This window comes from Periophthalmus magnuspinnatus, chromosome 4 (genome assembly GCF_009829125.3).
Source record: "Periophthalmus magnuspinnatus isolate fPerMag1 chromosome 4, fPerMag1.2.pri, whole genome shotgun sequence".
NCBI lineage: Eukaryota > Metazoa > Chordata > Actinopteri > Gobiiformes > Gobiidae > Periophthalmus > Periophthalmus magnuspinnatus.
Window position 1 is genome coordinate 10,486,759 of NC_047129.1, and position 140,420 is coordinate 10,627,178.

Below are 140,420 nucleotides of genomic sequence, written 5' to 3' on the forward strand. Positions count from 1 at the left end.
CATTACTGCTTGATAAGAGCACTTTTTCCTTATGTGGCTCTGATTGGAGCTGCGCACGCTGCTCCCCTTGCAGGCCGTCCCAATGCAATCAGGCCGCTCTTTCACTCTGCTCTGCCATTTTCACTGCTGTGATTTCACCCACTCCCCCCACCCTCCCCCTCAACACCACCAGCACCCCACCTCCCCCTTCAGATTCAATAAGTGCCCATTTACAGCAAGGAGAAAAGGTCATGCCAAACTCGTTGTGTCAATTGTAAACCACCCCAATTTGGGCTGATTTCAATGAAATAAATGAGTAGTTCGAGACATGAAGAAGACAAAGGTCTATGGGGAAGTGTCAGATTAAGAGATTCTTCTCCTTGAGAACTCTACTTTGTTTGTGCCCTGGTTTGTGCTCCTTGTTCTTACTGCATTTTAGAAGTATGCACAAACTTTTCAACATACCACAGTACATAGCTGCACAAGTGGTATTTGAATTTTGGTGACCTCAATACTATGTGTGTTCATTGTTTGCAAAAATATAAATATAAATATAAATATAAATATAAATATAAATATAAATATAAATATAAATATAAATATAAATATAAATACACACAAATATTTTGCATATATTTTAAATACATCATAAATAAATACATCATATCCTTTCAAACCTCGTTTCCAATTATCCAAGCCTGGGACTGATACAAACTCAGCTCATGTTTTTTATCAGTGCGTTAAGTCATTTACACGACAAGTGGATCCCACACACAGCAGACGGGCTGACAGATTTAAAGCAGTGAAAAGCCGTATCAGATCAGACAGTGTTATGGTCTGGTCCACATCACAGCAAACATTTGAGAAGTCAACCATGTCAACAAAAAACATTTAAAACAGTTGCACTCAGATTGCGATCCCTCCTAACATCTGCTGGCTACTGATCACAGAGAGATACAATATTTCAGCAGTTATATGGGTTTCACAGATAACAGAGTCAGTGAGTTCTGCTCTAACTCCTGATGTTTGAGTTTCATAACAGTTCATCTATATACACTTTGTGCTTTTACATTTGACCTTCACACGTGACCTTTTTGTTGAGGTTAAACTAACTCAAAAAGTGTCCAGGGACTGGGAAACAGTTTTTGTTTTGGAGGATATGGGGGGCACTGGTCTTGTGCACAGACTGTGGTTGTACCTGATGTTTGTGATGTGTGGGCTGATAAGGCCCATTCATGTGGACCAGGTGGGACAGGATGCAGAGATGCAGGCACGCTACCTCCTCTGTGCCTCTGTGATAGGGCGATAGGCAGACACACTCATGCTGGTGCAAGTCTGTAATCCCACAGCAAAGGAACAGAGAGAAGTCCTTTCTTTACCTCAAGGGTGGATGAGCACTGAGCAGTAGAGTACCGGGTCTACTCGAGAGGGAGAGAGCTTTCCATTTCAACAATCACAAAGTTTAAAAAAAACATGTGTAATGTGCATCCCACTTTGTGGTCCTCTGTATAGTGTGTGCATGACTGATAAAAATATCAACTTCAAGTTGGCATAATGTGCATAAAACTTTTGTGTTGTTTCATGTATTATGTATAATACTAGGGCAGCTGTTGTTCCTTACATTTCTTTTTTTGTTTTACAATTTTTGGGTTTCAGGTGACATCCCAACATTTTTGATGTATTTATCATATATGTATTTAAAAGAAATGGGGCGTGGGTAATATAATTCATCTTAAAACTGAATTTTTTTTTTGTTGTAATATAAAGGAAGTTCATGGGCCCAGTCAATGAGGTAAATAATCGAGTTATGTTTTTGTGGACTTTGAATATATTTCATCCTTTCTCAAGTTCTTTCCATCAGGGAGTATACCATCATCACGTGCTATAATCTGAAGTATTTGTGATAAAAATATCTCATTTTTATATACGTTTTCTATTATTTTTCATTAAAATATCCACATGGCCTTTATATAGGAAAAGTGCATATTATTCATAACCCTGTGAACCAACTCCACTGAATAATACAGGTGATGGCATCGGACACCACGCGCACTACAAGTAATAGACAAGTGTATCTGCCTCAACTCCCAATTTTGTATTAGAAAGTACAAAAATAACTAATAAAAACTATTTGTGCATCAACATAACTTCAGTGTGTCATATTGAGGTGAAACGTTTTTCTTTATTGAGATGTATTTTTAACAAATGTAAAGATTATCACTCAGACACAAAACAAAGGGCATCTGTGCACTTTATGATGCAGACTGAAATTAAATATAAAATTCTATGAAATATAAAATTCTCTCCGTGCCATGGCTTTGATATTCTGTATTATAAGATTATTACACAGTGCTTTAACACAGCAGACTGTTTTAGACAAACTGCTGACAGCAACAGGTCTAATTGCAGTAATAGCTGTGGGGGTCATTATGGACCATTGTCCCATATAAACAGTTATTGTACAATGTGTGTGTCATTGATTGTGTGTCAGTGACAGACTGACAGCTGCCATTACACAGATCACACGTTCTGACCCATTATGAAGCGTCCTGCTGCCCTGCTTCATTGTGCACATCAGGGTGGACTGACCTGCCATGGGATTTACTCTGTTTAACGCCATGAAGAAACCACACATGCAGCTTTAGTCCCAGAGGAGGCGCGGCTAAAAAAGTCTGAAAAATGTGAATTTATGATCCACCCACTGGCACATCTTAAGTCACAGTCGCTGCCAAACAGAGCAGAGGAGTTCTAGAGAATCTGACTGTCCTTGAACGCAACTTTTGGGGAGCTTTTACGTAATCTGGAATATAGAAATGCGCTGGAAAAACGAAGTGAAAGTTGAATGTTGCACTGTTAGCCCGAATGAAAACGAGACTATTTTGTCCACCGAGGAGGTAAGACTTTCCTGTGAGCGCCAGTCAGGAGCTTATGTCTAGGCTGGATCTTTAATATAACCAAAGGGCAAATTGTCCTGCCAATAAAAATCAGAGTGGCAAGCTGACTTCTGGGTATTTTCACAATTTGAAGCAATGCACTCCCCCTTGGATTCTGCAATTAAAACTCAAGTAGTTAATAAGACCTCTTCACCTTTTGCTTTGCCCCGGGAAGACGTTTGTGGCGAACTTAGCCCTTTTAATTGGTGTTATTAAATAAATCAATGCCTTTTTTCCCAGAGACGTCGCGCTGTGTTTGATTGACAGGTGAAATTGGCGTGTTGCTGAATCACACAAGTCGAGGACATAATGCACATAGGATAAGTATGAGTTCAAGTGTTGTCTGTTTGTGTGCGTAATGACTACTTCTCTTTTAAATGTCATTTTGGTAATCGCCGGCGTTGTCATGGTGAAAAGTGAAAGGCATGATATTTATGGGACGGAGCAGGGGGCATTTAAGGCGGCTGCGACAGTCTGACCCACCGAGCGTCATGTGCGAGGACTGCAAAGGCGGAGAGGACCTGCTGGCCAAGTGCGCACAAGAGGGAGACATCATGGTACGCGCCAAAAACGGACTAAACTTTTATAACCTGACAAAAAAGTAACACGGAATTTGGCTTTTGGTGTTTAACTTTTTTTTTTCTCTTTTTTCTAATAATTGAGTGTAAAGGATGTCAATGGGACACGTTTTCTCCAAAGGCTGTTGTTTTGCCACAAACATCATCTCGGGCGTTGCATTTGTCATTTATTTTAGTGTACTTTTCAACCACTACAAGCGAGAGTTTATATTTTTCTGCAAATGATAGGTCTAGTCACTAAAATGTTTTGTTTGTTTTGCTTGTTCTGGCCACGTTGGTCAATTGAATGTCCATGTCATCTAATGGCCTAAGCGCGGGTGATCGTAACATTTAACCAACTTAGTTTCAAAACCATTAAATCGGGCCAACTGAATGAAATGAAAATTACTTCTTAATATCAAGATTTTAGAGTTTGGTGTCATGTTGGGTGCGTGGCTCTCACCAGAGCTCTCCTTCTCAGGGCGCTCCTCTGGAAGTTTTGGATGAAGACGCGTCATCCCTTCAGGCCATGACTTCTGCCCCTCTTTTGGGCAGGACCGTGTGCGCGAGCTGCAACGAAGAAATAGTGGATAAATATTTGCTTAAGGTAAATGTATTTAATTTCTTTCCTGTGATGATTTTTTTTATATAGACGATTTTAGTTTTTATAGTAAAGGCCCTCGGAGATGCCAGTTACTCACCTTCTTGTGGTTTCTTCTTCTTGGCTGTAGGTGAACGACTTGTGCTGGCACGTGCGCTGTCTCTCCTGCAGCGTGTGCCAAACTTCACTTGGCAGCCACAGCAGCTGCTACATCAAAGAGAAAGAGGTCTTCTGTAAACTGGATTACTTCAGGTACGCGCGGAACGATCATGGAACAAGACAATCAAGTTTATTATTATTATTATTATTATTATTATTATTATTATTATTATTATTATTATTATTATTATTATTATTATTATTATTATTATTATTATTATTATTATTATTATTATCTAATATAGCACCATTTATTCGACGCGTAATAATAGAATTATTTACGTAGTACATTCTTACTTAGTCTCTCACTCAATTTTATCGTAGAGAAGAGAGTGAGAGTGAGAAAAAAGAAAAAGAGCCTGAACAAAACTGAACTTTATTTTTTGCTGTTAATTGTAGAAGGTATGGCACGTGGTGTGCATGCTGCGGCCGGAACATCCACGCTACGGACTGGGTCCGCCGAGCCAAGGGCAACGTGTACCACCTGGCGTGTTTTGCGTGCTTCTCCTGCAAAAGACAACTGTCCACGGGAGAGGAGTTTGCGCTCGTGGAGGAAAAGGTGCTCTGTCGCGTGCACTATGACTGCATGTTGGACAACCTCAAGCGGGCCGTGGAGAAAGGTGAAACAACCGAGGGCCACTGAATGCACCTGCAATAAAACAAAAAACAAAACAAAAACAAAAACAAAAAAAAGCCAAAATATGTCGCTTAGTTGGAGGTGGAGATCACAATTTAAATCTGGAAACTGCACAGAAATATTCTGATTTTATGTTATCTTATAATAATATAATGGTAAGCCGCACTAGATTTTAGTTTGCAACAAAGTAGGGCCATAACAAAAAAGGCCAAGTCAGTGTTAAGAAGCCTTTAAATATTCCAACAAAACTGTCATAATTTGACGTTTTACCACTGAAGTGAGTTCCTACTTTTTGAATGTTGTTCACTGACAATGACAATAAAACCTGTTCTGATTCTAACAAAATATTGTTTTTACAGGAAGCAGTGTGAATATGGAGGGAGCAGTGCCGACTGAACAAGAGCTAAACCAACCCAAACCCTCAAAAAGGGCTCGCACAAGCTTCACTGCAGACCAGCTGCAGGTAAAACATGAGATTAATTAAATAACAGCAGTAAAATGCTGTCATTTATTATTGTTCTGGTGTATCTCATGAAAAATTAGATAATTAGGTGCGTTATCATTCTAAAGGTTATTAACTTCAGCAGACAAAAAAAAACCATATATATATATATATATATATATATATATATATATATATATATATATATATATATATATATATATATATATATAGAGTATACACATTTTATTTAGAGTAGACAGATCATTGCACTTCCCAGTGTATCTGATATTTGTATGTGTGTGTGCAGGTGATGCAGGCCCAGTTTGCTCAGGACAACAACCCAGATGCTCAGACGCTGCAGAAGCTCGCGGAGCAGACCGGCCTCAGCAGAAGAGTCATACAGGTCGGCACACACTTTCATTCATTATTTATCCAAGAATCTGTTTCAATTAAATAAAAAATGTAACATCAAATACTATTGGTGCAAAAGAGTTACATACTGATATATAGATATATATTAATATGCATGTACAGTATTTGACAATTTTATATTCATTTGAGAGAAAAAAAATTCAAATCAAACAAAGCTCCATATTTTAAAATGTGAGCAAAGCATAAAAGTGCCATAAAAGCAAGGTTTGGTTCATCATGTTCAAATTCAAATTTTTCAGTACATCTATTATAAACAAAAATGAAACATAAGCGATCCTTGCATTATGAATTGTTTGTGTGTGTTTGTTGTAAATTAATCTTATTTCTTTAGGTCTGGTTCCAGAATTGCAGAGCGCGCCACAAAAAGCATGTGAGCCCGAACCACTCGTCGAGCACCGCACTGACCTCACTGCCACCCAGCCGCCTGTCTCAGCCCACTCCCACCCCAGAGGAGCTGCAGTACACCACCTACGGTGGCCCGGAGGGGTCAATGATCTCAGCACTGCACTCCTTCATAGACAGTGAGCACTTTACCTTTTACCATTGTAGACTAGTGCCACACTGGGGCAAGTAAATTAATTGAGCCAGATTTGAGCATAAATGCAGGAGCGTGTGTTAGTGTAGTCTCTGTGAAAATTCAAAAGCAAGATTTGCTAAAGTGAATCCTTAATTAACATATACCTTATTCATTTGCATATATGTTTAATCCTGATAAGGATTACCAAATAATCATAAGGAAAATACACAAAACACACGCTGTCAGTGTACAACAATCATCAGTAAGATAAACGTAATATTTACAAAATATACAGTTGACATGTGACATTATGACCCTTTTTCCTACATGACATGAACTTTGAAATATAATTTATGTTAAATACATAGATGTTCCTACATGTGTAAATCAAAGATTTTACATTTGCATATTGTCAGATTATTATTAAGAAAATATTGCTGTAGAAAATCTCCTGCCCCATTTGTTCCATAATGTTTTACAATGCACCTTTACATACTTTATCTCTTTTCAGTTCACTCCCCTCCGTCTATGTTTCAACCTATGCTGCCGGCACACACTATGACCTCTCTGCCTGTGTCCCACGCCTGACCGCACAGTGATCACCGGCATCCACACAGGGTCCTCAGTCATACATGAGTATTGTCATTTCATCAGCCTTTTCTGTTTAGGCATAATAACGGCATTCTTCAGTCTTCATGTTATTTGTGAAAATTAAAGTTTTTGTGTACCTCTGTCAAAGAACATTACTAGGTATAGTTTCGTGCAATTGGTGACACTTTATGGACCGTGCTCTGTTGTGTGACAAACGCAAAATCAGTCCAAGATAATAAAAAATGTGTTAAATATTGCAATTTAATTTATTTATTGTATGTGAAGTCTGTTTAAAATAAATGTCTAATTTCTGAACCAGTCTATACAGTGCCTGCCTTTGTAAACAATATACATAAATGTTAAATTAGTTACATAAATGTACTTTGGCAAAACAAACACATTTTTGCAGCATCAAATAAGACCAAATAAATCACTTTAGCTCATCAATCTGTCTATTGGAATCGTCAGAGCGTGTCTTGAATGTTGTGGTGGCAGCCTGACGCACACAGTAACCAAAGAGTACTTTTACTTGTGTGTACTTGTTGGCTGTGGTTGACCAAAGGAATCTAACGGTAAAAACACAGGGGTACTGTTGTGACTTATCTCATCATCTTGTAAGAATCAAAACTTTACCTGGGAAAGTAGGTAAAGCATAAACAGTATAATGTTATATCAGACAGATAAGTACTGGCTTTTAATTATTTTGTTGCACATGTTTCGACCAGGTCAATCGAGCAGGGAACTGCCACTTTACAAATAACACAATGTAATGTACATTACTTAGATTAAAAGATGAGTTACATCTTTAAATCTTACATTCTATTAAAGAAGAATAGCTGCACTGTAAGGAATGTTAATAAATAACAAAATACAAGAATCTGTAATACATTACATGTAAAGAAACTGTGTAATAATAAATATTTGGTATAGAAACATTTGCAGAAGAATATATAAACTTTAAGATATTTTAAGATTTGATCCAACAGCACTACTAATACAAACTGTTATTTAAAAAAAAAGTTTTCATCTGAGTAACTTCAGAAACAAATAACGGCACATATTACACTATAATAAAAACACATCAAGTTCAGCACCTTGAAACCTCTTCAGAAAGTATTAAGGCCTGACCAGAGAGCTGCAATACAATTAAAGGCTGAGTGGTAACCTCAGAAATTAGGCACTTAAGTATAGAGCACTTGGTTCAGCTCTACTATTATGTCCTTACAACTTCAAAGTGAAAACACTGGTCAGTAAATGGAAAATATATATCTCAACGTGAGACAATTTAGCAATTAGTTAACTATAGCAAAACTGCTTCAAATCCACAAAGAATAAAAAGAACTTTAGATGATACCTGGCATCACCTTGTGGCAAAAACTGGCAACTACAAGAACTATTAAAAAAACAAAACCTCAACAATATAAGTTTCTATATAGGATGTTGGCTCATGTCGGAAATTTACAAACACGCAAAGAAACACAATCACTTACAGAAATACAATAAATACAATAAATGAAATCACAAAAGAAATCACTGAGACATTTTGAAATGAGGACAATGACGTCTTCATAGTGCAAAAGGCTTGTGTATGAATAAAAAGGCTGCTGAGTGAATTTTTTTTTTGGAAAAAAACTGCATCTCCCTCCACTGTCAGTCTTTCTTTCATCCTGACGTCTTTCTCGGTTTGAGATTCTTCTTGTTGAGATTCTTCTTGTTGAGGATGCGTCGCAGAGGGCTGTCCATGTAGTAGGGTCGTTCAGGCGTGCCATCGTTTGTCTCCAGATCGTACACTAGGGGGCAGCAGTAGCAAGTTAAAATCCATACTGTACATATTTCTAGATTGTGAAAAAAGACCAGAGTGTATTTAAACCGTTTATGTTTATTCAAAAAGGATTCACATTTTCATTGGATTTGTCAATAAAAAATCTTCTGTACAAAAGAAACATTGAAGAACTCCCAGACAGATGAGTGTATTATACTTAGTATTAAACAGCACTACATCTGACCCAGCCAATAAAAAAATTACCAAAAATGGCTTTGACATCCTTTTATAAACTGTATCACAAAAAAGTCTTGGTGTTAAATCTAAAACAAGAGAAAAGAGGATTTTCTTCCCATGACTAGGCACATAAACTAGTGGCTGCATTCAGACGCTTCCTGAATATTGTCAGGTTCTGTTTATGTTTTGAGGGAAAAAAAGTCTTAAAAGTCCTCCCACAGTCTCTGTCTGCATTACAGTACATATATGGGTAATATGTTAAAGAAAAAATTAGGATACATGGATTTGCTAAGTGCACACACTATTTTGGGTGTGATTGAGTTAGTATAAATACAGTGGATAAAAGCAACCGTTAAAACCTATGGTAAACATCAACAGCCAGCAAATATCATGCTCGACAAATTCACATGGTTCTTTTCCCATATGTCAAAGTGCATACAAAACTGGACTTTACAATAGAAGACCAAAGTGCCACAAGAGGTCGCTCCAACCAAGAACAGCTGTACATTTAAGGTCCTCTTACAATATCGGGGTAAAATGCCTTTGTAATTTTTGTACTAATCTGAGCTTGTGCATCCATCCAGTGAAATGATGTGTACCCTCTATATAAGGCAGAGGTCAGCAGAGAATACACACAAGAAAAGAAAGAAACATAAAGGTGGTAGAAAAGGCAAGAGTTTTGTCATCTTGAGAAAGGAAGTGAACAGATCTTTTAAAGTCTGTCTACAATGCCTTTTTGGTGTGGAACTGAACAAAAACTTGTCCGGCCATGTCCACACTATCCCAGTCCAGGGATGCATCCAGTTTGAGTTTAGCCCTACAATACTTGCTCCGATAGTCCGGACTCCATGCATATAGCATATATAGAATTTAGTCAACAGTTTTGTCCAGTGGCTACGTCACTCAGGATACATCGCATAGTTTGGCACCCTCCTCCCCTTTTCGCAGGATCTTGTGCAGATTTGGAGAGATGAAGTAGGGCCTGGAGGAAGACCCATCGTTCCGCTCGAGGTCTTCACCTGATACCAGTCCCGGGACAGGAAAGACAAGGCAGGGAGAAAGGCAACAGTAGAGACAGGTGAGAAAGGAAGTGGACAGTAAAGGCTTAGTATAGATATGCAATTAGTTCTGCAGGTACAAAGAGCTGAAAATATAGTAAAGTGTAAAAGCTAGAAGAAGAGTTAGAAAATGTGAGCTGTAGACCAACCCAACTATTTATATTTTAAGAATAAACCTAATCTATAGTTTTGGTCATTCAAATGCAAATCATGTGTCAGATGTAGCACTGTATTTACTTACAAAAGCAGAGGAACAATGTGTCCACACACATGGAATAAACATTGAAAAAGCCTTGTGCAACAATGAATGATCCAAGTATAATTGTCTGAGAAAAAAAGAAATGTTATTGTTAATCATTTTTTAATGATGGCAAAACAGTTTTTGATTTTACATGTTCTTACCACAACAGGTACCCAAATGTAGTTCAGCACTGGCAAATGCTGCTGAAGGTATGGTATTCTATGTGTGAAGACAAAAAATCCAAGAGCACCTAAAATGAAACACAAACACAATTAAACCTACCAATACAGTACTTACTAACTAAGTAGCAATATATATTTTAAATTACTGTTATTTTGTTTGAAATCAGAAACACAAAAAAACATCTAACTCACCAACCCCTCCTGAAATGAGCAGTTTGCCCAAGAAAAGCAAGAAGTCTGTGACTTTATCCAAGACTGCCACCCTGTGGACAGGAGGAGAACTTTAAAAAACATGAAACCAGCATGCATTGTTCTTCAGTAACTGGGAAGACATTTTAACTGTATAATTTTGAGTTGGTGAGTTTAAAATATTTGGTATTCCAAATTAGATTTTTTCCCCCAAATATATATTTAAGGTCATAATAAATCATACCTAAGAATATTCCTCATCAGGAGGAAGAACGCTTCCTTGGCTGACGTGCAAAAGTTTTTTCCATGTATTGCTATCTGTTGGTTTCAGTTAATAGTTATTATTAGGTATTAGAGACATGTAACTTGTGCAGTAGGGTTTCAGTACATACCATAATGTATGCATTTCGATTTAAAAACTTGATGAAATGTTCCAAGCACCAAAAACAGCATTTGAGACACTTAAGCAGGTACTTAGCAAATTTGTTCTGTGCACCTGGCAAAATACAGTATGATCAAAAATGTCAAATACAATGAGGCTTGAGTATCTTTAACCTGCACTTATACCTTTTAGCCTATGATCTAAATCCTCCAGAACAATTCGGATAAATTGCACTGTGGCAAGGATGAGGGAGCCAAAGGCAAGGGATCCTGTGTGAAAACTGAAGACACACAAAATTAATAACTGCTGATGACAGTAATCATTGTAGACAACCATCTCCACCATGCCTTTCACACACCGTATGGCCCTGCTGAATGACGACAACAGTGGGCATGGAGGGATGTCATCTGGCTTTTTCAGAGCCCAATAATATGATGCAAAGGCGCCTGCCAATGTGCACTGCCCCAGAGCGATGGTGAAGTTGACCATCCATAGAAAGGCAAACAGATTACAGAACTGAAAAACTAGGATGTTCTTATGGTACAAGCTCTCCCCTCCATAGAAGGCAAAGTTACACTGTGATCCTGGGCACGCTTTGGAGATGTTGCTCTGTGAAAAGTTCTGAAGAAAAATGAGACAACTTTCAGCAAATATTATATTGCTAACTGGTTCTTACATTTTTCTTCTATATGCAGTAAACTTACCGTTGGGTTACATGTGCTATTGTCATACATACATGTGCCATCTGGTGATGAGACCTTGTAGATGGCTTCACCTGAAGATGCTAAGAAGCTAATGACAAGCCAGTCAAGGAAATAAAAAAAATATGATGTACTTTGGTAAAGTAAACAATGTTAGTGTCTTTAGCTTTTATCAGATGATCTAAAATAGTTTCAGTTCACAATAAAGGGATACACTGCTGTGACAGCCCAGTAGGCGATGCAGATGGTCACAAGTAAAAAGGTGACGAGGGGGTAAAAGAGTGTGGACATGATGTTTCCAATGGCCCTGCAAATGAGGGTAAGAGTCATACTACTCCAGCCAAACTAAACCCATTTAACATTGGCAGCCATCTACTTACCTACTTGCCTCTTTTAGTAATGCTATGGCAATACATATCCTTTTCCTCAGAAATATCAACACAATCACAATGATCCCCTCGATTACAGCAAGCAAGCATACTATGGAAAGAGCATGAATATATTGATAATACACATAAACAAGCAAAATGACCATATTTCTTGGAGAGGGTTACAAGATTTGTAAGCATACAGAAAATAAGCCAAGTTTGACTGAGGTTAAGGTAAACTGAAAAGTCTTGTTGGAAGCCAATTTCAGAGATGGTCATATCAGAGCCTGGCGTCTTGCTCACGGTGCTATACTCCCAGTAACAATGCCAGATACCTAAACACAAAAGGCAAAGCAAATCAATTAGGTACAAAATCTTTGATGACTTTATATCAAGTTTAAGTATATTAAGTACATTGATTCCAAACCAAATCAAATAATCAAATTTAAAGATCATCCGTGGCAAAGCAAAAATTTGCATAAACTTGTGCAAGAGCAAATTGTCAATATATAGTAAGGAATTTTTAATGTATGCTGATCTTGTTGAAATTAATATACACTGTAACCTGCTCACCTGCAGAAGTCTGATCTAAATTAAATGTTGTTCTTTGTCGGGATTAATCAAATTGTAACCAAAATTGAGATCCAATTGTTTCCAAATGTGAATGACCATCTCTTTTCAATGGAGAGGTTAATAGCCAATTCCTATCAGTAAACATTCAACAAATAGCACACATTATGTTTATGAAATCAGGCCAAGATAGAAGATTATTTGTTTTTAATAACAAAAAATGTATTGAATGAATTGAAAATAGTTTCTTGCCCTATTCTGTAAGGTACTGTATATATGTGAACTTTTTGACACTTCACTACACATAATATTTAGACTTGCACTGCCAAATCAGGGGACCTTAGAGAAAATGTTTGGGAACCAATGATGAACAGTATTTCAGAGCAAGATGGAGCAGCCACTAGACTCTAGAGCAGGCTGTACTTACCATAACCAATGGCACCCACCACACCAAAGATAATAAGCCATAGGAGCACACCGGCAATGTAGCGCAGAAGCAAAATAAAGAGCAGACTGAGCACCATGGTGATCACCAGACCACTGCAACAACACCAACAGAAAACTGAACTCAAGTTGGGTTTTCCATTGAAGAGCACTTGCAAAAAGACAATCTGAAATATCAAATCATTCTTACATCAGAATCCAGTGCCATGTATTTGCATAATCTTCAATGATCCTGGTGAGAACTTGTTTGGCCTTCAGAAGATTGTTGATACCCCTGTAAGCAAATGTGATCAAATAAAATACAAGAAGAACATCTGCTTGACTTCTTGTTAATATTCTAATGTAATTTAAAAAAGCCAATAGTTTAATAGTATTATTTGTTAAAAGGTTTGTAGCATATGCCTTCTAAGCTGGTTAAAAAGAAAGGCTTAGATAGAGCATGTAGTTAGTAATGAAAAGTATATGTATTCATCTGAGCACGTAAAATTCATAATTTACCATTTATATCAAACAAAACGAATGCCCTCAGACTGCAGTGTCCCACAAACACCTGCCCTATGAGCTCTGCAGCACAGAGGACCTCTACAGAGGACAAAGTCACTTTTGGGCGAGACAAAAGCCTGTGAAAGCAGTGTAATGACGATTAAGAGGTTTAATTTAAGGCCAGAGAAGTCTTGTCTAAGAAATGGGTTTGGATCATGTCCAGTCCTCCTAGATGACCCATACTCAAATTTTCATTGAGAACTATTCTGCCCACCAGGGGGGCCCTATACTGAAAGTAATAACGATATGTATAATAATTATATACTAATAGTCTAGTCTTGGATGCATACACTTAAACAGAAGCCTTAAACAAGGTTAGACTAATCTATACAAAGCAAATGAAATAGCAAGCCAATCTGAAAAAGCTATAACAAAATATTCTATGAGACCTTTCCCCTCCTGGCTGGACTGTGGTGACTTTACTGCAAATAGAAAAGGATGAATGCATGTGTTATAATAAAGCAGTTCACTGTAGAACAAAAATCATGTATCTTTACCACATTTCTTCAAGAGAAATACATGATCTATTGGCTTCAGTCTAAATATGAGCTGATATTCATGCACGGTGTTAAGAATGTGAGCTTTCACATTCTTGGACATGACTAACACGCCCTTCTTCCATACCCTTGTACATGGGCCTTGTGTTCTCTGAGTGTTGAGCTGAGAGGCCTATTGACACCAACACATTTACAGACTGCAGTATGTTCAAAAGAAACCACCAGCACTACTATTGTATGAAGAGGTTAAATGGGAGTTCTGCTTCATGTCAATACTTACACTGCAGCATCTTGGAGGTCACTGATATTTCTCAGAATGTTGAGCCCATCCCTGAAGACGGTCTGATTGGCTACGGTCACAATTCCATTTCTGGTGTTGAAGTCTGGGAAGCACCGCTGAAGAACTATAACACACATTATTTCACTATTAACACAAACACAGTTTTACTTATTAAGCTTAATGTGTTTAGGAAATGAATATTGACTTACAAGGTTTGCTTGGCACAATCATGGATGGACAGTCCTCATCTCGTAATACTTCTGAATTTGGCTAAAACCCAAAGAGAAAAACAGTGTAGTTCAGTGGTGTGAAGTGTCAGAGGGGAGCCACAGGGTTGTATCCTCTGTGATGTAACCATAGTCTGTATATAGATATAACACTGTCAAACTTGAAATTATGTGGGATGTAAATCAATGATTCAGTTCAAACTGTGGCTGTGTATGACCCTCCCACACAACAGCTCCCTGTGACTCTCAAACAACGTCATCCTGACGTCAGCAGCGCTGCTACCACCTGCTGTCGGACCATCATGCACTGCACTGTCTGCTCAAGCGCCTTTTAACCAGCTGATATAAAATAAGGTGTGCTCCAATAAGTCTGTTCACAACTCAAATCCATTCTTACCTTACTGCCAAGGACAAAGTCTGGTTTGCAGAACTGCTTGTAATATTCCCAGTTTGCACCCGACTGCGAGTCCAGGAATCTGGCGAATCTGTCTGGGCACTTGGAGACACAGAGCTGGAGAACCAAACAAACTGTCAGCTCCTGATCTGTTTTAGGTTGTTTTCACATGTTGGTGCGGTCTATGGGCCGACCTCAGTATGGCAGCAGACAGAGTCCTACGAATATGTGCACATGTGTTCGCTTCCCCTATACGCAGTGGTCTTTTCTTTCACCTGAGGCTAAATACACTGTGATGACTGTATGCGCTGGTGGCGGAGGAGAAAGTGCTTTTGAAAAGAGAGGCAGACAGACCCGAGAGGAGACTGTTGCTGATATTAAACTGATTCAAAGAGCCTCATCAGACGAACATGTTAAACAGCCGCTCTGTAGCACCCATTCATACAAATATACTTGATCCAACAGTTTTTTTCTCCCAATTTGAAACATTTTTACTGTCACTGTGATCTGCACAGGTCGGCCCGAGGTTGTTCACACCTCACTCGCCTTGCTCCAGAGTGAGAGTGGAGCCGCTCCAAGGTGCCCTGTTTTAAGCGCTGTCGGGAGTGTGCTTTTAATGTGGTCCAGAATGTGACTGTTGTGTTCACACTGGCTCAAGCGCACTGCGAATGGTCTTTTACATCGACCTAACTAGTGGCAGTGTGAAAACAACCTTACTCAAAGCTGGACAAAAAGCTGCAAACAAAGAACTGCTTTGGCCGGGCTTGTACCTGAGTTGTAGGGCACTGGAGGTTAATTAGAACAGCAGGATTGGCACATTTCAAAATGTTGAAGTAGAATAATATTGTTTTGTTTCTGTGGAGACAAACGATGAAGAAGACAAAGAGCACAATCAGATTAGAGCGGATTACTCTGCACTGTTTTATCAGCAGACCTTCACATGCAAAGCTACAGCTTACTATAATTAATCATTTGCTATCTGAACGTAGCCAGTCTTTTGTGAAGTCATAACTACAGAAAGTTATGAAATTATCAAACATACTGTCATTATTCTGCTCCACAAAAATGTAACAAAAAACAAATGGCTTCCAACTCACGAATTGGGTATCCCCTTCTGTCCACAGAACTGGCCCCTGCTGTCTGTCGGATAAACCACCTTTCTGGGGTCACCAAAGCTCCAGGCTGAAAAACAGACCTTCTTATGAAATGATAGAGATATGGATATGTGTAAAAAATTTTCATACCTATAACTTTTCTGAATATTTATAAGGAGGACGTTTTACCATTGCACATGTACAGTACTTACAAAGAGTATCATGTCGACGTTATTAGACTGGTCCAGCTGAAAGTTTTTTTTAATTTGTTTTCTGTATTATCTCTCTAGATAGGAGTAGCCATAACCCCAAAATCCAATTTACTGGTTGCTTCTTGCGTTTCATTTATTTACTCAACCTGAACAACACTGTGTTAGAGCCCTTTAGCTTCCACTTAATAGGGGACGTGTGATAGAGAGGGCCAACAACAAAGACCATTCAAACAAAAGCAAGACCGGACACCTTGTAACAGAAATTGCATTTCAAAGTACATTTATATCAGAGTTGCAGAGGAGTAAGGCAACTTTCAAGAAAAAAATACTTTTGTACTCTAGCCAAAAATTCTCTGCTATAACTATATAAAGATCCAAAAGGGGACCCAGCAAGCACAGACAAATAGTCTCAGTCTCTGACGTACCCTAGTTATTTAGATTTTTTGTACATAATGTGCATTTGTTTCTATTGTAAGTAACCTTGTGAAATGTAATGCTTTTGTCTATAATTATGTGCTTTATATTATGGATGCACCGATATGGCTGAAAATTTTGATGTAGTAGATATCGGTCCCAAGATATTGGTTCAGTCGATATACTATTTTGGTCCATTTGGTGATGATTTACTGGCCAATGAACTGGTATGTTTTCAAAGCTGTTCTGAGGTTGCTTTAACTGATAAATAACAGTTACAAACCACATTTGAACAATCATACATGATTTGTGTTTAAAGGAAATAAATTATATTTTCAGTCTCTGCACTGGCATCAGTTGATATTGTGTTTCAGCAGATACTTAAAGCCAAAGTCTTGACATCGGTATTAGAACAGAAAATATGCGTCAGTTGTTATGAACAATAAATATCAGTTGACCAGTGTGTCAGACTCACCCACTGTCCCCAAAGCGATGTATCCAATAATGACAATGATGAATATGAAACAGCAGGCCACGTCCGTGCAGCTCCTGACAAAGGGAGGAGTGTTAGTGGCAGACATTTTGTTTTTTGTACAGGGCAGAAAGGGTGAGGAGGCCAAAACTTATTGGTCTATATTTTGTGGATAATCATGGCTCCACTGTGTTGCATTTGAATTTCAGATCCTGTCAGATCCCAGCACTGGCTGGGAGGCATGACAAGCTGTCATCTCCACTGTGAGGTTTCAGAGGAGTGGTGTAGAGCACTGCTGACTTTCTAATGAGGCTCTGGATCCCCCTGGAGTGGAGTGTCCCACGGGCGCACACAGACAGCATCAGTGAGGAGGCCTGTGCATGCTCAGCACAACCTCACTCTTGCCTCATGTCTCCAATAACAAGCTGCTTTTGCTTCACTTTTGCCCCAAGACAAGATGTACTCCGGCCCACTGAGGTCAACCTTTCTTTGGCCTATTCAGCTGGGCCCGCTAACACAAGGCTCACACAGATGCCCTCCTTTAACTTCACTCTGCAAATCAACGCAGACACTCCAGTTTTCTTTCAAGTCTTTCCGCTCTTTAGAAAGTGAATGTGAAACGGAGGCCCAGCTTTGGACGTGACTGCGGGTTGATTGGGTAGTGACTATAGTCCTTTCAATCAAAAACTGCACTATAAGGCAGAGATACACAACCTACAAATAAAATGGAAATAATAAGGAAATGCTAAACTTAAGCTCCAGTGGCAACTAATGAATTATATACAAACAAGTGTTTAAACTGTGCGTGCAGAATGGCCTAAATGAACAGCTGGGTGATTCACTTTTGAATCACAAATTAACAGAGATTGTTTGTAAGTGCAGGTCTAATTAGGAGGCAACAACATTAATAAATGCAGCTTGGTGCAATCTGTGCAGAGAGCCTGTTCTGGGGACTGAAGTTATGAATTGTATCTGTAATATAAATTATTCAAAGTATAAATTTGAAATGCCTTGACTAGGCTTTTGTTTTGCTGTAAATATTCACACCTCAGCCAAAATGGAGACATGAAAAGGAATATTCTGTGTTTATAAATGAAAGATAAAGGAGAGGCTTGTGGTACTTAATAAAATGTAGAAATCTAGTCTTAATCAAACAAATAACTTTAACAGTGGTTGTGTTTTAGTGACAGTGGATGTGCACTAAGCAGACGCTGCATATTATTAACAAAGACACATGGGAGTACCATTTCATTTCATTCAAATGAACAAAGGGAAGATCATCATTGTTGCCATGGCAATGGTTGCATTCCATGTCTATGCAGCCCTCAGTTAGTTTGTGGATAACTTAGCACTGGCACAGAGGTATGCAGCCGCAAGTTTTAGCCTAATGTGACTGTTGGAGGTTTCCACACTGCTTTAAATAGACCTGACTGTTATTAAGTCATTGTGCAAGCGCAGCAGCACTGTGCTAATACAAAGTCACCTTTGAAGTATCAGGTCTAACAGAGCTGACACAGTCAAGAAGGCTTTACTATCTCAGAGATATGGCTTGCACATGGTCACAAGGTGAGTAGTAGTCAAACATATATTATTTTGGCTCCTTAGAAATCTGTGAGCTCAGACACCACAGAACAGCTCTGCTCTGACAGGCAGAGCGTCCGAACTGAAGGCTCTGTCAGTTCAATGAGAAGCCTTTATCTCCTTGTCAGACTCAGGCTCTGAGACACAGGGCACATGTGCCACAGCTCCTCTGTGTACAGTGGCTCAGGTGGTAGAGCACAAGACACCATTATTTTCACTGTTATAAAAAGTTAGCTTGAGCAGCAAGATGAATTCTTGCAATATTTGTGAGTTCACAAACTTTTTTCAGATCAAAGTTTAGTTTGTTTTTAAGCCTAACAGTTTCACCGAAAATGTTGAACCTGTCAAACAAACCTCATTGGACTAATAAAAACAATATTCTAATGGTGTTTCAGTAATTCAGTCTGGAGCTGCTACATAGAGGTTTCATTTCATCGAGTGCCAGGGGAGAGGGGTTACAATGCGGCATATTCAGTGTATGAATTTCTTTTACAGAACATTAAATATGGGGACCACGCCAGAATGACTATTTTCCTTTCAACTGTTGTAGAAAGACAAAGTAACCAGCCTCTAGAAAAGATTTTCTCCTTTAAAAAGGAGAAAAGTTTTGGAAGTAATCAAGTAGCTGTCTTCACCTGTGAAGAAAATCAACAGGTAACACATCACATTCTTCTGATTGGTTATTACTGTTTCTTCTTAATCGCACCTTCAAATCACTTTTAGACAAAGCATTGGAATGAACACAGAAAGCTCTTTTGGCTGGCTACAAACCTTGTACCTAATTGAGCATGTGTGCAGGTTGATCACTACTACAGTTGGTTTACTGAGGTCACACTGCACAGTAACCACCACACACATTACAGTTATTTCACTGGAGCATCGTCACAGAGGCAGAGCTGGAACAAGACGAGCCGAGCGCCTGTCCTCTCCCCATCCTCATTAAGACAGAGCCTCAGAGCCTCAGAAACATCAAAGCTGCTCTGGTGCCTTCAGCTGCAGCAGTGAAATGGGCTCAATGAGCACCCAGCTTCCACGGCCAAACGCATATAAGAACATAAAAGAAATAGGACCCCATGTAACCTCAGACAGGGACTATATCAAAAGGGAAGGCATTTAATATTTTACTTTGAATTGTTATTTGCTATGGCAACAGTCCTAACTTTTCATCATTCTGAAACCCATGGATATCCCGCTCCATCAGTTGCCGTCCTACTGTGTGGCTGATTATGAAACAGAGGCCTCCTTCACTGTTACAGGTCCAGTGTGGGGAGAGTTTGTGTCTGGGTAATAATGTGTGTCATTGGGCTAACAGCAGCTCCAGTCTGACTTATGGACATTGATCTGTGTCTGAGCATAGAGAGCTGCCAGCACTGAGCCTTAGTCTTTATTAACACAGAATGTTAAGAATGACAAATGATCAGTCTGTCAGGACTGACTCTGTGCGCTGTGCATCGGGTCAAATTGTTATTTAGAAGAGTAAAGACAGTAAATCAGAGGAAAATTAACCAAATATCAACAATAACTGACTTCCCGCTAAATTGTATGTTATTTATTCTGTAAACTGTATACAATTTATAAGAAAGAAATATATTAAGTTATTCTGGGTTATTAATTAATGTATCACATTTTTTAAAACTTTTGACTAGCGCTTGTTGCTGAATTTCACATATTACATTTGTATTGGTTTGATGACTTCTTTATTTTTCAATTTTAAGCAAAGTCTCTGCATTGGTATAAATTGGCAGAGAGGATCTGAGGATATTCAATATTGGTGGACTGAAAAACCTGGATCACTATTTAGTCTTAATAGTTGCTGCTAATGTCCAAAATACTCTTATAAAGCAATAACTAACAATGTTACACAATACATGCATCTAATACCTGTTATGGATTGGCCCTCTGAAGTTAGGGTCATACTTGCGTGGTTCACCTGCAAGAAAAAAGTCCACAATTAGCAAACAGTTCAGAATAAAACATTAAACATAAAAACAAAACTGCTTAAGGTACACTTCATGTGTGAACACAATGACTCCATGTTTGAATCATTTACACTTCCTGCTCCAGTCCCGGTGTGGCGCACTTACCAGCTGTGACACTAGAGGGCAAGATGAGCTAAAATAGGCCAATTCACAGCACATGCTCTGCAGGATTAGGATAAAGACAAATGATCTCACCCAGGCATAAAAAGGTGTAAAAAATATAATAAATTATGTGAACAGGTCTTAAGATAACAGCTAATCAAACCCACTTTAAGGCTTTCTGATTGGTTGAATAATATTGAAGTATGACTGGACCCCCTCCATCTGGCTGTACTTGACGGGGGATGAGGAACATGAATTTGCATAAATCCTGGGCGGTCTCTTCTGTGTCCGAGTAGTCCCTGCCTAATTTGGATCTATGACGTGCTTGTACGTGGCCCTTTTAATCATCTCTGAGGGAAGAGATATCTAGACAGACTTTGGGACAGCGTGAGTAAGTCCATGTCCCATCTGCCCATTTCTAACCATACAGTCACCTTTGAAAACTGTGACTACACCATACTATTTGCATGCAAATCTGGAGGGCCAGTTCTACCACTCATTTAAAATTTGATGACCCCTAAATTTAACAGGCGATGAGTAATGTTTATTTTTATCAGCACAGTCATACAAAAGCTTTATAGGATGTTCTGTCTGAACCTGTTGAAGCAGCGCATGTTTGAAGGATGGTAAAGCCAAGGAGTGACAGAGCAGTTATCAGCAGTCCGTGAGGTGCATAAAGCTGCAGACTCAGGCAGACACACTGGACTGGAGCATACGGTGTCTACTTACATACTAGGAAATACATACAGTATCTACATCTATACAATAGCTCATATAGGATCAGTTTTTAGTCAGGGGTGTGAAGCACCTTGCTTCACACCCTGACATTGCTTCTGAGATCTTATGAGATCAGGCATTGACACCACATATGACCGCTAGGTTTGTTAAATTTTGGAAAACACAGTTCAAGATGAATGAAGCTTAATACGGTGCTCATCCGAGTTCAGGCTGATTATATCAGTGAGACCCATACTTCACTGGGGCCTGTCTAAAAACAAAGGTATGCTCCAGTGTCTGTGCTGGAGTCATTCACAACAAACAAAGAGCATAGTGCATAGCAATATATATATATATAGGAAGATGACTTACATTATTTACATGCAACTTATTGTTCAAAGCATAAGTGACAAAAACATGTTTGTGCATATGGCAGGTAAGAGCTGTGAAACTCCTGCTGAGATCAGGGAGGGCCAGTGAGGCGACAGCTTGCAGAGTGTCAGTGCTTTCTTACAAAGGACAATGTCTACTATCAATACTACTGCAGTATTTGAAGCTATGGTACAATAGCCAAAACAACAAATAAAACTATTTTTTCTGTCTATAAAATGTCTATTTTTCTAAATATTGAGGAGGTGATAGTCTGTTAAATGAATGTAGAAGAATAATGTACATCAGACAAGAGCTTAGCCTGCCTATCTGCCAGAACAGGAGACCAGGCTGTGAGCTGTGTGTGCTGTGGGCTTTGGTTAGCGTTAGCCTGGAGAATGGTGATTTGTTGTTAGCGTTAGCGCCTGGAAAATGGTGATTTGTTGACACATTTGGAAAAAGCCCGGAGGCAAGCTGTGCAGTGCTGTGGAGTACAGTTGGTATTGACTCTGTGTTAGATAATGCCAGTACGTCCTGTTGTGGTCATGACAATACACACTGTGGTTATCAGAGCATCTGAGGAATTACAGGAGGATAAAAGGCTCTAATGTGCGACAAGTCACAAACGTGGCAACAGCATGTATGGATCATTCACAGTGTTAAAGATCTAACATCACAGACTCTGACAAAGACAGAGACTTCAGTTATAAGTGAGGACAAGGAAGAATGAAACATTTGCTCTTACTCATGAAAAGAGTCTTAGAGAAAAATAACTGAATGTGAGGTGAAATACAGCAGTCCTCTAAGTAGTGTGAGCTAACGGTCTGTGGCTGACACATGGCTCACCTATATTCAGACTCACATTTTCCACACTCTGTGTACACAACGCACACACAGCACACTGGCTCCACTGTCCAGGGGCGCCTCTGCCCCACACTGGCCTCTTTATAGAGCCACAGTCTGCTGCACAGCTCCTGCACCTCAGGTACTCTGTGCTTTCTCTCAGCTTATTAATAGAACTGCGGCTATAGCAGTTTGTAAGATTATTGTCAGATCATCTGAAATTAAGTCATTTCCATGGTGACAAGAGAGGTGGACAGTTGTCAAAAACAGGGGCCATTTTAGAGGCAAAGGAGGTCACTGTCCTTGCCTCGTCATCTTTTCAGACAATCACAGGTTTTTTTGAGTTGCACTGAAGAAGGCGCACAACCCAGGATCTGCTCCTTTGTGCAAAGAGTCTACAGGTTGAGTAGCTCCCGCTGGAGTGTGTCTGATGAAACAGTCAAAATCAGACTTCATCAAGGTGACCTGAGGACCCCATGTCCTCTCAGGCCCTGCGCTTACTGTCCGGCTTTACATTTGCCACAGAAACAGCAGAATAGACAGCTCCTTCACTGAGACCTGTGTTTGTAACAGATGGGAGCAGGTTGATATGTGATGTGTGAGGGTCTGGAGAGGCCTGGAGAATATGCAGCTGCCTATTGAGCATCATTATCTGGTGAGATCTGAAGTGTTCCTTTAATCTTTTTGAATGGTTTAATATATTAATCAGAGTCAATTTGATTATTACCACAGGCCATGGTGTCTCTTTGATCTCAGTCTTTATTTCCCTGTCAGATATGTGGTATTGTCATCGAAACATCTTAGCTGCCTTGCACAAGTTTTGGCTCTGGGAAATGGTACCACGCTTAAAACGCTGGTCTTCAGTGCAAGACTTGAGTTCTGTGGGATTTCTGGATGTATTAACACATGTCTGTCTCACTTGGTGCTCTCTGAAAAGAAATGACTTGTTTTTGAAGAGAAGAGTAAAGAGTGCTCTCTTGTCTCAGTCGGTGGAGTGAGAGGCGGGTTGGGAGTTGCAGTTGACGGGAGAGGGAGCTATGACAGACCCCTGCTGCTCAGGGCCCTCAGAGCAGTTTTGTGCCAGGGCTTTGTGACCTTGGTTACTTGTGTGGCTGCCTGAAGGAAAGTCTGACATCGGCTACACTCCTGAGAAAAACTAGAGAAGACAATACATCTGACAAGAGGGCTGGCCGATGTAACAATAAAAATCTAATCGCGATCCCGTCAATGTCACGCTATTTTAATGACGTTGATATCTATTTTCCCCACCCACTCATTGACCTATTGGTCAACAATCTTTTGTGAATGGCAGGTGGGATTAACCAATCAAAGTGAAGAATGAAGTGTCATAACAACGTGACTTATTTACCTTAAAGGCACTTAAATTCATAAAGGTTCTGACAGGTATATGCATTTCAGAATGTTCAGAATGTTTGTAAAGGCCTACAGGGTTAGCTATTAATCAGATAATAAATCATTGCAGTCTTTGCAATTTTCCAATTGTGACCATTGAAATTGTGATTTCATTTCCATTGTGATTAATCTTGCAGTCCTAATGAAGATACTAAGTCTACATGAATCATGACATCATTGTAATTATGTTCTGGCTCAATTTTTGTTTTTTTTTTTTGCTTATTGCACATTCCTACAAACCTCAAATACAGAATTATCTGATACTACACACTGATACTGAGATGAGAAGAAACTACTGTAAATCTCTACAGCTACGAGGAGAGTTACAAAAGGTCTCCATGCTGTGTCTGTCCAACTTGTATAACTAAGAATAGCAAAATATTCACTCCCCATCTCAAGGACTAAAACAAGACATCACTAATCAGTAGTAAATGAGGACCAACATCATCAATAAATATCTCTAAACACCATGATGAACAGGCCAACTAAACAAGTAGACCTAGTTGCAAAGAATATGAATATTAAGGAACCTCATGGTAAATCAACAGAAGGACACTTGGATGGTGCCACCATTGGTATTGCCCCAATACTTAACATGTGGGCCTTGTTGTAGACAAAAGCTTGATATCCTTGTTTGAAAATATAGGTTATCGGCCACAACAGCAAGACAAATGCCAATATTGATACTTTTATTCTGGGGATCAAACTGAGCCATAACCTCCACTGGCTGCACTTTCACATGTCTTTGCATTGGCTAAAGTATAAAAAATGCTGCGTTTTTCAAAGCTGCCCAAGCGAGAAATTTGTTAATTAACAGTGTACGACTCAACACTTTGAGCTGAATGGAAGTCATATCTAAATTGTTAGTTACAAACCTGCAATAGAATGATTTCCACTTTTTTCTTTTCCAATGAACTTCGGAAGCAGTATATAGTTCCACTGAAAACTGGATAGGTAAAGAGTTACATAATCAGCTGAGCTAAAAGATGGAATCTGAATGTAGGCCAAGTCTGGCACTGATGGATGACTAAGTGCAAATTAGAGCAGCACAATATGACTTTTTTAATAAGATGTGCATTACCTTATCTCACCCTTTTTGCTAGTTTCAAATTAGCTTTCCAAATGGCCTTTACTGCCGTATAATTTTGACCATTCACCAAAGCTGCTACTAACCTAAGCTTTGGCCCTCTGTAAAGACACAACCCAAGTTTCAGAACTGTAGGAAATTCTGTTTCCTATTTACACTGAAACAAATTACTAACCTCAACTTCCTTTTGGCGTCATTACCTTTTTGGCCAATCAAGTATTTCCAAGCTTACTGTGCTCTAGATGCTATTGCTACTTCCCTTATATAATATTATACCTATGATATAATGTATAGTAAAAGAGTATATATTTCAGACTCAAGCATGTTTCACCATCGGCCCCTCCAACCATTACTCAAACACCACATAGATAAGGTGTCTTGCCCAGGGACACAACAACATTTATGCACTGGTTGGAGCTGGGAGCCCACATTGCCTCTGCCCCCTCATCATTGCTTCCTTTGGTCACTTCCTGGCTGTGATGCTAAGGGGTTTTTAATAAGCACATTTGACCACATTACTGTGCTTGTGCTGAAGTAAGTATTTGTCTCCTTCTTGTTCAGCGGTGTGGGCTAAACACCAAATTAGTCTTGTGCAAAGCTAGCTGCCAGAGCTAAAGCACCAGGGGCCGACTCACGTATAGTAGCTGACCTAAACACCGGGAGGCCCAATATATTCATCCCATGCTCCAGTGGAGAATGCATAGAAAAATAAGTTTTTAATTAAACTATCTCATTATGTAACTCTGGGTAGTGTTGATGCAACAGAGCATTTTAGCCGTAAGATCTTTTCAATGCTGTCTCACGCTGCTTAATATGCACGTTTGTAATGTACTCTGTGCAAGCTTCAATAGCTAATTATTTATTGGATAATAACACTTTTAATTCATGGTAAAAGCCACTCCACCAACCAAAGTATTTTCAATCACAATTTGCTATCAATGCAAAATTATGACAGTGTATGATGAACTATATTATGATGATATAATTTAGTTGAGTACATTTCATCAGGAATTGTTAGAAAAACATCTGCTGCCACCAAAAACATCTAATTATCAGATCACCAATAATGTTGGTCTCAGGTCTAAAGTTCCAGATTGTACATTTAACAAGCTTTGGGATGTGTCTCTGAAGGCCTTGGTGAGGGGTTTTCTCCAGCTGACAGGAGGCACTGGTGATTGGCAGTGCACTGGAGTCATGAGGTCTCAAGTACGCAAGGATCAGCAACATGAAAAACATTCAAGATAGTGAAACAGAATGAGAGGACCGCTCACCAAATAGACACATGATAATGATCTGATTAAATTAAAAGAAAATACACTGTCCATTCACATTTGAAATACGCAAAGCAGAACTGAAATATTTATTAGTACAGTTTATGATATTTCTGATGGATTGTATAAATACCATTGTCAGTATCTCCCACATTTTATCAACAGAACCAACATCAACTGCACGGTTCTCTCACTCCCTAACATTGCCAATTGCATGTTGTTTTCAATGCATTTCTTTCCATTTAGTTTACATAATGTCTTAGTGAAGGAATGCTCCATCAAACAGGCCACAGACAGGGCTTGAATTGAGTCTGCTGTTTTCGGTGGCTTCTGCAGCAGATAAAGGATTATATTGTCTGGATAAACAACAAAATAACTAAAGCAAGCTAATGGACAGAAAGTGCCCACAAATGAAAAACAAGAAACAAAATGACTAGGGTTGAGCTATAGCCACTCAGAGACAACAAAGACTTTGCAATTAAAGATTGGAGGACAGTGATTTAACCTGTACGAACCTACAGCCATCCACTTCGTTGTAAGCAAAAGTGGAGGGGTAAGTGTCAGAATGATAGGCCTACTGTAGGACAAAGACATAATCAGACATAGAAACAGAAGCATATTGCCACTGCACAACAAATTTCAATGTCTACAAGCAATAATAGGTTTGTACTGATTGATTGAAACTCAAAGCAAAGGCTGATTTCTAGTATAGCCTGTTAAACTCACATAAAACACATTTACCCTTAAAACGAATTAATATGAGAAAATAAACTATTCTGATCCGGGCCACTTGAACAGCTGTCTTATTGTCTTCGGAGTGGCTAAACAAAACATAGGGAATATAGCACGATTTTACAGCACCAATCATGATTAGTTGTTAAATTGTATATACAGTATTGACTATTGTAAGAAATAAACAGAATATAGCTACATTTTGAAGATGGTTAGTGTTTTTTGTTTTTTTTTTTTGGTACCAGTGTAATTCACCATTTATAACCGTTACTCACGACCGTTAGCTGCTGACAATGTAACACTAGCTTAAAATGTGCATAAAGCTACGATTAACATTCACGCTCATCCCGGGAATTAATGGAAATAAACATTTTTGGTTCATAGCATCGTTGTGTCCTGTTGTCATCCCGTTATCTCGGCACAGGGGGGAAAATATCCTGACGTTTTTTAACAAAGACGATGGCACACACTCACCATAATCGGACGCGGGGGTGTCCGTCTTTCTAGCCATGGCACGTAAAGAGAGAAACGCAGCTCCGTCGTCTACGTTTTTGGGACAGCATATGCGAGGAAAATACTGAAATAAACAGGGAAAATGAAAGGATTCGCTGTTTGCTCTGTTTCTGAGGATGCTTTGGCCACCACGCAGCCGAGCGTCAGTCGTGTTTACAGCGCGACGTCATTAATTATTCAGAAAGGGTCTTAAAGGCGCCCCGACCACCACGCGACCATCTCTGCCCGGGCATAGTCCTTTGTTTGGGCTCGATAAGGCAGATCCAAAACGGTTATTAGTCAGTATTTGCGAGGTGTCATGTAAATTATTCTACTGAGTACTGCGTGGTGTCAGGTGAGCTGTGCCACAAAGCCGTTTTTGTCGCGATAAATCGTTGCAAAGTTGCTATTTTTGATAAATCTAACAATAGCCCAAACCCGTCTCTCTCGATACTTGCGAAACACTGACCCCGTGTGGCGGTATTGTGGTCTTGCATCTTCTGGTATTTTTGTGTGTATTTTGTTGTTACTGTAGGCCTATACAACGTTTATCCGCAGAATAGACTAAAATAAATGCATGTTTTTTTTTAATTTTTTTAAATTCTGTTTTATTTTTATTTTGTTTTGTTTTTTCATTTAGTAATGCAGTTAATTTAATGCAGTAAAACATTGAAAAACAACACAAACTTGGCTTGGTGGGGGCCTCAAACAAGCAGGAGGAGGCCCTTTTTCCATGTTGTTGTGTTTTTAATGATTTTTTGTACTATGGCATAAATCATATCTATCTCCAGGGAGTTTCAAATTATGCCCATGGAACATGCAGATGAGTGCCACCCCCTGAAAGTTACATTCTGTAGCCTTAAATTGTGCATCATTAATGTTCATGGATATATTGGAAATGCAGATTTTGTTACAGGCCTCCTATGTAGTCTAAATATTACATGAAAATGACAAAACTATTAAGCGGACGTTGATTCCTTCTAAGGTGCAAGTTACATCAACAGATAATGGCAACAAAAGTCAAAATTAACAAATAAATATCATGATGAGGTATTTTCAACCAAATCTTACTATTTTGTAAAGAAGTGAAGTCACCATTTACACTTCTAGGCAACAGCAGAATAATAAGTAAAGAAATTTTTCTGCAGGATGCAAGACAATTATTTATATTGCACATTTGCTTGGTTGCTTACTTCAGACCACAGCAGATGATATGGATAAGAAAAGGATGATAAATATCCCAAAATAAATGGAAAAGTCAAGATTGCAGCAAAATAAAATGCTATTAAGTAAGAACTTTGTTATGTATTTGATAGCCTATGTGATTGACAAAGCTCAGAGTTACTAACTCTTGAATCAGGGGACAAATATAATGAGTAAAACAAACAGCCCGCTCCGGGCGCTGCAAACAGGTGCAAGCAAAATGATAATTTCACACTGGCAGCATTTGGCTGTGCATCAGCAGGCAACCGGCTGGCGCTTCATTGAAAAACAGGTTCAAGTTAATTAACAAAGGTTTTGTTCCACAGACAGGGGCCATGCATGTGTGTGCTCTTCCTGAGCTGTATTTTCAGACCCAGGGGTCATCTCTATTTAAATGCACATACTTCCATTTGACTAATCCACTGAATAGGCCTACATGACAACAAGATGCATCATTATGAACCATTTTCTAGGCTACAACACACAACAATGTGGAAAGCAAATCTTGGCAAAGTGATGTTTGTACGGGCTTGCTTATGAATTTACATTCACATTTTATGGTTTGATTATTTCATCATTTCAGATGGAGGGCAGCTCTATGAAAGATTAATTGTTTTTAAAACTGAAAATCCTCAAATATTGAACAAAATTATTATTTGTTAGAGATTACTTAACATTAACCAGGACAAAACATGTGCATTTTGGCAATTAAAAGGCTAATTCTACCATGGATTTTTTAAAAATCAGTGAAACAATTGAATCCGACCTATGAACAATCAATTTTATACCTGGTATTCTGTTCTGTTTTTCTACAGCCTGTGTGCCACCCAGCTTACCTCTGTGCCTTGGTCCTGCCGGCACCTGCCGCTCCAGTTACTCACCTCTGTTTCTCGGTCAGACTCGCTCCAGCAAAATTGTTAAACTTTAATCTGCCTCAGTCTGCTTTTGGGTTCAACTCAGCACTGATGTCATCCCTTCCAGAAATTCTGCATCCCCTGGGAATTGTTAGCTGCTCAAGTTGCAATAACAAATTATTAAATAAATGTTTCTTGCTATTAAAGGAGAAATATGTATGTTAAGTGTTTTTTTGATGGAGGGTCCAAACCTTCTGTTCTCCATGGAAATGTATTAATTTGTTTGTCTTTATCTATATAGGGAGACCCAATGAACGCACTTAGACTCTCTCTTTCATGGATGTCCTGTTCAAATACAGAAAAAAATACTAACAAAACAAATAAGTAAATAGTAAATAAATAATAAACAAATAAGTACATAAGTCCATTTAAAACATTAAAAACAGGGGCAGGTGTGAGTATAAATATTTGCTTATGAAATTGCATTTGTAGCATCAAAGTATCCGATTTTGTTTGTCCTTGAAATGTATTCTATCTTTGTGAAGTCCTTTTTCATCTCAGCTCTGGTGCAGCCAGTCCTTAGACTTATACAATCATGTGATCTTGTCTTAAATGTCCCTTTATCAATGATTAACAAGCAAGTGAGATATTCCAGGAGTCGATGAAGTAGTCTCTTATAAATACATTTCATATAGTGTTGTTCTCTTCTAACCGATAGCAATGGCCAACCTACTTTTTCATAGAGAATACAGTGAAGGGCTTTTAATTTATCACCTGTAATGAAACGAAGGGTTGAGTGAAAGAATGTATCTTAAGGTTTCAAAGTAGAGGCTGAAGTCTGCATGTACAGTTTATTATGTCTCATAATACAGTACTTTTCTGTAATTGAATGGGATGCAATATTTGTTTCTGTAATAAATTTATCATTTTGATTTTAAACTCTTACATAGTTCTGAGATTATTTTTTTTAAGGATTTGTTTTGTCAAGCCAAAACCCAAGCTGTTTATAAGTGTTGGTTCTTTCAATCAGTGTGCCATTTAGTGTATATAAATTTCTAGCTTGCACATTTTTTAGAAAAAAAAAAAAAATCATATACTTAGTTTTGTTTGCATTCGATGGCAATTGAAGATTTATGAGGGTATTTTGTATTTCTTTAAAATCTTGCTGCAGTTTTAAAACCTCCTGATCAGCAGAGGGAGCACTTGCATACACAAAAGCATCATCTGCATATAAATGTATGCGGTTTTCTCTTAAATTGCAAACAATGCAGTTGGTAAATACAATGAAAAGTAGTTGGCCCAAAATTGAGCCTTGGGGCACTCCTACAGTTTAAAAAAAAAAATTTAAACCCTCTACCCACTACTGCCTGACCCTGAGTCCTGCTTGAAAGATAATTTTGGAGCCAATTATATGTAGCATTGTCAAATCCAATATAATTCACTTACTTCAGACTACAGCAGATGATATGGATATATCTCAGCCTTCCAACCCACATGACCTAATGTTTTTTGTTTTTTGTTTTTAAGGGTTGTGAAAATGTTATTTAAAACTTTAGTGGTTGCAGTGACAGTACTCTGCCCTTTTCTGAAACCTGATTGATAAGACTTAAAAATAAACTATTTATTTAAGTAAATTGTAACTTGATTTGCAACTTACTTTTCTAAAACTTTTGCAAGACAATGTAATTTATATATTGTGCAGTAATTATTCACATTATTCGTTGTCCCACATTTATGTGAAGGCAAAACCTGTGCCTTTTTTCATAAATCTGGTATAACTGCCATTTGATTGATTAAAAATATGTAATAGAGGTTGAATTAAATTTGGGGCAGCTAGTAACAGTGGTGATCAAGGTCATTAGCTCCTGTGGACTTCGTTGGGTCTAAGGAGCGGCCATGCCAAAAGACAGCCAAAGTCCACTGTTTCCTGGCCACTGTTTTCAACGGACCTTTACAAAAGTTGACATTGTTTTACACTTAAGAAAAGCCCAAACCCTTTTCTTAACCTGAATCTTTACAGACTTGTGCCTAATCTTAACCCGACACAGGGCCTATGCCACATATGCCTATTGTATTTGTATTCATATAATTGGAGGCTACATATTGACAATTAAATATGAATTGTGTTTGTGACAATATTTTAATCTTCTATTTTCCCTATGCAAGCAGAGTAGAGCCAAAACAACACAATGTTCATTTCAAATTGGGAAACAATTAGATATATTGGGAATGAAATGTGCACTCTTTGAAATACAGTACAAATAATTCAGAGCTTTATCACCTTTAATAACATTTAATAGCCAACTAAGCCAAGAACTTGCATACAGTGTAATTAAATTGCTTATAAAGAGTCAATTAATGAAGAGAGATGAGAGGCCTACACAATATAAGTAACACTATAAGTAATTTAGCACCCAAGAAGTGATCCATCTTGTTAAAATCCAATACAGTATGGAATATAGGGAATGTCTCTGTAATGTGATGGTTGCATATGCACGTGTCTAATCTCCCAGTGCTCTGAACCCTTGTTGAACCTCTGTGCTGTGTGTTGGGGTTGTTTAGGACCATGAGGAGCGTGCAGCGGCGTGAGGAGGACGTCCCTGTAGGAGCGGAGCATGTGTGAGAGCGATAGTAGAGCTGCGATCCGTCTGTGCAAAAAGATGCTCACCGCGCGCTCCTCGTCTCATCTCCTACCAATGATCCTCTGCAGACCAAAGTCCTAACCCGGTCAATCCCCCTAAGGCCCCTGTGTCATGAACTGTCCAGCAGGCGTATGAAAACGAAGAGGATCAACGATGCGGATAAAAGTGGTAATGCAGCCTAATTATGTCGATAGCCTGTTAATCAATCGTGGAGCCCATTGTTGGTTTATCTTTGGCTAATCCAGAGCATGCACCTTTGAATGGAATAGCGTTGACCAAATGCTATTTTTGCATTGTTGTTTTACATGAGTGGCACATCTGACATTTCCTATGCAGTCTGGCATAAGGGACCGCAGCTGTGAATATTTTTCTTTTTAAAAAACAATAATACAGCATCTCTTTCTCAGCCTTCCAACCCAAATGACCTAAATGCACATTGGTTGTATTACCGTAAATACATTTCGCTCATAATGTGTTTTATTCCTCTGCAGTGCCGGGGAGTGAGTGGCATCCTCGCCGTTACCATGGTGACTAGCTTGATGTTGGTGTATAAAGGTATTCACAGTGACACACCGCCCATGCCACCTTCGTCAGGGGCCACGTCTAACCACAGTTCACCCCGGACCCCTGGTGCGGCTGCAGAAAAGCCCCCAGTGGCAGTGCTTCAAGGATACACAGCGATCATGGACCGAAAGGTAAGTTTTAAGACCCTTGACAAATCTGGTTTTGTCATTTTTCTTTTTATATATATATGAAATTATACCAAACAACATGACAAGATTTTCCCCATCTCTTATCTTGGGTGGGTCTGGGGTGGGTCATATTGAGTGCATGATAAACACTGAACAGTTTACAAAAGAGTACATGCAAACTCTAGACAGTTAATGGCTACTTTACAGCTCCAGTTTCCCTTAGACTACAGGTTATTTTGTTTTCTAGATTTGCTCAAATAGCTCATAGGCAAGGCAAGTTTATCTGTATAGCACAATTCGTACACAAAGTAATTCAAAGTGCTTTACAGAACAAGAAGGACATTAAACTCACACAAATCAAAACATAAATAATCCTAATAATAACATAAATTTGAGCCTGGATTATAAATATATAGCAAATATGTATGTCCTCTTAAAGTCCTCTTCAACAGAAACAAAATCTTTGGGGAAAAGCTTTGCGGGACTGGTAGATTAGTTAGTTAGTGCAAATTTTACAAAATTCTTGCCACTGTGAGATTGCTAGTGTTTCGGTTTTGACCAGGCTCGGCTATAGTTCATTGGCCTACATGTCATTTTCTTTTCCAGATTTGTCCAAATAGCTGTAACACTCATAGCAAATTAGTGGTTAATATGGAAGTATATAGCAAAATGCAAAACAAAACACAAACTATTAGGAAACATATAACATGAAAAGAAAAAAATATGTATTCAATGTTATGTTTTGATGTTAGTTCATTTTAGCAGTGATTGTTTGGGTGAAATATTGGTTTGTTTTAAAAGGAGCAGTTTGAATTTGTGAGAAAGACTCTTGTTCTGGTATATAAGATTATCACACGCACATCAACTGCCACTACAACCCTGTAACACTGTATATCCTGTAATATCCACACTTTGTGATAAGATCATGACTAAAACATGAATATGTAAAACAAACCGTGCCTGTTTAATATTCTCTCTCCATAAATGTAAAGCAGAGAGGCGTGCACATTATCAGGCATGCTGGAAATGGGGGTTTGGAGCTGCAGGCATTGCCTCAGTAAATGAAAAACTAGTAAAAAATATTTTGTATGTCCGTTCGATTTGTGTACTAAATTTTGTTCTTGGCTGCTTTTAGGGCCAAGTCTGAGGCTCATAGAAATTTGCATATTACAGAATGGAAATGACTAGTGGTTTATTTGTCTCTATAAAAAGCATTGTCTGTTGGAGAAAGTGTCCTCTCTGGCTTCTCACTTCACTTTTCTCCATTTCCCAATTTATATTTAATGCTGAGCTTTGAAATATTTAGCCACAAATCACTTCAAATGAGATAAGTTTCTGCTAATGCCAAGGCCTGTACAAGTGTGGAAAGGTTTGAGGTAACTAAGTGCAAATGATAATTCTTTCTTTTTTGTACATTTCATTTCATTATGATTCAGTGTCTCAATTTATCGCACATTTGAATAATAGACAAATACAACAAACATAGATTAACAGTTAAGTAATCTGATTCAGGTATCACAGTGTTTATAGCCTTGACTAATTTGCAACACCAGTCCCCAGAAGGGCTGTTTTCACAAAAAAGCAGTAAGATTATTTGTAGAAAAAGCAGTAGATACAGTGAATTTGTCAAGAAAATCAAATATCAAAATATTACACACTTAGAAACTCATACACTCACATTTCACTTTTATAAAAAAAATAATAATAATACAATAGATAAAGCAGCATTTACTCCCTAAATAACTCAACCAGTCAGGACTATTATATACCACCAACCATTAGCTCTATGAGTATCTTTAGCTTCACTCATTTTTATGTGTTGGGCAATAATGTAAAAAATGTAAGGCTTATGTGTGTCCCGCAACAAATCAGTAAACTTAAGGTGGATGTCACATTTTTTGTCATAAGCTTGAAATAAATCAATCAATATGACAAAAAACCTCAAAACAAAACAAGAAGTTATGATTCTTCTTTTAATTGTCCTACTGAAAACTTAAAATAAAATGGCTGTCAATAATAATTTCGTGAACACAAACTATTTTAATCATTGCTATTTAACGCAAAAAATTATACATTTCTTCCTCCAATCTCTGAGCTCTAGACCACAACACTTTAAACATGAAAAATTAACTGTAGACCTCTTGATTAAAAAGACCCAAGTTGATAATTTACAGTTAGAAATTACTGAATCTAATTCTCTAAAATTTGAGTATCTGCAAGGGCCTATGTAGCCACTCTCATTTGGTTTGATAGATTGTTTAGACGACACAGTGTAGATATGCACTGAAACACAGCAGAGTGGAGAGGGTGATAGTTTATGTGTTGCTATGATGCTATTAGGAAAACCTGTTATAACTTTATCAAAACATGCCTCGTTTTGCTTGAAAAATAAAATATCATTTAGATCAATACAAAAATTGTATGGTTATCTATAGCCAGTACTGTTTTTGTGCTAGTCCCAAGCCTGGATGAATAAAGCTGGTTATCTAGTGTAAGATTTATGCAACATCAACCTTCAAATCTCTACAGACAGACTATATGCTGGAAAGGGAAAAACTGAAAGTGAAGAGCAGATGGCAGCTGTTATATCTGAGAGCTGCATTTGAGATTTTACTGTTTTATTATTCAGAGTTTCACTTGGATGTCTACCAAGTATCTAGTGTTGGTTGATGAATTCAGTGTGCAACAATTTCATGCAGTTTTATGTCTATTCCTTTGAACTGTCTCTGTGGCAATAATATGGAGTGAATAGCCTATAGCAGGAAACTTAAAACATGTTTCAAGTTCTGGCAAAAGCACAATATACACATTATTATTATTATTATTATTATTATTATTATTATTATTATTATTATTATTGTTGTTGTTATTATTATTATTATTATTATTATTATTATTATTATTATTATTATTATTATTATTATTATTATTATTATTATTATTATTTATGTATTTATTTATTTTTTGATATGTGCATCCTGGAGTATTGTCTCCTGTGGGGTCATATGAAGCCTGTTACACACCTGCACACTCACAACCTCCAGCATGATGCACTGAAGAAAATATGATGTCCTCTTCAAAAGAATCTGGGCAGCTGGGAAGTGTTTTTTGCCTGTATCTCTCTCTGTGGGGAATAGCTTTGGGGAGATGGTGGATTACACAGGCAGTGCAAATGTTGTGTCAGGACATATCATTTAAATACATCTTCAGGTTGTATATTTTTATTATATATAACTTATATTATGGATCTTATTTTGTAGTCCCAGAAAGAAAACTTCAGTCTCATTTTACTAGTCTTCTTTCCTTCATCCCCTCCTTGCCTTGAACTCTGTTTAACAATAAAAGCTTGTTGTTTTGATGTGTATATGCAAGATCAAAAGACGCTGCATTCAGTCCCCTGTAAATAATGGAGATCTGATATCAAACACCAGCTAATGTGCCTCCCAACCCTCTTCTTCCCTCACCAGATCTGTTAACCTAATTCACAGGAGAGTCAAACGTATACAGTTACCAATGTGTTTATTACTGCTGCTAAAAGTTGCACCACAGTGATTGTTTTAGTATAGTCCTGAAAAATGTCTGAAAATAGGTCTGTATTGAAAATGTGATATTAAAAGCACACTGTGTAACTTTAGGTGGAGAGTAAGCCATCTTTATGTCTCTATGGAGATGTTATTGCATTGCCTGGATTGTTCCACAGCATGACAATAAACTCTTCATGGAGACAAGCAGGCAACACCTTCAGACCAAGTTACAGGTCAGATCCAGGGACAACTGGGCCAAAAAATACACTGAAAAACAATACATTTTTGAGCAATAAAAGACCCATATTAGAATAAATTCAATTTATATACATTTCATTACAGGCAAAGTAATAACATCATGATGAAGGTGGCAGAGCTTCATGGTGGCAAACCCTCAACTCTCAAGAGGCCAACCTTAATAATAGTTAAAAAGTTTCTCACTACTTCCCTGTGACCTCAAAAAACCCTCTATATTTTTCCAAGTCCTTCAGTGTATCAATCTCACTGACAGAATGTATTGCAGGCTGGAGGATGTCTGGTGCAATACAGTCCTGAATGATGGGGTTGACTCTCGGACTAATTATAATCCGTCCTTTCCCTCGGGAGGTGTATAAACAGGATTGCGATGATGAGTATCAGCCTGTGGGTGGTAATCGACTGGGAACGCTGCTACTGAGAAAAGCTGCTAACTGTTATATCTGCTCATTTTAATGCACTTTGAAATCTAATGGCCATAAACATCTAAGTTCCCCAACTCTATTTAGTATTCGCACTTTCTGGCATAATAGTCTGAGAAAATGTTGGTTCAAAAGTCATGTATTATTGATCAAAGTTGAAACTGTATAAGAGATACACTCAGAGTAGAATTGTTCAGCTTATTAACTACAATTTTATTTAATGTACTCACAATAAAACTATGAATTACCCAGTTTCTAAGTGTGTAGGTGACACTGGCACTAAGCAAAGACCACATAATATGATGCAATACTAGAGTTTGAACCAATTATATGCTTGAGTCTTGAGTGGTCCACAGCCAATCCAGTAAAAATATCCAAATCTTGGCAGTTGCAGCCTCTTGCTGGAGTAAATGTTACTGCATTGCATATCTATGACTGCATCAAAACTAGTACAATACATTTCTCCCATTGCACAATCACATCCACACACCTCAAATGATGAGTGTAGACCTTTGATGTTGAGCTCTATTAAAGTTGGGGTGCCTGACAGTAAAAACAGTAAAAAGTAAAATGTATTTAATTTTTTTTCAGACAGAAAAGTGAAGCAGCTGGCCCACCCCTACTCATCCAGTCAGCTCTCATGCCAAAGTGTTACATAGTGACTCACAATTAGAGCATCTACCTATCGCGAATATCTGCTTTTATTTTTCTCTTTCTCACGGGTGAAACTGAATTTACTCATTTGCCGTCAAATGATCCAAACAGTATAGCTGCAAAACAGATTTGAAATTATGTTTATGCATGCTTCAGTCAGTAAGTTTTAGAGCGGTCCAATATTAGCGTCTCTGATTCAATAAACCCCAGATGTAAAACTGGTTAAAAGTAAAGGGCAAGACATCCCTTATAATGATGTTGCACTATTATTGAATGTGGGAAATTGCTTTTGTGATTAATATTTTTAATCAGCAAGTAAGGGCTTCTTGCAGTATTTACTTTTGTGTCTTCCTTTACTTTCTCAGCCCTTGGAGATGCATTGCAAAACATGCGCACTTGTAACCAGCTCCGGACAGCTAGTTGGCCGAAACATGGGTGAAGAAATAGACCAATCAGAATGTGTGATTCGCATGAACGATGCTCCCAGTCTTGGCCACCAAAGGGATGTTGGCCGGCGCACCAGTCTACGTGTAATAGCTCACTCCAGCCTCCAGAGAGTGCTAAGGAATAGGCAGCAGCTGTTCAACTCCAGTCAGAACACAGTCTTCATTTTCTGGGGTCCAAGTCACCTTATGAGAAGAGACGGCAAGGGTCATGTTTACAACCACCTGCGCCTGCTGAAACAAGTGATGCCCACACTCAAAATCTACATGATCTCTCGGATCCAGATGCTGAAGTTTGATGAGTTATTCAAGAAAGAGACTGGCATAGACAGGTAACTGAATTAGAGCAGAACATGATTAAGGCCATTCAACACCCTATACAAAATGGACAATGCCAACACTGTAAATAAGACTCCAGACACCTCAGTCTCATGTACAGAGTGTGAGTCTGTAAATGCCACTATTTTATCTCATGAATAAAGACAACTTGTCCCATTGAAAGATTAGGCCCATATGCTTTAGGCTCTTCATTTAGTCACGGTCCCTCACATTTACACAAATGTACAGTGTAAATATGAGTGTACAAATGTGATTCTATTAAAAAGGTATTCAAATTTGTGTAATGTCTTTTAGGAAGAAATCCAACTTATGGCTGAGCACTGGCTGGTTCACCATGGTTACAGCCCTGGAGCTGTGTGACAGGATCAGTGTGTTTGGCATGGTGCCGCCAGACTACTGCAAGTAAGTGATGCAGTAACTGCACCATACCATGTGACTGAATTGAATTTAATGCTGTATGAAATGGATTTGCATTTTTAATATAACACTTGGAATAATGCATCTGGTTCATCCAATGTAATTGGACAATCAAATAAAAAAATGCATTTAATAAATGGCGCTGTATGAAATGAAACCTCTTTAACCATAATTAGCCTGATGTTATGAGTACATGTTTATTATTTGCTCACTACTTATTACTTTTCCTAGAATCTCAGATTTTCTCTTTGTCACCTTGCATTTAGTGCAGAGGGCAAACAATTGCTACTGTCGCTCAAGTCTGAAGATAACAGACTTTAGAGAGTCTTTAGAGAGTGGCAACAGCACACTTGTGTTTCCACATAAAAGTCTTGTGCATATTTAATGATGCCTTCAGTGTGAGAAATAGTGCAGTCGTTTCATGCACAGTTACTTCAGCATGGTCGCTGTGGGGAAGTGAAATAGTAATAATAGTACATACTGACTACAAAAAAATAAGAAATACAGTTCAGTAATTTAATTGATGATGTCCTTAAAAATACATTGTCTTATTGTTCTGCTGGGTGAACTGGAGAGGCTCTTGTGTGCAGGCAGTGGGTTTAAGCCTGAATTTGTGAATAATAAACACAGAGCACTGAGTTCTTCTGATCTTTCTGTCTGTCTTTTATTCAGTCTCTGAGTGGTTCCTTTTGAGCCTGTTGTTTCTTTAGCCTCCACACCTCCTCTCCATTGCAATTGGCACAGTTTGTTTTATTCTGTCTGTCTCTCTCTATCCTCCACAGATCATCCTTGCGTCGCTCTGTGCCGTATCATTACTACGAGCCCTTAGGGCCAGAGGAGTGCTCCATGTATCTGTCTCATGAGAGGAGCAGGAGATGGAGTCATCACTTCATCACTGAGAAGAGGGTCTTTTCGAATTGGGCCCAAAATCTGAACATAGACTTCCACCAGCCGCAGTGGACACCCTCTGCTCGTAGGAACAGTTCGTCCACTGTCGTCTCCACTGCTGTTGCTGCTGGATCCTGAGGTTACTTTAGTGTGAGGATGGTGTGAAATATGAGGGTGGACACTTTGAGCACACACAGCCACAAATGAACAAGTGGTTGTTACAGGTGTTCGCCTTGTGCTTAGGCAGCCTGGGCGATATGCACAGAGTAATGACAGTGTCATACAAATTTAATGGGATGTTATGATATAAGAGTTACAAAGGCTTAACAGTATAAATTGCAGAGGAGAGGGAGAGTTTTGTTATCTGGGTTTCCTACTTTTGTGCTGGATTCCCTTCTGTATGAGACTCACTGCAATTGGGATATTTCTGTTTTACATATGCTACAGAAGTACATCTACCTACAGCTTCTTTGGTTGAACTATATGGGACGACTGTTGACTTAAACAACAACAACAGTTAAACCATTATTATCATAGTGGTGAACTGTGACCCTCAAAAAACTGGTTGATACTTAAACCATGCTTAATTTAGTAAATACTGGCAAATTTAGCAGAAACATTGCATCCATGTTGGAAAAGTTCACCCCAATAACAGATCCATTCTAATGCAGGATAGATACTGTAATGGACTAGACCACCATGAACAGATAGAAGGCAAAGATGTGTGTCCCCTCAATTGCAGCCAAAAAGAACTAATTGTCTGCTGTCCTTTTGTGTGTTCTTTTGTGATTTCAGCAGAAGCGCCTGTACTCAGGTGGAATCTTAATGTGATAACGCTCTCACGTGGAGCCGGGGTGTCATGCTAAGTGCACCGGCTGCTCCTGTGATCCATGGATGTGCACTCTGCAAACCAATTACCTCCTCTTCAGGTAGAAAGGTTGGGATGTAAAGGCTTCAAATGACAGACAGGGTAAAAAGAGCGTCACAGCTGTTATCTGTAACATGTTATTATTACCATCGATCTTGGAATACAAAGGCAGGGACAATCAAACATTTTATGAACTCATTTAGGATTAATGTATTAGCTCTAGCAAGCTGTATTATATTTCTTATGGTGAAACACAAAAACTAAATTGTGTGGTTCTTCTTATATAACATGTTGGTGAGCTTTAATTAATTAATTTTATTTATTTTTTTTATGCATCAGTGTTTAAATGCTTCTTAATAAAAAAAATATTTGCCAAAGAACATGCAATTAACATCTCTTGAGATGTTACTAGTCTGCTGAATTTAAATTGTTATTTATTATTTATATAGTTATTATTATTTTTTACTGAATAAAGGCTTTACCATTAAATCTCTCATTTGTTAATTGTTTATCTGTAGATGTTATGCGTTTGCTTATCCCAGAATCCTTTCTAGTGGGGAGAAAAGTCTCTTATGACAACCATTACCTGCTGATAAGGCCATGGTGGAGCATATAGGTGTAGTGAAAGCAATAATGAACAGGCCTATATTTACATAATAGTGCATATATAATTGGTTAACTGATGTTTGTCATGGATGTTATTCTGGAAGAAGGAAAATACATTAAATCAATAGTGAGTATTTGCTACCACCTACAGGACATGTGTATCATCTGGATTTTGAGTCACATTTTTGTCATGTAGTGCAGTGTTTTTACCCAGGGGTACAGGCACACTTGAGCACTTACCATAGAATTAAATTTGTTTAAAATTTTGGTGACATTGAATTTAAAAAATATTGTTTGTAGTAAATGTTACACCCTTAAACCTCTGTTTTTATTGGCCATGTTGAGGTCAGTCACATGAAATTTCCCAAAGTATCATGGATGGGGAAACATTTTTTAAATGCCTCCATGATTTTTGATATGTTCAGTTCAAAGGCCAGAACAAAAGGCTTGAGGGTTCACATAGATTCATATTTTTCCCTACTTCCAAAACTCTGATGTCTTCATCTTCTTCTGCACATGTGCAGACTTTATATATATATAATACATTTTTATTTTATTTTATTACATTATATGGCCATTCTGCCATAAAAGTGCAGTAATATGGATTTCAATAGAAATCAGAAAAACTGGACTGGTTGTTTTGGTCTGAAGGTAAAGATTGGCTTTGAGTCCAGCACAGACATTGTGTCCCTGAGACTGCCCCCCTGTGGCACCTGTGTGAACACAGAACTATCAGTGGTCAAAACAAGTGCATCTCATACAACAATATCTCCCCTCTGATTGGCCCACACAAAATTGGGTTGTATATGTTGTTTGTATTTTTAAAGTGTCAAAGTGTAAATAAAGACAAAGACTCTGTCCAGGTCATTTTCACAGTAGCCATTTTGGGTCAGAGGCTATAGTAAAGAGGAGGTTCTTGGGCTGTTATGCAGTTGATTGAAGAAGAGGATCTCAGCAGCCAAGATGATGAGGAGTTGAAGAGCTCAATTTATAGGGGAGATATTGTTGTTTGAGGGGCACTTGTTTTGGCAATTGTTCACACAGGAGCCACAGGGGAGTAGTCACACAGTCAAAGTGCCTGTGCTGGACTCTTAATCTTTACCTTCAGACCAAAACAACCAGATCAGCTTTGCCCTGATTTCAGGTGAAATGCATCTTATTATAATGTTTTATACACCGTGATGATGTTTTCCATTTCAATCTAGTACAGTCTACTCTAGCTATGCATCCATGTCTAAGCTAACGAGGACTGAGCTGGCAGTTAGTGCCCTAGGTACAACACAGGAATTTCTCTAGCAATCTGTGTGAGACAAAGCTAGGGGGGTGCTCAGGACACAAATGGTTGATATTTTGTATTAGCCCTATAAAACCACCAGAACAAAATGACAAAACGCTCACTGATTTCAAGCATATTCAGAGTATTACACTGGATTTAGTCATTAATTTTCTGTGATAAGTCACTTGTGTGTATCACAGCTGGGTCTCAGGCGCAGGTTTGTCACAGACATTCACACACGTTTCCCATTAGATATGCTGACTCATGCACAGTTTTAAAATTCAAAGTTGGAAAAGTGAATTTGAAAATGCCAACCTTGCATTGGCCTATATAGACCTGAAATCAAATTTTTATGTTGTTGAGCAATTTGTATTCATAAGGTCCTGCATTCATATTTGATTGTAATTTTTATTTACACATTTTTTGGTTATTGCTTCTGACATAACTTCCCTACAAAGGATATCTATAATTTATAACCTAGAATAACCTTGGCACAAAGGTTAAGGAGGAGAAAGCCCAGATAAACTGTTTTCCTTTTCATTGCAAACTTTTGACTGGCACCATTTGTCAAAGCACACTTTAAAATTTGTTTCCGAAAAGTCATTTAATGTATATTGTATGAAACTTTAAAGCATAAGAAACAATGCTTGGTTGGACTTCCAATAACTTAATTTTGTGACTTTCCACTGTAAGGTAAAAGTTCAGCTTCTGTGACAATTTCCTGAGAGCACCTTGGCCAGAGTCTCTTTGAGTAATGGAGAGAACAGAAGAGGCAGAAACTTATATGTGCAGCCCTGAGTCTTGGCCTAGTAGTGATTATAGATGGAGAAAATTTCAGCAAAAAGGCTCTTTATAGGTGATTTTCCCATCTTACTCAATCTACTGTTGGCTTCATGCTAGCCCATTTCGCAGTGGCTAACAAAAGAATGTGATTGTGCTCCATGTCTCAGCTCAGAGCCATTGTCTCTGCCATTACATGGGGCAGCTCTGACACCACACCTCCAGCTGTAATGTCACCTGCTTTTAGATTCCTAACAGAGAGCGTATATATAGAAATTAGTCACCATTAACCAACATATGAAGGTGTTAAGAAAGAATTACCAAGTACAATGAAAAATATGTGTGGCTTGTTTTGTTGTGCTGGCCACTGACCACACAACAGTTACCCCTTCGTGCCATGCGGTGCTAGATATAAAGAGTATTTTTTCTGTATGTACAGTATCTTTCTCTTCAATGCTGAGAGAAGTACAAATGTGAGATCCCCTTTTCTACAGGGATATAGGAATAAAAAATATTCCCTATTTTACAGAAAGTTATACTAATCACAGAACAACTGACTTAATAAACTTGCACTAGTGACTAATTACAGTAATATCAAGACTACGTAATGCAGTTTTGAATGGAGTGTGACTGTGTTAATAATGGACAGGGTGTGTTTGGTAATAAGTGTTCATAAGATAATTTGTTTTGTTCCTTCTGTGTTCTTTGGCACATGTGATACAAATAAAATGCAGATGTACTAATCCAGTGTGGGGTGTCACTGGTTTAATGAGTGCCTCTGACTGAGCTCCAGCTTGTTCTTGATGAAGTGGAACATACTGTTTTCATTGTGCCACACTGAACAGGAACAGTTGTGAAGCTATAGAACATTTGTGGGAAGAATTAAATACTTGTTACTCTTTGTTGCAGATTATATAGGCAAACAGTCCAGTCAATCTGAAACTGATAAACTCAACCAGTAACAGTGTTTTTAGTGTTAATTTCAATAATTCAGACCAAACATAAAGACAAACGTCCCTTCACTATTTAGTCCTGATATTTGTAAGAATTCACACAAGGGCATCCATGAAAGATCGTGTCATAGTTAGACTATTCATTGTCCAAACAATACTTCAAAATAGGGCCCCAGCCAAAGTCAAACCACTGGAACTTCTCATTCATTAAAGTTCACCACATGAGAACACACCCAACTGTCATGTATTAATTAAACTATGTAATATAACATAAACATAAAGAGGTAATTTTTGCAACTAACTGACAGCATAAAAGACACAAAATTATGAGGGCAACCATAATTAATTATTATAAAGTTTTTTATAGCTTGTTTAGGTTTGTTTGTTTTTTTGGTTTTTTTTCAAGTACAGTGTCAAATATCTGAATGCGTCTTTATCTGGTTTGATGCAAGTGGACAGCCACTGTGGTGGGCTGTGTTGTACTGATGCTGCAGCTCATACTCCTCTCACTCACAGTTGGCTCCAGTGTAGTGTGCACAGCAGAGGTGCCACATCGGGGCTTTCAAAGGAATATTATAGTTTTATTTGTGGACACTTGACTACTAAGAGGAAATGGATTTGGGAATGTGGTACAATGGGGATTTAAGGACTCACAAAAAGGTAAGGAAATCCATTGGAACTTTCTTTAGAAAACAGTCAATTATACTGCTCTATGCAGCCAATGTTGTTCTGAAGGGTATAAAATTGGGACCCTTTGTCATTTTGTGCAGATGTAATGAGCCTCTGTGTGTACTGCTTGTTTATGTGATTAGAGCATGGTGGTCAATGGGAGCACAGGGTCGAGCTGCAGGGCAGAGATGAGAGCTAACAGCACGTGCACCTCCCCGGAGCTGTCCATCACAACCTCAGTCATTTCTATGAGTGTGGGGATCATGTCCAACAGTCTGGCCCTCTTCATACTTCTCAAGTCCTACAGACGAGTTCACACTAAGACCAGGGCATCGTTCCTCCTGTTCGCCAGCAGCTTGGTCATCACTGATCTGCTGGGGCACCTCATTATTGGGGGCTTGGTGCTCTTTGTCTACAGCTCCCAGAAGATGTGGGATGTGTTTGACCCCCATCGCATCCTGTGCAGCGTGTTTGGAGCCTGCATGGTGTTTTTTGGCCTGAGCCCTCTGTTCCTGGGGAGCCTTATGGCTGTGGAGCGCTGCATTGGAGTGACCCGGCCACTGTTCCACTCCACAGCAATGGCAGCCCACCATATGAGGCGGCTGCTGGGGCTGAGCTGGCTGCTGCCCGCTCTGGTGGCTGTGATGCCAGTGCTGCTGAGGAGACCCTACAGTGTGCAAAGTTCCAGGAGCTGGTGCTTCTTTCACATGAAGCAGCCCCAGGACTGGCTAGACATCCTGCTGCCTCTGCTCTTCTCCAGTCTGGGCTTGTTAGCTCTGCTTCTTTCTATCGTGTGCAACACTTTCACCAGCGGTGCCCTGCTGCAGTCCCGACTGAGGCGCAGACATCTCTCTAGGAGCACGTCCTACCACCTGGAGATGATCTGCCAGCTGCTTGCCATCATGCTGGTGTCGTGTGTGTGCTGGGGCCCACTGCTGGTGAGCATTATATCATTGTGCTCTCTAATTAAACACTGGAGAAAAGCTTTGCTTGGTAATAGGCTACTGTCCCACGTGACAGTGAACTAAAGTAATATTATACATTCAATTTATTAAGACAGTTACAGAGCCTCTACTGGGCAACACGACTTTGTTAGCATATGGAATAATAATGTTTTCTATAATCTGTCTGTGTCAGCAGTTATGAATGGCTGGAATTAATTTATTATTTGGAAATGCAAAGCAGGCTAAGATTTCCTACTGCACTAGTTACTGTGATGTGAAAATAGTTTATCTATAGTAAATTTCACAAGTGTTTAGTATTACACTTATGTGTTATGCTGCATTACAAGAGACTCAAGGCAAAAAATGAAATGAAAACAACAAATATTCACAAATCATTAATCAAAGAAATTATTACAGCAAGTGTGTGAAGAAGTAATCACTGAAGTCACTGCATTAAAACAAATGCACAGTAATAAGCTGCTCTATTAAGACAATGTGGTTTGTCTGATTGTTCCACTGCTCTGTGATGTCCAGGTCTGTGTCATTGTGTTGAGTATCACAAGCAGACAGGAGCCAGAGACCCACAATCTGCTGATGGCTGTGCGGATGGCCACATGGAACCAGATCTTGGACCCCTGGGTGTACATCCTGCTGCGGAAGGCTGTCCTAAGGAAACTTTTTATGTTGGTGCACAGGGTGTGGACTGTGAGGTCTTCAGAGCTGCAGTTGTGGCAGAGCAGTGTGCAGCGCATCTCAGTGAATACTAGCCACTCAGGGCTCTGCCCCAGTGAGGGTCTGAGAAAGAAACATTTAAATGACACTATCATTAAATCTATTTCCTAAAACACTATTAGGAAACACTACTATTGACTATCCATGTGAATGTACTGTTCATTTATTTAAGTTTGTGTAGAAAGACAAACTATGTTTTTTTTTTAGTTCAATGTGAAATGACAAGTTGCGCTGTATAATGTGGTATTTCTCCATCTGTGCTTTTGAACAAATTGTTTTGTGTAAAAATACTGCAGTTGTTTAAGCTTTTGTGTATTTTTGCCTGTAAAAGGCCTAAAATAACAGCATAACCCAGTGTAATGCAGGCTTGTGGCATGATCTTTTCTGTTTCCTTCCCCAAAATAAATGAAAATGACTTTGGGGATGTGGTTTGATGTAGGGTATACTCTGTATTAAAACGTTCCGATTGAATTAAATACTATTCAGTTTATCAAGAACTATAATATTATATTATTAAATTAAACCTAATGTAACTGGATAAAATAATCCAAGCTAGTAAATAAAAATAGAGTATTGAAGCCCTCGTGTCCAATGGGCGGCAGCACTGTTCTGCACTGACGTCACTCAATGCGGAAGAGAAGCTCCATATGTGCGTGACGTAATCGGCTCTCAGACCTCCATCTTTCAGTGCCGCATGTCTCTGTGGACATTTGAGCAGGTTTGACAGCAAAGACACTCATTTGTGGGCCGTGTGGGATGGCTGGAGGCTTTAGGGTGGCCGGTGCGCGGAGGTGGTGAAGCTGTGTGGTGTTTTGTGGCTGTGACAGGCCGTGCGCGTCTTCTCCGGGCCTCAGTGTTTTCATCTGGACAGCTGCTAACCAAAAACACAGCCTCCGTCCAACTACACACTGCATTAGATTAGCGCGACCTACCATCATGTTTAGAAGCAGTCAAGTTTACTGATGCTAAGTGCGTGTGTGTTGGACACCTGTATTTGATCAAACATGTAGGAAGTAGTGTTTTGTTTTCCACACCTCCTGGTATATTTCACTTCAGGTATGTTTCACAATTCTTATTTGCAGGTTACAACATGAATCAAGAGAAACTGGCAAAGCTTCAAGCCCAGGTTCGGATAGGTGGGAAGGTAAGAGATCTAAGGTCATGTGCTAAATTCAGGAGGGATTGATTTCTCAAATGTCATTTACTTTTCACTTGTTTTGACTTAATAGGTAGAGATATTATAATTAATAATTTATCAAATTGTAATAGTAGTGTAATCAAATGTATTTTATGAAAATATATCAAGGTCAGCTTTGAATAATGCATAATTTGGCATGAACTATTATAACCAGTTTACACTTTGTGTAACATCCAAAAGCTTAACTAGTTTACTTCTTTTTCACAGGGGTCAGCACGTAGAAAGAAGAAGGTGGTGCACAGAACAGCAACAGCTGATGACAAAAAACTTCAGAGTTCACTGAAGAAGTTGGCTGTCAATAATATAGCGGGGATTGAGGAGGTAAATGGTATGGAAGGATTGAGTAAACTCAAGATACTCTATTTTTTACCTTTCTACTAGTAATTACAATATAGTCATATATACCGACCAATAAAAGTTGCCATGTTTAGAAGATCAAGTTTTTTTTAGTGGTCAATTATGTAGTATGTTTTTTATAGACAATACAAATGCACACAAAACATTGTCACCATTTTAATGGCTTGGACTGAGACATGTTGCCTAGCAGAACTCAAGGCACTTTTCTCTGAGCATTTATATTTTTAATACATCTTTCAGGTGAACATGATAAAGGATGATGGGACTGTTATTCACTTTAACAACCCCAAAGTGCAGGCGTCTCTGTCTGCAAACACGTTTGCCATCACAGGCCATGCTGAGACCAAGCAGCTGACTGAGATGCTGCCTGGGATCCTCAGCCAGCTTGGAGCAGACAGCCTCAGCAGCTTACGCAAGCTTGCCGAACAGTTCCCTCGCCAAGGTGCGTGAAACCATGTCCTGTACACTGTGAGGACTGACTTTTGAGTGAGGACTCAAAAAGAAACTTTTACTGAAAATAATCATTACAAATGTAATCATAGAACCATAATGATATATTAATAGAAACAACCTTACTTATGTGACCTGGAATCTGAATTATTTTTTAATAATGGCAAGTAAATACAGATCAGTAGGTGGAGACAGGGGGTGGTGAAATCAGGGATTTTCTGAGCACTCAAGCCTCGAATGCAGGACAATACAGAATTACTCAAACATGAATTAATACAAGTACAGTTTTGAGTAAACTAGAAATGCACTTATAACATGGCTACAAGCTCATAAAATATGTATACTTGAATGAAACAAACTGACTACTGTCTACTACCCCACCAATATAAACAGGAGTGGTGCGATGAGAAACAAACCCCACAAGAATGACAAGATTTTGGTCGAATGTATAATATATTAATCAATAAATATTTTGCTAAAATAGCGAGTGATGTAAAATGTGTCTTTTAGATGGAGGACAGTTTAGGTGACTGTCACAGAATTGATTTTGATCAACCAGAGGTGACCCTGTCAAGACTAGATTCAGTTAAGCTAAATGCTACAAGAAATGCAGTGCCACTGGAACAAATTGTTTTTCCTAAAATGTTTATCAATAAGCTGTCACCTCACTGCAAATCAGTAAATCAATAGTAATAATGCAGATCACAAACATATAATTGTCAGGAGAAAGCTGTCTCTATAAGCCAGGAGCAGTTATTTTTCTATATTCCATAAGCTTTGTTTTCTATTTGTTTCTGTCAGCAGCTCTCGACAGTAAGGCCCCAAAACCAGAAGACATAGAGGAGGAGGATGATGATGTTCCAGGTAAGTGTCTAGCAGCACAATTTGGAACTGATTCACACAAAAACCAAAGCAATGACTTGAAAGACCCTTTGTTTTGTATTTGCAGACCTGGTTGAGAACTTTGATGAAGCATCCAAGAACGAAGCCAACTGATACACACATGGGTTTGATTTGCTTTAAGGGACTGCAATGAAACAAGACTCATTCTCCTCTGAAAATGAACACATTTACAATTCCCTCTGGATGTTGGGCTGACAGTGTAAAACCAATTACTCTTCAAATATGTGGTCAACCCTACAACATGTACATCGTCAGCTGTGTCCAGGATTCCTATGATAATCAACGCTAGTCTTAATATGTTTTTGTTTTTTAAACCAATAAAGGTGATAAACATTTTAGATGGTGATGATGTGGTTCTTTGGTGTGGAAATTGTGCTGATCCGGTTCATTATAGGTTGCAACCCTAAAATAAGATGCATCGCCTATTAATATATACTAGTAGGTCTATGCATATCTGAAGTTGTCCTGCGGTGAATTGGGGAGCGTTTTTTCTGGCACCGCTGCTCTGTGGTCTTGGCTCACGCGGGGTCCTGCGGGCTGTAGAAAGCAAACTGGGGAGGGACATTAGTGCACACCTCTTGAGTTTCTTCAAAGAGCCGCAGAGAGAGGAGGAGATCAGAGAGGGGGGCAGAAAGGGGGGCAGAGAGGCAAATCATCCCGCGTTTCGACCGTGAGCAAAGCCCAGCGCTCTGACTCTCACGGAGCGAGGGAAAATGCTGAAGTTTTTCAGTCCGCGGGATGATGAGAACGAAAGTCTGCTGGGAGCCATAACAGAAGGTAAGACACGAGTAACGTTATCAGGGTGGAGATGCTTTACAACTCCCTCATTCACTGCATGCGTGTCGGGATGTTGTCACTGAAAACGCTGAAGCAGCAGTTGCGCGGCGCTTAGACCGCATCCTGTGTCAAGCCCTGTGTATAAGCCCGTGTGCGCGCGTGTGGATGTGCACAGGGCTGTACACGGTGTCCACTGGTCCGGTCTCATATGAAGCTCTGGTTTGGGTGATGTAAGGGTCCGACTGAGTGTCGCATTGCCACCGGCCGAGCTGGCCGTTAAACAAGTGCACGTGTGTTGACGACTGCGTCACTGTCCCGTGAAGCGAGCTTCAACTCGTGCAGAAATAATCCTTTTATTTCTGCCAATGTTCTTTGAACGCAGCAGAAATGCACCCGAGATACCTTTAGAAAATGTGTTTGAATTTCTAATGCGGATGGTAGAATGCACTTCAGCTGAAGCATCCGTCCGGAGATGGCGTGCACTCCTGAGTCATGGGTATTCATGAATCACTTGGATGTGCCGCTCAATGAAATGCCATGGGAAGGCTATTAGCTCCGTTTGCGTGGCGTCCCGCTAATTTACAGTAATGGTTATGTTACATGACCACCATTCGCAAGCAAAATCCCATGAAGGGTGTTGAAACAACAGTAATTGGATTTTAACAGAAGCTCAGAATAAGATTAATTTCATACAGCACTGTTTACAATGACATGCTGTAACAGTCAACACACAAAAAAGCATAGTACACATAGGCTATTTATTATAATAAAATAGACCTTAGCTGTAGGCCTATTACACCTTTATTAAGATAGTTAAAGACACCGTACGAGCCTAGTTAAACAGAAAGAAATAATCAACTCAGTCACAGCTCCCGGACAATATGTGGCACAATGAACACATAAATCACATTTTTGCACACAGCAGCTTTGGTTGTCCAGAGACCTTGTGTTAATCAGTTGTTTCTACAATTACCATTGACTATACATCTGCACATTGATAATAGCCTAGACCTTACTGTATATGAGATCAATTGCTTTCCACCTCTCAAGGACAATTGGCACTAATGAAACGCTGTCCATGGTCTTGATTGAAAGCTGTGAGGTGAAGTCATGGATCAGCATGTTTTTAAATGGCCTCTTAGAGTGTGTGAATACAGCCATCCCCCTAATGCACTGTTATTAATGTGTAAGTATGGCATGTGTGACTGTGCGTGTAATTATGATTTTTATGAAACAGATGAAGGAGACCATCCATCTCTTCAGGACACAAAGCAGCACTGGCTCAATAGACCTTGCCTGCTTGTGCTCAAAGAGGAAGATGTGCCTAAACCAGGAAGACCAGAGTCTCCGTCTAAAACCCCTTCTGAAGTACCAAGAGAGGACCCCCAGGAGCCAAAAACATCTGATCCCTCGACCAAAACACCTTCACCTTCTCCACTGCAGATCAAACCCCAGAAGGTGCTTAAACAGCTGGAGGAGGGCAACTGCACCATCACATCTATTTCCACTTGGTCTGAGGGACTTGGAGAGGGTGCTAGCCCCCTGGTGCTGAGTCCTGCTGAAGCAGCTTGGCCAGAGGAGGAAGAGGTGGAGAAGGAACCCCAGAAGGCGATTTCTAAAGAGGACTCTGTGGTTGAGGAGAAAGAGGTGGAGGAGAGCAGACTAGAGCAGTGTGATCCAAATGCTGAAGATGCTATAGGAAGCCAAGGGACATCATGTAGTGATCCAGAAGAGTGTGGGGAGGGGTCTGCTGCCGGGCACACGGCAGCCTCTCTGCAGGACCCTGATAATGATTCAAGGCAGCCCAGTCCTGTTGGCATTCTGTCCAGAGATCGCAGCTTGGTCCTGGGAGAGGTGGCCCCTGTGTGGGTCCCAGATGCTCAGGCCCAGGTGTGCATGAGGTGTGGGGTCCGCTTTACTTTTACCAAGAGGAGGCACCACTGCCGTGCCTGTGGGAAGGTGAAGAAACATGCTTCTTGACATTTAAGTGCACATAGACAGTGCACTGTTTCTGTTGGCCTTTATAAAGTCACATCTTTTATAAATAATGATGTTTGCATTCAGGTTTTCTGTGCATTGTGCTCCAATCTCAAGTTCAAGCTCACACACCTCGATGGAAAGGAGGGCCGTGTTTGTGTGGCATGCCACTCAACTCTGATTAACAGTAAGAAAATTCACTTTGCATTGGGGTTGTGTTATGGCTATTTTTGGATGATGTGGTATAGCAGTGTTATTACAACCACATGTCTTTGGCCAAAACATTTACTCACCCTATGTGGATGAGACATGTAATGTTGATTTATGGCATAAATAGTTTTCATGATACCTGACACATTGGGATAACTTCTCCCAACAATATTTCCTCCTCATGGCAAATTTATGTTCCATGCAGTGCCAAAAAAGTGCTTTTATAGCAGTTTAATATTAGTACTGTATTTCTGTTAGGGACACCTCCAAAAGGAAAGCGGAGGGTGTGGTTTGCAGATGAGATCCTGAGCAGTAAACAGTCGGAGTCTGCTCCCACCACACCAGTGCGAGGGCCCATGTTCTCCCCTCTCACGAGGCGTGCACTTGCCCCTTTAAAAAGCCCTGTCAGCTCCCCACAGTTTAGGAGAGCCTCAAGGACTCATGGGACTGCATCCAATGTAAGTTTAAACATGCATGGTAATTTGTTTCTGAAACATGATCAGTCACTGACTTCCCTTTTGAAGGAGGCCTGTAGTTCATATGGCTGGGGCACTGCAGCTTTGGTAGGCTGTTCTGTCAATCTCATCCCCTTGAATGGGCTTCCACCTATCCTGACATCTACTGGTGTCAAAGGAGGTAAGGAAAGTGAAGTTATATGTTTTTAACTGTAACTATAGTTTTAAAAATGTAATGAATAAATTAAAATAAAATAAAGAAATGCTGCATTGTGAGGCTATTGCAAACAGAATGATTTGTATGCATGACACATTACATTTGGATAATGCATTATACTTCAGATTACACTGTGGAAGAGCCCTCTGAGACACTTCTCATTCAGGAACTGGAGAGCGGCAGACCAAAACCACTGGTGTTTGTGCTCAATGCTAATCTTCTGGCTATGGTCAAACTGGTCAATTGTAAGTCGCTTTATGAGCAGTCAAAATAATCTCTCAAACCATCTAATGATTTTAAACATTCACTAATTATATGTCTATGATTCAAACCTATACGCATCCATTTTGTCTGGATGACCTTGTCCAGATGTGAACCGGAGGTGCTGGTGCGTGACCACAAAGGGCCTGCATGCCGTGGGGCAGGACGAGGTGGTGGTGCTGCTGCAGTGTTCCCCTGAAGAGAAGACTTTCCCCAAAGATATCTTCAGTCACTTTATCCAGCTGTACCGGGACAGTCTCACAGGTTAGAGGACAGTATTTATCAGCTAGATACATACATATTTATATATGTTCACTGCCATATAGCATGAAGTGTATGTCAATGATTTAAGAAGATGAGGACATGAATTGATTCATGAAGTATTGATTTTAAGTCAATTGGCTTTTTCAAGTCAAGGCCAAAAGGGCAGTCGAGCAAAAGGATATATGACATCCAAGTATTTGCCTATCAACCTTGCGTATCTGCTTTTTAAACTATGAAAAATTAAACTGTACACCAGTGTTTCTAAACCAGTGCAATAATTAGAGTCTGAAGTAACAAAGGTTGTGAACGTCTGCCATACACCTTTATAGTTCTCATTTGAATGTGTCTGACTGGCTGTTTGCTTTGTGTGTCCATAGGAAAGGTGGTGAAGCACTTGTCCCTGTCTCTGTTTGGGAGCACATTTCTGGGCAGTGCAGACCATGCAGGCCTCCTCTACGTCCGTGCCACTCACCAGTCGCTCCAGGGACTACCTCTGCCCAACCAGCCTTACCTCTTCGGCCTGTTGGTCCACCGCGCGGAGGTGGCCTGGGCCAAAGCGTTCCCCCTGCGCCTCATGCTGCGTTTAGGGGCAGAGTGCAGATGTAAGAAATGGCTAATGGATTTGTGTATTGATTCTTGACTCTGGCATTGTAATAATTAGTTTTGTTTTATTTCCCAGTTTACCCATGTCCTTTGTACAGTGTACGATTTAGGAAACCTTTGTTTGGGGAGATTGGTCGCACTATAATGAGACTGTTAGTTGTAAGTATGACATTTTAGCTTATTTAACAATTTGCAATAGCTGTCATTCATATATAGAAAATATACACCCAGATATCTGTAATGTCTACAAATACACTACAAACACTAAATATCTTCCATTATATTTTGAACTTGAAGATTTATAATAATTCGTCCCTTCCTTCTCATAACTGAAATTGATTTGAGAGCAAATGAAAAGGAAAAGTCTCATTGCTTCAATTCACAATCCAAACTTTTTTAGATAAGTGTATGATTGAACACTGTCCTAATTAACAATGAGAACAATGTAGACTTTTGCTCCTTTTATTCTCTAGAATCTTATGTCTTGCATTTTAATATCTAAGCTCTGTTGATAGCGTTTTACTGTTTAACTTAGTTACTGAGTTATATGAAAAAAATACAGGACTTTGAAAATAAGTGGTTTGGTTTAAACTCTCAAAGCTACTGTGTAGTTACTCTTTTGTCTTTGTTTAGGACTTTAGAAATTATCGTTACAGCCTTCCAACGGTACCGGGCCTCACTGTGGATCTCAAAGCTCAGAGGACATGCATTAAGATACCCACCACCGGCTACAATGAGGTGTTCTGCTATGGATTCTAAATGGTTTTATGTACATTTCTCACTAATAATGATACTTTTTTTCCAGATGATGAGGGCTCTAAGTAAGTCTAACGAACATGTACTGGCCATCGGGGCGTGTTTCAACGAGGGTGCAGATTCTCACCTCATCTGTGTGCAAGGGGACGATGGCCAGTACCAAACCCAGGCAATTAGTATTCACAATCAACCTCGCAAAGGTAGGCTGCTGGGACACTGTGTTTCACAATGATATAGAGAGGTTTTATTTAGTGATGATCATGCAGGTGAGGCAGAAATAAAACGCTGAAGTCATGGAAATCAAAGGGCAATAGAGATTCAGTTGTGATAAAATATTAGAGTTACCATATTCGCCACTAGATGGCAGTATGTAATCTTCTTAAAATGGTATTGGTCATAAGTGGTGGAGTATACATCTTTATGTATACACACGTTACATGGGTGGAATGCAATATATGTACAATATATGTAATGCTGCAAGTAGGCCAACTATTGACCTATGACCTACTAAAGTACAACAAAGAAAATTATTAAAACTTAAAAGTAAGAAATGGTTTAAAGAGAAAACTATTACAAAGTCCTACACAGACTGTATCATAATAACCAATATAAACATAATTAATGCTTCTATTTCAACAAACATTAAAGTACTCAAGTTAATTTTACTAAAAGAGATCAAGAAAGTAGACTTCTTAGTCCTGTAGCATTCCTTTTGCATTTAAAGAAACATATTGTATTGTCCATTAGATAATGAAACATTCGGTACATGTAGTTTACTGCTGTATATTTGTCTTGTTACTTTCAACAACCCCTCATACCAATGATATTTTAAAAAATTTAAATTCACACTGGACTCACGGATACTTACATATAGTAATTAAAATCATGATAGCAAAATTATTACCATTACATAACATGTGTTCTACTTCTTTACAGTCACTGGATCATGCTTCTTCATCTTCAGCAGTGCCCTTAAAGCCTCTGCAGGATACCTCGCCAAGTCCAGTATTGTAGAAGGTAGGATGTTTTGCATACAGATACACAAATATGGTTCATGTTGTCTTAACCAAAGGCCAACAAATACTGCATATTTTTGTATAATTCCATTGCTGCTTGATTGATTGAGGGTTCATTTCCATGTGTGTTTGTACATTTAACCGACTGTCTGTCCAGGCTCGTCTACCTCAACGTTTGTCTGTTTGCCCTGTACTTGTGTCCCGTTTCTATTTTGCTGTCCTCCCCTCTGCCCCAGATGGCCTCATGGTGCAGATCACCGTGGAGACTATGGCAGAACTGAGGCGGTCGCTACGGGAGATGAAAGACTACATTGTCACCTGTGGAAAGCTCGACCAGTCAGAGAGCCAGGAGCTTGTTTGTGTACAGTGGGTGGAGGAAAAGTGCAGGGTGAATAAGGGGTGAGTGTAAGCATAAGGAATTAAAGGTTGTGTTATTAACGGATTAGTCTGTAGACTTTAAACTTTCTAAAGTGTCACCTTCTGTCTATTCTTCTAATATGCCACAAAACCAATTTCCCTACAGCATTATAAGTCCAATTGATGGGAAATCTATGGAGTCCATTAGTAGTAAGAAGTTGTTTCAGAAGTCTGAGTACAAAGAGAATGGAAAAATTATCCGGTGGACAGAAGTAAGAGCGATGCTAAAAATTAAAATAATAAAAACATCATAAGTACACTTTTAATTTTTGTGTGAAATTTTAGGTTTTCTTTTTACAAAGGGGAGATCATGGTAAAGGAGACATGCCAGAAACTGCGGAACAAAACCGGCTAACAGAGCGAATAGCCAGAGCATTTTGTTTGGCACTGTGTCCACACCTGAAACTGCTCAAGGAAGACGGCATGGCCAAACTAGGGCTACGTGTGACCTTTGACCCTCAAGAGGTTCTACACATACAATGTTTAAATGTTTACATAAAATACAAATACAAATCTGTATTGGTTGTTTTCAAATTGTAGATTGTAATTACACTACCAAGAGCTAGATTTCTCAATAGGCCATAGAGCTTGTATTTGAATGTCAAAAACTTTGTTACTGCTCAAATGTGCCAAGCATCCATAGAGATGCAATAGCAAAATGTGAATGCAAAGTTTCATATTTAGTAGCTTAAAATCTTCACTGGTTTAAGTATTAAACACTATTGACCAATGGAATGATGTAATATGAAACCCAGCAATACAGCCATGTGGTTTATAGTTATGAGCATTTGCAAGCTGTGACTGCATTCAAAATAATTAGTGGTATGTTTTGTCATTTCAGGTGGGATTTGTGGCTGGGAGCAATGGACAGCCACTCCCTGCTCAGTACCTCAATGCACTGGATAGTGTGCTTATTCCTGTTATACACAGCAGGGGGCGTAAAAGAAGCGACGAGTCTATAGTGATGGAGCTTATTTTTTACATACTAGAAAATGTCACTTAAGAGTTGCATTGTCTTCCTAACCACAACATTTGAGCTGCCATATGGTTTCAGGGCAATAAAAGCAGCGCATTTAAATGGCAGATTGGACCACATTTGTTGGTTTGACCCTTTTCATCCACATTACAACACTGTGGTTTTCTGAGACCACTCTGCCCTTTGACAATCAGGGTATGCATGACACTAAACAGGCCTTTAGATCAGGGCACTGCACTGTAGACGACCTCATACGTAGCTGATCATTGATAACACAATGTGTAATACCTTTAACGAGGAAACACCTCAAACTACATGCAAGGAGAAAAGTGAATGACTTTGAAGTACTGTATGCAGATTTGTAGCCAATTTAACGCACACTGACTGAATGCTTATGAATGTTTTCTTACTGGATGTATTTTACTGACTGCTTCTGCGATGCATTCTCAGCTTGAAATTAAAAACTAATGATAAAGTAACTCAATTAAATGCATTTCTCTCATCTATGGGCATTGACTTTTACAATGTTAGGCATAAGTACAGGAGTTACATAAAGTGTTACATAATAATGGCTATGCAGCATTTGTTTAAAGTTGAATGTGCCTAGTACATCCTTGCAGGTATCAACAGTATAATCCAAGGGTTTTTGATTAAGAGATCATACACATTTGACTGTCCTCCTTGACCTTGGACGTAATGACTGGTGACGAGAGGGTGTAGATCCGCTGTCACACATTCCCTCAGCCTCTCACTGTTTTACACAAAGGAGAATGGGCCTCTTGTTTCTCTCCTACTCTTCCTACATGCTTGACATAGCTTGCAAATACTATTCGCAACAAAGCACAATGTTTTTCTTGGACATGATGGCAGATATCTCCAGCATGAGTGAAATAATATTAATCAAATATAAATGAATTATGAAAAATTGAATTTATTGCCATTTTAATTAAATATACAACATTCAGAAAAGCATACCAACACGATTAGTCTTTTTGCTTGCTTAAAAGTATTTACAAAAAAGGTATTTTCAAGTTTTATATAAACTGTACAGTCATCTGTCCACAGGGGGTCAGGAAGACATGAGGGGATAAGTAGTGAAAGTATAAGACCACCAGTGTAGGACTGAACTAAGGGCTGTTTCAACATCAGTGAAGAAAATATTAAATAAAAACATCTTCTCTTCATTTATCGTGTTCCTTGTGTGGTTTCTCTGACTAAAACACAGCCCAACCACATGTGGGACCCCAACTGTGGAAGTCATCGACCACATCATTTCCCCACGTTTTAACATTTAAAATTAACAGAAACATTGCCAAAATATTCTTTGGGATCCTTTTTTTTGTCAGGTTCTTGTAGTCATTTGTTTTGGAAGTTTCTGTCCAGTGATCCTATGCCTTCTTCATTTTGCCCATGGGAGCAGAGCCATTCTCATAATGAGCAGAGCCGTTGCTGGTGCCATTTTCATGGATCAAAACGTTGCCATTGCTGGTACCGTTTCCATAGTGTTTTGTGCCGTTTTCGTGGTGTCTGCCGTTGGCGTGATGTGATGTGCCATTCTGTGCCATAATGGCTTGTTTGGGCAGGCGCTTACCCTTTACATAAGCCTGGATCCAGAAGTTGGAGAAAAGCACAAAGAAGAAGGTGCCATACATCCAGATGAGGTGGATAATGATGGGGAACTGGTAGTTACAGCTGTCCATGAAGTACCACTGTGTGGCGTGGAGTGAGACCAGCACAAACTGAGTCTGTGGCACAAATACAAAACACCTACAGTTACTGCTGAGCCTCATGACATTACGGGTTGAACTAAACACCGATACATACCAGCTGAATAGCAGTCATGTACTTCTTCCACCATAGAAACTTCTGGAAGCGAGGTCCAGCAGCAGCCAGCCCATAGTAGAAATACATGATAATGTGCACGCAAGAGTTGACCATGGCATGGAAAGATCCCATTCCCCCTAGTTTAACAAAACACACCGGGTTATTGCACTGTTGTTCTGCCCAGTTTGTATTTGTATATCAAAGTTTAACCCTTATTTTTACTTTATATTATTATTCTTTGTTTTAACCATAACCACAAAGAAAGTTCCTAGTTTGTGAATTTTGTTCACTTACAATGGAAATAGAAATGATTCTAAAAAATATCAAACATTTTAAGCCAGCAATGGCAAATTTCCATTTATAACAAAATAGTTATTTGTTCAAGAGGCAAGCAAAGAGATATACAACATTTTTCACTGGTAATCATTAATTTAATTGGTCACCCTGAGGAGGTTAATGAGTACTTACCAGGAGCATAACCCACACCCCACCACCAGGTCCAGGGCATGAAAGAGTGGTGGAATATGTGGAGGAAAGTAATCTGTCCCTGCTTTTTCCTCAGCACAAAGAAGATCTGAACAAGATTAAAATGCAATAGTTAATAAAATGTCATCATTAATGATATTAAATATTTATGAACTTACAGTGTCAATGAGCTCAATAATCTTGGAAAACCAGAAAAGCCATGCTACATCGACCATCTGCAAGTGTATTTTAGAATTACGGAAATTAAAGTTAAAACCACAAAATATGCACATTTTTAAGAAACCAATAAAGTCTTACCCTTAGTGCTTGAGGGCTGTTGGAGGTATCAATTGCATCACATCTCCATGTATAAGTTGTAGCCCAACCAGACATCATGAACTATGAAGTCAAGAGCAGTTACTTAAGTGTATGTCACAATAATTTATCCAATTTAATCAGATCCTTACCTCATACACAATATATATTGAGAGGCCCACAAGTATGAAGTTATAGACTATCATGGCTTCTTTGAGTTGAAAAGGCTTCCGGTTTGCCATAATGCGAGGTCCCAGGTACAGTACAAAGAACAGGTAGCACAGCAAAATTATCGTCATGGGAACTGGACTCTGCATGAGAAGATGTGATTTAATCCGTGGATCTGGGGAGAATAAAAATAAAATTCTTAATATATCAAATTCTATTTATTTTTATTATTTAGGCTTGGTAAAGCACTTGCCGACTCCAGCTACAAGATGGTTGTAGAGATCCATGGCTTGTGAGCCCAAGTCCTGGATACCCTGAAGCATGTTTGTCACTTGATTACGAGAGCCCAAATATCTGCAAGAAACAAACAAAGACACAACTGTCACTTTTAATTTTAACCTCAAAGCCTTCAGGACTCCTTACTCCTGATGAAACTGCAATTCATTCACTTCCACCAAGAAAGGGTTACACACAGATATGATCAAATGTCAAATATGTGTTGAATTCACAACAATTACTCTGTTGTTCAAGGAGGAAGCGGTGGCATCTGAAAATTTAGAAGTCAGTAGGACTGGAATGAGATTACAGCTGGGCTCATCCCTCACCAAACAAACACTCCCATAAAATCCCAGGATACTTTGCCAACTCCGCAGCCACTCATCAGACATGGCCTGATATCAGAAGGGAGGGGCCACATGGAAAGGGGAGGGCATTCTTCTTGTAAAGCTGCACTTTGTGTGGGAGCTAGAGGTCAGGACAATACCCTATCACATTCTCTACACAAACCCATCACAAAACAATGTGGACACAATCTGCGAAAAAACAATTATTAACACACGAATATTCAAAATATATATATTTTTATGTAACAAATTCAAAGTATTGCACTGTATAAACACACCATTAGTTCTGTTGACAAAGGCTCAACCATATCATGTGTAAACGTAAAAAGCCAAGGACATGCAGGGCGTGTCCTCTGGTGCACTGAGAACTATTGTTTAGTGCACAATCAATAACACTAGCTTAGTGTTTTCCTTGCATTAGGAGCCCACCTTGAGCCAACACCTGAGCAAAACCACAGTACAATATTCACAATTCATTTTGCATATGGAGTGGCTCATAGAAGCAGTGGTGACATTGACAAATGCATGTTGGGATTTCCATCCAGACAAAAAAATCGTTTAATACACAGCAGCAGAAACATTCCTTTTTTGTAGTCATTCCCAACATCTCTGCTCCAATCTTTGTCCTTTTTCGTGTGATGATTAACTTTGTCAGACTGCCACTGAGACTTGTCCATGTTGTAAATTGGGATTAAAAAGAACAATTTCTCTTGCTGTAACAAATAGATGACATTTCAGAAAACTCTTACTTAAAAACCTGTGGTTGTTATTGAACCGATGTTGTAGGTTTTGGTTCAACAAATGCACCATCATTTCTGTGCTGAGTGCAAACATCAAGGTATCTTGTTCTGAGGAAAAATGCTGAACAATTAAAGAAGCCAGGTAGTCCCCCGGCTAGGTCAATGGAAACTAGTGTTTGACATCAACTACAGTGAAGTTAACTGCATTACACCATTCCTACTGGAGGTATGTAAGGTCACTTGAGAACAAATGTCACACGTATGATGAAAGAGCATCCATTTTTCTTAAATAGAATATTACATAATATTGTGACCAACCTCATTTTAGGTCAATAACGGCCTAATATAAACATCATGACTAGACTTAATGCAGAAACAAAGATCATCAATAGTTCAGTCACTAGAAGGTGGTTAGCAACAATAAGCCATTAGCCATTTCAACAACAGCAACTGTAGCTGTGGACACAGCTGCCCAGAATATCAGTGAACAAACATTTCTGTTTTCAATCAAAGGCTAATGTGCATCAGTCGTTTTAAATCAGCTGACCAGTTGCTGTTGTGTAAAGGGGTCAGAAGTCAGAAACTTCCCCATTACTGTAAGATAAGTTCACAAAACAAAGACCATTTTACTGTTAACTACCCTGTGCAATCCTCTGTGCTCTGGAAATGCTGACAAAGTGGCTTGGTCACTTTAACTATGACACGGTACTGTAAAAAGGGAGGGGGCTTTCCAGACGCGGGCAGGCCAGTGAATCATACATGGAAAATAAAAAAGTTAACACAAAAATTGTTAGTTAAAAAGGAAAAACAAGACAATATTAGTCCCCAATCCCACCGTTTGAAGTTTCCTAAAGGAGGAAAGAGCTTTGTTTTATACAAAATTTAAATCCAACACCAAGTCCAAGTGTTAAAAAGTGTTAAAAAGTGAACCCTTTGACACATGAGCCAAAGTCACTCACTCGACTTGTGCTGGTTCAGGTATTGAGCAACTTACCAGGCTCAGATGAATTTCTCACTTAATCTCAGGCCAGGTGTGGTTGTGAAGTTCTCTGTAGTGGCAGTACGGAAGAGAAGGGCTGGCAGGCGGTCAGCAGGCGGCAGAGCAGGCAGACTAGAGCAGCATCAGCACAGCGGGGCAGCCAGGAAAAGAGAGAAAGGGAGAGAAAGAGGAAAAGTAAACTGACGAGAGTGCAATGAGTGGTACACTGCTGCAAGTCTCCACCCTCTTTGACTCAGTGCATGAATAACTGTCAGAAAGGGGGCAGGGCAAGTAGGATCCAGGGAGCAACAAGGAGCAGACCGAGCGCTGAGTGAGAAGTGGGGCCTGAGTACGACAGCCCAGCTTTTAATTACAATGTCCCACCCACTAATCCCGCCCCTAAAAACATCCACCAGGACATTTAAATATCGCTGCAGTTTTTAATAGTTTCTCATCTCAAGGACACACCCGCCACACGCCTGGACAGTACCGGCCCTGCAGCTGTATGGAGAAGCCTGGGGATACTTTTTTCCAGGCATTAAACAGGCGAAAGTCAGTGGCAGCTCTGTTATCATAAAGGGGACTATTGTTAGAGACTCGCTGGCTCTTGTCCTGACTAACAAGCCACAAAACCAACTGGAGACATTTTCTTTGTCTCTGTAGGAGTCGACAATTAAAACTGATACATTTCTGATATGATATCCAGATCAAGATACGAATACAACAGATTCAATTTAGCTGTTGCTCCAATGATGGCACATTAACGTTGAAGCCACAGACACATAGGTCATATGCACTTTCCCAATTAAAATAAGCAAATAAAGATAATAGTAATCTCACTTTGAATGAAATGCTGATGATAGCAGAGAACTAAACAACACAATGAGTCAATGAAGTATTTCCTTTCACCACATGTTTGAGGTCATGCGATTTCAATCCCAGAGCCACACCCAATCATTCCACACCATTATTATAGTTATATTAGTGGTAACTAAATGATAGTAGGTTTGCACAATATATATATATATCACAATCAAACTGAAAATTACAAATTGAGTTGGTGCAATTATCAAAATCGCAAAGGCTGCAATTATTTACATAATATTACAAACTAAATATTGTCCCTGTAGTTTAGACGTTTACAGACATTCAGTTTATATTTCTCTGGAGCTGTTTAAAAAGTAGGATTCTATTCAGAGTGCACACTGTAATTACTGTATTACAGATCTAATACAATAAAAATGTCAGAAAAATCTCAATTAAATTTTCCCCCCTGAAATCATGCAGCCCTACATGAAAGGCTTACTCTTTAGACCACAAGTGATCTGAGATGGTAAATCATGTGGTAAATGAATTAATGCCGAGTCAGGACCAGGTATCAGTTCAGGATTAGCAATATTTGTTTATGTTATAAACAATTTAAGGGCCCAGAACGTCTCAATATTAAAACTTATTCATACAAAATAGGGATGAAACGATCCAATACTGGTATCGGATATCGGCGCTGATCCAGAAAATTTGCTGGATTGGATAGATATCCAAATATTGGTTCAGCCAATATCCTGGATGGACATATTGATGTAAAAAGACCATTTACTGGCCGTAGATGGCCCAGAAAGTGTTTGAACTTTTTTTTACAAAGCATTTAGCTTTTAGAAAATTAATGCCGTTTATCTGGCATTTGTTGATATTGGGTATCGCAGATACTTAAATCCATAGTGTCGAAATTGTTACCTCTCTAACAAAGATGTGTTAAAAGTGCTGAAGAAATACCTGACATGCAAATGTCATGGTACACTTAGAATAGTTCATTCTTTATTTGTTCTTTGCAGAGGACTTTGTGAGGACTAACTGCTGAACTTGGCTGTAGCTGGGTGACACCCGAGCCCACAGGTGAGAGTGCCACTGTAAACCGTGCTGTGGTGTTGCACCGTCTCCGCAGAGACAGACCAAACCAGTTCTACAAGTCACGGTTGACTCAGAAGTGGGGGCAGCACTGGAGCATTTCAGCCCTTCCTCCAAAATACCAAAACACAACAGGCAAGTAAATACATCATCGCTGTCTATAGTAGAAACAGACAAATGCCATTCCAAATATGATCACCATCTTGGCAGGTGACACAAACACCATTCTTACTTACGCTTACACACAGAAATGCCACTGATGGCATGCTTTGTGATTGGGATTACCACAATACTACACATGCAGACATGTGGAACCAGCATCACCAGATGGTGGCAGATTGGGAAATACAAATATGTTATACATTTATACCACTACTGTCTGACTTAATTGCCAAGACCTCAGCAAGAACTTCATGAATGAAAATAAAACAGTTTGGTCAAACTTATTATAGTTTGTTGCAGCAGAGTCCATGTGGAAAAGTGAAGGGCAGAGCTACATGTTACTGTAGGTCATGACCTAGATATTTTTGGCAAAATCCTATCAATGGAAACACCTATCCAATGGCTGTTTATATAGCACGGTGCAGTTAAGAGGCAGCTAAGTGAATAAAGTCCCTTAAGGCTGAAAACAATAACACACATTCCTCTCAAGTCTATGAGATGACTTCATCTCTAGAGGGCACATTAGGCAATGCCTCAGGGACAGCACTCACCTGACACGCCTCAGTCCATCATCTTCAAAACAGTGGCCGTAGATACCTATACTATGTCTAAGATAAGGGCCGACAAAAGGATTAATTCAAAACCTAGGTTTTCCTCCACTCTGTGTGTCGTATAAATAAGCCTACTACTCACTACAAAAGCAGATTGTACAATTCTGTGCATCTTTCAGTAAATATGAAATTCTTCAGTGTCTGAGGATAGCTTTAGAGCAAATGGCCAAGGTTTTACTATAAATGCGTAATTAAAATCAAATGTGACACAAATAAAATTAAGAATGAGCCAAAGTGATTTTTTAAAAACTTTATTTCATTTAACCAGCCAAAATGTTTGAGAACTAATTCTCATTTACATGAGAACCTGGCCATGAGGCATCAGCAGAAAAACACACAAACAAACTGTACATGTCACAAAGACACAACACATACATAACAAGTAACAACTTATCTCCAAGCAAATCATTGTAGAAGATCACAATCTACTCTAAAAGCAAACAAACGATCAGTGATAATGGTGATGCAGAGATGTTGGGAAGCAGGAATGTAACTGAACCGGTCTAAAGACTGACATGTTTATACTGTCGTCCAAACTTTGGAGAAGAGCGAGAGAGGGTATCATCATGCAACTCTAACCTCATTCTTCTAGTGCCCCTCCCACTCCCACACCCCACTATTACCCCCCACACCCCACTACCACCCTCCACCCCCAACTACCTGTCCAGTAGTCTGCAGTTCTCTGGATAGTGAATTCTCTCTAAAAAGTACAAAAATGCCACCCAAAGAATATCAGCTGTTATAGTAAGAGTGAATTGGAGCTAAAAGTGTTGACACATAGTATTAAGACTATTTATATTCAATAAACTGAACTAGTGTAAACAAGATAGGAAGACAATAGGGTTAAGGCAACACACCCAACTGAATGACAGATGTCATACAGATAAGATGAAACGAGAGGATAACAGGAAAGTTACAACAAACTAAGTACAACTCCCAAAGCCAGAAAAGAAATGAGGTATGACCAGGTATGACCATATTAACCCAAATACAATAGACATGATGCTGTAGGGACATACATCATTTTGCAGAACATGTATTAAGGACAAATAATCAATAGAATGTACAAAACATTTGGGTTTTTATCCATGCAAAAAGTAAAGTAAGTAAAGGGTGGGCAATATGCCAAAAAACAGTTTGTGATATTAGATACTGCCACTGGAATCAGACCATCATGAAGCCAACTATTACTATTGACATGCATGATGATGTTGCATAATGCACACTTTTGGATCAGTGTACATTTTTACAATCAACCTTAATATCGATATTGACACCCAAATTCCAGATTGATCAGGCCCTAATGATTTACTTATGTGACAACACAAACTTACTGCTACGTTCAACTGAACAGACGGCATGCTATTGCTTAACAATGTACCAGAAGCAATAGTCTAGATTCTTGTGAGATTGTCTTATGCAACTTAGACACATAAAGTGACATATAAACACATGACAGGAATGGCATGTGTGAGGAGTTTCAACATCCGACAACACCCTTACAACATACAAATGCAGGTTCACTAAAGCAAAACAGTGGATGCATTGGGGAATAGTCAGTTTGTACCGTTTTGCTTGGATTTATCAACAGCAACACATTTAAAACAATTTAAGAAACAATTTAAGTGCATCCTTTCATTCATACATCCTTCCTCATGTTGGCCATTGCTTGTGACTGGAGGATATCCCAGGTATTAAGGGTCAGATTTATTACTTATCATTAACGTGACCACTTCCTTTTCACATGCAAGTATCCAGATGATAAGAAGACAGGAGTAATGTAGCTACAACTGAGGACTGCAGTAGTTTAATTTACAGTGCCAATCAAACCTCTAAGCAACAAAGAGCCAGGCCATAGACCTACAATGAAAAGATAACAAATTGATTTTATATAGCACTTTTCCAGATGTTCAGTTTATAATTTGTGCATTATACATTCATTTATTCTAAGGTGGTAAAATATTTCAGGCCACAGCTGCCCTAGGGTAGACTGAAAGAAGTGAGGCTGCCAATCGCTGCCATCAATCCCCTCCAACCACCACCATCACCATATCACACATGAAGGGTCTTGAGAAAACAATGACAGTATGAACCAGACTAGAGCCACTGCAGCTCCACTACAGGGCACCTGGTTTTCTCCTGTAGTCTCCCATCCTAATTCTAACAGACCCAGCTTTGCTTAGCTTCAAAGATCAGATGAGACTGGTCATTCAGGTGGTATAACAATCCCAATATAGTCCCTATAAGAGCAAAATGTGAATCTCAAAAACATCCATTTAGTGTATAGTGTGAGGCAAAAGCTTTGGAAAAGTTGTTTTTGGAGCTTTTCCTTCAACAAGGGAGCAATATTTTATTATAATAGACTTTATATTTTGATAACAAATAAATCAAAATGCCAGCTCCAGTCAAAAAAATGCTGCCATACTAGTAGTGTAAACCTTCAGAGGAATTGTTTGGACCAAAAAATTGAGTGTAAAGCAATGAATGGTATTATTGGAAAGACTAAAGCCAACTACAACTTTCATGTTTATGTATGATGTTGTTACTTAGAAGCAGGCTTCTGGTAATTTTAGGCTTCAATGGGATTGACTATGATAAGGTGAGCATCATAGTGAACTACTGATCCCAGTGTTCTTCACAATTTTAAAATCTTAAACCTGAAATCCTTGACTACAAGAATCCACACGCAGCAGTAGTCTATAACACACTGCCCAATGCCTAATGATGACAGTACAGCCCATACGTCATGGCCTACCTGTTGAAAGTGGAGGCTAAATCATCTTCTCTGTCACTTAGTTACGAAGAGCTTAAGCTACAATGGACAACAACATGCTCGTGAATAATGCTGAGAGCCTTCAAAGTGCATTGCAACAACAGCAGATCGTCACTGGGCAGAGGCAAGAGAGCTGTCAATGCGCGCTTTGTCCAGAGACAGCAGCACAGGTGCAGATGATGAGAGAAGCGGATACAGGACGATACCATCAACAGCGCCGAGGAGGGCCAACAACTTTCACTTAGAAAACTACTTAGGATACTTTTTAGGTTCATAGTCAGAGATCACTTTGAAGCAGAGCACCATCACATAAAAGCAAAAATATAACTGTCATTCACTGAAACGTCAATGGCGTTTACCACAACTGCCACAACATTACGCAACACTCATCAGCCTACTTACAAAGCACTTTTACGCATTTGTTGTTTCCCAAAGGTTAAGAAGAGAAGGGATACTCACCAAAAATCTCACAAAGGCTGCCAAAAATGTGTAGAATAAAAAGGCTGAAGGCGTGCGCGAAGTTCAACGTGCCTACAGTTCCTTAGCGCTTAAATCGGCCCTAGTCCAGCCCATTGATGGAGTAGCAAGAAGAAGGTGGAGTCAGTGCTGTACTGTCCTCCTAATATGGAGTTATTATTACATTGATAAATTAAATAGCTACAAAAGCTGTAAGATAAAAGGTGTCTGTAATTACAGTAGGATTATAGGCACTTTTCTTCCTTTTTTACTTTTGAGAGAGGCTATAATTAAAAGTGCTGATTTAACAATAAAATCGACACATCACATCAATGTGCTGAATAATTATAATACAATGTTAGACGTTAAATCTAATCAGAGTAACGTTTCTAATTCACACACATACAAACATGTTCTCAAGTTCATATCACATGATCTGCAGTTTAAATGAACAGGGAGATAACTTACAAAAAAGGTGTTTTGTTTTTCTCTTTGATACTCTTGAAAGACATGAACATGATCCACAGTGAAGATAAAGTTTTGCATGTAGACGATGGAAACAAAATGATTTACATAGCTCCACAGAGGGCAGTCTTATATAAACTATGAGTATTTCCCACATGTTCATCCTATGAGACTGTGGTGATACAAGCCACCCACATCTGAACCACTTTACTTAATGCAATTAATAGAGAAAGAACATTAAAAGAGAAAAAGATTAAATACAGTTTGCTCTATGTGTAATATGAGGGGCCCCCATGTTTTCTATTAATGGGAATCACTGAACCACTTATAGGTTGACTATAACTGCACCTTGTTTTAGTTAAAACATGTCATATCCTTATTATCGTTAGAGTCCTGGTTGGTTCATAGAGTCATGTGTAGTTTGTGATTTCATGATTGCAGAGAATTCAGAGAATCAGAGTCATGAGGCAGGTCAGGGTAGCAGCACAAGGCCCACAAGCCAAACGGTGCGTGTTTATGAGTAATCCATCTCAGAAACTGTTAACTTGAAAGTGGTGAGGTAACACCTTCACCTGGGGGCTTCCTGACAACCGTCTAATCGGAGACTGTAATTTAAGCTCAGGTGTCACTCTGAACTGTGTAAAGTTTAAAGTGTAGTACCCAGAGCTTTTGAAAAGTTAAGTTTATTTCAGTATACTTGTGTTATACTGCAGGTAATGTTGGGAATGGAATGTTGGACAGGTTGAAAATTATCTTGACCAAAAATTCATACTTTGTAAATTGTGGTTGGGTAAAGATTGCTGAGTGACAGATGAAGGTGAAAGATGCATTACTGGTTGAGCTTCTCCCAGTTTGACATTTTAGTTTGATGAGTGAAAACTAGAGCATAGTTCACTGAGGACCTGCCTGTCATAGAGGAGCCTGTGCATGACTCATGGTTTCCTGTTGTCATCATGGAATGCATATAGATTTGAATTGTGAAATACTCACATACTACTATTCCTCTGATAAACTCCATGATCTTGCTTAGTCATGCAAATAATTGTGTAAATAAGTAAGATAATAATTTAAGACAAGAGGGTATTTTTAGTCTGATATGGTGATGGCCATTGAGCTCTGCCTTTGTCCTATACCAAAGGACAAAATGACAATATCAATGAGTCTATTGTTTACACAGTTACAAGGAGATAAGGAAATTGCTTGTGACTGGAAAAGTGCTTGCCTTCAAAAGTACACATACACTACCATGGTGACATCAAGTGGATATTTTGTATTACTGCAGCTTTAAAAAGAAGTCACAGTAGCATTACACATTTATTACATGGATTAGATCTTTAGATAACTGTGCTAAAACTTGACAGTTAGCAGCTTCATAAAATACATAAAAGATCAACAGTTATCTTAATGCCTTGTTTCAAGCTTTCAGAGTACCACATTTCTCTGTAAACATTTAGTAATTCTACACGCTGATTGATCCTGATTCATGTGTTATTGATCAGTGTAGAAAGCTTTGGAAATGTGCAAACCACATACAGAAGCTATCTATGTACATACGTAATAACATCTCTTGAAGACTGGTGTGGTAACACATGAATATATAAAATCATAACAATAGAAGTCATCTATTCTCATGTAAAACCACAAATAAAAGTATTGAAAAAAGTCTTTCCTGCTACAGCAATTAGCCAGTTACAACTACATTGTCTGCTGCCAGAGCAACTACAACAAATACTTTTTACAACTACATTCTTTACCAATTTACCCCAGAGTTAAAATACAGGGATTATTTCCACAGCAGACTGGGCTATCACTTTAAGACTAGCCTTTTTTGACTCCTTCGCCAATTTCTTTAAAAGGCCAAGAATCTAAATCATATGTTATTGAGAGTTGGCCAACCAAACAAGCAAAAACCATATGTGGGATTATTGTGCTTCTTTATCCAACACGGGACTGGAAGGGCTGGCTTTCTCAGGACCTCACCAGAGGGCTTGACTTTGGGATGAAGGGAAAAAGGAAAAGAGCGGGTGAGCCAGTGGGATTTAGAAAAGTCTCTTCCACTCTTTATAGGTCTTCTTTGAACACACCCACAAGGAAGACGCGGACGGCAGCAGCCAGACAAAGTCAGGATGTGACATCACCCACAGGAAGAAAAGCCAAACAACTTTTTTCTGCCTTAACTCAGTTACTGTTGTTTGACGAAATCTGGGAAGTGGTGGGCTAACAGCAGCAGTGGAAGAAACAAAGTGTCACAACACTCCTCATCTGGGAATTTACTGCCAAAGTGATCTGACACTGATTCACTCCTGATCCTTATTTTAAAAAGGTACATAATAGTTTTCTCAAAGTTTTTACTATTAACCTTCACTTTGCTTTGCTCTAACTCCGTTTCTAACCTTCACTTTGCTCTGCTCTAACTCCGTTTCTTCATGCATCTAAATAAAAGTATCTTCAGAAATATGTGCATGCAGGGATTGCCAACTGCTCTACATGATCAGGCACGCTTTCCTGGGAGACTCCTAAGGCATGCAGAGCAACTTTCCCACATACTGTCACCTTTTGAATAAACCATAACTAAGGGTGTCTTGATATGAATGCCTGTCTAGGGCTGTGTCTTTGTCAGAGCACACAAAGATCTGTAATATGAAACTCAAATGCTTTGTTCTGGCCATATATCTCATGACCATGTCTTCATCTTCCCCCAGTACTGACTTCAAATTGAGGCAGACAATTCCCCCCACACCGCCTGTGCTTTTGAATAGGTAATACTCTGTTAAGCATAATTTTTACACCATACATTTGAGCTAACATGCACATAATGACAATAAGTCAATTTAATGTCTTTGGTTTTGATCATAGTCCTTTAAACCATCACTCAAATGCAGACACAGTATCATGTTGCAATCACTGTGACTTGAATGTGAATTTGGAGCTATATCTTAATCATCAAAACAGGCATTAATCCTCACAGTATTGTTGAAAATAGCAGAACACTGAAGCGTTGCGCACTTTTACTAATGCTCTATATACCAATCCAGAGACATAATAGTTTAGATGACACAACCTTTGACCTCTCCTCTAATTAAAGCTACCTCAAAAGTTACCTCATGCTTAAACAAAACTACATGAATAGCCAAGATGGTCAGTTCATAACTTATCATGGCTATATCAAATGGTCTGTGTGAAATTATGCAATAGAAGTTGCCATTTTTATAGTAAATGTTAACTTAAGGACCAAACCATAAATATACTGGCTGTCACATTAAACTTAATCTAAGCCAAAAGTTAAATAATTATTCATATGTAATTAAAATATGTCTCTTGACTACTGGCACATTATTAGGAACATAAAACCCTCGTTAAATCATTTTTAATTGTACTGAACACAGTAAAAAGAGGCTTTACTTTTACATAATACACATGTTTATACAGATGCATTTTACTACACCGTGATATCACACTTCTAATTTTGTCACTGAATCTTTTGTCATGACTCATATTTATTTAACAACACTGGAGTGACTTATGATGTGTGATTCTGCCCAACAGAGAGGCTAAGCCTTGTCCAAACAAGACACTGATCCCTATGACCTGATCTGACAGCCAGATAAAGTGTGGTCACCTCAACGGAAAGACAAGATCTACAAAAGTACACATTATTTCAGGGAGCCTATTTTCCCCTTATCACAGGGGAAACTACTGAGTTGATGGCTCTGTGTCTTGGACAAGTCTTCAGCAAAGACAAAACATTCCGGCCAAAGAAAAGATTTGAACCAGGAACACAGAGATTTGAACTGTATAAGAAAGCCCAGGCCTCGCTGAAATCAGGCTTGGACTTGAGGAGAGTGGTCCAGCTGCCAGAGGGTGAGAATATCAACGACTGGATTGCTGTACATGTGGTGGATTTCTTCAACAGAATCAACTTGATCTATGGGACTATGTCAGAGTTCTGCACGGAGAGAACCTGCCCCATTATGTCAGGGGGGCTGCGGTATGAGTACAGATGGCAGGATGGGGAGAACTACAAGAGGCCCACCAAACTCCCTGCTCTAAAGTACATGAATCTGCTGATGGACTGGATAGAGTCCCTTATAAACAACGAGGACATCTTCCCCACCAGAGTAGGTATGTGTGTAGGGGCAAACTGACCTGTATCGCTGAATGTGTGTAACCTAATGCAGAGAATTGACTGCTGCCTGTGTTTGACGCATCTGGGATGAAGTGGCAAGCTGCTCACCTTTATTAGGATCTGAAATTGGATAACACAGTTCAGAGGGAGGTTAATTAAACTGTATAATGTTGACATTTAGAGGAGATTGGATAGCTGTGCCGCTCTGTGGTCATTTGGCTATCAACATTTTCTGTACATGAGTTTTATGGGTTAGTTGTTACTACTCCACCACAGCCTTGGTTAAGACATATGCTGTGTTGATTAAATATTTGTCTACACAGAGGCTTTTCTCTATTCAGTTCTTCAAAGGCTGCAATGTGAGGTATTTTAAAATGAGCGTTAAGTAGTAATGATGGTAAAAGTAATTGGATATCTTTAATAGGCCTGGCTAAAGGCTAATGCTTACTGTATAGCTCACAACTCTGTCTCAGTAAGACCAAAATAATGCAAATTTATTGTATTTATTTGAAATGATATGCATGTGAGACTAGTTTTTATGCTTGTTTGACCTCGACATTATTCTAAAACTATAAATCCCCTTAAGTGAGGAAAATGTGATATATTTGGCACACAAACTCAATATTAAGGATGTAATTGTATTGTTTATGTGTTGTGCAGTATTGGCAGTGTAAACAGTTCATACTTGTCCAGTTAGCAGAATGTCATATTTCTGTTTTCTTCTTAATTTCAGGTGTCCCATTTCCTAGGAACTTCCAGCAGGTGTGCAAGAAGATCCTGAGTCGTCTCTTCAGAGTTTTTGTCCATGTTTACATCCACCACTTTGACAGTATCTGCAGCATGGGAGCAGAGGCCCACATCAATACATGTTACAAGCACTACTACTACTTCATCACTGAGTTCCACCTTATTGACAGTTCAGAACTGGAGCCTCTGGTAAGATTATAGTCACGTCTTCACTAATATATAAATGTGCACTTGTTGTAAGTTAGATGTCCTCCCACTTTATTCAGCTTGGGACAACAAGACTGTTCTGTGACGTTAACCTATAAGTTAGGTTAGAGTCAGTCTTAAGGTGAATTGTTTTATGCACAACATGAAGAAAAGCAATTGCCTATGTTTCAGTTGGATGGGACACATGAAGAATTGTTTTTCAAGCATCAATAAACATTTCTGCTATCACCATCATAAAGCCACACATGATAAGGTCCTTATAATGAGAACTCGATAGAACATTTGTGTCAACATCACTAAAGATAAATGTAGCAAACCTTTATTGTTTTGCAGTTAGAACCTAGGGCAATGTTTTGTTACAGGTGTAGAGGAAGTATAGTCTTGACTCTCCCATTACTGCACACATTTCCCATTACTGTTATAAATTACAACAGCTTTTATCACTCGACACAATTTCAGTTGTCTGAGCTAATGTTCTATATGTGTCATTTGTTTTGTTTGTGCCCCACAGAAGGAGATGACAGAGAAGATATGCCATTAAACACAGACAAGTTGGACAAGTTTACCTTTCACCTTTATCTGAGCCCAAGGGACATTTTTCCATTTCATTCAGTTAATGTTGTCATTTCATATGTGCATGGCCAACTATGAGACTTTGTTATTTTCACTCCGAATAATGTTAAATGGTGCAGCAATACCATTGTTTAGGAGTCAAGGAAATAGACCACAGCTTATTTTTTTTAATTTTTGCATGAATGTTTTTTTTCTTTTGAGTTATGACCATATGACCATTTGTGATTATGTTTTGATTGTATTAAAATACATGAAAATATTTCAGTATGATTTAATACTTTTTGTTTTAGGGAATCCTTTGACTTTGACCTCTGCGACAAATGCTTTTGTAGTCACCTGAATTAGGCTCTTGAAATCGTAACCAAGCAATAACTATGAAAACTGATTAATCTAACAATTCATTTTTGAGGAACTAGTAAAACTAGCAGATATTATGACAGACCTCTTCAGAAATCCCCTCGACGTGGACTGGGCGTAACTTCTGAACACACGGGTGATGTCATTAAAACATCATCTTCTTTTGTCCAATAAGACACAAGAAAAGGGTCAGGAGCGCGCGGGGGGGCGGGACTCTCTTTGTTTACGTCTTTCCCGCGTGTGCGTCACTGGTTGTTTGACTGATGGATCACATCTAGTAATGGATGCCTGCCTTAGCCGCCAAAGGCTTTAACATCCGGGATTTGGCCGAATTGGACTATTCCAGGTTAGAAACTGCGATTAATTTTCACTGTGTCATGTGAGATGTTGTGTAGGGTGGTTCAGGTAGTGGTGCAGTGAGAACATTCAACGACAGCGTCAATGCTAACTAGCCATGTTAGCTTATACAACATTAAAACACTGAACGGAACTGATTTCAGCTTACAACTCAGGCTATGTGTAAAATACTACTACTGCTACAGGGTTAAGTTTTACTCCTAATTTTAAACTTAAAAAGGAATATTCTTTTCTTAATAAGCTCGGCATGTTGAAATCATAGAAGCAGGTGTATCGATTTTTACTATAAACCTGTCGATATCATCATTTTGTGTTTTCTCAGTTGCGGATATGGTGGGGTACGGTATGATGACGGAACTACAATCCCTCCAGGCTCCTCTAAAGGTAGGAAGTGTAATATGGTGTTTACGGTAACTTTATTACCATGACCAGAAACTGTCAGCAAGTAATTTATTGCACCTATTTGCAAGAAGTTTTATCATTTTTCATGACTCGGGCCTATAACTCATTCTGGTAATGTTTAGGATGAGTTAGGGCTTGCTGTGTTGTTCCTGCAGAATTAACTTACTGACATAGTCATTCTTGGGCATGTTACTACAAGACATTCAGAATTAAAATAAGCATATATATTTGCACACCTTAGAAAGGGCAGTGCAATGACCTTGCTTTCCATACACAACATGATCTCTACAGCCAGTCCAGCACTTTCCCCCTCTTGACCTGATGTTGCCTCCTCTGTCACAGGACAGCCCCAGCACTCTGAGCCAAGTTGGGCAGAGCTGTGGGGTATCTCAGGACACTGGGCTTAGTGCAGAGCAAATACAACAACTATCTGACGGCCCTACAGGTACTTCACACAGAGAATATAAAGTGGGTTGCTTTTATTTGAGAGTCATCTTTTTAATGCACTCCTCTTTACATGGTAGAATGTGAAAAAAGCCAAGCAGTAAATATTGCGGATGCTGTTAAAAGAAAGAAGAAGAAAAGGACCAGAGCCACGGATAGCTTCACCGGCAGTTTTGATGGTGATTTTAAATTTGGTCTGGGTGCACACTCTTTGTTAATGCAGCAGTAATGACACTTTTGTCTCTTTTTTTGGCAGATCTGTACAAACTCACTGATGAAGTGCTGGGCCAGGGAGCTTATGCAAAAGTACAAGGCTGTATTGGTCTGCAGAACAGAATGGAGTATGCTGTGAAAGTGAGATTTGTGTGATTTAACCATGCTGATCTTTTATAACTAATCTAACTAAGGGTTATTGTAAAAAACCTTTTCGTTGCCATACTTTTTTGTATACGGAGTTTAGAATGGACTAATAAAGTAAATGTATATTTTATTATTATTAAAACCTCTGTATTTACAGATTATTGAGAAGTGTGCTGGGCATAGTCGCAGCAGAGTCTTTAGAGAAGTGGAGACACTTTATCAGTGCCAAGGAAATAAGTGAGTGCAGTTGGTAAAGCAAATGTGGTCATTAATAATAATGTGAAACACAGATGGTAATCGTGCACATTTCTTGAAACAGGAACATTTTGGAATTGATCCAGTTCTTTGAAGATGGCAACTGTTTTTATTTAGTATTTGAGAAGCTACGTGGAGGTAAATTTTATGTCAGCCTGCCCCCTTAATGATACCTTATAGAAATCTGGGTTTCTTATTTCTCTTCCTTAGGCTCAATTCTTACACATATTCAGAACCGAAAGCACTTTGATGAATTGGAGGCCAGCAAAGTAGTAAGGGATATTGCCCAAGCGCTTGACTTTCTTCACACAAAAGGTAAGTCTACTTAAAGATAAGTGATTGTGGTGTTGTGCTAGTTTGTGTTTAACCATTTTTTTCTACAGGCATTGCTCATAGAGACCTAAAGTTAGAAAATATACTTTGTGAATTCACAGATCAGGTAAAGTTCTGTACAAATACAATAATAATCAATTATATCAATAATAATCTAATATTCATTATATAATTATCTTTGATCTGTATTTTGTAAAGGTTTCTCCAGTGAAGATATGCGACTTCGACCTTGGGAGTGGAGTGAAACTCAGCAGTGCCTGTACTCCCATAACTACTCCAGAGCTTACTACACCGGTGAGCAGCTTAACCACAAACTGCTGCACATTTGCAGTACTTGAAGACGATTTATATTTATGAACATTTTTGGCTTGTTAGTGTGGTTCAGCAGAATACATGGCTCCAGAAGTAGTGGAGGTGTTCACTGATGAAGCCTCTTTCTATGACAAGCGCTGTGACTTGTGGAGTCTTGGTGTTATCCTTTACATTCTTTTAAGTGGAAGTCCTCCGTTCACTGGGCACTGTGGCAGTGACTGTGGCTGGGACCGCGGTGAGACCTGCAGAACATGCCAGGTGTGTTTTTTAAAGTGATCCGCTTATGATTCCTTAAGGTCAAATAATCTGCATAACTACAGTAGTAATTTACTGCACTGCACTGAAGGCATGTTTGTCTCTATAGAACAACCTGTTCGAGAGCATTCAGCAGGGAAAGTATGAGTTTCCAGATAGGGACTGGGCCCACATTACAGAAGGAGCTAAGGATCTCATATCCAAACTGCTGGTACGTGATGCAACTCTTCGACTTAGTGCTGCTCAAGTCCTCATACACCCTTGGGTACAGGGAGTAAGTATAATAACTCTCATGATAGAGTTTGTACTATATTACCTGTCTGTGAAGTTATTTGAAAAGCTCATAAACTCTTTATTTTCATCAGAATGCTCCAGAGAGAGGTCTTCCAACTCCTCATGTATTACAAAGGTATTCAGTGTCTCTATTACTTTTCTTACATCTGAATTTAAACTGAAATTACATTTCTCTTTTTAGGAACAGCAGCACCAAAGACTTGACCCAGTTTGCAGCAGAAGCCATTGCCTTCAACAGGCAGCTGTCCCAGCACGATGAGCAACAAGAGGACGTAGGAGCCATTGTGTGCTCCATGAGGCTGTCCCCTCCCTCCAACTCCAGACTCGCCCGCAGGCGGGCCCAGTCCAGCGCCCTGCGCACTAAGGACTTTGCGCCAGCTTCGGATGACCTTGCAGGCTAACTGGCACACACAGATCTCATCTACAAACTCTGGTTTCTTGCCCATCTTTTATGTGTTTTAGTATTTCCATTGGGGGCCTTAAATCATCTTATTAGTGATTAATTGTTCCTGGTGGCAAAGCTCTTTTCCATGGCCAGTAATCTCATCTCCTGGATGAGAGTAAAAGCAACAAGGGTACAGATAATATTTGACCATTGCCTCTTAATTAAGGTCAAAGCTCCAGAGTATTAATGATTTTAAAGTATTTGAACAAAGCTACATTTTTACATATTTACATTTCTAAATCAGAACTGTTATAGCATTACTTTTTTATTATGGTCAGGGTTACTCTTTTATAGTTTCAATTGGGATTTTTTTTTTTATTTAATGATATTGCTTTTACTGAAAAGGTTTGTGAAAGGGTTGATATTTATTATGAAAGAACAAGCTTTAATGGTTTTGGTGAGGCCTGTTACCGAAATAGTTTTACTTTTACTGGTTGCACTTAAGTACTTTAAAATAAGTTTATTTCAAAATGATAAATATTCGGAGGGTTAAGGATTGTGTTTTACCTCAAAGTAGTGTTTGAACATGTGTTACTGTACGAAGTAAGTCCATCAAAAGCCCTGTGACCTCTCTTGGATTTCATTTGTATGAATGTTAATGTTTGGGGATGTTTTTAATGGTTTTGGTAAAGTGAAAGGGAAATAAGTGAATGATTGATTAGCTAAAGTTTATTTTTTTTTTGAGTCTGTAAGTGTATTGATTTTATTTTTCATATATTTTAGAACCTTTCAATGGGAAAGTTTTTTTTTTGATGTTTCCAGCCTTAACCTCAAAATGACACTTCTCCTGATTGCACATAGTTGCCATGGACACCTCATCCCTATAGCAACAAAGGGCTGACTGGAGGAATTGTACAAGATTTGCTCAGAATGAATAAACACATGAGGAAACCAGCACTTGTGTTAAATCCTCTGTCTGCTATAATGAATTGTAACATCTGATTTGTCTTTCCCTTTAGACTAATGCCATTGAGAAGTAGTAACTGGTATGCCATTATGAAGGCCTGCATCGGTTTGACAAAACTCCAAGTCTATGCATAAAGCTCAGTAAAATGGAGCTAACTTACATGCTGGCATATTTTCACTGGTATACTGTGTTCTCAATAAAAAAAATACCTCAGATGTTCTGACTTTAAAATATGTTTTGTGAATGTTTTATGAATTTAAATACGAGGGTCTTTCTCTTGCATTCAGAACATAGTTTATACCAGCAGCATAAAATGCAAATATATTTTAACTACTTTCTTCTGCCGCTACTACTACTCTGTACAGCCAATTGGATCATAGCATCCATAAGGCGCCCCCCAGCGGTGATTTGCACTTCGAAACGATGATGAGACTCGCAGCTGCAGATTCTCTGCTGAACGAGATGAGCGGCAACTTCGGCACCACAGGATCAACACGCGTCAAACACCTACAATAGGACTGACACTGTAAGTAGACCTACTTCATAATTGATGCGCTCAGCTGAAGGTATTTTGTTCCAGATGCTCAACCACGTGTCTGTAAGTCGTAGCAAATCAGGTTGTGTCCATCATTTTAATTCAGTTGAGTAAGCCTGCGAATTATGCTATTTTGTTTTCATGCAAAAGTATTGGTTAATTTGAAATGTTATTCTTTTATTTAGGCTTCTAGGTTTTCTCTTCACCCTTTATGGATTCCACTGAGCTGCTTTTCCGTCATGGTGCCTCCTGATAAAAGCTCCAAACAAACCAAGGTGCCCAGGCAGCCCACCAAGTGGAGGCAGAGTCTGCCCTCTCCGGCCCTGTGCTGTGCCTGTGGTCTGTGCATCTTGTTGGCTGGCATTAACATCACTCTGGTGGGGGCCTTTGCCTTTGGTACCTTCATGCCCTCAGGTAACCCACCCATCATCATCGGACCCCTGCTTTTATTATTGGCCCTGGGCTTCTTCACTGGTTGTTGCGTGGTCAGCAGGAGGCCTCCAGCCCACACCGCTAACCAGGCTAAGGGGGGAGAAAAGTGGGGGCTGATGCGTATGGGGGCCGTGGCCTTTGAGATGGAGACCAGTGAGCACACACTGCAGGACACTACAGCCGTTCAGCTCAGTCCAACTAACTCTCCAGCATCCTCGCACAAGTCTAACTCCAGCCATGGGGCCAATAGTGCCCCGCTCCCCTGTCAGAGCGGGGGCGGTCTGATTGCGGCTCTGGGTGAGAGCATAGCGGGAACTTGACATCTAGATGACATTATGACACACTACAGGATGGACATGTATCTTCTGTTGTCTTTCACCAATGAAAATGTAAAATAACAGTATGTTACATGGAGCGGTCTTAGTCTTAGTTTGTGACCTTGTGGAATAGTGTTGTATTTAATATTGTTAGGTCTTAGCATGAAAACTGCTTGAATGTACAGCGTTTAAAGTATCTACAGTCTGTTTTATAAATGTGATTGTCACTCCCTGTGTGCTGCTCAGGCAGGATTTAATCATTAACAGTCAAAGACAGACTTTACTGGCATAAGGCAGAGCAAAAGAGGAGTTATTCTTATCTGAGAACCACCAGCCACTGCAATGCAAACAAGCTCTTTCTACATGTTTCCATATGACTTAGCATAGAGGCCAGACCACTGTTTACATGTGCTGTGCACAAACAGTACTGTGCTCCACCAGTTGCACTGACACTTGCTCTGTTACGTTATTATATTGCAGCTTACTGTCTCTCTGTGCCTGTGGTTTCATAAATGATTGCCTTGAGATTCATAAAAGTCATGGCTTATGTGTGTAAAAAAAAAAAGAATGAGATGTCTTGGCAACCTGAGCTAATTTAAAAAGTAACTAGCAACCAGGTCATGCTGCCCTGGGGAAACGTGGGCTGAAATTAATCTTGTAGAGTGGAAATGATTTTTTTTTTTGATGTTTGGTTATTGTCTTTGCAAATTTCTATTAAAATGAATGCAAAAAAGTCTTGAAAGCATTAATGAAAATAAATGACAAACAACACATTTATTTTCCTAGGGTGTCCACGCGTGTAGACAAAAAAGTTGTGAGTTTGAGTAGACCATGGCTTTCAGAGCAGGTGTGATATTTGAAATAAAGACAAATTCTATGTTGGTAATGGTGCTATTCTCTCTTTGTGCCAAAAATACAGCAACAAAATGGGCACAACACAAGCCAGACGGCATTATAATGGCACTAATATTCTGAAAACTGTATCATTTTATGAAAAGCAAACTAATTATTACAAGGCGCCTCTTCTAAGAGACAGTCACATTGCACACTTGAATCAAAGACTGCCCTAATTTCACCTGGCTTTTGGGGGTGGCAAACACCAGGAAGAAGGTACCAGCATTCTCGGTCAGGTGAGAAAGGAAAGGTTGTCTCAGCATGGCCCTTGCTCAAGATTTTTTCCATAACGTCAACATAATGCTCTCTCATTTCAAGTTTCTTTATCAGTGTTTTGCATACATATGACATTAAATGAGTGAGGGGCTTGTTCTTATTGTTGGACAGACACAGTCTGGGGGGACCGAAAAGGGAGTGGAGCTACCAATACTTTTCCCTCATCTTTGGGAAGATCTTTTTTAGTGCTGTCAAAGTAATCATTTTTAAAAAACTGATTAATCATACTTTGGATTTTAAAAAATTATTCTTAAAAAATAATTTAAAATATTTTTGTCAAACATTTTGACGAAAATTTACTTTTAAAAAAATGTTGCATGTTTAAAAGGTGCATGTCAATTATCTGTTAAGAAGTTGAACCAAGTGCACATTTTGAACAACTGCAAAAATGCAAATAACAAAAGGCTGATGTACACCAATACAAAATTGACAAAATAGCAATGAAAATAACTCTGAGTGCACTGATGTATGTCTGCATTTACTCTTGCAGTAACCAATTGCTCAGGCAAACTTACTGACATTTTCAGATGACAGTACTGATCTCTTTTTTGTACAAAAAGTCTTTCACAAGGCACGATGAAGGCAGAGACAGCCAGGTATTTCTGTGCCAAATGTGCCAGTTTACTGTAGGCACCACTATGTGCTGACCACCACACTGAGGGACATGTGTCAATGCTTACACAGGGCTCTGCCTTGTACCTCTCAAGAGCATTATCTGTGGCCTCATCCTCTGATTTTGGAGAACATGGACTTCCTGGATAGGTAGGACTCTGGCTTGTTGAAAACCTTTACCCCACTGTCAGGGGATCATGACATGTCAGGTAGATTGCTATTTCTGACAGTTCAATTTGTGGGGTTGGTGAAGGTCTGCATTGGATCGAAGTGTCTGTTCTGGTGTGTTTAGCTGGGGACTGTGGCTGCCTCTTGAAGGGAGAGTTAACAAAATGTTGTGCATGTCTTATAAAAGGAGGTGTCTTTACAGGACTGCCCTGTGGAGTGCCTCTTCAGCCTCACCATCTTGCTTCAGAGCATTTAGCGTTGCCTCAATGTCTGCCTTCTTGCCCTCCAAGTCTATTTGATGTTTGGCGTACCGGGGTCTTTTGCTGTAGCTTGATTCGAGGTTCGTGAGCTGTATGAAGTGCCGAGATGGCACTTCGACTGGACCTGGAGCTGGGAGATGGTTGGTGACTCCTCTGGTTGGAACATCTGGAATGTTTAGTTGATTGACATGTAGATAATGCTTTTACTGTTCTGCCATCTGCCCAACTTGGACAGCAAACTTAACATCAAAATGGCCCCAAAAACAACGACAGGATGCTGAATGATTTCTTAAATTTGGAAACCTGCAACAGAGATACAAGAAATACATCAGTATTTGTATAAATTTACGAACAAGAATTATCATGTAAGATAATAAAAGTGAATGCCAAAACCATAGATTGTATAACGAATTACATATACAGTCTATGTGTATAACACCAGCATTACAGTTAGTTTGTTCTCATTAACAGAGAAAAATGTTTTTATACAGACATTGCCTTAACATAAATATTACAGCAAATAATTCAAAAGTGTACATCATTTTAGTCACATGTAATTTACAGATAATGTCTTGCACAGGGGTTTCCGAAGATTGCACAGAGGTGTGTTTGCAAGTGAACACCGCTAAAGGACGCTGCCAAGTACAAAACAATTACCAAAGAGAAACTTTCAAAAGTAAACTTACAACATGGAGTTACAATGACAATGTCGACCTCTCGTGGGGAAATTGGGGATAACACTAGTGCAGAAAAATAAAACCAGCAGAATTGCATTACAAAAATGGGGGACAGAATAGTGCCTATGTATGACTAGATCAAAAATGATTTATGGATGATACCGGATCAGGATAGTCTAGTCAGCTAAGGCAAAAGATAAATTTGTTATCAATAGTTCTCATCACAAACACTATATATATATACACCCCCCCCCCCCCCCCACACACACACACACACAAACACACACTTTAACAGACTATTACATAATATTGTATTTGTGATTTTCTATTTCTGCAGCAGTGTTTTACCATGTGGTCAACATAATGCATTCAACACCAGATCGACTGAAAAACAATCAATTTAAAAATTGTTTAACACCTTTATAATAACAACTCAGACTATTAGTCAAGATGCTTTGCTATGCTTGCTATGTTTTTCCTAAAGACATTCTTTGCAGTGTAAGAGTGAGCTGTAGGCCTGCTGATTAAATGATTAAATGACAAAGACACGGTACAGTATATCTATTAAATAAAGTCTTGTCAATAATATAAATTCTTTGAAGTAATGTCCGCAAACACTAGATGGCAGTCTTACTCTTAAGATCGAAAGTGCAGCTTTCACTTGCTCCAATAGATGTAATTTCATTTGGTATCTTCATGTCCAACCTTTAATATGTATTTAGTAATTGTATTTTACTAAATTATAGAGCGCAAGTTAATTATTTATCAGCTCTCTTTTTTTTACAATGGTGTAACAGTAACTTCAGTTTAGTTCTAATCTAACCAATATGAACAAGATAAAATATGATAATCATAGTTAACATTTGCTTGAATAAATTACTCAAAACAGTGATGAGATACACCCTGTGTATTACATTTTAACTAATTGTCTAATATTGGCTACCACTGATTTACAACAGTCTAATACTGAAAGTCAAATAAACAAAATATCAAATATCAATATCAAAATATCAGCTCCCCCCAAAAATGAGACTTACGCCAGCAACATTAATTGCAATACAATTTTGATAATTTTATAATTTGATAATTGTTTCCATTCAAATAGCAATTTCACTATTTGAATGGTCACAATTATCAAATTACAAAGGTTGCAATTATTTAGACAAATATCCTCTGCGAGCAACATAATATTCAGTGTTTTGGGGAAAAAAATCTAACCTGGTTGATTAGACCTCCACATACATTTTCTGAAAGAGGATTCTTGCATAAGTTCAGCAATTAATAGTTCAGACTCAGACTCAAATGTTAATGCTCTTCGATGAGTTTAAAATGTGCACTGTGAACTGAATCCTGATTTAAAAACATAAAAAATGTATTATCACAAAACTTTTTCCTAAAATTATGCATCTCTAATTACAGTGTTTCTGTAAAGTCTCATTACTTTGCTGATTTAGGTAAACTATGGTACATTTTAAGCTTAACATGCTCATATATGCTCATATGATCTGGTCTGATGTTACAGTAAACCTACCTTTTCTTGGTCCCAGGACTGAATGCAGAGAGGTGCCTTGTACAGTCCCATCGGCTGAAGTTGGCCTGTGCCGTCCTTGTGCCGAGCTTTGCCTTTCAGAGGGATGCAGTGATTCTCCTGTGGCCTCAAACCACTGCCGGGTCATCTCCACCTCAGCCTGGAAAATACATTTCCCAAAGGTAGCACACAGCACAGCAGATAACTAGCAGATAGAACAATAGCAAGGTTAGCATGTCTTTGACCTCAGTTTGAACACAATCATCGGCAGGCAAGTGACCCCCAACTATTTCATACACACTTTTATTTCCACACACCTCAGCAGTTCTACAATGTAATATTTTGAATTAAAGCGATGTAAATCAACGCACAATTACAAGGTTCATGTGTTTTCCTCAGTGAAGTCTATATATTTATAATTGTTATTAGAAACTAAAACTAAAGCTTACTAAATTGTAATAAAAATATATAGTAGACGATACCACAAATATCAAAATTCCTGTTGAAAAATTTACAAAATTTTAAAGCACAATAAACAGAACAATAAAAAAACAAGACTATTGTATTATTGTATTATTATTAAGGTAATTTACATGTTTTGTTTTGTTTGTTTTTTCCCCACACAAAATTAAACACATACAATACGCTTATACATTTCCAACATGTATACAGTTGCATTCTGTTTCATTCCTAATGGAGGTTCACGAGTGCTGACTTGGCCTTTGTAAACTAATGATATCTCTGTTCAGTTGGTCTAATCCTAATCTATTTCAATGGAGGGCCCTGCATTAAAATGACAAAGCGGGGGAGGAGGAGCATATTTCCGTCTGATGATAAATGTGCAAATGTCCACCAAAGCTAAATCGGACACCGCAATTTAATGGCCTGATTGCTTGTTCATTTCTCGCCTCATTCTCTCGCAGCGCTGCTCCCTGCTTTTTTAATGCGGAGTTGGTCATATTTTGTCCCAGATTAGTATAGACGACCGCTGACAGTTGCCTCTGCTCAAGGTATTTAGAAGACATAATTCATTCATAGATCTAGAAGTGCTTCCATTTGTCATCCCCATTTTTTCTGCCCACTCTGACGCTCATTCCTCTGGGTGCTGTGTGTGCGGGTGTCAGGGGAGACCATGGGGGCCTGAGCAGTTTGCAGCTGATGTATTAGCTGGCATATGCAAGCTATGAATTATCAAGGAAAGGAAAGGAGTCAATTATCCACTCCTAAAGAGGGGCCTGGGCCTGCGTGGCCTAGGGGCCCCTTTCCATATTTACCAAATCATTTCGTAGAGAGGTACGCAGGGATATCAGAATAGGGTGAAGAGGCCCTTAGCAGACACGACATAGCACCTGCATTCACACCTGCAGCTTATAATGGCTTACTTGGCTTTTCTGCACATGCTCAGTTGGGCTCCCCCTTAACAAGGACATCCAATGTAATAATCCATTTTTACAACTCTTCAAACTGGTCTAGGGTTCAGTGGCTGGTATATCCATGCCATGACCGTCAGCCATTTGCCCGCGTGTCCCAAATCGCTCCCCTCGTCTCCAAAAACGGTGGGCCCTTGATTGACTGCGCTGCTCTGCCTAATAGAGTGGATATGGTAAATGAAATACCCAGCACTTTCATTCCAAAGTCTCTTACCCCCTGTGTCCCCAGTCACTTTAGCCTTGACATATTTTCACAGATTGAGCGCTGTATCCCGCTTCTGATGGGAGGACAGGCGCGGGATGGAGGAGGTGAAGACAGAGGCGGGACAGCGGTAGTGATGGGACACTCTTGGACACATACACACACAGGGCTGACCTGACTGACTGAGCCCCCCCGGTGATGGACAGGAGCTGACACTTAGGGAAATGAGGTGGTTAGACAGCATTATGAGCAGGCTGATAGCTCAGTAATGGGTTTTAAGTTTGGAATTTAACACAGGAGCCCACAGGGGATGGCTGGACAGGTGGACTCCTATCAGAGTAAAAAGGACAACTCTCCCAGGATGCAAAGGAAAGCGAGTTTGATTTAAAAAATGCCAGAGAGAAAGAGGGGAAAGTGGATCAGAAAGCTCTGTGCATGCTCTTGTTTAGGCCACTTATTTGTAAGCACTTGATCCTTAGGAAAAAGTTTTCTTTAATTTAAATCTCCCATCCGCTCAAAGATATCTCTACTATATGCACAAAAGTTTTAATCTGTTATGGATGAATGCTCAAGAGAATCATAAAACAATGCACATTTTTTTCACATCCTTTTGTTATGTTTGGTGAAGGTTTATAATTTAGCACGCTCCTTTCCGTTCCAAGCTGCCTTTGAGTCTTAGAAAAAGAACGTCTATATTTAGCACTGCAACGATAAACTCTTAAGTTATAAGACATAGGCTAATGCGTAAGGATGTTAAAACCAGTGGAGATAGTTAAGTGGAGATTAAGGGACATATCAAAGACTTGTGTAAAGCTCCAGTATGAGCCATGTGTTTGTTTGCCGGGCATCTGCTCATAGGAAACAATACAAGGAGAGGATCAGTGTGTTGGCAGCCAGTGATCAATAGCGTTTCAACATCTCTACTATTACTCCTGTTGACTGTGTTGGGACTGGTCCGCTTTAGTGCTGCTCTCAGTCTGTCTTGGTCTGGTCAGAGAAGATTTAAAGGAGCATTATGGCTTTTCTAGTATGGAGCAAAGCAATAGCTGCAGGACTCGTTCCCTAGACTTTGGTTTGGGGCAGATGAATTTGGCTTCTCTGAGAGGGTTATAGCAAAGAAAAAGAGTGCCAGGTGCCACATAAGGATATTTTTCAGTATAGCAGATGAGAAAGGTTCACAATAGAAATCAAATCAAGGTGCTGGTAAGTGTGTCTCGGCTCGATGTCCTGAAGGCATCTGTGTTTACTGCCCTCCAGAGGAAACACAGCCTGTTCACATCTCTCCCGACTGGTCAACAAGTTACACTGGTTTATTACAGGCAGACACTTGGTAGTGGAGGTAGGCATATTATCAAGACATTGAGAAAACTGTATTGTTTTGAAGATATGCAAAATTTTAATATTGAGTGTATTGTTTATCATTAAGAATGCTGTTTAAAAGTGAAAAAAAATATTGTAGAATTCCAAATATGGGTATGAAGTGATTTTTCTGCACTTTTAGTAATTTAGTAATTTTATAGTAACTCATTAGTAACTAATAATTAAACCTCATATTTGACATATTTGAAAAAATAAGAAAATCGAGTTTTGTCTATAACCCCCATGTTACAGTATTTTGAGAAATTTTATCTGCATATATTTTCCAAAGTGCCTCAGCTTTAATGTGCATCTGTCTGGGAATTCAATATAGCACTTTCATTAGCTCAAAGAAGCTAAACAACACAAAAATAGCAGTTCTTTTTCCATATAGAGGTGTGCTTGATCGCTGCAGCTGGCTTAAGTGACAGGTAAATTGCAGGTTAAGTGGAGAACACCGTCTTTTAACAAGAGACTCCAGGCTTCTGCAAATCCTCCTTAGTCTTTAATCTGAATACAAAAGGCAGGGGCGGAGGATTAAATCTGACCCTTCAATGTTCTGTTTGTTCCAGGCTCTACTCGAGTACCCGCAGAAGTGCCAGCAGTTTTTTTTTTCAATTTCCTTTGTATCTGCACCAGTATTTCAAAACAACACTACAGCCTCCACTATGCGGCTCTGGCTAACTTCTCTAGGACAAAGAAAGGCCTGGTCAATCTTTTTCAAACTTATTTTTTCCATAGAAATGTTTATTTAATTGTGGATGAAACGCCATATTATCATCGTCTGCTGGGAAGAAAAACAAATCCGTCTTTATTTAGAAAGCAACAGCACTCAGAGAAAAGGGAAAAAGGGGCATGGGTGAGGCAGGCGGTTAGGGCTTGCACAGAGAAAGGCGCTTTGGGTTGTCAACGTTTTAGAGGCTTAGAGTCAAACCTATCCCAGCTCAGGAGAGAGGAGCCTGGGTGTTAGGCAGCCAGAATGACTCCTGATAGAAGGAGTTTGCGGCTCAAGTCGAGAGGAATCGTCTTGGTTCCCGGATGAAGCGAGGACTAATTGATTCTCTGAAGTTTCCTGTCGCACAGCCCGATTACAGGTATGACCGGATTAAATAAAGAGAAGGAGAAAAAAAACAAGGGATCTGGAAGTGGAAAGTGGTAAAAAAAATCAAAGCGAGAAGAAGATGAGGGCTGCCATAGACGGATCAGCATCACGCATACGCATTGATGTGCTATTTGTGTGTGGAGGCCTGTATACTGTGAGATGTAGCCATGTTTGATCTTAGCACTCAGTGGCAATCATCAGGTCACATTGCAAAGGCCTTTTTCTGTTGTAACAGGAGCAGATTGTGTAGTAGCAGCATGCTTCCCCTAATCACTCACTTCTGGTTAACACGCCTCAAAGCCAGGGGCGAGTGTCTGGCCTGCCCATAACACTGCGTGACAAGATTGAGTACTGAGGCGTGTGGGAGCCATAGCGAGGCGGCCCAAACCAGAGAAGCCTCCAGGACCGGCCGAGTTAGGGCGCATATCTAGACCTAAGCTGTCATGCGTGCTGCTGTAATGGCTTGTTTAGTGGCAAAGTCCAATCTAGGGCCCAAGAGAGTCATTATTCGTGGGCTATCGATCGGGCCCTGCGGTCACCCAGGCCCGGGCCCCTGTCCCTGATCCTGTTCAGTAATAAGCGTACTCATGTCAAGGTGGTAATTATCATTGATCTGTAGCTGTGGTGACAGGGCAGTGAGCTCGTGTTCTGATTCATGCACAACAAGGGGTGACTGGACTGCAGGCACCTAGGTACTAAACAAGTCCTGAGAACAGAAGACATCACACTCTGGGATTTTGTGGTCACTATCTTTCAGTTAAACTGTGAAAAACAAAAATAACCACTAGCAAGAATACTCTCCATTACAGCTGCAAGCGGTGATGAGGGCACAGTTCTTCCCATGCACCCACCACGGACTTGCGACTGCCTCTGAATCACAACTGCTCCTGAATTATGACCAGCTCTCTTTGTGACTGCCTGGCATACCATTCTCCTGCTGCCTAGGCCTCTCTGCTCTTCATCCTATTTCTATATTGAAGTGAGCCAATAGATATAGGGCATTAAACCAGCAACTTCATGCATAATACACAAGGTTGCAATGTCTGTCAGTTTTCAGTCACTTTGCTTCTTTGAATCATAGAACCAAAGATGTAACTCTCATTTGAACCTCATGAATAATAAAGCTATAGTGTAATTGGCTTTTCAATCTTAAACAATGTTATTGATACAAAATACAATGTGTGTTTTTTCTGTCTCTGTCTCTGTATATAGTTGAAGAAAAATGTTATTCTGTCAAATGGACAAAAATGTTTTTTGAGTGAAGACATTTTGCTGCTCATCCAAAATGCTTCTTCAGTTCTGGTCAGATTGCTTTTGGACACTGCCTTATACCTGTCTGACGTGAGGAGCTCTACACTGAAAACAACACACCTGTTTTTAACAGTTTCTGTTTGTTGGCTAGGTCAGTTGACCTACACTAAGTGTAAACTGTGCCTGAGTCATATATTGCATCATCACATTCAGGCCTCTAATGAGCACTCTCACACCTATTAGCATACTGTTTAAAAAAGTTAGATGATGTCTAAGCTCCCATTCCAGTTCATAAATTGTCTTTTCTAACACACAAAATTCCCTCTTTAACTTTCCACTCAAACCATTTCTTTTCTTTGGCTAAGATCTGTACGTTACTATCTTCAAAGGAGTGCTTAGTAGCTTTGAGATAGAGATGTAGGGCAGATTGGGGTCCTGAGGAGCTCTTGCGAGAGTGTTGGTATATTCTCTTTTGGAGTAGCTGTTTTGTTTCTCCAGTATAATGCTCACTCCAGTCTTCAAGACACTGAATGCAGTAGACCACATTGCTTACTATGGATCATACTTGGGCGACTGAGGGATTACACAGACATCTCTATATATAGATTTGGAAAGTTCAGTATGAAAGTGATGAAGAATATGTTGATCCAATTTACCTTTTTGAATGTTATGGTGAATACAATTAATCACCCAGGTTTCTTGACAACTGGATAATTTTGAACATTTTATGTGTATTATAGGGGGCGCTATAGTCACCATTGGTTATGCGCTCATTACTCTGCTCTATTTGGGCTTTGAGTTTGCACTGATGCATGTGGCAGTTAGCAGGTATCAGAGAAACAGGAAATAAAGACATTTTCTGATGGCGTACTACCATAATGAAAAAGAAAAAGGATAACTATTGATTATCAACATCTTTAGATATGGCATGTGGAGTGTGAGCTCATTTAGATCAAAAACCAAGGACTGGATAGGTCTAAAAGTATGTCAAAGTGGCGGCAGAAATGTGGCCAATGTGGCCGACTTCCTGTGTATTGCTTTAGAATTGCTCCAATTATGTTTTAGGGTTGTTTTCATGTACCCTGCGACTCTTCCAAACTCCAAGGTATATGTATCTCATTTCCCACAGAGGTCACTTAAAAGGTGACTCTGTAGAACCGTTTTGTGTGGCCCATGTAAAATATTATTGTTATGATAATTAAGTTTTCACTAAGATGGTTAACTCTAACAATTATTGTGTGTTTTGGTTAATGTTTCATTTGGTGATTTGAGTCACAGTGCTATTGGCTGTGAATGGGCTGTTTAGATAACCCTAGAGCCAAAAATGAAAACATAAGACATGGGTCTATTTATGTTTTATGATCAGGGGCACATAAAGGATTTTTCTGCAAAATTTCAACCATTTCTATCAAAGTATTTTTCTTCTCCCCAGTCCTATAGTGACACTATAGCACTGATCATTAATTGAGAATTATTAATTTAATCAGTGTCAGCCACAGTATAAATATCAAAAATTTCAAATCAGTCGGACTAAGTATGTGCGTGTAAGATTTTTTAAAATCTTTTTTTTTTGACTCTTTGCGGCCATGCTGAAAAATGTTTGTAATAGACACATCACACTTTTTTTTGTTCATCTCATGCATACAATTGTATCCCCAAGTTTCGTACAAATAAGATAATGTTGATGTTTCATGTATAGGGTAGGGGTTGCTATAGTGTACACGGGTCATATGATTATTAGTCCATTACATTCAGACCGGGAGAAGGCATTAGTGATTCAAATTTGAGATTTCAAGGCCAATGCCTGTGGCCATGAGAATTCATCAGAGAAAGAGGAAATTAAGGTGTTTTTTGACGACATCTTACTTGGAAACCATAAGGAGTATCTAAAAAAAATGGTAATTTTTGAAAATGTCTCTCTTTAGGTGTGGCATGTCAAATCTGAGCTCATTTGGACCAAAAAACAAGGACTAGATACGTTTTATAAACATGCAGACCATACAGCAGACACATTTTTGATCCAATATGGCCAACTTCCTGTTCAACATAGAGCAGTACTTCAAATCATTTGTATGCTTGTCTCTTGGAACTTTATCACTGTTCTGAATTGTGTGAGTTTATGCTCAAATTTGCTTGTCTCTTCTCCCATAGGTGTCCACTTTTAGGCAGTGCTGTTGAGTCAGTGGGACATTCTCGCAATGCCCATTTTATAATTTCTTATTGTTCTTACAACCTCTTGTGAGACTCACGTGAAAGTATTTTTTTCACTCCACTGTAAACTTTCTGCATTCCTATAGGTGGCCCTATAGCACTAATCGTGGCGTTTGACGTATCAATGTAATCAGTGGCAGACAGTGTATAAGAAAACAAAGAATACCCCAGTTACACTTTATTACTGGAGAGAGCCAATTATTAACTTTTTCCAAGATAAGAGAACAGGGGTCAGTGAAAGCTCTATTTGAATCACTTTTGGTCTATTTGAATCACTTTTGCTTATGTCACGATTATTTACAGAATGTGGTTTAGGTACACATTGACTACAGCAACAAGCAGTATACCGTTTGCAAGATTTTATAGGAAATCTTCCACCTACAATCTTGTTGTTTATATCCAGCAGAAGCCTCCAATCTGAAGCTGAATCTTATAGTATGAATCTTATAATATAAATATAAAACCAAAACTGAGTTAAACACTAATAAACCAATCCCTACCATTACAAATTGTAAAATATTATTGGTTCTGACAAATTCAGTTGCACTTTTAAATACAATGCAAAAAATTACTATTAGTAAACAAACGCATTAGGAGCCATCAGTGAGTGACTGTAATTGTAGCACTTGCATGGGCTAACCCTCAGCTTTGATTGCAGCGACAGCAAAGGGCGAGGAGCAGGGACCGAAGAGACTCAGACAGAGAAATGGAGAGACTGTTGTGGGGGTTTGGAGGCAGGCAATCAGTTTTCTTTTTGTGAGCGCTGGAGCGGGACCCATGTCACCTGCAGACCAAACCCCATTTCCTCTGATTAAGTCGTCTGAAATATTCCATTTGTCAGTGTCACGGCCTCGGCGTGTTGCGGTAGCGTGCAGCGAGGCGTGTCTGTAGACTGTGTCATTCTCCAATTTACATCAGCCTCTGACAACATCATCATGTCCCTAATGTCCCTTTGCTCAACTGCCTTTTCTTCTTCTTCTCCATTCCTGTCACTTGTCCTCTTTTGATCCTCCAGCCCCTCTGTCCATGTCCACCTGTGGAAAGTTCACATCAGGTTGTTTGGGTGAATCTTGAGACTACTGGGTCTCTACTACATGCCCAAACCTTTAGGGAGTTTTCCACTACAAAGAGTACTTTTTTTTTTCAATCTGAGTATCAACAGCTAACATCACTCAGGCCTCCAACTCTCATGCGTGTCATCTAACCCCATTAGCAGCCAATGTCTTTTCAGGAGCAGAGCCGGCATGGTTCAGAGAGGATGGAAATTTCAATCTGCTCTCTATCATTTGCTCCTATCATTACTCCATCTGCTCCGGTCTCGAGAGGCAAGAAAGGAGGGCATCACGCACACTGTGGCCAACTTTAATATGAACAGAGCGAAAAGGGAGCGCAGTTGTTTATACATTATTAGTAGTCTATTATAACGCAGATATCACATTCCTCCGCCTTTTCTCCTTGCCCTCCTCTCCTGACAGGTACAGCCGCGCGGGCCGCCTAGATGACTAGACTCAATCACCTGTGACAGTTTTGATTTGATGTCACTCTCTGGGTCGCTCTATTTGTTTGAGCAGTTAAGAGGTAATTGTGTGACATTGGCGGTGGAAGACGTGCTTTGGCGGTGCATTCGCTGAACCACGGGGACGAGACGAGGGCGCGTGGCAATAACAAATGAGGCCTATTACGGAGCGGCGTTCCCAGGCAGCGTGTGAGTGTGTGTGTGCGCATGTGTGCATGTGTGTGTGCAGAGAGTGTATCCCAAAGAGGTGTGCTTGAAGCTGATGGGAGAACAAGAAGGGGTGATGAGCCCATCTACCCGCGGGGAACTGCACTGAGATGCTCATTGAGGTCAGCGGCGTGCACACTTATCATGACTTCCTCTCACTTCAGCCGCATTGTTTATATGGGAAACTTCCTTTTGAAATGTAGGGTCATTTATCATGGGTTTGAAAGGTGCTGACCAGATATGAGTGGTATCTTTCCATGTGCCAGATAATACAGTGTCTGATCTTGTAAGTGAATAAAATGATAAAGTTACAGACGTCTCAGTCAGGATATCAAACTGTATATTTTGAAAATGCATGGACATGAAGGATCTCACATTTACTTTTAGTTTTAAATAATGAATAAGTATATATTCAAACTCAAAAATAAGAAAGCTAATTATTCCTTCTAATCTATCTCTTTAAAGGCACTGTACTTGTTTTTTACTGTATTAAAAACATGATAAACAGTACTAGTTCATTTCAAACGGTTTGCTGAGGTCCAAAGTTATTCCTCATTTACGCATGTATTCCAAACATAATTATTCACCACAATGAGTGCTTTTGACAACTCTCAGTGCTGAGTTTTGCCGAGATAGCAACAACTAGCATGCTAACTCGCTACTTCCTGGTTATTGAACAATAAAACACTATTAAAACACACTATAAACACACTAATTAGATGAAAACTACAGTAGACTTATTTTGACCTGAAAAGCTGCTTATACAATATTTACTTACAAATTTTGCTCAAATACATGAGAAACTATCTGGTATGGGACCTTTACCACAACAAAATGTACTTATAGTGCAAATCCCAAGCCTCAATAATTTTCAAATTGACAATTAAATCACTGCAAAATAGAAAGAGGTCAAAAGGGAATGAATAACAACATAACCATTGAATATAGTCTACCTATTTAACTAGTAAGAAAAGTCTTTCAAGTGTTGGGCCTTCAAACTGTTTATTTTATTAAAGCTTACTATACTTTTGTTATGGTTTTAAAATTACAGTTTAAATTACTTGAGAATCATATGTGGATCAATATTATTGCAACCTAAAGGTGAATTAGATAAGAATGTGGTTTATGTGTACTCATTCTTGTTCTAAAGTCCTCAGTGTCTTCAGTCTTGAACTCTCCTGGCGCTGAATGCAGAAGAAATCTAGAATCCCCCTTTTCTTATGTAGAAGAGAGAAATCAAGACTACTGATTGCAAAATCTGTGAGATATAGATTTACAGCACCTCTTCTCGATATGAAATGGTCAAAAACTGGACGTTCGTCTTGGTCTGAAATAATGAAATTGCTCCAAAGGCTTTTTTTCCCAGAGGAAGAGAACTAAGAGTGAAAGTGCCAGCAGAAAGGCTTTCTTATTCTCTCCACATTGAGCTGATCCATTTGTTTGTTATCTCTATCCTGGATTTGGAGAGATACAAAGCTGATTATGCAACAAAAGCATATGGGAAGATAAAGAACACTTAGGTAATGGGTTTAGCCCGCCTGTTTAGCACGCCAAAATCATCCCTTTCTCTCAGCTCTAAATGCATCTGTTATTCTTTCCTCAGACTTGATCCAGATGGGAACAACCAAGTCAGAAAGTAGAAACGACAACAGAAAATAGTTGGGAGTTGAGCTTCAGTTACAATGTGTTACTCTGGGCGATGTGTGCCTATGCAATGCAATGCAAACTCAAGTAACTCAAGGAGTAACTTAGATTCAAAAAAGGTAATTGCACATTTGAAATTGTTATTTAGCAACACAACAGCCCATTGCAAGCTCCCAAAAGTCTGTACATTTTGTTCAGTTCATAAACAATAATGCATTATTTAGTTCTATATAGCACTTTCTCAGATGCTCACTTGTGCAATATTCACTCCATATGTAGTGGTGGTAAGCTACTATTGTAGCCACAGCTGCCCTCGGGTAGACTGACATAATGCTTAAGGCTGCCAATCTGGGCCATCAGCTCCTCTGATGAGGACTAACATTCACGCCCACCACATTCCCATAACAGTTTTGGACTAGAAACAGTGCTGCCCCACTGTAGCACCTGGTATTCCAGTGGTCTCGCCAAATACTAACTAGACCCAACCCTGCTTAGCTTCTGAGATCAGACACAATCCGCCATTGACAAAGTGGTATAGCATCCTTTAGTTCTCAACAATAAACAGCATTTGTCCTCTTTAAGTGTCTACAGATGTCTACTTTTCTTTCATTTTTCTGGGACTGCAGACACAACCATTTCCACTAAGGTCTATGTGGTAATTAGGCCCGAGCCCCTACAGGGCGTAGGGCCTATTGCTTCCGCAACGATGAGTGCGAAGCACTCATCGTTGCAGACTGTCTTCACGAAGTTGCGCGCGAAGCGCGCAACTTCGTGGCAGCACCGCGACCTTGCACAGACTCCTGTGTCCTAGCAACCCATGCCGTAGGCATGGGTTTGCATATTTGTTATTGCTAGCATGTCACAGGCTTCGCCCATTGACTCGATGTTGACGCTGACATGCGTTAACAGGAGTCAATAGGAGGAGTCCTCCCCCATCGCCCCCTGCACAGACTCCTGTGTCCTAGCAACCCATGCCGTAGGCATGGGACATGCATATTTGTTCTTGCTAGCATGTCAGCGTCAACATTGAGTCAATGGGCTTCGCCCATTGACTCAATGTTGACGCTGACGCAGCGCGAAGCGCTAATGTACCCAAACACACTCCTGGCATCGAGCCCTATCCAAGCCCCCATGCCGCAGGCATGGGCCATACTTGTTACTGCTAAAATGAATGGAAGTCAATGGGAGGTCAATGGCGGACCCCGACGTCATGGCGAATGACGAGCGCGTTAGCGCTCGTCATTCGCCATTGACCCCACGGTGACGTGGGGAAAGTCGAGAGCTTTCAAAAAACGTATAATATGTGTTTCTAATGTTATCGGATATATTGTTTTTGCTAAAAATATTATTATTTTTATTTTTTTTTTTTTAGGCCCGAGCCCCTACAGGGCGTAGGGCCTATTGCTTCCGCAACGATGAGTGCGAAGCACTCATCGTTGCAGACTGTCTTCACGAAGTTGCGCGCGAAGCGCGCAACTTCGTGGCAGCACCGCGACCTTGCACAGACTCCTGTGTCCTAGCAACCCATGCCGTAGGCATGGGACATGCATATTTGTTCTTGCTAGCATGTCAGCGTCAACATTGAGTCAATGGGCGAAGCCCATTGACTCAATGTTGACGCTGACGCAGCGCGAAGCGCTCATGTCCCCAAACACACTCCTGGCATTGAGCCCTATCCAAGCCCCCATGCCGCAGGCATGGGCCATACTTGTTACTGCTAAAATGAATGGAAGTCAATGGGAGGTCAATGGCGGACCCCGACGTCATGGCGAATGACGAGCGCGTTAGCGCTCGTCATTCGCCATTGACCCCACGGTGACGTGGGGAAAGTTGAGAGCTTTCAAAAAACGTATAATATGCCATTGTAATGTTTTCGGATATATTGTTTTTGCTAAAAATATTATTATTATTTTTTTTTTTATTCTTCTGCTCTTTGAGCAGTAATTTGACCCCCTGAACATTTTCAAAAACTCACCAAATTTTGCCCAAAATTCAGGTCTGGCGAAAAATTTATTTTTTTATGTGGTGCATCATTGGGCATAAAAAAATGGCGCGACAGCGCCCCCTGCAAAAGTCAAAATACATTGCGTCAATGGGAGACGTCCCGACGTCAACTTTGCCATAGAGCCACGAAATTCGGTACACGCATTCTTCAAGTGATGCCAAACAAAAAAGATTATTATGGCCACGCCCTCGGACGCACCGGAAGTCGGCCATCTTGGATTGAAAATTCCAAAATGCAAAGTCAGCGTTTTCACTGACCTCGCATTTTCGTCAACTCCTCTGAAGGCGCTTCACCTGCAGGGCTGAAAATCACTGTACATCATCTAGACAAGTGGGGCATCAAAAGTTATCCAATTTATGATGATCCCTTTTACGGTTTCCGTGCGGCGAAGCCGCAAAATTCCATCAGAATTTTTGCAATTTTCAAAAGTCAAAATTTGCTCCCGTTTGCGCATGCAAAGTCCAATTTCGCTCAAATTCGAATCAGTTGTAAAACTTTCGGGCCTAAAGCTACTCATTATGATAGAAACTAAATTGGCACGATAGCGCCCCCTACAGAACATGTAATAAATTTGTATGGAAGGCCGAAAATTTAGTTTTCCCAAATGTTACCAAATTTGACACACAATTCCATTGGGTCATCCCAATCAATAAAGTCAATTAGACCTATGTCGTCTTTTGCACCGTGTTGCCATGGTGATGCGCCAAACTGCCAATGTTATCCTAATGGGAATCCTCCCGATTTTTCCCATTCATGGGAAAAATATTAGTTTCACGGAATAATGTGAAATTTGGCACCATGACTCTTCATGTCATCCTGATCAAAAAAGTCAATCAGACCCATGTCGTATTTTTCACTGGGTTGCCATGGCGATGCGCGAGAGCGCCCATGTTATCCTAATGGGAAAATTTCCAAATTTTCGTATATTTCAAAGTCTTATAACCACTTATTACCGTCAACGACGAACATCAAATTTGGCACAGTGATTCTTCAGGTCGTCCCCGTCAAAAAAGTCCAACGGGCCAAGTTTGTATTTCGCACGGTGTTGCCATGGCGATGCCTGGAAAACCCATGTTTTTGCATTTTGTGCATCAGCACTTCCGATGTGTTTTGACTTGTTTGGTGACAAGTGCAGCCCAAAGCCGCAATAAAAAAGGGACAAGTGGCGCGTCAGCGCCACCCACAGGGAGTGCGGGGCCGGCCTAGTGCGAAGCACGGCCCGCGAGGGCCGTTCGATGCCGCTTGCGGCTTTAATTTTCTTCTTTCTTCTGCACTTTGAGCAGGAATTTGACCCCCTGAACATATTCAAAAACTCACCAAATTTTGCCCATAATTCAGGTCTGGCGAAAAATTTAATTTTTTATGTGGTGCATCATTGGACATAAAAAAATGGCGCGACAGCGCCCCCTGCAAAAGTCAAATTTTTGACGTCAATGGGAGACGTCGATGTCAACTTTTTCATACAGCCACGAAATTCGGGACATGCATTCTTCAAGTGATGCCAAACAAAAAAGATTATAATGGCCACGCCCTCGGACGCACCGGAAGTCAGCTATCTTGGATTGAAAATTCCAAAATGCCGAGTCAGCGTTTTCGCTGACCTCGCATTTTTGTCAACTCCTCTGAAGGCGCCTCACCTGGAGGGCTGAAAATCACTGTACATCATCTAGACAAGTGGGGCATCAAAAGTTATCCAATTCATGATGATCCCTTTTACGGTTTCCGTGCGGCGAAGCCGCAAAATTCCATCGGAATTTTTGCAATTTTCAAATTTCAAAATTTGCTCCCGTTTGCGCATGCAAAGTCCGATTTGGCTCAAATTCGAATCAGTTGTAAAACTTTCGGGCTTAAAGCTACTCATTATGGTAGAAACTAAATTGGCGCGATAGCGCCCCCTACAGAACACCTAATAAATTTGTATGGAGGACCGAAAATTTAGTTTTCCCAAATGTTACCAAATTTGACACAAAATTCCATTGGGTCATCCCAATCAATAAAGTCAACCAGACCTATGTCGTCTTTTGCACCGTGTTGCCATGGCGATGCGCCAAACTGCCAATGTTATCCTAATGGGAAACCTCACAATTTTTCCCATTCATGGCAAAAATATTAGTTTCATGGAATAATGTGAAATTTGGCACCATGGCTCTTCATGTCATCCTGATCAAAAAAGTCAATCAGACCCATGTCGTATTTTTCACTGTGTTGCCATGGCGATGCGCGAGAGCGCCCATGTTATCCTAATGGGAAAATGTCCAAATTGTCGTACATTTCAAAGTCTTATAACGACTTATTACCGTCAACGACGGACATACAATTTTGCACAGTGATTCTTCAGGTTGTCCCCGTCAAAAAAGTCCAACGGGCCAAGTTTGTATTTTGCACGGTGTTGCCATGGCGATGCCTGGAAAAAGCCAAATTTTGCCATTTTGTGCATCAGCACTTCCGATGTCTTTTCACTTGTTTGGTGCCACACGGAGTCCAAAGCCGCAATAAAACAGAGGCAAGTGGCGCGTCAGCACCACCCACAGGGAGTGCCGGGTCGGCCGAGTGCGAAGCACGGCCCGCGAGGGCCGTTCGATGCCGCTTGCGGCTTTAATTCAAACTTGATCTCTGTGCATTTCTGTACGTACTACCGTCACCATTCCATGAAATATTATTTGCCTGTATCCATAAGTAACCATCACTTAATTGGGAGGCCTCTGTAAACCAATTGAGTTCTGTTAAATCTAGCCTCTCCTCTTTCTCGGTGAACCTGGCTATAAGCTTAGCTCTGGCTCTGATAATACCAGCGCACACAGGTCAGTGAACAGTGTGAAAAGTCTTGGCGGCAGAAAACATATTTACGCTCCTCCCGCTGGTTCCCCTCACGAAAGCATCCATGAGAAAGGTGCTTACTTAGACGAGATAAAGAGAGCGATGAGAGGCTGCGGACTTGGATTAGGCTAGGGAGACGATCACGGGCAGAGGGAGGGGACGAGAGGGGGGTAGTATGGGGCGGGTGAGAGGGCCGCGAGGAGGCCATGGAGTCGGTGTCTGGGTTGGTTGGATATGGGGGGAATATTAATCCTGGTTTAGTGTGAGCAGGACCCCACAAACGGCTCAAGCAAACAGAGCTTAGACGGGGCCAAGCCTCGGAGAAAGTCCTAAATCTTCACATTAGCTCCCCGCGTTTCTTCTGCTGAACCTATAAGCTCTTTTTCTAAAGGACAGCACAAACAAACCACAACCCCCCTCCCCAGTACTACCTCCTCTTGCCAGTGGTACACTTCCAAACACACACTCCAAATCAAGACGGCTTTGAGAATTGAGATTGCGAGAGAAAATTTATAAATCCTGGGTCTGGAGTGGATATGGCAGCGATTAGATGGGTTCCGTTCTTAAAGCGACAGGATGCCTCCCAATTGTGTTTCTTATTCTCCAGTGTGCCCTACTTCAGTGTCAGGGAAGAAAGAAAGAGCAGAGAGTAACCCCTTTAAAGAGCTGGGGTCAGGGCGATAACCTTAGCAATCCACAAACACCATTAAGAGAATTTGGGGAGGTTATAGTTTCAATAATCAAGTGAAAAACTTTTTTGTTTTATATTTCTCCAAACAGAAGCCAAAACTGAATTCAAGTGAAAATTAATTAGCAATAGATTATAGTTTAAACAATATCTAGTTGTGGTTTAGACCTACAACAAAATATCAAAAATTGTTTTGTTTAGAAACTAATAAATGCGCATTGATAGCATCTTTTTAACATTCATTCATCCACCACAGTCAAAGGGGGCGGCCATTCTGTGCCATCAGCCTCGCTGACCATTAACAATCTTTCACTGAAATTGGTGGTGCGTGAGGGCATCACATGATATGGCTACAACAGGATTCCAACTGCCAACCGTCTGGTTATAAGGCAATGACTGTTCCACCTAAGCCACTGTCCTAACTGGAGTTTGTATTGAACAGTATTGTAGCCAAAAAGTATTTAGCTAAATATAACACTACTGCGTCTGTGTAGTGATGACATGAAGATATGACATTGGTGCACACTGATATAGCAGCTATAATTGACATCCATATATCTAGGCAGGCTCTAGAGGAGGGAGAGCGCTCCATTGCAGGTGATGGGGGTTGCTCAGGGAATAGGAGTGAGTTGCTGAACCTCATCCCATCACCCGCAGCTTCATGGCAAGGATGAACCCAGGCAAGATCTCCTTCTGACTGAGTTTCATTAACCTGACCACATGTGCCAAAAGCCTGGTATTAGACTTAATCAAAGTGACACCGACACTCTCTCCTCTTTTCTGGGTCACCTACGAAGCTCATCCAGCGACCCGCTGCCTTTAATGTTCAGCGCACATGTATTTTCTCAGGCAATCAGACACACACAAACAGATGGACATAACTACATTTAAACCATTTATGAGGTTGAAAATGAAGTGTGGAGAACTGTTTGAAGTCAAGTGTGTCTAGTGGAGTTTGTGTGTGTGAATGTTAATGATTGAATCAATGTGATTTTAACATCAAATAAAAAACAGAAGCCAAACACTCAGCTATTAAAAATCACATCTAGAAAATCCAAATCTCCTCCATACGGAAGGAGAAATACCACTGAATATAAATAACTGAATGTTTAGAAATGTATGATAGAGATGTATTGTAATAAATGTGGGAAAATGTTCAGTAAATTAATAAATAAAACATAACTTTTTTGGCGATACTATGTTGGGAATTAGAGTTTAAAAATAATAATTTAAAAAAATGTCTTTATACTTTATAAATGACCCTGCTGCCAATATTCTGTACAACTTTTCCTGCGACACAACCAGAACTGTCTTCCCAAATAATACACAAAAATGTCGTGGAGAGAGGGGGGGGCACCAACCCTCCAAAGTTATCCTGTACCCCACAGACTATATTTCTGACAAGAATATAAAAACTAGAATTAGTGCATGATTAGCCTAATACTCTGCATACAGGGAAAGTAGCAGTTTAGGCTTGACAGTGAGTAAAAATCCATTTCTGTGGACAAGATTTGTTAATGGAGCAGAGTAAAATAGGGTTTTAGATATGTACAGTAGGAGGACGGTTGTGTTTAAGCTCCCTGCAAAATCTCCCACAGGCAGCATTATCCGGCCTATGCACCTGTCAGACAACAGACGTGACATGACGAGGGTGCACCTTCATCCAAACTCACTCCAGACTATGAGACAACAATATCAGAGACTGAACAGCTTCACCCGCCTACATGCCTAAATTTAGTTTCATACATCAGAAAACTGACTCCTGTTCTGACATATTTGGGACTCTTTGTCTGCACACAGTGAGCGGTTGCTCCGCCCCGGTTAGAACCCTTGGAGCACAGTGCGGAGTAAACAGGTGTCCACTACGTCACACACTCACTAGAACAAGCTCCATCAAGGCAACGCCCTCGGCAGATCAATCTTCTGTGACACTTCATTTAGACTGCATTAATGTGGAATTAGGGCCCATTACGACTATTGGCAGGACCTGACAGTCCCAACGCACAGTGATCCTCACATCCCAGGAGAGGCGCTGCTGAATGGAGCAGATAAGGCTTTTCCAGCTCCAAAGCTCAAGGAGTCATTAGATTTCTCTTTCATTCACTGCCGTCATCAGTATTACTAATCAACTAAAGGTATGTGTAAGGGGTTTTGCTTTTGCAATCCGGCCTTTCTTGATTCAACGGACACTCTAAGACCTTTGAAGGATAGTCTCTTTTCAGAACCAAAATCTGATTTATCAGTGGCTACTTCAGATCTGATGAATTATCACATCTATTCTATTTATTTTATTTACTTTAAAAGAAATCAAAACTACACAAAGTTCTCAATTCATTTAAATAGTTTAAATACTTTAAAGTATTAGTCATTCATCCACCTTCCATGTATTGAGAGTAATAGGTAGGCCAGGGGCATTAGAACCATGCAACCAAAAATATGACCAATCAAATCATCAAGGTTCTCCTGAAAGTACAAACAGCAGTGGTCAAGAGAGCTGTGACTTAGACCAGGTCTGGTCAGATGAGTCCAGCTCAGGTCCTCACTCAAACTCTCAGAGTATTCCCTGTACCTCTGTGAGGTTCATAGCGAGGTTCCCCCGGGCCTCCCTCACTGACCAGGCAGCTGAGAGGCACACAGATACCCCCTTAAGGAGCTTTACTCTCCAGAGGAAACTTAATCTCCTTTTTTAACGCCATCCCAGGCTCCTAGCAGGCCCTGAATAGAACAGGGGGGAGGAGTATCTCCGAGCCCACATGGCAGCCCGGCCCAAATCTGAATATCTGAGCAGCACTGGAACTGAGAATAAGCTCACCGACAGGCTACGCTAAATCTGTGCCCTTTTCTCTGTCACAGCCTCACCCTCTGCCACACGTGTCTATGGACAGCCAAGAGTAAGACTATGAAATAATAAAAATGCCAGAAGGGGAGACAAATGGTGTGGCAGTCCCAAGCTCAAATAAATGGAAATGGTTGAGGAAGGGTATACAATTTACTGTCTTTGCCTTGTCAACAGGCAAAACAATAAACAAAAAGATAAAAGATAGTAGAACGAGGCAATGGGGAGTTGAAATGTCTAAAAATATACACTTATTTTGTATAAAATATACACTTTGCACTTAACTGATAGCTAACAATTGTTTGTCCATATTGTATTGTCTTGTCAGGCCTTGTAAAAACATGCCTACCTCTCTCTGTCGCTCTCTCTGACCACTGCTCTCCCCGTTGACCAGAGGGCAGGGGCAAATATTAACCCTGACGGACTTGTGTGAAAACCTCTGAACCATTTTATTTAGAGGGAGGTGTGACAGATTACCGAAGAAGGGCGGATTCCTCAGTGGCAAGAGGTAGCAGCTCTCTTTACCCAAACACTTTGGGACCCGTGCTCTGACATGCTCCTTTAGCACCCTGTCAGCAGACTATTCCCAAAGCAAACACAGCCAAAGCTTTCTCTCCACAAGGCGGGCCTCATAAACTGCCTGAAAAGGACTTAGAGAGCTGTGGAGCCACAAGAAAACAAGATGTGGGGAAACCAAACAGGCCTTACAAAGCCCTGGACATGGTGTTTTTAGTCAACCTAACAGGAGTACGGTGCTCACACAGGGTAGTAAAAGGAAAGGCAAATTCAAACGCTATTTTATCTCAACAGGTCAAATAGACCACTGCTATATTTCACGCATTCTCGAGGAGCACCTTTTTGGACCACTTTCTCTTCTTTAGTGATGTATCACCATGTTTTTCCAAATGGGGAAATGGTCGATATAAACACAGGTCATAATCAAATAAAGTTGCTGACTAAGCAGATATTTTTTGATGTTTAAATATTGCAAATGAAGACACATTTCAAGCTTATCTCAATTAAAGTCTGGAGCCTGGACAAGCAAATTATGTCTGAAATAAGTGATAAGTGAGTCATAAACTCGATAACAGTTCTCACTCTGGCTTCGGGGGCACAGAACTATATGAGGCTTTTAAATATAAGCACACTTTTCACTGCATAGCCTAATTGGAAGAATGCATGTATGTGAATGCTAGCAATGATACAATGATTGTGGGAACCATGCTCCTTATATTCCAGCTTTATACAGCACAACACAGTACAGCTGTAGGCCTTTAGTTGGTTAGTTAATTAATTGGTCAGTTGTATCTTAGTTGATGAGAATTTTACTAATTATTTTATTATAAAATATAAGCAGAACAGCAGAAGGAGGTTTGGGAGTCAATAGTTGTTAGATTAATCTCTCTTCTTACATTTGAAGTCACGCACAAAACTCTGAAATGAAAAAAGCAAAAATATGATTGGTAAAACGTTATATTACTGTTATTAAAGTAGTTATATTTTTAATGTCAATATAGGGTTCACTGCAGGAATTATGGTTATTCCCTTGCATGTATGGTGATACTATCTCCAGAAATACACTCAGGGACAAACCTTTGTTACCGTTATGAAAAGAGCAAGAAGTGGGTCAAATGGTTGGAGGAGAATTAATTTTTAGGTTGGTGGCTGAGACTATTACAAAGGTTCACCAGGTTGTATGAGCTGAGCAGTAGCAAATGGAGCTGTTAATTCAGGAAATGGCCCCTAATGAGAGGATTCCTCTGGGAGCAGGATCAGTCATTTACAGTTTCTTCAATAGAAATCAATTTATTCATCTGTGCAAGTGACTTAATTGGAATTCAATTTAGCAGGGTATATTTTAATGTGTGTGCCCGTGTGTATGTGTGTGTGCTTCTGTATATACACAAAGGGCACATTGGACCCTGCTTTAAATTTGCTGCGCCTGATGGGCTCTGAAATACATTTCTCTTGAGCCCTGAGCAGACTTAGATACACTTGTCACATAATGAAATGTGAAATACAAAGTAGTGTATGGTGAAAGGGCCAGGACTTTATTCCTGGGGAAATAATTTACTTTTTTCTCCCCTCTCTGCAGCCCGTTGCTTTCATGTCATTTAGATGAGTGGTTAATAAGGCAAAGCGTTAAGAGGATTATGATCTGGTAGGGCCATGGCAGTGCTGGTGGTGGACTGGGGGAAGGGGAGTTGAACTATCTAATGCAAAGGGATGGTGGGGGGCACTCGGAGCGGCTGGGCGGGTGGCACAATACTGGGTAGGACGAGAGCATCCTCCTCACTGTCAAGATTCATTTAGTCAGAACTAAGCACTCCAATAGGCCTGAGCTCCCAATAGGCCATAACTCTCCCCTGTTCTTTGGCTCTTCAGGGATTTGCTTTAAGGACTCTATATCTTCCACTGTGTGTTAATGAAGATCCACAGACTGGTTCTGGACTAGAGAAGCAGCCCTAGATTTAAGATCTGGACTGCCAAGATTTTGGGTATCTATATGCAGGCAAAATCCAAATAGAAAGCTTAAGGTGGGATTTCAAATGACGTATTCTGGGGTGTGGAGTGGCTTAAAAAACGTATTTGGGTAAAAGGCTCTTACAGGTATAGCAGGCTTCTCCGCAGTATCATCTTCTTGAAGTGTCCTTAGAGGATGGACAGGAATTGATTCAATACCTCTGAACTATAACTTGAACTGGTTATTGGTTGGTGTCCTCCAGTGCCTTTTTGAGACACTTTCCCAGACCCTATTTAGGGAAATCGGCATCAGCCACCCTTCTGAAAAACACAAGCTGCTCTCTATCCTATCCCACTTCTTCTCCCGAGCCCCAAACGGCTGCCCTCTCCCAAACACAACCTTGCACCCCATCCGTGTGTCTCACAGTGTCCAGCCTTCTTAAATGCATCCTTAATGCTGCAACTTTGAAGTGGCACTCCAGCAAATGCACTCAATCAATTATAAATGAAATAATCTCCTTATAATATTAGAGATTTTTAAAGTCTAAGAAATACTGGGAGATTAGGGAGCCCAAATCAGTTTTAGCGGTATCTAAAGTGACAGCAGGAGAATCATTGGAAGGAGCGGGTAGAAACTTAAAATGATTATGTAGATCTGTGTCACTGGCGAATGTTTCTGCAAATCCCCACTGGATCTACCGCAACGGAGGAAACAGATTATACTTGGCCTTATTTAAAGGGTTGGGATTCTTAAGTGGCTTTTTAAAGAGAAACGTTTATATATATATATATATTTGTACATATATTTGCAGCTGATTTACCCATCTACACTCAATTCTGGAAACTCGCTACCTCAACCTATCCCATCATATTTTGAGCAAGTTGTTGAGTAATATAAAATAGTTGCACATTTAGTATAAGCAACAAAAGAATATATACATTTGAGGTCACATGTACTGATCTGGAATATTTTGTATCTGTATTAACAATACACAGTTGTTTATCCAGCTAAGGTAAGGTATAAACTTCAACATAATGCTATGCCTTGTTGTTGTTTATCCTCTTCCACCATTACTCACAGTGGGAGAAATTATGACCCAGCGCACATTTCTATCACGTCAGGGTTCATTCATCTTTGATTACACCTTTCAGATGATATAAATTAGGCCTATCCCACACTGTTAGCTTGATGGATTACAGGGGCCAATATGAAACACACTGATCAATATCATGGATTAGTTTCTGTGTTTCAAGGCTATATGCAACTCTGGAAACAAAAACATTTCCTCAGTCTCTAATAACAAGGGAAGTTCTGTTGAATTCTAGTAAGAAGTATAAAAGTTTGTGTAACTTTTATTTAGATACGTTGTGCTGCACAACTCATCACTTGTACCTAGCAATAAAATGCATCAGCATTTAAACTGTTTGCTTGTTTTTTTGTTTTGTTTTTTAAGAAACTAGTGTATTTGAAATGGTGACATTTCATTAGGGCTGCAACTAATAATTATATTAGTAGTCCTTAGTTTCTGACTAGTCAAACAATTATTGCTTTGTAGTTTGTGCATTAATATTATTTAAATTAAATTAAATGTACAAATTTTACCATGTAAAAATTGAAATATGCTGACTGAAGACTTCTACATAGATAATATTTATACATAAAGTATAATAATGATTAAAATGACTGACGGTTTATTGCTTTTTGTCATTTTGATCTAATAATACTTTATTATGAAAGGCATGTGCTAATATTTACATAGTTGACTCATGATCATTTCAAGAAATTGTTGCAGCCTATATTTTAATGTGTTTTACCAGGCTCATGTTGATATAATAAACTAGGTTGGCATAGGAATGTAAATGTAATGTGTATTTTTTGTTGCTATATGCACCTGCCTGGGGACTACACAAGGAAAGTAGCAATGGTTAAATCTATAACATGGATAACAATGCCACGAGGCACAGACGAGTCACTGATAGATAACTGTACGTAAGTTCAGAGTGTGATGCAAAAATCACAAAAAAGAAAAAAACAAAGCACATACACAGCATTTATCAGGCTTAATAACAGTGCCCCATATGGACAAAGGGCAGGTCAAATGAATAAGCTTTTTTGAATCAATCACTCCCATTACTGTCTGACTCACTTGTGGGCCCTGGCTGAACCAAAGAGGCCAGATGGGAAAGAGAGTGACAACTTCATGTTTAGGTAATTATCACCATTTCTGGCATGAGCTAAGGGGCCTCTTAACAGCCTCATTGTTGGTGTTAAACAGTTTGCTCTGTTGATTGATGATGAAAAGGGAACATGCACCACATCTCTCATGGGACCTGGACATAATGTGTGTGCATCCCTTGTGACCCTGCCAGCTGGGCAAGGCTAAACACATCACACACAGAACTCACTACAACAACAGGGGAGGGGCGCCTATCAATACATTATTCATATCCATCTGACGGGACGCGCTCTCTGTGGTCTATACGCAGGCCTCACCGCACACCCACGCACACATTTGAATTCAACCACTTTATCAAATCAGTGGCAGGGCTGAGCAGTCCTAGGTCGGCATAGATGCTCTGGTCTTTTCCTGCACTGTCATCAGATCAGCTCTCCCATGTGTGTTACCTCCTCATCCATATTCATGCAGAGTCCGATCTCTTCTCAAGGGCTGCTCAGCAGGGTGCGGTGTGACTGTGTGTGGAGAAGGGCCCTGAGGCGAAAGAAAAGAAAAATACACATAAATGAAACATAAATGATCCCTGCCATAATCATCCATAAGTATACACTTTACAACTGAAGCAGAACAGATGCATCCTACCAGTAATGACCAGACCAGGAGTGCTGCAAGCATGGATTTTTATAGAGTGATAGTTGAATTAAAATAAATTAATTAAAACAAATTTGTGATAATTTAGATTTTTTTTTTTTTATTTGTATTTTAATCATAACCATAATCACATTTTGATTATGTCCAACCTTTCAGACATTTACTCCAACTGGTGGTTTTAAAATTTAATGATACTCCCAGATGAGGTGCACGACCCAATTTTCTATTGATAACATGCCATTTTGTTATGAAATGTCCAAAAGGTAAATTCACAAATGTTGAGCTGTATCATTTCTTTTGGACCATAGAACTAACTATTATAACAAAATTCTGTATTTTAACAACATTCATTTAATGAAACAACATCCATCTGTATGAAATATTATTGGTCTATAGAATATTATGTCTATTGAAACCCAGCAACAGTGTATCTTATATAAAATATATACATTTTTTGCATGAATGCACATTAAAATCTAGTATAAAATTCCTTGTTTATGTTATCATGTGGTTCCTGCTCAGTGGGCTGCTAATCATTTCTCATTAAGGACAAATAGATCCATACAGACATCCATCAGCAGAGTCTCGGTAACAGGCCTGTAGTGTGCCCCCTGTGGCTGCTCTGTGCTGGGGGGATTATCTGACACCGGCACAGCTCCTCCATCTGACAGCCCACACAGCCCTACGCTTACATGGGCAGTTGGGCCCAGCAAGGATCCTTTTCAGTTCGGATCCAACACCCTCCCTGCTTTATTCCCATTGATGGTGATTGAAGACATGTACAATGGAGTATAATGGTCTTTTTGTTGTAATACTTGAGTTGGGCATTCAGACGGCGTACCTGAACTATTTTCCTCACTTGTTCTGATTGGTTGGACTAAAGCTAGCAGGTATCCAGGTTAAGTGGCCAACTGCGGTGTCCCTGCAGAGAGCCTCGTGCCTTCAGGCCATCCCACACAGTCATTTCTTAAGCACTTATTTCTACACTAGCTAACCATCTCTGCAGAGGCCTCCACCAAGCTGTAATTAGAGTCAAATGGCTGAGAGCAGACCTGCTGATCTGAAGGTAACCCAATAAAATATGAATCATCCAACTACCTGTTGTTGTCACAGGATATTGTAATGATTTTTCATGTGACCATTTTAGGGATATAATCATGCAGTGATAAATTGTAACTGGTACATGGTGGTGTGAATTATGTTTAACTGTTCTAGAAACAAACTATGGTAGGGTAAGAAAATACATCAATTACTTTATTGACAAACTAATACAGAATACTGAAAACTGAAACTAGAACCAGAACTAGACACTTATTTGAAGTATTGATAAACAACATGAAAATATTGAAGACACTATCAATACTTTGTCTTTGAAGCTACATTCATTTCTTTAGTCGGAAAATCGAGCTGTAAAAAAATTTACTTTTTCCATTTTTTTTTTTTTTTTACTATACTTGACCACATTGTGTCATGTGACCTGAAACAGCTCCAAACTATTTAAAGACATTAATGAAAAATATATTATGGAGAGAATAATATGGACCAAACAGAATACAGACTCCTCAGCACTTGTGTAGGCACTGTGCCGCATGAATCTCTTAACATTTCTAAGTGATCAAAAGTCTTATTTTTAAATTTGCTCTGACCCTTCACTTAGTCAGTGGACTATGCTGGATATGTCTTGATACAAAAGGCAAACTAAAGTCCTTAAAGAGGGATTTTGTAAAAATATAACAACAATATGGCAATCCCTTATTATCATTTCATAAAAAGCTTATGGATGGACACAGCGTGGCTTAGCAGGTTTAGTGGACTGGCCCTCCAACGGTAAAAATGTGCTGTAGCTTTAAACAGCAACATTCTCGTTTGTTGTCATTGTCACAACAGAAAAGAGTCACTACTTGACATAAAGCCTCTGTTACAGTCATTAGTCTAATGAGTGAGCTGGAGTTAGTGCTGGGTTTGAAGAGAAATTCAACACTGACTTAAGCCCAAAAGATGAGCCTCAATTCTCTAAATGCCTAAATCCAGATGACCCACAGATGTTTTAAAGCAGCACTGAGAAGGTTTAACAACAATAGGCAGATGTTGGATGTTAAGAGCTGTACCTAGCAGATTGGGAAGCAGTTATCACACCAGCCCTGGTCTCTTAGTGGGGGAAAAAACTTGTGCTTTTCAATCAGATAAAACAGACAGTGCACATCAGAGTCCCCGTGTAAGTGTGTGGTACTTTGAGTGGTGATATGGACCAGAGAGGATTACTGCATGACGGGAGACTAGCTTTAGTAGGAGTTGAAACATGGAAATACAGACTTTTGTACTTTGTGGAATTATGACTGTCAAATACTAGATAGACACTTATATCTGTTAAACTTTTAAACATTTCAAAATGTACAGTGGCTCACCTGGTAGAAAATACTACACATTCTTCCCATCTCTTTCCTCTTCCTAACAGAATCTGAATTACAAAACAAAAGAGTTTCCTTGTAATTAATTTAACTCTAATAACACAAGGATTAAAATATTACAAGATTTTTACAAAGTAGGTTCGCCATGTATATGTAGATTTAAGCTACATAATTGTGAAAATACCAGTTACATTAAACAACACACCATGTTAATTTTAATGAGTTCCCAACCCTTTCCCTAAGTGATAGTTAATTATCCAGGATAAATCCAACAGCAATTTGTCAGCCACTTCACTATGGCCCCCCTCACACAAACCCAACCACTTCCTTCCTCTCTTCTCGTTCATTCTAAGCTCATGTAATGAATCACTAATCACAGGGTCCCTGACGAACATCCCCAGCCTATTATCTCTTAATTACCCCATCCAGGGAGGCATCAAGATGAGCCAGCAGGGGGCGTGCTACATGTGTTAGTTTTTATTTACTGATCTACACTATGTGATGCCAGTCCATCAAGTATATTTACTCTGATTGTAAGTCAGAATGTCACCTTGTTACAGTTTCTGGGCTGGTCAGACATCGACCGCCCTGTAGCTGGTTTATGGATAGACAGTCAGGACGGACTGCCGTGTTCTCAGTCTGTGACCGCCGGGCTGAAAATGGTCCTCTTGTGGAGCATTTGGTCGGTGGAAGAAAATGGAGCCTCTAACTCACAGTCATTTGCAGATGGGACACTCGGGATACGGAGCGTGTTGCCACAGAGAAAGATAGAAATTGGAATTGGCAGCCTATGTGAAATGGGGTCGGGGGATTTGTTCGGCACACACATGCACACGATGGAGGTGAGCACACGTAAAAACGCGTACCAGAGCTGAGCATCAGAGCATAAAAACAAAGACCAATTTGTATATTTTCCCTTGAAACTATAACATTCTTGACTTAGGCTTCTTGTTTGTAAATACTACATAGTTAAGAGTAGGAGTCACCATCCACTTTATGAGGCAGTGTGTGAGGTGGGAATGAGAAATTCCCATACTCTCTTTTCCATTACAAGAAAAAAAGAGCAAAGAATAGATTTAAGATCACACAGTAGTCGCTTGTTTACATCCAGTGAGTAAACCAAGAGCCCCAAACTGACAGGTGCCCCCTGCCAAGTTCTCTTAATAGTAAAGGTTTTTGAATTTAATCTGGCTAATTTCGACATATCCCCCTAAGGATCTTAAAGCCGAACTTTAGAATGGACAAAGACCCTGTACGGGCCTTTTAGAATCCTGGTGTCCGTTTTTTTTATCAGCCCTTTAGTGAGAGCCTGTCAGAAATGGTTAGCCTCTCCAGTGAAACTACTTCTTTGCATCTTAGCTCCTGGTCTTGCCCTATGTCTGCACAATTTCATTCTATCCTCTTGTTTCTCTCCTTTTGTTTAGATAAAGCGAGGGATTAGGAAAGATTTGCCCCCATAAAGTAGTGGTTTGATGGGCTTTTATCCCACCATGTTGCTAAAGCTGTGTAGCCCCTGGATTAGGCCTTGACAATAGGAACCCTTGTGCTGGGCCGCAGCCTGAGGGGCACAACCAAAGAGCGGCTCTGAGAAAGAGGGAGGAAACAAACCTGCCAACCTCGATATGTCAAGACTGCCAGAGAAACCGTTTAGAGGAGCACTGGAGCTGCACCGGGCTTCATCTGTGGGATCAGAGAACAAGAAACAATAGTTAGAGCACAGACTGCAGCCACGGTCCCAAAAAGTTTAGCTATACAACACAGGTTTGATAGTGGAGCAAAGAATGGTAGTATTTAATGTACAGTGTGAAAGAGAAAAAGTAATCCACTTAAAACATTGTGGCTTTTAACAAAGGATCACCAAGGCAACAGAATTTACAGTAAAAGTTTATATTTTTTAAATTGTGCAATGTATTTCAATAGTAAGAAGGACAATAATTCATCATTATCAATTAATGTAAAATAAATACACCTGATATAGGTTCAAGCAAGAAGATGATGGTCCGACACAGTAGACACATATAATATACATTGTGCGGTAGAAGTAACACATCCATGAAAAAGTACTTAAGGTCTACTCTGTTTGGACACTGCCTGAAGATTGCTAATGGCAAGTTGCTTTGTTACTCCAGTCACACAAGTCCCAGGAAAGCAGTCAACTCTAAACCATACATCAAAATGATTAATTTCACCCAAATGAGCACAAGCTAACCTTGACTAAGAGCATGCGCAGGACAGAGCAGCACAAATGAAATGTAATATATTCATGAAGTTAACAAAAACCTAATGATAAAAGTTAATGGTCTCTGAAGGCTGAAGGCATCAACTTTCTACTTGAGTTGATGTAAAATACCAATTGTAAACACAGAGAGCCACTCAAGGGGTAAAATTACAAACATCCATGCGTAATAAACCTGATTAAAAACGGAACATGATTCATAAATCTCTAGCTTCTGAGCTGAGCGTCGAATCGGCTGCCAAAGTCCTGATACAGGGATAAAGTTTGAGACTCCAAAAGCGGACGAGAGGATGATTGAGAGCAAAGACGATAACTCACATCTGAGAGAGATGAGAGGGTTTTCCATAATAAAGCTGAATGCAGTCTCAAAGAACAATGAGACTCCACAGGAAATCCAGGGAAATCTCAGATCAATTTGGGGATGAGAAAGTTTCAAGTTTGATAACTGGAGGCAGTAGGCCTGAGATGATAATCATAAACAAGTTTAGCAAACTATGGCATCAGTTTCTGATGCTTCCACTGAATGTGACATATGTGCAAATCACGCTGCATCATGTGATTGTACAAATAAACAAACTGCACGATTTAATAAATACTTGAATATGACACTAATATTAATCATTGCATTGCCTGGAATGTTTCACAGTATAGCATTTCTCCATGTCCATGCACAAGCACAAGTTACAGGTCAGATATGTGGAGAGGAGAGCCTGTTCACAGTTAGAATTTATGTTTTTCAAGGTATTACAAACTATTCAAATGTGTAATTGAATAAATGCAAAAATAGAAATACAACTTATTAGTTTACAAAGGAACCTTCAGAGTAATTGTGTAGACAAACAAAGGTTATAAAGTGCACCATTAGGTTCAACTGTATTTTGTGGACTTGTTCAGTAGTAATAATGAGTAGGCTAATGTAATAACAAAAATGTCCGTGTATATTTCAAAGCCTGTTGCAGAGGGCAGATTCAGTGGCCTCTTCACGGCGAGGAGACGCTGCTGGCCGGGCCTAATATTGCTCTAATAGCAGCCTCTTGACACTTGCATTGAAGCCCTGAGTCTCGCTGGACATTAGCCGCATTAGGCCCGGAAAAAGCACATTTGACGAAGAGCAGCTGAGAGGAATTCCTTCTCGCTTTAATTGCTTTAGAAACGGTTCCCACAAAGAGACACTGGCCAGCTTTACATCCAGTTTAAGTTCTTATTTCCATCGGTTCACAAGTTAATCCGATTTTTCTTCTTTGGGCCCAAAAGCAGCAGCTAAAAAATAGCATTTGGACAAACAAAAGACTGTGTAGCTTCTCAAATAGCCTAACTAAGGAAGAAGTATGCTGTAAAGTAATTGTCTGGTTTAAGAAAAATACAATATGGAAAGATACGTGAGAATAACAAAGGATGCATCCCATTATCTAGATTTTGTTTCCATACACAATTAGGTGCAAGTGAATGTGTCTAAAGATCAAACTGAGTGTAGGATTTGAGGACCACCTCCTTTCTCGCTGTCTAGAAGAGAATTCAACAAAATATGCAAGCTTTACATTAAAAGGCTACTTTCCGCTGCCCTTAATTCCAGTCTAAACGGTTTTTCCTCGGTAGAAGAAATCTTTTCTCAAAACCTTGAAGAAGAGAGGGGCATTATTGTTTTAATCCTCTTACCAGCAGTCATTTTAAGACATTTTTGGAGGGTGAAATGCCGTCTTGTCGTCCCAATCCTAACCTAAATCCCTCGGGGCCGGGAGCTCCTGGAGGCTGTGGCCCGGCATGCACCTCGCGCTCTCCGTCAGCTGCAGAGTTCCCGCCAAACTCACGGAGCCACGGGCAAATACAATTAAAAAGGAGAATGAACCTGGAGTCACACTAAAGACCACAAGCTTTAATTAAAACAGCGCTAATAAAGCTTTATTTCACTTCCTGCTGGGGACAAACAGTGTGAATGTTCAAGTTTATTATAGTAATCTAAAAATAATAACCCTCATGAAAATAAATAAATACAAAATAAATGAACATAAATACATAAATGACCACGTCCGCATGCCACGTTGTAATAATTGAACATTGTAAGTCCATCACTGGCTTGTTATTTAGAAAAGCGAAACACTCTGTCTTGATAATCACCCCCAGTAGAATATCACAATAAATACTACAGTGGTCACTAAAGTCCTCTCCGCGGATGGGACCAGTGATGGGACGGGACCTGCTGCGATGGGACCCGCGGAGGGCGTGGGGCAGCTGCGGAGGACAGCGCTCTGATTGGTCCAGAGCCAGAGCGCGTGCGTCTCCCCACGCGCCGTTTAAAGGCCGAGAGATGGCAGCGCAGCATCCTCATCCTCCAACTCTGAGACCGACACACAGAGCCCCGACACACCGAGCCCCGACACACAGAGCCCCGACACACCGGGACATGAGCGACACGCACCGGGCCTGCTCCGGAGGATACACGGGACATGAGCAGCACCGAGCGGATTTTTCACAACGTTTAAAAGATCCAGAGGAAACATACTGTGAGAGCACCGGAAATATTTAACCTCAGGAAACTGACCACAGAGGTAAGTTTGTTCAACTGACAAACGGCAGAAGTAAGAGGATTTTGTCATTTAACTTTTACTGAATATGTTAAAACAATGGTTTTTCTTGTTTTGTAGTTTTAAAACCTTGTTAAAGTTAGTGAAGATAAGATGCGTTGTTAAAGCCTAAAGTTTTTTTTTTTTTATTATCGAAGCTCACATTGGGCTTTTAGAAACTCTGTGAACTCCACAATTTCCCCCATATTTAGACAAAGTTAAATAGAATATATAATACAGGCACATTTTTGTCAGACGGTGTAAAGTGTTGTACCCTGCAGGTAAACACAGAGCCGTCTCCAGGATCATCCTCCATGTTTAATGTCCATTTGACTGAAGTGTGTTTGCTCTGTAGAAGCTACAGAAAAGCCAAACGCTCTGGCCCCAGGGCGGTCTTTAGTAAACGCTGTAACTCATAAATCCACGGCAATTAGCATAATTAGGCTTAACGCGGAGCCCGAGGCTGTGACATTGTCCTGAGAGAAGAGCATTATGGGAAATTTTAAGCGGAAGATTTACAAATCGCCTATATTACACAGATTCAGCCAGAGGCTCCTTTAAAATAATGCAGGAAAGTCACAAGGAAAAAAAAGAGTAGTTTTATTTGACTCCGGGTTTAAGTGCACGCTGCACCTTTCACGTGTCAGGCGGGCGGATAAATGAATGGCCTTGTAGTGGAGAGCTATTTACACCACATTAGACAGGGCTCCACTGGGGAACCTCGTGCATATTTCAGCCTGGTCCCCTCTGTCCTTCCGCCTGCAGGCGCCTGACACCGGCCTGGGACCCGCCACAGACTCAAATACACGGCCTCAATTTGAGTCTGTCTCTCAAACACAAAATACATATTTTGATCCTTGGAGGACTGTTAAAAGCAGCTCTCAGCGACTCCGTATGAGCCAAGTGTGATTAGTGAATCCATAAACAAGGACACGGCGCATTGCATAAATACTATTTAAAGTCATTTTCATTTACTGTAGGCATTATTATTTGAGATATGACTAATAGAGAAAAAACGAATAATTTATTTGTAAAGCACATTTATTGTTATTATATTTTTTTTTTTATTTTGACAGGTAGCAGATAAATTTGAATTAGTACAAACTATTTGAATACACTAAACTTGTTCAGTATTTTTCCTCCAATTGCCTATTTTTTCTGCTGAATTTAATTAATCCAATCTTCATTTTCTTATTTTTAAATATAATGTACCCTATAATATATTTTTTTATTGATTGTTTATTCATTTCAAATATTCAGTCTCAGAGCAAGCTAACATACATGACCATTCACACAGGAAAAACACAGGAAAAACTAAAACTAAAACACAGGTCTGCTCACGCCAGCCTATCTTTCCCACAAGGAATAATTTAGCTCTATAAAATACTTCTTTTAAAACAATTTAATATGTGTCAATTTAGTTTTTCTTGCTTTTCTTGTGTTAAAAATGATTGATGTTTAGCTGTTGCTTAATTGTTTTCTCAGTCTAATATTTAGCATAAATAAAACACTACGATTAAATTTACATATTTTAAATTATTTTGTACTTTTACTATTTGTATTTTATTATTTATTGATAAATGTAGTAATTGTATCTCTTTACTTTGATTAAACAGTTGGCGTTTTTGTCCGTTTCTGTCCATTTTTTGCAGACCTAAACATGCAGCACTACGGGGTGAACGGCTACTCACTGCACGCGATGAACTCACTGAGCGCTATGTACAATCTTCACCAGCAGGCGGCGCAACAGGCCCAGCACGCCCCCGACTATAGACCCTCGGTACATGCCCTCACTCTGGCGGAGAGATTGGCTGGTAAGAATAAGTAGCTCATTTTGTTTTCCATTTAGTTCACACTCATTTATTGTGAGTGCCTGGCATTTGATTGTCAGGCAGTGTAGCCAATCAGATTTTAGAATTTTATGTTAAGCATTGACCAAAAAATGCAGAACTTCAATTAAACTTCTATTTCTTTCTTCTCAACGGCTGTACATTTCAAGATATCATTCTTGAGGCCCGTTATGGCTCCCAGCACAGAAAGCAGCGTCGCAGTCGGACGGCCTTCACCGCACAGCAGCTTGAGGCTCTGGAGAAGACTTTTCAAAAGACCCACTACCCAGATGTGGTGATGAGGGAACGCCTGGCCATGTGCACTAACCTGCCCGAAGCCCGCGTACAGGTATGTCTGCTCTTACAATTACATAAAATAAGATCAGGGGACTTTGATGAATTTAGGAGTATCTTTAGAATACGTATTGTCAAAAATTCAAAGAAGCAGTATTTATTACAATCTTGATTACAACAACATTCCCTTTATATCTTTTAAATATTTCTGGGTGTAATCATTGATGCTATTTCCAGAAAGAGGAATTTCCATGACTCTTTCTTTTAAGGTATATTTTGCACACTACTGTACAGACGGTAGAGGCAGGTGTGTAACAGTCAAGTATTAAAAATGATATGCTCAAAGGCATGTTTCATATTTTGTAGGTTTGGTTTAAAAACCGCAGAGCAAAGTTTCGGAAGAAGCAGCGCAGCCTGCAGAAAGAGCAGCTCCAGAAGCAGAAGGAGGCGTCAGGATCCACAGAGGGTTCAGCAGAGGACCCCAAAAGTGACGGCACTGACACCACCCCAGCTCCCTCCACCCGCTCTCCCCCTCCCCCCTCCTCCACCTCATCCTGTCACTCAGACTCCGACAGACTGACAGCAGCTCAGGCTCAGGCGGCCGAGATGAGTGTGGAAGTGAACGTCACCTCCCCAGAGCCATCGGACAGCGAGTCAGCAGCAGAAGATAATGCTGACAGAGAAGAGGAGACCATAAGAGGGGAGCCCAGGGTGAAGAGTGGGGAGGAGGTGCAGGGGGAGGGGGGCGCACGACCAGGGAGCGGCTCTCCATCCTGCAAACGCCTCAGTCCAACATCAGGTAAGACAGTGCCACCACAAACAGTAGAAACAGTCTTCTAGCAACTTGAATGCACAACAAGTTCAGGATTAATAGCCTAGTTTTAAAAAAAGGAAAAAGTATAAATGCTTAAATATAATTCTTTACAGAAAAGCCAAAATGTGTACAAAACTTTAGTGGATAGAATTTCAAATTTTAAAGCCCTTGAAAATATTTTAGTACAAAAATGCAGTCAGAAAACAATTAAAAAAAAAACTTGCTCTGCATTTGTACAGCTATGATACCTGGCTAAAGTATTCTCCTCCTCTCAGACTCTCCACTCAGTTCTCCGGCCCTGCCCTCTTCCAGCGCCGTGTCCAGCAGTTTGGTGACGAGTAACTCCTACGCCTCCTCCCCTCTTAGCCTGTTCCGTCTTCAGGAGCAGTTTCGGCAGCACATGGCGGCAACCAACAACCTGGTACACTACCCGTCTTTTGACATGAGTGCACCCTCCTCCCTGCCCTACCTGGGGATGAATGTCAACATGTCTGCGCCCCTGGGATCTCTGCCCTGTCAGTCCTACTATCAGACCTTGTCCCAGGCCCAGCAGGTTTGGAACAGCCCACTGTTACAGGCAGCTCCAGGAAGTCTCCCAGGTAGTCTCAACAGTAAGACCACAAGTATCGAGAACCTGCGGCTGAGGGCCAAGCAGCACGCGGCATCACTGGGACTGGACACGCTCCCCAACTGACCCTGCTCATGTCTACAGCACTGACTTAAAGCTGCACTATGTAACTTTTCAGATCGAGGGTCGTCCACCTGGTTCAGTCATGGAGATTATTGCTTTGTGTGGAATGCTCCACAGTATCGCATTAAAGAAGCCTTTCCCCATAAAGACAGCATCAGGCCACAGGTCAGATATGTGCAGGGGGGATAGATAAGGATAATGTCATATTGTGGAGTATTCTAGAAAAAGCATGGATATCTCCCTGGAGACACATCCCCCTCTCCAAAATTCTCCAGCAATTTCACCTGAAAAAGTGACTCAAAGACATTATGTGAAGTCAACCATTTATCTTAAGTTGCCCGCATTACTATTTTAAGCACATCTGCTCATGACATACATGGATCTGGGAAGATGCTCAAAGTCACAGCTCATGAAAAGGGAAACCAACTACATATACAAAAGCAAAAACAATTAAATTCTGTGAACTGTGCATGCATGCATGGACTATGCCTATAGAGGGCAGCAGTCAATCACGTCGGCCAAACAGTCACAACATCAGGACAGGTTGCCCAATTGAATTGTGGTAAAGCTCATGAAAACTGTAAATACAATATTTCTGTACACGTGTACTCTACATCTACTGTATACAAGGTTGAAGTCATTCCATGTCTTTTGTGGAAGGAGTTTTTGTTTTGCCAACTCAAAATGATGGCTGAAAAAGAAGCATCCTTTACGTGAACAGAGGAACATCAATGTAAACACAAAACAAACACTGGAGGCTCTCCTAGAGAATCATGAGAAAACACAAATTATGTAAAATATTGTAATTTTATTGTAAAATGTACTTCAGAAACGTTTTAAATGTGAGTAATTTATCATTAATGCAAATGAATAAACTGCAAATGAAAATGAAAATGCCTTTATTAGTTTATCAGCAAGTAGCTTAGATTTATTTAATAATATATTTGATGGCACCCCATTGTTATCATCAGCTTTAACATTCAGTTGTTCCTGGGCCTGTAAGTGCTGGACACGTACCACTGAGATGTAAATAATTTGATGACACAAGAAACCTCCTAAAACAGCACAGAGACGCACTTGTTGTTCTTCAACAGAATCTAATCTTAAATTAAATGAGTGACACAGTGTATGAGGCTGTAATTCCCCCACACCCCCACCCCACCCTGTCAGCGAGGTTTTGGCTGCACCGAAACAGAACGCTTTGCCATAAGAAGATTACCTTTGGTTGGGATATCGATGGATTAAGTAAGAAAAGAATGAGATGAAATAGGACTTAAAGGGCTCTTCAAGGCAGCAAAGTTGAGACACCTGTTTTCTTCAGGGGTTTCCTGCGTTTTTCACATTATAAAGATTAAGATTAAACTATTATATCATTTTATTTCAAGAAAAAGGGAGGGTCCCCCCCGATTGAAAACTAAATGAATTAAGAATAAAAAATACAGTTGAAACTATAAATTGCCAACTAAGTTAAGCTATTCAGTTGTCCATGTAGCATGCACATGCTTGCTGGCTCCTCCCAAGACAGCAGGAGTAAAGGAGAAGGTTGTGGCTGTGTGAGTGTGTCTTTGGCAGCTAAGCTGCTGAAGGTTTCCAGGAGCTCTTTGATGTGTATCTGGGCAATGCACTATTAGAGGGATTTTCCTCGTTGACAGCCCAGAGAATGTGTGGAGGAATTGCGATGCCAGCGGGCCAAAAGAATGCTAGAAACAGGATTAGGATCATATTCTGGCAGCTCCTGTCACTTCATCAATGGGCTAAGGTTTCCTCAGTGACAGCCCTCCTTCTCTGCCCAGCTAAAACCTTTAGTGGGACCATAAAAGGGGTGAGAAAGGGGAAAAAACAATGATTGAATGGTGTGCTATGATTTCTGTGCCGGGTTCGCTCTCAGGCCTTTGTGTTGGGAGGTCTGGGGGGTGGCACAGATTCGAGAGGCGGGGAAGGTCATGGAGATGAGAAAAGGGGGGACTATGTGAGGGGGGTGACGGTGGTCTTTCTTGGAAGTTTTACATCCAAATCCCCTCAGTGAAGCATGTGACCATACACTGAAGTGAGAGAACTCCAGCTCAGTGTCTCCTTGTAGATAGCAGCAGGTGGAGTGAAAAAATAAGAGCATGTGTACCTTTTGCCTGCAGCCCAAGTGGAAATTATAATTAATCTTAAAAAAATAAGAGAAAAACAGTTTCTACCATGTTTGTACACTACAGTTAAAACACAGACCACCCAGTCTTTTCTTGCCAGTGGTTCAGGAGTTTGCTCACCTGTGAAACAATCTTTTCTCTAAGCCACTGGAGTTTTAATTGTTTACGACAGGTTATATAATGCCAAGCATTACAGACCAGCTTGCAAATGCTAAACCCCTCTGCTTTTCTGTCTTTCTCCTGCGGAGTGGATGAGACGGACTCTATCTGAGGCTTCACTCGGGTTCCCCAGCTTTGTGCTACTGAGACGCTCGCCTTTCTCCCCCTGACTTGGGTGATAATCCTGACACGCACTGTCTGCATTTTTTACTGTACGTGTTTAAGCGCATTTGCAGAGCATTTATCTCTCCAATGTAAACCAATTTGGCTATAAGGGCCTTGGGCCAAGCTCAGTGCTGGAGAAAAGAAAGAAAACTCAAACCTAGCAGATGTGGAGAGAAAGGCGGATGGAAGAGCTGGTGTGGACGTAGGGTTGATGAACAACTGAAAGCAGCAAAAAAGGAAAAGCAGGGCTGTGAAAAAGAAAAGTAGCCCTTGTCCAAAGGGTAAGCTCTTGAAACTTTGGATAGGGCCTTTAAAGCTGATAGAACGTGGATCACTGAATTGTTGAGTCACAGAATCTGAGAGAATCATTCAAAGCTCTTGGCTAATCCTGTCATAGTTAAATCAGTCGTATACTTAACTTCTTCAGACAAAATTTGGAGGCTGCAGCATTGACAGCTCTGCTGTTTGATACCGCCTATACACCTGTATCAGCTGTCTGTTAAGCTGCCTTCACCTCCTCCCACTCGTCCTGCGCAGCATGCTGCCTCTGTGCTAGTAATGGCTCATGAAATGGACCAAAGACCTAAAAGCTGCCAATCTCTCAGCTTCGTGATGTCTGCTGTAAGTGGCCCTGGTTGCTGGTTGAACTTGCGACTTTGATCATCTCAAAAGGTAGACTCCTGCTGTGTCAAACATTGCTATGTGCAATTCTCTGCAGTCATAAAGACCATGAGCTTCTTGGTCCCTGAAATGAGACATTAAGACAGAATCATCCTAGTTTAGTTGGAGCAATCTCAAGGTGTTTTATTTGCTAGTGCACAGGCAGGGTCCAATGTGTTTGGATGGCTTTTAAAGTACCTGATCTTATAGCCTAAGGTTTCTGTAAATGAGGTGTTTTTTGCTCTTACCAATGAGACGTTACATGAGCAAGCACCATGGCATCCCAGGGCCACACGTTAGATCTGCAGTATCATTACAGTACTAGTGGCTCCACTAGTGCAACTCTCCATTACCTGACTTTTACAAGTAATTTATGTGCCACATATTCTGTTCATGCATTGATCATTGATTAATTCATGCTCTAAAAAAGAAATTCAAAAATTTTGTTTGGTTTAATACAGTTGTATATAGATTTTTAATAGACTGGAGTAATTAATGAAGACAAGGTTTTCATTTCAGTGTAAACTGTCAACTTGTTTCTTAAAGTGAAAAAGGTTCACATATTTTAGCCCAAGCATAGACAAAGGTTGCAATGTGAATTTAGCTTGTTATCGTTTGTTATGACTTCAGTTTGGGATCCTAAGGGATTTAGGAACAATGTCAAGTTTTCTCTGAAGACCATGGAAGGCGCTAAAAGCTTAGCGCTCCCTGACTGAGCGGCACAGTCAGAGCTGCTCCATGTGCCACATATAATGCTAAGAACTACCTCTCAATTTCAGCTCTTTGCCTAGTCTGCGGTAACACTTGCCTCCTTATTTCATTTCTGGAATACAGAAGACAAATGAAATGGAAAGACCACCTACATAGGCTGCAGTTATGTGGCACAGTCAAAATTTGATTATTAGATTTTTCGAGTTAAGTTTATTTCTGATCATGGTTTTGATTTGTTAATTGGTATGTTAATGGTGTTAACTTTTCATTCTGGACCCATTAATATGTCATGTGTCATTAGTTTTGGTAGATCTGGTTCTACATTAAATGTGTGCTGTACATAAACATATCAAATATGTGATGAGACCCACTGTTCTTAATTATCACTTCAACATTTCACTTGGGATGTATGGGATTCTGGTGATGTACCCATGCATCCCAAGCCAACTGAAATTGAACATAACTTTCTTGAGCACACAAACATTCACCAACTCCTAACGTTCATTTATCCTCTGTTTCTTGACGAGCTCCTCCACCTCCTTCATAAAGCGCAGGCAGAGTTCATCCTGCCAAGGCAGAGCCACACACTGGACGGCAACAGGAAGGCCCTCTCCTCCTTTTGCAGCCTACAAACAGTACAATGTTCAGCATACAGCCATACAACAACAGTCTCTTGTCGCCATCTGGTGGGATATTGACAAACTTCAGTTCACCAATTTAAAAAAACTATTTACCAAGTGCCTACTCTTTGAACATCTGGAAGTACATGAAAGTCTGCTCTCATCTTTACCTTGTTTAGAATCCGTTCAAACAGACTCCCTGATGCTAAGTGGCAGAGGTTTTTCTCGTCCTGTGCAGTCACAATGGAAACAGGCACAACACCGGCGCAAAAGTTGAGCACATTGTAGATCATTGAAAATGAAGCCATACCTGGGGTATAAAATTGCAAAAACCCTTAACATCATTGTATGTAAACTCAATTGCTTCGTACATTGTCTAAGACATGCATCAAGCCAATAAAAATTGTATTTGACTAACAACTTACAAGTGAGCTTGCCACAATAATTGAAGTTGAAAGCTGGCCCAATTATTGGGCAAAGGACAACATCTATATTGAGTCGTTGCCACTCTGCTATTGTGTCCTTTACACAGTCCTACAAACAAAGAGGTTTTAAAAACAGCATAATCTGAAGTATATCAATTGACTGAGAAACACATGCAAAAACAGTATCACCTCTATTGAAGCATGCAGCTTCCAAAGACCAGCAACAGATCTAAAAAGTAAAATGTCTGTTTTTTTTTTCAATCAAACTGATACAGTTAACTGAATACAGACAACTGTGGGCGTATAGCAGCATGTGTAAGACTCACCCAACTCCAGAGAAATATTGTAATATTTGCCCTCCGTAGGGCCACTACAAAGTTAAACAAAAAAAATACTACTTAGTCACAAAATGCTTAAGGTATTATATTAGAGATAAGAAATTATTTAATATCAACTTTATAAAAGCAATTTACCAAAGGTTTAATGATGAAGGCAATTATTTTCTTCAACCAATTTGGAATTCTGTAAATCAAAAACTGAGCTCTAAGAGTGGGGTCAATCCTACTTCCTTTCCTTGAAATATGCAAACAAAAAAGAAAGAAGTTAAATATTTGCAGTGAGATAAGCCAGACAAGCCAGGATTAAACAAGCCACATCCCAGGAATGTCAGTAGTCCTATAGCTTATTTCAGTTTACAATTCATTTTAATTAAGAGAACAATAACTCACAATTGTTGTACATAAGTGCCGCCTCCATCTGATATGGCCCCTTTTATTGCTAGTTCATTCATTTCAACTTTCACTGGGTTGTAAGGCACCAACTACAGAGAAAATAAATAGACTTGCAGGTAAAACTGAACTGTATTATATGCATTTTTGTAGAGGCAGGTTGTCTTTACAGTGTGGCCTGCTTGCTCTAACAAAGCCTTGACTTCTTGCACTGCTCGAATCATTGATGGAGATGCTGGTGTTTCCTCAATTTGTTCAAAATATCCAATTCTCAGAGGTTTCCTGCTTCGGTACACCTGGAGACAATACACAATGGAGCTAAATTTGCATCCTCCGGGAGAACAGCAGACTCAAATAAGCATAGGCAACAACACAAGAATACATAGAGACAATGAAAAGGTAACTGTATCACTGTGCATTAGGTCATAACAATTCTCAAATTTTTTACAATTTATACTATTTTATATACTTCATGCAAGTCACCCTTATGCGTAAAATTAATTCTCTGCATTTGTCCCATCCTTGAACCAGTGCAGCTGGGGTAACCTGTTAGGAGCAGTGGGCTACAGCACTCAGGGACCCATCTCCAGATCTTGTGCTAAGCTTTCCTGCAGGATTTTAACTATTCTGCATGTTTTGGGTTGACTTTTTGCTCTGTTGTGAAGCACTTTGTAAACTCTGTTATTTGAAGGTGTAAATAATAATATTATTATTAGTAGTAGTATTACCTCACAATTTACTACATTAGTCACGTGATGTGTAGTGAGCAAATGCCAAAGCAGTACAGACCTCCTCCTTAAATGGCAGCGGTGGAACAGTTGGATCCAGGGAATACATGTCATCACAAAGTATGGCCCTCATAAACAGAGCCAAACTGTCCACATCCTTTCCCAATGGTCCAATAGAACTCAGCACTGTTAATGACACATCAGAGTAAGTGGTAAAATCTGTCATGTTTGTTTTCATAAAAAATGTTTATAGAAAATTTGTAAGAGAAAGTGTTTGAATGTTTCACTTTACCAGCCTTTTGCCCTCGGTAAATGGATTTAAGACCCCTGGAGCTATAAAGGACAAATATGTAATAAAACAATAAAATGTCCTAAATTCATCAAAAGCATGTGCTGTTCACCTCAATCGACCTGATGTTGGCTTTAGCCCACAAATGCCACAAAACGATGCAGGGATCCGAACACTACCTCCAATGTCAGAGCCTAGACCAATCACAGACCCTCCTCCAGCAATCAGGGACGCCTCTCCGCCAGAAGAACCTCCTGAAGTTTTTTGGAGATTACATGGGTTCAAAGTCTGCCCATAAAATTGGTTACTGCAATCATAGCTGCAAGAGTGAAAACAAGGATAAAGATTAAGTATTTTATGTGTGGGTGTGAGGTAGCATGTGTGTGTATTATTACTATGTTCATATAAATATATTTACTTTAATAAAGACTGTGGAACGTTTGTTCTCACAAAAGGAATTGCTCCTTGCTTCTTCAGCACTTTCACCAGCACACAGTCATCATCAGCAGGCTGGTGTACAAATCTGACCACTCCACAAGAAGACGCACTGTTCTATATTGATATGAGATAAAACAAAATGTTATTGTTGTGTTTAATAATGATACTTTATCAGCTTATAAAACAAACTGTACCTTGAGAAAGATATTTTCTTTAAGACTGACAGGAACGCCATATAAGAGGCCTTTTTTTCCTGAGTCAATAGCTTTTAACTGCTCAAAACTGTCCAAAATAATTTCAGTGCAGCAGTTCAGTTTTTGTTGTACATCAAGAGTCTGGATAAAGACAAAACGGTGGTTAGATGTGGTTTACCTGGCTGACTTTTAAAGACATTCTGGTTAAAGAGGAGTGCACCTTATCCATATATGCATAAAAGACCTCTTCTGGAGACAATGAACCTTCTTGAAGCTGGTTTGTCAACTCAGACAAAGACAGATTCAAGATGAAAGCGGAGTTTGTCACAGGATGCTAAAAGATACAGGATTCAATTAGATGAATTAGGACAACTAGCAACAAAGCGCCACATTACAAAATATCCTCTAAACTGTATTTAAGTCGTTCTAATTTTACTTAATCAAAAGCATCGACCTACCGCCTGTTTATACTTCATTACACGTTGTTCCGCCTGTTGAAGGCTGCGCTCTCTTTGATTTTGGAGTTTGGCAATCAGCCTCTTCTCGCGTCGCCGGCTGCGCACGGTTCGGACCAGAACCAGCCCCCCGAAGAGGCACGCCACCAACGCCACCTCCGTCACGGTGTGTAGCCGACTGTCTGTCTGCACGAGCTGCCTCAGAGTCTCCATTGGTTTGAACCCACAGGTCTTGAAGTACGATTAACATTGGTCAGCGAACAGCACAACTGAATACGTCCCCGGAGAGGCCAACATACGGGCTCTTTTATGTTACGCGGAGTCCCGCCCATTTTTGGATGTGAACTTCCCGCTTCAGTCTATACCGGCCGCACCGTTATTACCACGGAGCACAAGAGTCACTTCAAAAATATTATTATGGACTCTGCTCTCCGAGAATAAAGTCGTAACATTTCTACATTAAAGTCGTAATTTAGTGAGAATAAAGTTGAAGCCAGAAAAAGATTTTATTCTTACAGTGGATTGTAAGGGTCACTTACGCTACGAGAATGAAATTGTAACATTTTAATATTAAAGTCGTAATTTTACGTGAATAAATTCACATTTTTTGAGAAGGTTTTTGAGTAATTTTACAAGAATAAAGTAGTCAACATAAAGATTCCAGATTTAGCGGCAAGAACAATTCACCGCCACGACTAGAGTGCAAGAGAATGACCCTTATATGAGTAAATCATTAAATTAAAACCAATGTATGATAGTAGAACTTTACATTGCTGGCCTTTTAAACATTAACAACTGTTCAATCATTTCCCCAGAAATGACCCCCATGCGCCTCTGCGCGTAGCAGAGCGCGCATGGGCAGGACACCGACAGATGAAGAAGTCTTTGCACGCAGTGTAACTGGAACATCCACGAATACAGGGTGTACGCAGGGCTCCAGACCCTGTACTGGGGAAGAATTCGAGATAAGGGACTGAAACCGGCTTCAGCTCTGTGTATTAGACTAAACTGTAACCATATGGCCACAGAAACATGACAGCGCAGTGGCACTAGAGATTTGGCTACATTCTAATAGGTGCGCAAAACCGGTGCTGTTCAGTGCGCATGGCTCCACAAGCCCATAATGAGGGGCTTACGTTATTCACAAAGAGCACATCTTTGAACGGTGATTGTGGGCAAAGTACCAGTGTTTAGAATAGTAGAGAGGCGAAGTAGAACGGAGTATGGGTATGAGCTGAGACTCCACCTGTTAGAGGAGCCCTGCCAAGTGAGCTCCAGGGAGCGCCACGCTCTGCAGGCTTTTTCCAAGGAATCCAGTCACTCCACGGAGAGAAAATGTAGTCTACTTCATACAAGTTTGTGTAAGGTACTGTGTGCGTCTGGCATGTACTACTTACTGATCCATCTTCAACTGAGTCGTCCTCGGTCAGAAGGAAAAGGCAAACTTGTACTGTTCAGGGATGTTTATTTAGGAGGAGGGAGCTTGTGATCAAGGTAGTCATTATTACACAGGTAGTTGCTTGTGCAGGTTTGTGAGTGTGGCTGTTGCAAAAGGATGGGCAGTAGATAGACACAATTGATGCTTTAAGTAGTAATTGAACGTGGAGCAGTCCTCTGTATAACAGCGATGGCACCAAAAGATAAAATATACACATTTGTAAATAAATTGGAAAAATACAACATTCATACCCAATTACAAACAATACTTATATCGTATGAACGCACGCTCACATACACACAAGATTAGGCAGAATGACCTACCAACAGCACGAGGCTCCGCTGAAGTGCTGAAGTTTCGGGGTTTTTTTTTTTGTTTTTTTTTTTTAAATTGAAGCAGTGTATCAAAATGTACAAACATTTTGGCAATAAAATAAATATTTGACAATAAAAATGTGGTTCCGGTAATCAAGAAAGATGAAAGCATGGACAACACAGAGAAAATGCAAGGACTGACAACTCCTAAAGTTTAAAGGTCATAAGACACACATTTGTATTTTATTTTATTATATATTTTTGTGTTAATGTCTATCTTCTGATAAAATTGTGTTTGTCTTTTTAGTTTTTCACGGGAAACGTTAGCATCTTATAGAGACAAAATAAAGATAACTGAGCATCATTGAATCCTGGCTTATTTGTACATATACGAAAAACTTTGGGAGCAATCATAGCAACTGTGCAGGGGGCGCTGGAGAGCCATTTTTAACGACAGAAGTTTAAGTTGCATATGGTTATGTCTGGGTTATAAAAATACATAAATGCCACATTGGGCAGTTTGAATCCGAAAAGTTTCAAGGAATGTTTTTACTTTCAAAATGGCCACATTAAGAGCTTGTCATGACCAACTTCCTTCCATAAATTCTTTTAACAACTTTTGATCCCAGATATGTTCTGATGTTGCTACCTCAGTTTGAAGTCTGAACCCCATTGTATTTCAGTGGCACATTTTCCACGGTAACACAGTGTTGGATAGAGGCATGTCCTCATTGGCTTTTTTGGCAAGTAGTGTGAGTGTCCCAAATTTCAATTGTCTCTGATAAAGTACAATTTTTGACCCCATTCAAATGTTCAGCGGGGTGCTGTGGATCTATTTTATATCATAGCACATAAATTGAAGAAGGTAGTCCACACAGAAGGGGTCTCCCTCCCAGAAGGGACAATAACAGACATTGAGGCCAGCTACAAGTACCTTGGTATCCCACAAGCAAATGGCAACCTTGAAGAGGAAACAAGGAAAGCAGCCACGGCCAAATACCTCAGACGAGTAAGGCAAGTCCTAAGGAGTCAGCTCAATGGCAAGAACAAGACCCAGTACGCTGTGGTCTGCTGGGGCAGCAGTCTGCGTGTGAGGGACACTAATAGACTCAATAAGATCATCAGGAAGGCTGGCCATGTTGTGGGGGAGAAGCTGGACTCTCTGACTGTTGTGTCGGACAGGAGGATGTTGGCCAAAATCAGGACTATTCTGGACTCTCCCTTCCACCCCCTCCACAAGGTGCTGGCAAATCAGAAGAGCTCATTCAGCCACAGACTGTTACTGCCACGCTGCTCCACTGAGAGACACAGGAAATCTTTCCTGCCTGTCGCCATCAAACTGTTCAATTCTTCGCTGTAACTGATCACATACAAGTACTGCCATATCCCATTTACTGTCTGTACATTGATGCAAATATGTTGTTATGTAAATTATTTATAGACTCTATTTTATTCTTATTGTTTTTAACACTGTGAATTATTATGATGCTACTTATTTTCTATTTTTCTATTTTGTGGTTGGTGGCATCTGTAATGAAGAGAATTTCCCCTCAGGGATCAATAAAAGTGATTCTGATTCTGATTTCTGATTTTCAGGCAATAAACAGCTACGCCCTGCCAGTAATCAGATACTCAGCAGGAATCATAAGCTGGCCAAAGGAGGAGATACAGACCACAGATGTTAAGACCTGAAAGCTCCTGACCATGCATAGAGGGTTCCATCCCAAATCCAGCACCCTGAGACTGTACGCGAGCCGAAAGGTACGAGGCTGAGGATTAGTGAGTGTGAGAGCCACAGTCCAGGATGAAACATCCAAGATCCATAAGTACATCAAAGACAAGGCCCCAACAGATGGTGTGCTCAGCGAATTTCTCAAACAGTGGAGCGCAGAGGAAGAGGTGCTGGAGGAACCATCATGGAAGGACACGCCCCTGCACGGGATGTACCACCGGAACATAACTGAAGTGGCTGATATCAACAAATCCTACCAATGGCTTGAGAGAGCTGGTCTGAAGGACAGCACAGAGGCACTCATCCTGGCTGCACAGGAGCAGGCCTTGAGTACCAGAGCGATAGAGGCCCAGATCTACCATGCCAGGCAAAACCCAAGGTGTAGGCTGTGCAAAGAGGCCCCTGAGACAATCCAGCACATAACTGCAGGGTGTAAGATGCTGGCAGGGAAAGCATACATGGAGCGGCATAACCAAGTGGCAGGCATAGAGTACAGAAGCATCTGTACAGAGTACAGACTGGAACCTCCAAGATCAAGGTGGGAAACACCTCCAAAGGTAGTGGAGAATGACCAAGCCAAGATCCTGTGGGACTTCCAGATACAAACTGACAGAATGATGATGGCGAACCAACTGGACAATGTGGTGGTGGATAAACAACAGAGCAAAGCCGTTGTGGTGGACATCGCAGTACCAAGTGATGGGAACATCAGGAAAAAGGAACATGAGAAACTAGAGAAATACCAGGGGCTCAAAGAAGAGCTGGAGAAGGCCTGGAAAGTGAAGGTATCAGTGGTGCCCATGGTCATCAGAGCACTCGGGGCAGTGACCCCCAAACTGGAGGAGTGGCTACAGCAGATCCCAGGAAAAACATCAGACATCTCAGTCCAGAAAAGTGCAGTACTAGGAACAGCAAAGATACTGCGCAGAACCCTCAAGCTCCCAGGCCTCTGGTAGAGGGCCGAAGCGTGGAAAAGAAAGGTGATGAGAGACCACCCGCGGAGGGTGAGAATATATATATATATATATATATATATATATATATATATATATATATATATATATATATATATATATATATATATATATATATATACATATATATATATATATATATATATATATATATATATACATATATACATATATACATATATATATATATATATATATATATATATATATATATATATATATATATATATATATATATATATATATATATATATATATTCCGATGTCCACTACAGTGGACATCGGAACGCCATACATGTGAAACTGACCCTTGATGGCAATCAATTAGTGCCAAAGAAAATATCAAAAACTCAACATAAGAATGTGTTTAATATCCACATTACTGTCAATTATAACTTTTGTTTGTTTTATTTTGCTTTGTTGTGCTTATTTGCTCTGATACTTCAAAAAGCAATTCCCCTTCTTGGGGACACAAAGGAATACTTTGCACTTTGTGCACATCACATATGTTTTGCTCTTGCAGTCAGATCTCCAACACCTTTATGCATGTGTTTCATTCACCATCTTTGGAAGATAGCTGTCATACTGAAGCCATGAAATGGTGATTGCCAGGTCAAAAAAGCGGAATTACTACACGCACTGTCCATTTCCGAGTGTGAGAGGCTATCCTGTAGAAACTCAACATTTGGTCAACCAAGTTCACGCCACCCATGTTGGTGTTGTACTAAGCGATTGCCAGTAGCCTTGACACCTGGACAAACCTTTTCTCTTTCTTGGACCATCTTCTGCGTGTGTCCTCAGGTTCAATGCCATAGGCTGAGGATCCCATGATCCCAACTGACTTGTTGTCCAACCACTTTATGACAGCAAGTTCAGGAGGGTTTCATCTAACTACCATCTTTGATGTCCCTCTTCCTTTGTTTTTGAAGGACTTATCTCCTATGATCTTGCACTCCTTTGGAACCCTGTTATTCCTGAGGGTTCCAGTTCCTGTCAGCCCTTTTCTCATCAGGGTGTCGAGGAGGTTGACTGAAGTATAGAACCTGTCAAAGAACAGGTGGGTTCTTTGGGGAACAGACTCTGCCAAATGAAGAACAGCTTGTTCTCCAATGCCCATTCCTTCCATATCTCTGAAAGTAGTCTTGCCTTGGTAGAGTACAAAGTCCAAGACCAAGCCATTTGGTGCGGCCAAGACAAACACCTCCAGTCCAGTCGGGTATGTTTTAAGTGGTACACACTGGCGCATTGGGCAGAGACCAGTAAATGGAACCATTTGCTCGTCAATGCACAATTTTCCTGTCCTTGGCAAATTTAGACATCCTTGCCTTACTTTGGTCAAGAGGGGCCTGACTCTCCACAAGAGATCACTTTTTTCTCATACTCTGGAATGTCAATGTGAAAAAAAAGAACATTTGAAAAAATACAACAAAATGGAGGAAATAATTACAAATGTCCACTACAGAGGACATTTTTAAAACACTTAAATATTATGCTAAAAAACTATTAAAATTAATTAGACAATGTTTAAATGTGTTGTTAAAAAACTTACATTAAATATGCCACCAACATTTCAAGCCAAAATTTGCTCAATAAAAAGTAAAATGCATTTACTTTTCCTATATATATATATATATATATATATATATATATATATATATATATATATATATATATATATATATATATATATATATATATATATATATATATATATATATATATATATATATATATATATATATATATATATATATATATATATATATATATATCCCCCTGACTTGTTTTTACACACATAGAACTGTTAGAAAAATGAATAAACAATGTTTGTTATGCACTCCACCACCTGGGGTGGAAGAGTGGGTCTGGGGGGAAGCCCGGAACACACCAACACCCACATATAGAAAAATTAGCACACATGGTATGAACAAGTTTAGGTGATGTGACCCTATTTAGGCCACATCAACCGGGGGAGTTGCGAAACTTGCTAACTTTACTATATTAAGGAGCATGGATTGTGAGCTGAACTTAGAACCAGCTCAACAGGGGGATTACAAATACAAATATATATTACAAATGTTTTTCTATTGCTGTGCTGTTCAGGAAATATGCATTTGCACCTGCAGCTTACATGCATGGTCACATCCTGTGTCAAAGGGTCAACAGCAGTTGAAATTAGCCAGGACCAGTCATAACTGGTTGACACATAAAAAACTGACAGGTTGCAGTCACCTCTGTGCGGGTGGACCAGAATTAGTATAAAAACTTGGCAAGATAGATGTACAGGAGGAGAAAGAAGATTGCAACGTACTTCACAGACCAAGTGCAGTGCTCTTTCAGCACTCTGACTCCTCAACTTCAATAAATAGCCAAAACATTATTTCTATTGTCCTCATTTAAGGGTTTCACTTCAAGTACCAAAAGAATTGGGAAGAGAGGAGATGGAAGGTATATCAAATTGTAGGAGAGACCCCAGGGGTCTGGTGGATCAGTAAAGATCACACTGGGAATCATTAAATAGGTCTCCTCAGGAACTGTGACATTAAAGGTGCAGTATAAAGAGTCACGTTTGAAAGTCTACATGGTGGAGAAGAAAAAGCTTTTGGAACGATAGACAGACAGACCCAGGCTCACCTGTGCAGAGGCAGAAGACTGTCGTTGATATTAAGTTGATCCAAATTGCTTCATCAGACAAACATGTCAAACAGCAGCTCTGCGGTGTCCAAGCACTTTTACTGTCACCACTAACTGTGTAGGTCAGCCTGAGGTTGGCCACGTTTAGAACACACTTTCCCCGCTCCAAAGTGAAAGTAGAGCCGCTCTGAGACCTCCTGTTTGAAGCTTTCTTGGGATGGCCGTTTACTGGGGCCTATATTATGACTGTTGGGTTCACACTGGCCCAAACACACTGCTCCCGGGGTAGTCTTTTCTAAACAGCTAAATCATTTGATTTTTTTCAGATTATGGTTTTGAATTGCTAATTGCCATGTCTACAGTGCTAACTTTTCATTCTGGACCTATGTTATGGCTTTCTTTAGCAGATATCTTTATTTGTATTATTATGGATCATTTTGACCTAACCTTCATAATACCATCTGTTATGTATGTTATGTTGTTATGTCTTTTCTGTGTGTCTAGCGGCCTCCAGCCACTTCGATTAGACCAGACTGGCAAGATTGTTTTGGTGGTATAAATACTCTGTATTGTTTACATTTGTCAGCTGAGGGCAGGACGACACCGTTAGGGACACAGCTCTTTGACAATTATGCACAGTTGATTCAATAAACCAGACCTTTGATTCAAGACAACTTCTCTGTTGATTTTTATATCTTTAAGACTTCTTGACCATTAGAAATTCCACAACAATTTGGCGTTGTCGGCATGCCCTTTCGTCCGGTTCTTTTTCGGCGACAGTGATCCAGCGGCTGGCCACCCGGGGAGGGCACTCCCTTCCTGCCTCATCTCTGCCTTTGAGTGAGAGGGCTGCATGGCTCTCGCTGGAAAACGCCGGCGCTAAGGCCTCGAACCTGATCTACTAGAAGTTGTGGTGAGTTGTCTTGTTTCAAGGGGGCTGTCTCGCTTGGAAAAAAAAAAAAAAAAAGGGGGAAACTAAGATACTGAAACACTAATACTAAATTAAAAACATTGCCATTACTTGCTGTGCCCTGGTGTGACCTCCACTCTGGTATCTAGCTGTTATTGTGAGCGCGCTGGCTGGGATTGAAGGCTCACCGTATTGGTTCAATTCTGTCATTCTGAAGGTAGAAGACGTTGGACGACATTTATTCTAATAAATTTAGTCCTTGATGCACCTCGCATGAATGAGGACTTGTCAATAGGAGGGTGGAGCAAAGCCTACCGTATTCCTAAATTGTGTGTTCTGGGCTGAAATTGTCGCAGTAACGTGGGTTTTTATGAATACGGAGAGGAGACGAAAATAACGTCTAGTAAAAAATTCACCCTACGGACGCGTAGAGGTTGGTATTCAGAGCGCTGACCATTTTAGAGAAAATGGGAAAGAACCAATCCAGGAGCGAGGCTCAGCGGATCCCAGAGTCTGCAGTCACTGCAGCCATGCGCAGCAAGTATGGTCAAGGTTGTCTTGATTATTTGCATATTTGGTCAAAAAACATGGGTTTCCTGAGAGTGGGTCTTTTAGCTTAAACCAACTGAACAAACTTAAAGCAAGTCTTGAAAAGGAAAGAGAGAAACTAATGCAGGCTAAGAGGGTTCCTACTGCAAAATTACGAATGATAAATGATCAGGAGAAACGTTTGAGTGTGTGGATGAATGAGGCAGAAAGGCGTGATCGTAAGAAAATTTGCAAACAGGCAGCACATGCCAACACTGAGATAAAGAATGAATGTGAGAAAGGAAGTAAATGGGAAGGTCCCAAGTGGGAAAACAAGAATGTGTGTGATAGTAAGACGGGGCCGGATAGTCCGCCAATTTATTCACCCAGAAATCCTTTTACTCAAACATATACACCTGCAAACAACACTGGATCCAGCACACTCACGCAAGTACACAATGTTAAAGAACGAGTTACTGCTGTTGGTTCTCGTCTCTATCCAGATCTGAGCGCCCTTTCTGCTGTGCACATCGACCCTGACCTCGACCTTTGCCCGCCTGTCAGCCGAGCCCAGCAGCCTAAATCAGAGGATGACGAGGAAGACACGCCACCCCCACCACCACCTAAAGCTAAACCCAGACTGACCAGGACGACACCAGTGGCTCTGCGCAGCACCGCAAAAACAGCCGGCACATCCACCTCATTTCCTCTGGTGGAGGCTGTCGGTCCGGATGGTCCTGTGTTTGTGTATCGACCTTGGGGCACGGACGAGGTGGAAAATAACGCACGTACCCTGCCCGACCCTGTAATGAATGGAACCAGATTTGCAACTGAGTTTCGTGCCTTTTATGAGGAGTTCCGTCCATCTGGGCGAGAATGCAGAAAGATACTGTCGAATTTGATGAAAGCAAGCGATATAGCTAAAATCAGAGACCATTTCCCAGACTCAGGCATGCATGCCTCCGAACCGCGCTTTTTGGACAATTGCGAGTACATCCAGGCCATGGAGGGCTTGTGCAAGGCCATTGAAACTGCTTTTCCTGCCAAAATCAACATGCTTGCTGTGACAGCGTGCAAACAGAAACCAGATGAGGACACTGACCAATTCATACATCGCCTGATTGAGACTTTTACTGTTAACAGTGGCTTCTCTGACGTTGACCCTGTTCAAAAACGTGCATTTAATATCCACATCTGCCATGCCATTCGTAGAGGCCTGATCCCAGAGGTCGCTGCTGGACAAAACTTATGTGGGTGGACTTGAGGAACCAGACTTGGATGAGTTGCGTAAGCATGCACGCCACGCTTACCTGACCTACCAAGAGAAGCTACAGGCCAAAGAGGCCAAAAGAGACAAGGACGCTTTCAATGCCACAATGACACTATTCTCACGGGCCCGGGGACAACGTCAATTCTTTCCCCGCCGTGGGCGAGGCCGCGGGAGATCTGGGTTTGACAACAGAGATGGACGTAGACGTCAAACCTGGTACAGTCAAGATGTCTGTTATATCTGTGGCCAGAGTGGACATTTTGCTCGTGACTGCCCGGAGGGGCCACAGTCAGAGGGGCCTGCTGACCGCCGCAATGAGCGTGGCCGCTTCAACAGGGCACCACGGGATGACCGATGCCGATCTTCAGACTGACTAGGCGGCGCAGAGGCGGGGGATGGACTTGACTGCACCGGAGAAAAGGCCTTACCACACCCACCACAAGGTGGTAACATGCACCAGACAACACACACACCTCATTTGGAGCACAGGGGAAAATTGGCATGTATGCACAACTATCACAGAATCATGATAAATTTCCCGAGTACACTTTAATTGTTAATGGTGATCAAATTAAATTTCTAGTGGACTCTGGGGCTACGCATTCCGTAATACGAACCTCAGCTCTCTCCCATGAATGAGTGGTCGGTATACTTTTTCTCAAGCAGCATCTGGTAACGCAACAAGAGAACGTTTCACTTCTCCTTTGCATTGTTCTGACTCTGAGGGCAATTAATTTAGGCACTCCTTTCTCTATTCTCCACTATGTCCTGTGAATCTACTTGGACGCGATTTTATGTGCAAATTGAGCCTTTGTCTAGTTTCCACACCAAACGGTCTGCAAGTTGTGACCACAAAAGATTTGGCTGTGACTCAACCAAATTTCATAGGGCTTCACATGGAAAGTCAAACTCCCAGTTATGATTTTCACTGGAAATTGTCCCCAATTCCCTCAAATGACTTACTTGATTTGGCAATTGACAGAGTATGCCCAACAGAGAGCACAGAGTTGAGGGACGTGGGAGACGTGCAGTGTTCTGTTGATGTGCCTGTGACAGCATTTCAGGATTTTGAAAAACTTTGGGTTGAGAGTAGTGGGGATGTGTTAGTTACTGAATGGTTGTACTGGTCAAATCAGTACTCTGCTATTTCTGTGTCTAACCCACAGTCTCTGCAGGCTCCTGTTCTATTTTTAGATGCTCACCCCTACATAGCGTTATCTAAACCAAAAGAAGTTGAGTGGACTGGGGTGGGGTTGTTTGTTGAGCAATGCTTGGCTGCCCACGATTGGGCACAGACCAGTGACGTCACTGTTTCATTCTCTCACTCTGTTCAGGCCTGGAGAATGGGCTATCCCTCCTCCCTCCAGGCATCCCGGTGTGTTTGTGTGTTCCCTGATAACAGTGCTGAGACAGGCTGTTTTTTGTCCCAGGCTGAAGCAGAAGCTATACCAGAACTGAGGGGTATTCCAGCTGATCTCTGGGCGAAAGGCCCCACAGATGTAGGCGTCATACGCAGTTGTCAGCCAGTGGTAATCACGCCTAGATCTAACGTGCGTCCCTGTAGGCCACAATACCCCCTTCGCCCTGAGGCTAGGGCAGGTATAGCTCCTGTGTTCAATGACTTGTGCAAAGCAGGTGTTATTGTCCCAAGTGAATCTGGGGGCGTTCGAAGCCCAATTTTTCCAGTCAAAAAGCAATGTGAGCCTGGTGAACCTCAAAAATGGCGATTCACAGTAGATTTGAAAGCTGTGAATGAAGCAGTTGAGCCGGTTGCTGCAGTGGTTCCAAACCCATACACAATTCTATCACAGATTCCACCTGAAGCAAAGTTTTTTTCTGTGGTTGATTTAGCAAATGCTTTTTTCTCAGTCCCAGTGCACAAGGACTCTCAATTTTGGTTCTCTTTTGAATATGATGGCAACCTGTACAAATTTACTAGGATGTGTCAAGGTTTCATTCATGCTCCCACGTGGTATAATGCAGCGCTGCGTGATTCATTAACTCCACTCGAGTTGACCCAAGGCACATGCCTATTGCAATATGTCGATGACATTCTTTTGTGTGCTCCTACTGAGGAACAGTGTAAACGTGACACAGTGTCACTTCTGAAACATTTGCATGCCGATGGCCACAAGGCTAGCCTTTCCAAATTGCAATTTGTTAAAAAGGAAGTCACTTTTCTGGGTCATGTGATTTCTGAAAAAGGCAAAACTATTCCTATCAAACGGGCTGCAGCCATTCAAAACATTCCAAAGCCTCA

At 40.1% G+C, this 140,420-nt stretch overlaps 12 protein-coding genes across 19 annotated transcripts; 9 read left to right on the forward strand and 3 right to left on the reverse strand.

Moving 5' to 3' along the window:
* The first annotated feature begins 2,689 nt into the window (after positions 1-2,689).
* Positions 2,690-7,158, forward strand: LOC117369762 (LIM/homeobox protein Lhx8). 3 transcript variants are annotated; one of them, XM_055221391.1, is made up of 10 exons: positions 2,690-2,873; positions 2,905-2,909; positions 3,400-3,469; positions 3,951-4,076; positions 4,201-4,322; positions 4,629-4,849; positions 5,226-5,329; positions 5,619-5,714; positions 6,075-6,264; positions 6,772-7,158. In XM_055221391.1, exons 1-10 carry the CDS (start codon positions 2,793-2,795, stop codon positions 6,846-6,848), a joined length of 1,092 nt encoding a protein of 363 aa, XP_055077366.1. In that variant the 5' UTR covers positions 2,690-2,792; the 3' UTR covers positions 6,849-7,158. The 3 variants fall into 3 exon arrangements, with proteins under 3 accessions (XP_055077366.1, XP_033820988.1, XP_033820987.1); XM_033965096.2 differs by lacking the exon at positions 2,905-2,909 and having other exon boundaries at positions 2,736-2,873; positions 3,153-3,469; positions 6,772-7,006; XM_033965097.2 differs by lacking the exons at positions 2,905-2,909; positions 3,400-3,469.
* A 20-nt stretch (positions 7,159-7,178) lies between these two features.
* slc44a5b (solute carrier family 44 member 5b) lies at positions 7,179-27,872 on the reverse strand. 2 transcript variants are annotated; one of them, XM_055221385.1, is made up of 22 exons: positions 27,687-27,872; positions 20,581-20,629; positions 17,122-17,195; positions 16,024-16,108; positions 15,697-15,781; positions 14,930-15,043; positions 14,515-14,575; positions 14,306-14,429; positions 13,176-13,259; positions 12,969-13,081; positions 12,175-12,306; positions 11,984-12,083; positions 11,818-11,910; positions 11,607-11,694; positions 11,261-11,523; positions 11,088-11,182; positions 10,913-11,016; positions 10,765-10,838; positions 10,524-10,594; positions 10,311-10,399; positions 10,150-10,234; positions 7,179-8,641 (listed from the first exon to the last, which is right to left on the reverse strand). In XM_055221385.1, the coding sequence occupies exons 1-22, from the start codon at positions 27,721-27,723 to the stop codon at positions 8,514-8,516; spliced, it is 2,148 nt and encodes a 715-aa protein (XP_055077360.1). In that variant the 5' UTR covers positions 27,724-27,872; the 3' UTR covers positions 7,179-8,513. The 2 variants fall into 2 exon arrangements, with proteins under 2 accessions (XP_055077360.1, XP_033821387.1); XM_033965496.2 differs by lacking the exon at positions 7,179-8,641 and adding an exon at positions 8,714-9,869.
* A 4,485-nt stretch (positions 27,873-32,357) lies between these two features.
* Positions 32,358-41,290, forward strand: st6galnac5b (ST6 (alpha-N-acetyl-neuraminyl-2,3-beta-galactosyl-1,3)-N-acetylgalactosaminide alpha-2,6-sialyltransferase 5b). Its single transcript, XM_033965375.2, has 5 exons — positions 32,358-32,571; positions 32,895-33,098; positions 38,316-38,725; positions 39,027-39,134; positions 39,932-41,290. Exons 1-5 carry the CDS (start codon positions 32,557-32,559, stop codon positions 40,173-40,175), a joined length of 981 nt encoding a protein of 326 aa, XP_033821266.1. The 5' UTR covers positions 32,358-32,556; the 3' UTR covers positions 40,176-41,290.
* Positions 41,291-45,114: 3,824 nt separating this feature from the next.
* On the forward strand, positions 45,115-46,976 carry ptgfr (prostaglandin F receptor (FP)). Its single transcript, XM_033964736.2, has 3 exons — positions 45,115-45,180; positions 45,333-46,127; positions 46,668-46,976. The coding sequence occupies exons 1-3, from the start codon at positions 45,133-45,135 to the stop codon at positions 46,974-46,976; spliced, it is 1,152 nt and encodes a 383-aa protein (XP_033820627.2). The 5' UTR covers positions 45,115-45,132.
* Positions 46,977-47,489: 513 nt separating this feature from the next.
* On the forward strand, positions 47,490-50,111 carry btf3l4 (basic transcription factor 3-like 4). The gene is made up of 6 exons (XM_033965605.2): positions 47,490-47,583; positions 47,948-48,009; positions 48,271-48,384; positions 48,661-48,862; positions 49,675-49,734; positions 49,820-50,111. Exons 2-6 carry the CDS (start codon positions 47,956-47,958, stop codon positions 49,864-49,866), a joined length of 477 nt encoding a protein of 158 aa, XP_033821496.1. The 5' UTR covers positions 47,490-47,583; positions 47,948-47,955; the 3' UTR covers positions 49,867-50,111.
* Positions 50,112-50,405: 294 nt separating this feature from the next.
* On the forward strand, positions 50,406-58,184 carry zfyve9b (zinc finger, FYVE domain containing 9b). Of its 2 annotated transcripts, XM_033965606.2 has the most exons (16): positions 50,406-50,550; positions 51,788-52,509; positions 52,615-52,714; positions 52,996-53,195; positions 53,262-53,373; positions 53,535-53,654; positions 53,779-53,934; positions 54,312-54,536; positions 54,614-54,696; positions 55,171-55,275; positions 55,343-55,493; positions 56,230-56,310; positions 56,546-56,708; positions 56,833-56,938; positions 57,012-57,191; positions 57,568-58,184. In XM_033965606.2, exons 1-16 carry the CDS (start codon positions 50,487-50,489, stop codon positions 57,727-57,729), a joined length of 2,730 nt encoding a protein of 909 aa, XP_033821497.1. In that variant the 5' UTR covers positions 50,406-50,486; the 3' UTR covers positions 57,730-58,184. The 2 variants fall into 2 exon arrangements, with proteins under 2 accessions (XP_033821497.1, XP_055077359.1); XM_055221384.1 differs by lacking the exons at positions 57,012-57,191; positions 57,568-58,184 and having other exon boundaries at positions 50,412-50,550; positions 56,467-56,708; positions 56,833-56,929.
* A 433-nt stretch (positions 58,185-58,617) lies between these two features.
* On the reverse strand, positions 58,618-68,817 carry elovl1b (ELOVL fatty acid elongase 1b). 3 transcript variants are annotated; one of them, XM_055221393.1, is made up of 8 exons: positions 68,727-68,817; positions 60,728-60,828; positions 60,459-60,649; positions 60,310-60,390; positions 60,171-60,227; positions 59,995-60,100; positions 59,527-59,663; positions 58,618-59,447 (listed from the first exon to the last, which is right to left on the reverse strand). In XM_055221393.1, exons 2-8 carry the CDS (start codon positions 60,795-60,797, stop codon positions 59,091-59,093), a joined length of 999 nt encoding a protein of 332 aa, XP_055077368.1. In that variant the 5' UTR covers positions 60,798-60,828; positions 68,727-68,817; the 3' UTR covers positions 58,618-59,090. The 3 variants fall into 3 exon arrangements, with proteins under 3 accessions (XP_055077368.1, XP_033821619.1, XP_055077367.1); XM_033965728.2 differs by lacking the exon at positions 68,727-68,817 and adding an exon at positions 62,832-63,086; XM_055221392.1 differs by lacking the exon at positions 68,727-68,817 and adding an exon at positions 61,847-62,041.
* Positions 68,818-71,265: 2,448 nt separating this feature from the next.
* mob3c (MOB kinase activator 3C) lies at positions 71,266-75,042 on the forward strand. 2 transcript variants are annotated; one of them, XM_055221416.1, is made up of 5 exons: positions 71,266-71,511; positions 71,891-71,947; positions 72,735-73,310; positions 74,048-74,250; positions 74,780-75,042. In XM_055221416.1, the coding sequence occupies exons 3-5, from the start codon at positions 72,893-72,895 to the stop codon at positions 74,807-74,809; spliced, it is 651 nt and encodes a 216-aa protein (XP_055077391.1). In that variant the 5' UTR covers positions 71,266-71,511; positions 71,891-71,947; positions 72,735-72,892; the 3' UTR covers positions 74,810-75,042. The 2 variants fall into 2 exon arrangements, with proteins under 2 accessions (XP_055077391.1, XP_033821622.1); XM_033965731.2 differs by lacking the exon at positions 71,891-71,947 and having other exon boundaries at positions 72,737-73,310.
* Positions 75,043-75,397: 355 nt separating this feature from the next.
* Positions 75,398-79,550, forward strand: mknk1 (MAPK interacting serine/threonine kinase 1). Its single transcript, XM_055221279.1, has 14 exons — positions 75,398-75,544; positions 75,878-75,939; positions 76,300-76,402; positions 76,482-76,580; positions 76,658-76,755; positions 76,919-76,998; positions 77,081-77,154; positions 77,227-77,331; positions 77,400-77,455; positions 77,548-77,643; positions 77,725-77,919; positions 78,026-78,190; positions 78,282-78,325; positions 78,392-79,550. Exons 2-14 carry the CDS (start codon positions 75,886-75,888, stop codon positions 78,609-78,611), a joined length of 1,389 nt encoding a protein of 462 aa, XP_055077254.1. The 5' UTR covers positions 75,398-75,544; positions 75,878-75,885; the 3' UTR covers positions 78,612-79,550.
* An 88-nt stretch (positions 79,551-79,638) lies between these two features.
* Positions 79,639-80,902, forward strand: LOC117369500 (transmembrane protein 275-like). Its single transcript, XM_033964737.2, has 3 exons — positions 79,639-79,742; positions 79,928-80,088; positions 80,283-80,902. Exon 3 carries the CDS (start codon positions 80,337-80,339, stop codon positions 80,847-80,849), a length of 513 nt encoding a protein of 170 aa, XP_033820628.1. The 5' UTR covers positions 79,639-79,742; positions 79,928-80,088; positions 80,283-80,336; the 3' UTR covers positions 80,850-80,902.
* A 37,780-nt stretch (positions 80,903-118,682) lies between these two features.
* LOC117370203 (diencephalon/mesencephalon homeobox protein 1-B-like) lies at positions 118,683-121,223 on the forward strand. The gene is made up of 4 exons (XM_055221288.1): positions 118,683-118,836; positions 119,022-119,200; positions 119,512-119,944; positions 120,235-121,223. Exons 1-4 carry the CDS (start codon positions 118,683-118,685, stop codon positions 120,651-120,653), a joined length of 1,185 nt encoding a protein of 394 aa, XP_055077263.1. The 3' UTR covers positions 120,654-121,223.
* Positions 121,224-123,885: 2,662 nt separating this feature from the next.
* On the reverse strand, positions 123,886-128,643 carry LOC117370202 (vitamin D3 hydroxylase-associated protein). The gene is made up of 15 exons (XM_033965592.2): positions 128,364-128,643; positions 128,126-128,239; positions 127,906-128,046; positions 127,692-127,825; positions 127,386-127,592; positions 127,277-127,317; positions 127,046-127,170; positions 126,427-126,552; positions 126,257-126,348; positions 126,002-126,101; positions 125,855-125,898; positions 125,718-125,757; positions 125,529-125,637; positions 125,274-125,413; positions 123,886-125,109 (listed from the first exon to the last, which is right to left on the reverse strand). Exons 1-15 carry the CDS (start codon positions 128,571-128,573, stop codon positions 124,978-124,980), a joined length of 1,755 nt encoding a protein of 584 aa, XP_033821483.1. The 5' UTR covers positions 128,574-128,643; the 3' UTR covers positions 123,886-124,977.
* Between the last annotated feature and the right edge of the window lie 11,777 nt (positions 128,644-140,420).

Coding starts and splice junctions, on each gene's coding strand:
- mob3c (XM_055221416.1), top strand. CDS start 72,893: ATGGCTCTGTGTCTTGGACAAGTCTTCAGCAAAGACAAAACATTCCGG. Junction 73,311..74,047: donor CATCTTCCCCACCAGAGTAG/GTATGTGTGTAG, acceptor TCTTAATTTCAG/GTGTCCCATTTCCTAGGAAC. Junction 74,251..74,779: donor GTTCAGAACTGGAGCCTCTG/GTAAGATTATAG, acceptor TGTGCCCCACAG/AAGGAGATGACAGAGAAGAT.
- LOC117370202 (XM_033965592.2), bottom strand. CDS start 128,573: ATGGAGACTCTGAGGCAGCTCGTGCAGACAGACAGTCGGCTACACACC. Junction 127,593..127,691: donor GTTCCACAGTCTTTATTAAA/GTAAATATATTT, acceptor TCACTCTTGCAG/CTATGATTGCAGTAACCAAT. Junction 125,110..125,273: donor TTGAACGGATTCTAAACAAG/GTAAAGATGAGA, acceptor TACTGTTTGTAG/GCTGCAAAAGGAGGAGAGGG.
- st6galnac5b (XM_033965375.2), top strand. Junction 33,099..38,315: donor CAGCGATCATGGACCGAAAG/GTAAGTTTTAAG, acceptor TTACTTTCTCAG/CCCTTGGAGATGCATTGCAA. Junction 38,726..39,026: donor AAAGAGACTGGCATAGACAG/GTAACTGAATTA, acceptor AATGTCTTTTAG/GAAGAAATCCAACTTATGGC.
- mknk1 (XM_055221279.1), top strand. CDS start 75,886: ATGGTGGGGTACGGTATGATGACGGAACTACAATCCCTCCAGGCTCCT. Junction 75,940..76,299: donor CCCTCCAGGCTCCTCTAAAG/GTAGGAAGTGTA, acceptor CCTCTGTCACAG/GACAGCCCCAGCACTCTGAG. Junction 77,644..77,724: donor CTCCAGAGCTTACTACACCG/GTGAGCAGCTTA, acceptor TTGGCTTGTTAG/TGTGGTTCAGCAGAATACAT.
- slc44a5b (XM_055221385.1), bottom strand. CDS start 27,723: ATGGCTAGAAAGACGGACACCCCCGCGTCCGATTATG. Junction 11,695..11,817: donor TACTGGGCTGTCACAGCAGT/GTATCCCTTTAT, acceptor GCTTGTCATTAG/CTTCTTAGCATCTTCAGGTG. Junction 10,595..10,764: donor CTGATGAGGAATATTCTTAG/GTATGATTTATT, acceptor TCCTGTCCACAG/GGTGGCAGTCTTGGATAAAG.
- LOC117369500 (XM_033964737.2), top strand. CDS start 80,337: ATGGTGCCTCCTGATAAAAGCTCCAAACAAACCAAGGTGCCCAGGCAG.
- btf3l4 (XM_033965605.2), top strand. CDS start 47,956: ATGAATCAAGAGAAACTGGCAAAGCTTCAAGCCCAGGTTCGGATAGGT. Junction 48,385..48,660: donor ATATAGCGGGGATTGAGGAG/GTAAATGGTATG, acceptor TACATCTTTCAG/GTGAACATGATAAAGGATGA. Junction 49,735..49,819: donor GGAGGATGATGATGTTCCAG/GTAAGTGTCTAG, acceptor TTGTATTTGCAG/ACCTGGTTGAGAACTTTGAT.
- zfyve9b (XM_033965606.2), top strand. CDS start 50,487: ATGCTGAAGTTTTTCAGTCCGCGGGATGATGAGAACGAAAGTCTGCTG. Junction 50,551..51,787: donor GCTGGGAGCCATAACAGAAG/GTAAGACACGAG, acceptor TTTATGAAACAG/ATGAAGGAGACCATCCATCT. Junction 56,311..56,545: donor CAAGTCCAGTATTGTAGAAG/GTAGGATGTTTT, acceptor CCTCTGCCCCAG/ATGGCCTCATGGTGCAGATC.
- elovl1b (XM_055221393.1), bottom strand. CDS start 60,797: ATGCTTCAGGGTATCCAGGACTTGGGCTCACAAGCCATGGATCTCTAC. Junction 60,650..60,727: donor CCATCTTGTAGCTGGAGTCG/GCAAGTGCTTTA, acceptor TATTCTCCCCAG/ATCCACGGATTAAATCACAT. Junction 60,101..60,170: donor TTATTGAGCTCATTGACACT/GTAAGTTCATAA, acceptor AATCTTGTTCAG/ATCTTCTTTGTGCTGAGGAA.
- LOC117370203 (XM_055221288.1), top strand. CDS start 118,683: ATGCAGCACTACGGGGTGAACGGCTACTCACTGCACGCGATGAACTCA. Junction 118,837..119,021: donor TCTGGCGGAGAGATTGGCTG/GTAAGAATAAGT, acceptor GTACATTTCAAG/ATATCATTCTTGAGGCCCGT. Junction 119,945..120,234: donor ACGCCTCAGTCCAACATCAG/GTAAGACAGTGC, acceptor TCCTCCTCTCAG/ACTCTCCACTCAGTTCTCCG.
- LOC117369762 (XM_055221391.1), top strand. CDS start 2,793: ATGCGCTGGAAAAACGAAGTGAAAGTTGAATGTTGCACTGTTAGCCCG. Junction 4,077..4,200: donor TGGATAAATATTTGCTTAAG/GTAAATGTATTT, acceptor TCTTGGCTGTAG/GTGAACGACTTGTGCTGGCA. Junction 4,323..4,628: donor TGTAAACTGGATTACTTCAG/GTACGCGCGGAA, acceptor TGTTAATTGTAG/AAGGTATGGCACGTGGTGTG.
- ptgfr (XM_033964736.2), top strand. CDS start 45,133: ATGGATTTGGGAATGTGGTACAATGGGGATTTAAGGACTCACAAAAAG. Junction 45,181..45,332: donor ATTTAAGGACTCACAAAAAG/GTAAGGAAATCC, acceptor TTATGTGATTAG/AGCATGGTGGTCAATGGGAG. Junction 46,128..46,667: donor TGTGCTGGGGCCCACTGCTG/GTGAGCATTATA, acceptor TGTGATGTCCAG/GTCTGTGTCATTGTGTTGAG.